A 119,848-nucleotide genomic window follows, 5' to 3' on the forward strand; every position below is an offset into this window, starting at 1 on the left:
CCATCACATGCCGGTTCGGTTCCATCACATGTCGGATCGGTTCCATCACATGCCGGTACGGTTTCATCACACGCCGGTTCGGTTCCATCACATGTCGGTTCGGTTCCATCACATGCCGGTTCGGTTCCATCACATGCCGGTTCGGTTTCATCACATGCTGGTTGGGTTTCACGGACACAAGTCTGACATGCAGCACATGTCGGATCCACCGAGCAGCAGAGATGACAGGCATGAAAGGAAACAAGAAGAGGACTATCACAAAGAGGCAGCGTTAAAGTGGAGCAGGAGGTTTAGGCAGCGAGGGAATCATCCCTCTGCTCCCTCTTCCAGCTGCATTACTGAAGAAAAGAGGAATTTCCAATGAGGTTTGGGATTTCTGCCCACTTCAAAGACTTTTTCACACAGTTTCTGGCTTTCTCTTGACTTCTTTATGAAACCGACTTCGCTTCCAGGGGCCGGTGTGATTTGTGTGGCCCTCCCTTCATGTCTGAGGATTTAGAGGAGTTCTACAGAAACTGTGAGTCTGGTAGCTTCTGACTTCTGCATGAAGGCGTCTTTAATTCAGCAGCTGGTATGATTACAACCTGGTGTATAAATGTATGATGCTGCGCTGCACTTTGTTTGCTTTTGCGATTAGAGAAAACAATCTCACCAGTTCAGAAAACATAAAGTCAACGCTGAGACGTGAAAGCACATGGGCTGCAGGGTGGGGGTTGATGTGAGGAGCTCCAGCATGGTGCCATGCTGAAGTTCCTCTACCGCAGCAGGTGAGGAGGAATGTTCCTGCCATCTGTCCACAACCTTCCAACGACGTGACGGCCGTGCAGAGAGAAGGCTTCCGGCCACATGGCAGACGTTCTGCTCCGGCTGCAGTAACACTGGTGAGGAGTTGATCTGCAGGCTGGAGGGACAACAAAAAGCCAGAGTTTGTCACAACAGACTTAAGTTCATGTCCAGGTTGATGCCAGCTGTTAACGCTGGTTTCACTGACTACTTTGTCCCCCGAAGGGCCATCTGTGTTGTAAACTAAAGTTCCCAAAGGTTTAAAGAGACAACCAAAAAATAAAAAGATATTTTCATTATAATAAGTTTACATATTTTACAGTTTCAGCATCTGTTTCTGATGGAGCATTTTCTGATGTCTGGAAAAAAGAAAAGTACGAAAGAAAGAACTTTCTGATCCCCAGAATCTCTTTTTCATCGCAGACATTCAGTCCATTTAGAACTGTTACATGTTTCACCAGCCTTAATGAAAACGTCCCACACATCCAACCAAACGGCTCTTTAATAAGTTCTGGACTTATTCTACATCTGATTATCATGTCATAATGACGGATTCAGACTTTTTATCGAGTGGGTTTGCCTGTTTGAGTGTCTGGGTGAAATAATGTCTATTTGATTGTGAAATCACATGAACCAGATTGATTATAAACAGAAGGAATCTTCTGGAGGTATGAAACGTCTGTTTTTACTCGTGCATGCTACACAAACCATTATTATAGTCACATTAATGTTTATAAAATCTAAGTGAATAATGTGCTTGACATTTTCATCTCGTTTGCAGTGAGGTGTGTGTGTGACCCATCCGTGATTGGTTGGATGTGGCGTACCTCACCTGGGATTGGCCCACTCGTCGGCTGTCCAGCTGGAGCTCCACTGTTCAGCCCAGCTGCTGATGAACATTCAGGGCAGTGGTGGTGTAGACCAGTTTGCCATTTGGGATTTTGTGACTTGTTGGATCATTGTTGCAGCTGCTTTAAGAGTCCTCGTAGTGGACTGTGTGGCGATACGTTGTCGTGTTTTTGACGTGGTTTAATGTAAAGTCCTTCTGGTGTTTTCTTGGTATTTTGTGTTGGTTTGGGCAAGAAATTGTTACTTATACCACCTGCTTTTGTCCTTAAAGTTGCAGCCCATTTCCCTTTGCAGAATTCTGATTCGGACCAAAGAAGCAGACTCTGTCCACCTACAAACTCAGGTCTCGGCCCGTTTCAAGCGGACCAAAGACAGGAAGCGGACTACAAACCAAGTCCCTTCCTGTATGTGGCGTAGCGTTGCATTGTGGGTAAATCCATAGCGATGGCGTTAAGGGTCCTCTGCCTCGTCTGGTGTTCATACTGCGTCCATTGTTGCAGTGGATTTCTGCAGTATACTTGCATAAGACACAATAAAAACCCAAAACAGCCATAGTTTGGTCTCCATGTTTAGTGACTTGTTTTGTAGTCCGCTTCCTGTATTTGGTCCACTTGAAACAAGCCGAGACCTGCCATTGTAGGCGGACTGAGTCCGCTTCTTTGGACGGAATCAGAATTTGTTTGGCGTGTTTACATTTCCTCAAACGAAGCGACTTTTTGAGGAACTCGGATCCGGATGAGAAAGGCTGATGAGGACGTGTCGTCAGATTCTGACCGTGTGAGAAGACACCTATTACGTTCACCCTGGAAGAGCTTTGTTTCAGCTTTCAGAGTGGAACTGGGTCATGGGGGTCTTGTTGATTGCAGTCCACCTTTAATTGGGTATTTTAGGTACAGAAAGTGAGACCCCCTTCCTGGAGAGAGGCAGTCGTTTCCCTGATTCTCAAAGAGGGCAGGGAGTGTGTGTGTGTGTGTGTGTGTGTGTGTGTGTGTGTGTGTCTGTGTGTGTGTGTGTGTGTGTGTGTGTGTGTGTGTGTGTGTGTGTGTGTGTGTGTGAGTGGAGGAGTGAGCGAGTGGAGGAGTGCGTAATGTGGTAATGTGTGTAATGAGTGTGTGAATGAAGGGGTCTGTTCCCCCGGACTGCGGGGAACTCTGTGGCCCCCCTCGGCCTCCTCCTGGGTGGATGCATGGCTGTCTCCAGAGTGGGACGGTTGGTCTGTGCTTGGGGGTAGCAGTCAGCTGCCCGGTGTTACGACCCAGCTCGCGAGGGGAATAAAGGATGCAACATAAAATAAAGTTTTTGGGGAATTTATTCCCTGTTAAACAAGTTGGAGGAAACAAACAGGTGAAACCAATAGAAGAACAAAACAACCAGGAGCAGTACTACAGGCTACTTGAAAAACACAAAAGCAAACCCAAAGCTAAACCCAACCGGCACACAAAATCCACAAAACCAAGGTTAATCTCAAAATACTTCAGAAAGACGTACACGTTCAACTATCCAGCCTGTCTCTAAATGGACAACCACAACACAGCTGCCATGGAATGAAGAGTTCCAGCTCCTCTTGTAGTGCGGTGGTGGTGCCATTGGTCCAGAGGCCAGCGAATCAGCAGAGCAGATGAATGACGTGTGATGAGAGGGAGCCAATCCCAGGTGATGCCACAGGATGATGTGCATGATGGAGGAATGATGAGATGTAATTAAGGGCAGCTGTAACACCGGGTCTCTGGGTTCTCCTGGCCTCTCGCCTTTGTGAGGGCGGGGTCATATTGTGTGGGCGGGGTCATATTGGCAAGCTCACTCTTCTCTGAACACGTTCCACTCTGTATGTTCTGCATGTGACACAGTCACTGAGTCATCTGCAGGTTTATTTACCCACAGCAGCTGGTTTTCTTTCCGTCTTTCTGGTTTAGCTTGTTAGTTTCTGGGGCTCTTGACAGTTGTTGACTTCATCCTCCTGCAGGGTGATTGGCTTGTATGTGTTTGTGTGTGTGTGTGTGTGTGTGTGTGTGTGTGTGTGTGTGTGTGTGTGTGTGTGTGTGTGTGTGTGTGTGTGTGTGTGTGTGTGTGTGTGTGTTTATGTCTCTCTCTCTCTCTACGAGGTGTTTTCTCTGTTTTCTTTTCGGTTCTCTCTCTGTCCCTCTTCTATCCTCTCCGGTCCAGCAGTACAAACTCTGCAATACAAACAGTTTTACAAAATAAACAGAATAATAAAATAAGAATCCATTATATCAAGGCAATTATTATAAAGCTTTTCTTGGCAAAGTGAATGTGCTCAGAACAGCATCCAGACCATCATTCTGCTGCTTTAATGCTGGACAAGACAAAAAAAAAACTTACCCGTACAACGTAAGTCATTCTTGCTGCATTTTGCAGGAATCCAAGACTCAATTATCAGAGTTTACAGTTAGTTAACAAAAAGGGAGAGCTTGCACTACCGTGCTTAAAAGACTAGAGCTCCGTTGAGCCACTTAGCGTGTTGGTGTAATCCAGAACTGAATGCCAGTGGAAGGAAGGAAGGAGTTGTAGCAGAGGAGTTCCCACATCAAGCAGCAACGGGGGATAAAGTACTGATAAATGAACAGAGCTGGGAAAAAGCACTCAAACTGTGGAACGAGGTCATAACTCAAAGGCTGTAACGTTACGCGATGGTGCTTTTGATCCAGATTTCTGAGCTAAAAACTGGAATGCAACTCAGGGACAGGCAGCGTGTTCCACATTCATGAGTGAGTGGACAGTGGACAATTTTCAGAATCTAAAGACGCAACATGGTTTAAATAATGATGATTCTTACAGGTTTGTCTGAGAAAATACTGAAAGGGATCAAACAGGTGCACTGAGATGACGACTTATTCAGCATTTTTACATCAGAACTCTGCAACAAAGGAGAGGTAGCTAACCGGAGGGAAAGCTGGTTTTGGCTGAAGAGGCACCTCCGAGACACGGTGGAAAACCTCAAATTCAACAAAAACTCTCATTAGATTCCTCAGCAGACAGCATGGCAGTTCCTCTGGAGACAGTGTGGATCCTGCCACATAAATCCTTCTCATTTCTTCTGGTCGTGTTCAGGATGGTTCCGTTTTGGCAGGAAGAATTCCAGGTGGACATCTTTATACAACCTGCGGCGGACAGACTAAAGTTGTGACATATTCAAAGTGGAAATAAGAACTTTTGCTTTAGGAGTACAACAGGATGCATTTCTGGAAGGATGGATCAGGTACGTCGCACACAGGTATGGACATTCTTCATTTAAAGTCAAGTATTTCTTATCCTGTGCTTTTATTATTTTTATTTTCATTTTATTTCTTTTTGAACCTCCATTTTGGGAGCAGTTTTCGACCTAAACCCCCAGTGTTGCAGTATGTTGGTAGGTGTACATTCATCCATGATGGTGGCAGGACTAATCCTTTATATCTGTGGTGTTCAGGAATTATTGATATATTCGGTTGTGTTTTCACTATCACATCGATGAATGAAGCGGATGGAAGGCTCTGTGAGAAACTCTGAACCATGAACAGCATAATAAAAAGAAACTCAGAGTTGTCTGTTTAGAGCCCCAAAAGGACTTCAGCCAGGGGAGATTTTACCTATAAATCAAATCAGATCAAATCAGATCAGATCAGATCAAATCAAATCAAATCAAATCAAATCAAATCAAATCAAATCAAATCAGATCAGATCAGATCAGATCAGATCAGATCAGATCAAATCAAATCAAATCAAATCAAATCAAACTTTATTTATAAAGCACTTTTTCTACAATAAAATTCGACACATGTGCTTTACATGATATAAAAACACAACAAAGAAAAATTCATCAGCCCCTCCCTTCTCACACTCAAACGCCAACACACACACACACACACACATTAATTTCCAACACTACTCCTAAACATCACGCACACTCCGACCTAGTTATTTATTGCTGAGCACAGATGAGCCTGGTATGGAACACCATCGCAGGAGTCCAGGAGTCCGCCACAGGAACTCCCTGCTGTAACTGACAGGAAACCAAAACAGACGTTTCTGGTTTCAGACTCGCAGTCCGAGAGAAAAACTCTGTTTGGACATGAAAGCAGAGGAAAGGTGAAGCTGGTTTTATTCTGATGGAGAATTCAACAGGCAGAAAAGGTCTACATTTCAGGCTTCTCTCAGCTTCACGTCACGGTGAATCATCCAAGTTAACGTCGTACAGGACCAACAAACGGGAGCTGCTCTGTCAGCAGTCAGAAACCTGATTTCAGGTGAACATAAAGAACCTAAATCTGCTGCACAGCATGACATCTGAGCTGAACTCTGCAGAGTTCCATGAAAGAGCATTAAACTCACAGTATGAACTACTGCTAGCAAGGTAGCAGGTAAGAGTTCAAGTTTTTAGTGACGAGTTGAAGCTTGACGTCCTGATCATGACAGAGTCGCATGCTGACATGAATGAGAGGAAAAAAGCTTCTTTTTATGGTGCTGACACCAGAACACTCCATAAAACCTCCTTCAGACAAGTTAGCTGCTCATTCCACCACAAGCTGCAGGAAAAGGAAGGAACCTCCAGTAGAAACTGCCTCCATCGTCAGCTGATCTAAAGTCTTTCAGCAGGCCTGCCAGTTCCTCTGGATCCACCGTGATGCACGAAGCGGCGTCAGGACTGAGCATGTCTGGCTTAAAGTTGCGTCCACAGCTGTAGGGTCATGTATGATGAGGCCGGACAGCCGGGTGACAAGCTCCAGGAAGCCTTTCTGCTGCAGCTGTTATCCAAGGTGACCTGATACAACCTGCTGACTTCAGCCTAATCCTTCCTCTGAATGCTCCACATCCCAGTCACAGTCGCTGCTTTTCAGGGAGGAGGACATCTGTTATGTTTGTCTGGGAGATGTCTGTAGGCGAGCTGGACGGATAGAAAATCTGTGAGCAGAAATACGGATATGTATGGTTTCGTTACTTATTTATAACTTTTAAATTAAATACCAATTAAATAAACAATGAAATAACAATTACAGTTCATGGATATAAAGTAGAAGCAGGAGCCCAAAGACACATTTTCTGTGACAGAAAAAAACTTTGGCTTTATTTTCTTGCTCTTTTAGGAGCTGCTCCAGGACTAAATCAACATGTGAAGAATAAAACAGGAATATGAAGGCGAGCAGTGGAAATCTGTTGCTTCCAACCAAATGAAGAGCTAGCTGTCTTCCACGCCCCGCAAACGTCAAACATGGTCACATGGTCACATGGAATCGAAGAGGACGTCCAACCAGGAGGCGGGATTCGGGTTTTTAAACGAACTCATTTTGACTTGTAAGATTTTCCACTACGGTGTGTTCTAGCCGCCATATCTGATGACTCGCCGCCATATCGGGTGGCTCGCCGCCATATCGGGTGGCTCGTCGCCATATCTGATGACTCGCTGCCATATCGGGTGGCTCGCCGCCATATCGGGTGGCTCGTCGCCATATCTGATGACTCGCTGCCATATCGGGTGGCTTGCCGCCATATCGGATGACTCGCCGCCATATCTGATGGCTCGCCACCATATCGGATGGTTCGCCGCCATATCGGGTGGCTCGCCGCCATATCGGATGACTCGCCGCCATATCTGATGACTCGCCGCCATATCTGATGGTTCGCCGCCATATCGGGTGGCTCGCCGCCATATCGGGTGGCTCGCCGCCATATCTGATGACTCGCCACCATATCGGTTGGTTCACCGCCATATCGGATGACTCGCTGCCATATCGGATGACTTGCTGCCATATCGGATGACTCGCTGCCATATCTGATGACTTGCTGCAATATCGGCTGGCTTGCCGCCATATCGGATGACTCGCCGCCATATCTGATGGCTCGCCGCCATATCGGATGGTTCGCCGCCATATCGGATGACTCGCCGCCATATCTGATGGCTCGCCACCATATCGGATGGTTCGCCGCCATATCGGATGGTTCGCCACCATATCGGATGACTCGCCACCATATCGGTTGGTTCACCGCCATATCGGATGACTCGCTGCCATATCGGTATGCTCGCCGCCATATCGGATGGCTCGCCACCATATCGGATGGCTCGCCACCATATCGGGTGGCTCGCCACCATATCGGTATGCTCGCCACCATATCGGTATGCTCGCCGCCATATCGGATGGCTCGCCACCATATCGGATGGCTCGCCACCATATCGGATGGCTCGCCACCATATCGGGTGGCTCGCCACCATATCTAATGACTCGCCACCATATCGGATGGCTCACCACCATATCGGATGGCTCGCCACCATATCGGGTGGCTCGCCACCATATCTAATGACTCGCCACCATATCGGATGGCTCGCCACCATATCTGATGACTCGCCACCATATCGGATGGCTCGCCACCATATCTGATGACTCGCCACCATATCGGATGGCTCGCCACCATATCTGATGACTCGCCACCATATTGGATGGCTCGCCACCATATCTGATGACTCGTCACCATATCGGATGGCTCGCCACCATATCTGATGACTCGTCACCATATCGGATGGCTCGCCACCATATCTGATGACTCGTCACCATATCGGATGGCTCGCCACCATATCTGATGACTCGTCACCATATCGGATGGCTCGCCACCATATCTGATGACTCGCCACCATATCGGTTGGCTCGCCGCCATATCGGATGGCTCGCCACCATATCGGATGGCTCGCCGCCATATTGGTTGGCTCGCCGCCATATCGGATGGCTCGCCGCCATATCTGATGACTCGCCACCATATTGGTTGGCTCGCCACCATATCTGATGACTCGCCACCATATCGGATGGCTCGCCACCATATCTGATGACTCGCCACCATATCGGATGGCTCGCCACCATATTGGTTGGCTCGCCGCCATATCGGATGGGTCTCTGCTTTCGAGTTTTGCCGCAGAGTCAACTTAGTTTCCCCACATTTGAATTTTCCACATTTGAAACCTACAGAAACATACATAGTATTCTGGCGTAATGCCGCATTCAGTGGATCACACAGGTGACATCACGACTTTGTCCGGCCACATAAACATCAGAAAACCATAGAATTTCTTTGACACTAAACCACCCCCCCTCCCCCTCCATGACTCATTCAGGTAGATGGGTATGGGCGTCTGTGACAAGCTGGCTTTGTTACAAACGCCTATGTATTACACACAAACAAAACACTTTTCTACCTTTTCTATATAAATAATGTTAACACCGTGCATAATCTACATGGTAGCATAATTACCTCCACCAAGGAGGTAATTTGTTGTCTGTTCGTGTTCAAGATAACGCAAAAAGTTTCAGACAGATTTTCATGAAATTTTCAGGATTTGTTGGAAACGTGAAAAGGGAGAACTGATTTAATTTTGGTGGTGATCCGGATCACCGTTTGGATCCAGGAACTTTTTAAAGGACTTGGTGGAGGTTTACGCTCTCCAAGTGTTTTTCTGGGTAACTACTGAATTGTACAGTTTTGATACAATATTTTATTTTCAGACTTTGTACAACTGTATCTCTATACTGATAAATTAATAAATGTAAATAAAATAAAGCGTCAAACGTAGTCAAGAGAAAGCAGCAACTATTCCCGTATTTTGTTCAGCATATGGTTGCAATAACCGGCGAAATATTAAAGCAGATCATGTGAAATTATATTTCACAAGGTTGAAAAATAATTTATTTGACCAGATAAAAAATAGATAACTCCAAATGCATCAATAAACAATCAAACATGTGAGTATAAATGTCCTTATGTCCTAGTTAAACAGCATTAAAAAAATATTTTGGCATGTTGTTTTTTTAATGTTCTACAGTGATCTGTATCACAACCATATCTGCCCTTTGTAACAAACCAAACTGTGAGAAAAATCAGGAACAAATATGTTAAGTTATGGTTGTGGTTGGACCTACACCTCACAAATAAATGCATTGGAGGTGCATGTGAAACCCATCCAAGATGGCGGCACGATGAGACGTCAGCTCGTAGTGGCAGCGTGATACGATGCAGAGTCTATCTATATATGTCTGAACCTGGCAGTCCATCGGTGGTAACTAAAAGGTTTGCTTCTGATATATTCACACCCAGCTGCTGGATCCACCGGCACCATTTCAACCCTTCTGTAAGTAGAGGGTCTCCTAAAAGCACTGAAACCTGATTAAAGCTGCTTTTTTAAATGTAAATGATAAATGTGGCTCTCTGTTCATCATTTTGCAGAAATAAACCGTTTGTCTTAAAATAAGTTGACGCAACATGTTGTTTTACTGGGAAGTTGACGAGATATGGAACCTGAAAGCAGACATTAAGTTTTGAAACATTAAAGATTATTAGTTGACTGGTGAGTTATCTGAGACAAAAGGATCTTTTTCTTTAAAAGTTACGCTTTTAAATCAAGAATACAGATAATTTCTTAACCTCTCTGTTGCAACCGGGTCACCGGCGATGCATTTATCACCATTTATCAGTGGGTGTATTTATGGACGACACATCCACCGCCACCACCAGACAGTAGACCAGGCTTGTTTCCAGACTGATGTGAAGACGTCTCATGTCTCTGTGATGTTAGGCAGGTATGAGTTCAGAAACACAGTCACTTTATGGTCCACATAACAGAATCATTAACTGTGTCATCAGATGCTAAAAAAAAGCAAACAGAACAACATGCTTGTGTTACATTGCGGTGGTAGATTCTCTGACAGTTATGGATCAAATGAGCAGCTTATAACCCAGTTTGGAGCTCGTGTTGATCGTAACCATTTGCCGTATGTTCTTATCACTAAAAAGGACGATTTGGTTAAATTACCAGAAATTGTTGTCTCATCAAAACAAAGGTGGTTATCTTAAGATAACAGAATAATTAACTGGTGATCGCGAGATTCCTTCATAAAAAATCAATCAAAGCTGGCTGCTCATATATGTTGAAGACATTTCTTTAAACATAGTTATCTCGAGATAATGAGTTAACTTATGTCAAAGAAACAAGCATGTATCTTGTATAGACTCTAATATTCTATTCTATTCTATTCTATTCTATTCTATTCTATTCTATTCTATTCTTTTCTCCAGTCATTTATCAGATGTTATTTTTGTAAAGTGACTTTACAAAGTCACAAGCAACTATTTTCCAAACCACCTTTGCCGCTGAGAGTTTGGGTCGGGTCCTCAGGTTTGCTTATTTGTGAAGCGCGAGGATGTTCTCTGACAAATACGCTCAGATCCAGGGGTGTGTTTTACTTTTATTGCATTTCCCATGGTATAACAGCGCAACCAAGATGGATGAATGGATCGTTTTAACCAGGAAGATAAACAGACAGAAATGATGAATGAATGCATGGATAGCGGTCAAGATAATTATGGCGACTACCCGACCCTTGTTCTCTCATCTGTTTCCCAGGTAAGTATGCGCCTTTATAGACCTCTATGCATGCACACGCCCAATCACACACACCCCACGCACACTAATGCACCATGCACCTCCTCATCTACGTCTCCTACACACCAGCCCCTAATTATTATTCATTCATTCATTCATTTTCCAAACTGCTTAATCCAATTCAGGGTCGCGGGGAAGCTGGAGCCTATCCCAGCTGGCTTTTGGGTGAAGACAGGGTACACCCTGGACAACTCACCAGTCCATCGCAGGGTCTCTAATTATTAGGTTTCATATAATAATATAATAATATAATAATTCACATTACAAAACTACTATAGGAGACAAAATAAATTTGCATATCAAGATCAAATACAAAATGTCTAATACATTTCTAAAGTTTACAAATAAACATATGATCAACAGTTCAAGTCCAACTCAGAGGAAAACAGTCTATCTAGATGTCCACATTGTCCTCATGCTGCCTCCTCTGCTTCCAGCAACAAACAGACGTGGATATGGATCTGTCCAAACAACTGGTCTTAGTCTTGATCCAAATTCGACGAACAAGTCCCTTGCTGTCCGGAAAGGTTTGTAATACACGTCCCATAATCCAGGAATTACGAGGTGCAGTACTGTCCACAAGCAGAACTAGATCCCCTGCAACAAGATTTTTCTGGGCTCCAGTCCATTTCTGTCGTTCCTGTAACAGAGGTAGGTACTCCTTTGTCCAGCGTTTCCAGAAAAGATCAGATATATACTTTACTTGTCTCCATCTTCTCCAGGCATACAGGTCTGCTACTTGGTACTCTCCAGGTGGTAAAGAAGGCTGGTTTTTAAGCAGTAACAGGTGATTTGGTGTCAGCACTTCCAAATCATTAGGATCCGTAGAGGCCTTAGTGATGGGTCGACTGTTGAGTATGGCTTCGACTTCACAGAGAACTGTGTGGAGTCGTCCAAACGTTGCTCTCTGAGGGTGGAGTTGAGGACTTTTTACACAGACCTGATCAGTCTCTCACACACTCCTCCATGATGTGACCCTGCTGGGGGATTGAATGTCCACTTCATACCCCTTTGGAGCAACACATCGTGTCTGTGCCTGTTCAATTGTCCTTTTCAGCTCGCGTTCTGCTCCAACAAAATTCGTCCCATTGTCAGAATGAACCGGCCCTCTTCTGGATATAAAACACCTCAAAGCATTTATGAAAGAGTCAGTATCCAGAGAAGATGCCACCTCAATGTGAACAGCTCTTAATGCAATACTCCATATCTTTTCACTGTGCTCCTCCTGCTCCTTACTTCAAAGGGTCTGAAGTAGTCGACTCCTACACAGGTGAATGGAGGTTCATCAGGCTTGAGTCGTTCTATTGGTAAATCTGCCATCTGCTGATAAACGGGTGCAGCACTGAGCCTTCTGCAGATGGTGCATTTGGACAGGACTCTCCTAATAGCAGTACTTACTCCTGTTATCCAGTATTTCTCCCTGAGCTTGGACAACATATGGTTGCGTCCACTGTGTCCTGCAGCTTGATGAATATTCCTCAGCAGCAGGGTAGAAATATGGAGATCCTTTGACAGAATTGTAGGACGCTTAGCCTCCAACGGCAATGCTGCTTTACTAAGCCGACCTCCAACACGCAAAACTCCATCCTCAAGTCTCGGACACAACTTGTACAGGTGACTGCTTTTCTTAACATTTTGCCCCTTCTCTATACAAGAAAGCTTCTCTGGAAACTTCCTCCTCTGGCAAAACTGAATTATCGCCAGCTCAGCCTTGTCAATGTCCTCCACTACAAGACATCTCAGGACAGATGTGTTCTCGAACATGCACATTTCCTTCTCCATTAGTTTCTGATGCTGCACGCGCCCTTCACACTGCATTGCTATTAACCTCTTCATCTCCTTGCTACAGACCCTCAGCCATTCTTTGTATTCAAGCCACCAACCCACTGCTTTGAATCTGGAAGTAAGAGCAACACAAGCAGGAACTCGACCAGTAGGAGCATCATTACACAGGTGCTAAAGTGTAGCGCTACAAGCAGTGCTAAATATTTTTTCCCTCCCCTCCCTACGATAGTCCCTACGTTTAATCTTACGAACATGACTTCGTCGTGAGTTTGGTAACAGGGAAAATAATGAAGCGGGCACATGCCGATTCTGAAATTTTGCTGATGCAGATTCGACAGCTTGTTTGAATAAAACAACTGATCAAGGTCGTCAGAAAGTAATGAAAATTTTTCCGTGTGGTATTCAGACATGTGCACAACCTGTCCTGATGTCAAGTTTCTAGTTAAATAATAAATAAAAGGGTTAGTTTCACAAAGATTCCAGACAGACCAGAACCAGGAGCTGTGCTGTGTGTTCTATGTTCAGTTTCAGGTATAAGGACCGACCAGTGGATCTGGTCCATCAGGACCGGGACCAAGGACTGACCGGTAGATCTGGTCCAGCAGGACCAGGACTGAGGACTGACCAGTGGATCTGATCCAGCGGGATCAGGACTGACCAATGGATCTGGTCCAGCAGGACCAGGACTGAGGACTGACCAGTGGATCTGATCCAGCGGGATCAGGACTGACCAATGGATCTGGTCCAGCAGGACCAGGACTGAGGACTGACCAGTGGATCTGATCCAGCGGGATCAGGACTGACCAATGGACCTGGTCCAGCAGGACCAGGACTGAGGACTGACCAGTGGATCTGGTGTTAGGGAACCAGTAGCAGACAGGAGACCAGTTCCAGAGGAGTGAAGCCAGACTGATGTGGATCTAACTGGTTTCTATCATGGAGGAACTGGGAGACTGAAGACGACCCGCTCCAGTAGTGTGGACATGAACGGTACCAGTGGGACCAGCCGGTAGTTTCCAACCTGGACTGGGTTGAGTGTGGGTTTCTTCAGCAGCGGGGTGACCCGAGCTTGCTGGAAGACAGAGGGAAAGACAGCGGATTCCAGAGAGGAGATGATAATATGGGTCACTGCAGATTGATTGGAGGTAAAATGCTCTGCAGGATGTCGGTAGGGACCGGATCCAGAGGACAGATAGTGGCTTTAGAGTTGACTAGAAGTTTAGAGACTTGGTCCTCATTCAGAGGGCAGAAAGAGCAAAGTGAGGCACCACTAGCTGGATGTGGTGGACTGAGCTGGTCAGGCTCAGAGAAGTGATTCCTGATGGTAGCAACCTTTTCAGTAAAACAGGAAGCCAACATGTCTGCAGTCAGCGTGGCGGGAGGCTGAGCAGCTGCTGGAGAAAGAAGACAGTTAAACGGCATGAAGAGTGGTTGTGTGTTAGGATCTTTGCAGATTTTGTTCTGATAAAAAGGGAAGCTTTTAGGTTGGATGAGAAATAAGCAAGTTTTTTATCTCCTCGAGATTAGCTGACTTATTTTTAAGAAATCTGATCAAACAAAAAGGCCTTTCTGTGATAAGTACTGAGAAAACAAAGCTGTTATTATCTTGAGAAAAGTCCTCCAGATACAGAGAAGGTTTACACATAAAAATAAGCTTTTTTTATTGTGTCACTATTCAGCGGAGATGGAGACCCAAGTGCAGGATATAGGAACGAAAAATGACCCAGCATTACTGGACAAGAACTGAGCCAGGACTAGAAGAGACTACATGGAGATTAAATGCAACATGACTAGCCAAGGACTAGAATTAGATTACACAAAACTTAGACAGGATTAAGTGGGACTAAAAGTGACTAGACAAGGACTGGATGTGATTAAACCAAGACTAGGCAAGAACTAGATGAGGACTAGACATGACCAGACCAGGACCAGGTAGCAGCTGGGTGAGGACTAGATATGACTTGACAAGAACTAAATGGGGAATGGATGGTGACTAGATGAGAACTAGATCTGACAAAATGAGGACTAGACAAGGACCTGAAATGATTAGACAATGATTAGACGTAACTATGTCAGTGGCTGAGGGGATTCAAATACAATTACAAGCTTCATAAAAGTCTGCCCTCGTAGCCACAATGGTCCTCCTAAAAAGGCTGGGTGAGCAGAGTTGAGGCCACACTAAAAAGTCAAATAGTTAATCAGTTTATTAAAATCCAGCAGCTTTAAACATATGTCCCCGTCCTCTACTGTGCAACACGGCGTTTAGGTGGCTTAGTCGTCTCGCTCCCTCGCCGTGCAGCCGCACTCCCAGCCCGCGCTTTTCCTGGGCCACGTAAGGTTTCCGGCGGCCCAGAGCTGAGTAGTCAGGCCAAAGACCTCAGAACTGCTGCGCTTCAGGTTTCCCGATCCTGCCTCCCCTCCTGGCGAGTGAGCTGCGCGTCCGGCTCTGTTCCTCTGCCGTTCTGCTCTGCCGTCCTCAATGAGGACACAGCTCCATTATTTAAGTGGAGCTGTGGCTCCACTTAAATAATGTCCAGGTGCACGCAGCTGTTCCTGCTCATCAATTAGCTGAGGGATGGATGTGCCTCAGAAGGGATTGGTGGCAGCACACAATTTAAAATACACAAAAGTACAATCTAAAACAAGCATGCACTGTAACAAATCAAATATAAAACTAATCGTTGGCCCAATCACAACTACACAAGAACAAAGCAAGAATTAGACAAAGAGTGGGCATGACCCACATGATTAAATGAGGACTAGTTGTGACGAGACAACAATTAAACATGGACTAGACATAACTGGACAAGGTCTGCATGTGACTAGATGTGAGAAGACATGGAGTAGATAAGGACTAGACAAGAAAAACATGGATACTAAGTCGGAGTAAACCTGGACACTAGACCAGACTAAATAAGGGCTAGATGAAGACTATATGTGGACTAGACAATGACTCGAACTAGTGAGACAAGGACTAGATAATGACGATATGACGATTACATGAGGACTAGACGTAACTCGATGAGGACTAGAAGTAACTTGAGCACAAGATGTAACTCGATGAGCAGTAGATGTAACTCGATGAACAGTAAACGTAACTCAATGAACAGTAGACGTAACTCGATGAACAGTAAACGTAACTCAATGAACAGTAGACGTAACTCGATGAGCAGTAGACATAACTCGATGAGCAGTAGACGTAATTCGATGAGCAGTAGACATAACTCAATGAACAGTAGACGTAACTCTATGAGGACTAGATGTAACTTGAGCACAAGACGTAACTCTATGAGGACTAGACGTAACTCTATGAACAGTAGATGTAACTCTATGAGGACTAGATGTAACTTGAGCACAAGACGTAACTCTATGAGGACTAGACGTAACTCTATGAACAGTAGACGTAACTCAATGAGCAGTAGACATAACTCGATGAGCAGTAGACGTAACTCGATGAGCAGTAGACATAACTCAATGAACAGTAGACGTAACTCTATGAGGACTAGATGTAACTTGAGCACAAGACGTAACTCTATGAGGACTAGACGTAACTCTATGAACAGTAGACGTAACTCTATGAACAGTAGACGTAACTCAATGAGCAGTAGACGTAACTCAATGAACAGTAGACGTAACTCGATGAGCAGTAGACATAACTCAATGAACAGTAGACGTAACTCGATGAGCAGTAGACATAACTCGATGAGCAGTAGACATAACTCTATGAACAGTAGACGTAACTCAATGAACAGTAGACGTAACTCAATGAACAGTAGACGTAACTCAGTGAACAGTAGACGTAACTCAGTGAACAGTAGACGTAACTCGATGAGCAGTAGACATAACTTGATGAGCAGTAGACATAACTCGATGAGCAGTAAACGTAACTCGATGAGCAGTAGACGTAACTCTATGAGGACTAGACGTAACTCGATGAGCAGTAGACGTAACTCAATGAACAGTAGACATAACTCGTTGAGCAGTAGACATAACTCAATGAGCAGTAGACATAACTCAATGAACAGTAGACGTAACTCTATGAGGACTAGATGTAACTTGAGCACAAGACGTAACTCTATGAGGACTAGACGTAACTCTATGAACAGTAGACATAACTCAATGAACAGTAGACGTAACTCGATGAGCAGTAGACATAGCTCGATGAGCAGTAGACGTAACTCGATGAGCAGTAGACATAACTCTATGAACAGTAGACATAACTCGATGAGCAGTAGACATAACTCGATGAGCAGTAGACGTACCTCTATGAGGACTAGATGTAACTTGAGCACAAGATGTAACTCTATGAGGACTAGACGTAACTCTATGAGGACTAGACGTAACTCTATGAGGACTAGATGTAACTCTATGAGGACTAGACGTAACTCTATGAGGGCTAGACGTAACTCTATGAGGACTAGATGTAACTCTATGAGGACTAGACGTAACTCTATGAGGACTAGATGTAACTCTATGAGGACTAGACGTAACTCTATGAGGGCTAGACGTAACTCTATGAGGACTAGATGTAACTCTATGAGGGCTAGATGTAACTTGAGCACAAGACGTAACTCTATGAGGACTAGACGTAACTCTATGAACAGTAGACGTAACTCAATGAACAGTAGACGTAACTCAATGAACAGTAGACGTAACTCAGTGAACAGTAGACGTAACTCGATGAGCAGTAGACATAACTTGATGAGCAGTAGACATAACTCGATGAGCAGTAAACGTAACTCGATGAGCAGTAGACGTAACTCTATGAGGACTAGACGTAACTCGATGAGCAGTAGACGTAACTCAATGAACAGTAGACATAACTCGTTGAGCAGTAGACATAACTCAATGAGCAGTAGACATAACTCAATGAACAGTAGACGTAACTCAATGAACAGTAGACATAACTCGTTGAGCAGTAGACATAACTCAATGAGCAGTAGACATAACTCAATGAGCAGTAGACGTAACTCTATGAGGACTAGATGTAACTTGAGCACAAGACGTAACTCTATGAGGACTAGACGTAACTCTATGAACAGTAGACATAACTCAATGAACAGTAGACGTAACTCGATGAGCAGTAGACATAGCTCGATGAGCAGTAGACGTAACTCGATGAGCAGTAGACATAACTCTATGAACAGTAGACGTAACTCAATGAACAGTAGACATAACTCGATGAGCAGTAGACATAACTCGATGAGCAGTAGACGTACCTCTATGAGGACTAGATGTAACTTGAGCACAAGATGTAACTCTATGAGGACTAGACGTAACTCTATGAGGACTAGACGTAACTCTATGAGGACTAGATGTAACTCTATGAGGACTAGACGTAACTCTATGAGGGCTAGACGTAACTCTATGAGGACTAGATGTAACTCTATGAGGACTAGACGTAACTCTATGAGGACTAGATGTAACTCTATGAGGACTAGACGTAACTCTATGAGGGCTAGACGTAACTCTATGAGGACTAGATGTAACTCTATGAGGGCTAGATGTAACTTGAGCACAAGACGTAACTCTATGAGGACTAGACGTAACTCTATGAACAGTAGACGTAACTCAATGAACAGTAGACGTAACTCAATGAACAGTAGACGTAACTCAATGAACAGTAGACGTAACTCGATGAGCAGTAGACATAACTCGATGAGCAGTAGACGTAACTCGATGAGCAGTAGACTTAACTCTACGAGGACTAGACATAACTCTATGAGGACTAGACGTAACTCGATGAGCAGTAGACATAACTGGATGAGCAGTAGACATAACTCAATGAACAGTAGACCTAACTCTATGAGGACTAGATGTAACTTGAGCACAAGACATAACTCTATGAGGACTAGACGTAACTCTATGAACAGTAGATGTAACTCAATGAACAGTAGACGTAACTCAATGAACAGTAGACGTAACTCAATGAACAGTAGACGTAACTCGATGAACAGTAGACATAACTCTATGAGGACTAGACGTAACTCGATGAGCAGTAGACATAACTCGATGAGCAGTAGACATAACTCTATGAGGACTAGACGTAACTCGATTAGGAGTAGACATAACTCAATGAACAGTAGACTTAACTCAATGAACAGTAGACGTAACTCGATGAGCAGTAGACGTAACTCGATGAGCAGTAGACATAACTCTATGAGGACTAGACGTAACTCTATGAGGACTAGACGTAACTCGATGAGCAGTAGACATAACTCGATGAGCAGTAGACATAACTCTATGAGGACTAGATGTAACTTGAGCACAAGACGTAACTCTATGAGGACTAGACATAACTCTATGAGGACTAGACGTAACTCTATGAGGGCTAGACATAACTCTATGAGGACTAGATGTAACTCTATGAGGACTAGACATAACTCTATGAGGACTAGATGTAACTCTATGAGGACTAGACGTAACTCTATGAGGGCTAGACATAACTCTATGAGGACTAGATGTAACTCTATGAGGACTAGACATAACTCTATGAGGACTAGATGTAACTCTATGAGGACTAGACGTAACTCTATGAGCAGTAGACATAACTCTATGAGGACTAGACGTAACTCTATGAGGGCTAGACGTAACTCTATGAGGACTACACGTAACTCTATGAGGGCTAGACATAACTCTATGAGGACTAGATGTAACTCTATGAGGGCTAGACGTAACTCTATGAGGACTAGACATAACTCTATGAGCAGTAGACGTAACTCGATGAGCAGTAGACATAACTCTATGAGGACTAGACGTAACTCTATGAGGACTAGACGTAACTCGATGAGCAGTAGACGTAACTCGATGAGCAGTAGACGTAACTCTATGAGGACTAGATGTAACTTGAGCACAAGACGTAACTCTATGAGGACTAGACGTAACTCGATGAGCAGTAGACATAACTCTATGAGGACTAGACGTAACTCTATGAGCAGTAGACATAACTCTATGAACAGTAGACATAACTCGATGAGCAGTAGACATAACTCTATGAGGACTAGATGTAACTTGAGCACAAGACGTAACTCTATGAGGACTAGACATAACTCTATGAGGACTAGACGTAACTCTGTGAGGGCTAGACATAACTCTATGAGGACTAGATGTAACTCTATGAGGACTAGACGTAACTCTGTGAGGGCTAGACATAACTCTATGAGGACTAGATGTAACTCTATGAGGACTAGACATAACTCTATGAGGACTAGATGTAACTCTATGAGGACTACACGTAACTCTATGAGGGCTAGACATAACTCTATGAGGACTAGACGTAACTCTATGAGGGCTAGACGTAACTCTATGAGGACTACACGTAACTCTATGAGGGCTAGATGTAACTCTATGAGGACTAGACATAACTCTATGAGCAGTAGACATAACTCTATGAGGACTAGACGTAACTCTATGAGGACTAGACGTAACTCGATGAGCAGTAGACGTAACTCGATGAGCAGTAGACGCAACTCTATGAGGACTAGATGTAACTTGAGCACAAGACGTAACTCTATGAGGACTAGACGTACCTCTATGAGGACTAGACATAACTCTATGAGGACTACATGTAACTCTATGAGGACTAGACGCAACTCTATGAGGACTAGACGTAACTCGATGAGGACTAGACGTAACTCGATGAGGACTAGACGTAACTCGATGAGGACTAAACGTAACTCAATAGTTTTCTCGTTACATTAAATTGCATGTAACTACTTATTAAACAAATATGATTAAAAGGTGTTTTCTTGGGTGTGGTTTGTTCTTGTTCATAGGATTTTATAGCCATTAAACAGAACCTAAGCTAAGCTAGCTGCCTGCTAGCTGTAGATATGAGCTAATCTACAAAGAACCGTCTAAAATGTATTTTACCTGCTAAATTAAATTCCAAACTCAGAGAAAAGGACACAAGTTTGTATGAAGTGCTTCCAAGTTGTGAGTTAAGCGGGATTGTGCCAGCAGACCACGTGTCCAGGTTTAAAGGTGTGGAGACTGATAAGGTTCTACCTGAAAGAAAACCAGGACAAACTGCTTCCACCACACAACCAGACCTCCTGTGGTAGGACCCCCTAATTACACCTCCTCTCTTCTTCCTCCTGCTCCCACTCCTCCTCCCCCTCTTCCCTATTTCTCCTTTTATTACTTCTCCTCTTCTTCCCATCCTAGGAAGAAGAGCAGGAGATTCTCCTCCTCCTGCTGCTCCTGCCCATTCCTGCTGCTCCTCCTCCTGCTCCTCCTCCTCCTCCTCCTCCTCCTCCTCCTCCTCCTCTTCATCTGCTGTTGGGTCAGAGTAGCAGGACGGACGCGCAGCAGAAACATGTCTTTCCTTCATAGAGTCTTTGTTCCGCTGTTTCTCTGCATCTTCCTGCTGAACCGGAGCGGTGAGTAAAGATCACATCCAAACATCTCTTTATTTTCTTCTTCTTGGTTTTTACTCATCTTTTTCTTCTTGGTTTTCATTCTTCTGCTGTTTTTTATGGAAACTTTGGACGCTGAGTTTGGCTGAGAAGGAAGATTTCTTCTGGATTCTTTTGCATCTTCTTTGTTAAAAAGATGTTGTTTTACTGAAGTCAAACATGAAGACGTTCTGTTTGTCGCTCACGTGCGCTAATTTGCAGTGAATTGTGTGAACTTGCGTCTTTTGGCTTGTTGCTGAGGTTACCATCTCACCATCTTGTACTTTCAGCACGTCAGCTCACCTGCAGCTTGTTTGGCTTCATTTGGGATGTTTAGACTGGAAAACCCTGAAAGGTGGAATTAATACCTGTGTAATTGCTGCTTGTAGAGAACCGTGCGCGCTGAGCACGTGATGGTTGGCGTTTTAAGGCGTGTGCGTGTGCACCGGGTCTGGAGAAGTTATTGAAGCTTTGACGCGCGTGCCGTGGACACCTGAAGAACCACATGGCTCCATTTACAAGCCTCAGGTTAAGGGTCTGGGTTCAGTTTTAATCAGGTAAAAGAGAGGCGTCAGAGGGAAGGAAGACTGCTTGCCTTCAGGACTGCGTGCGCGCGGTCCCGTTTCGCACTGCAAAGACAAAGCTCGTTGCAGCAAGGAGTTGTCACATCTTTATCCAGGCTTGTAGCACTTTTCATTCTCAGCAGGTTATTTCCCACATTGTTCCATAAATAAAGTTGTGGAGCATGTTGGGCAGGTTCCCACAGACCAAGGTCACGCACAGATGTGCTGTTTTGTCTGGGTCCAAACTGCAGGTTGACACGGCGCCCAGTTTGTTTTAAACACAGGAAATAAAGTCTTCATCAGCTGAAAGGAGAAAGGCATCATTTAATTAGAGATTTAGACGGATTCTAGTAAGAAGCCTGGATTTCTTTAGTATACGAAGAGGGTCTAAACAGACCTTTGTAGAAATACCGAACCTGAACAGCAGCCTGTCTTACACTGGTTCAGACACCCGATAAACATGTTTCCTCCAGAGAAACCAGCTGGACAAAGCTGCAGGTTCAATTCCTGGTCTGTCTGGAGGGATCCTTTCTTCCAGATGGACACCAAGCCATGGGAATGTTATGGATGGGTGGATGGATGGAATGATGGGTGGATTGAATGATGTATGATGGATGGATGTTGAATAAATGGATGATGGATAAATGGTGAACGGATGATGGATGTTATGGAAACGCTTTGTGATTTCTGGTTCATTCAATTAAGTTGACTTTCAGATGAGTTCTGACGTCTGACTGTGTTGGAGCACTGGAAACACTCACCGATCCTGCCTAACGTAGGGGAGGTTTTCTATTTAATACCACCCGACGCCTAAATATCATCATGATGATCATGATGATATGATCATACCTCCACAACCACCTGGATCTATGACTACCTCACAAACAGACCCCAGTTTGTGAGACTGAAAGGTTGTGTGTCTGAGATGGAGGTCAGCAGCACTGGTGCACCACAAGGAACTGTACTCTGGCCATTCCTCTTCCCTCTGTACACCTCAGACTTCCAGTACAACTCTGAGTCCTGTCATCTGCAGAAATACTCTGATGACTGCAGTTGTGGGGTGTATCAGGGATGGACAAGAAGCAGAGTACAGAGAACTGGTCAGTCAGTTTGTTAAATGGTGCGGTGACAATCATCTCATATTAAATAGCAGCAAAACTAAAGAGATGATTGTTGACTTCAGGAGGAAGAAGAATAAACAAAGCACTGTTTCCATCCTGGGAGAGGAGGTGGAGGTGGTGGAGGAATACAAGTATCTTGGAGTTCAGCTGGACAACAAACTGGACTGGAAATGCAACACTGACTACATCTACAAGAAAGGTCAGAGCAGACTGTACTTCTTAAGGAAGCTGAGATGGTTTAACGTCTGCACCAAGATGTTGCATATCTTCTATAAGTCTGTTGTGGAGAGTGCAGTCAGCTTTGCAGCATCTGCTGGGGTAGTAGCATCAGAACCAGAGACTTGAAGAGAATCAAACTGATCCAGAAAGCTGCTTCTGTGCTTGGAGTAACTCTGGAGCCGCTGGAGCTGATTGTCCAAAGAAGAATGCTGCACAAGCTGATGAAGATGATGGAGGATTCTTCACACCCTCTCCACAACACAGTGATGAAACAACAAAGTGTGTTCAGTGAGAGGCTTCTTCAGGTCCGATGCAAGACTGAAAGATACAGAAGATCATTCCTGCCAGCAGCCATCAGCCTCCAGAACAAGACCTCCTCTAGTTATTATTATTATATACTACAATATTTCCCTTTTGGGATTAATAAAGTATTTTTCATTTCATTCATCATCATCATCATCTGTCCTGACCATAAACCCTCTTTTTTGTCTTAAACCCCAGTGTTTTACCATCAGCCTTGTCTTAATTGGGTTACCTTTATTCAATCCTCCACCTCCTCTGGAGAAGGAGTAAGCCATCTGTTTATGGATTAGGTCGGGGGATGCTGGTGGAGACCCTAGCCCTGTAAAGAGCATCTAAATCTGGCAGTGTATGAACTGACCTAATGGGCCTTGAGGGGCTCTTAGTGGAATAGAATTTGTGGCTAAAAGCATTTCTTCTGCATGGAAATGTCCTGCGCATGAGAAGAAGCGTGGAGCCGGGTGGATGCAGGACAGAAAGCTCTATTGATTTCAGAGTCCAGTGTTCATCAGCATGATGGTCATGTTGTGTAACAGGAATGTGCACCAGGCGGCGTGCAGGTGCTGTAAATCTGAGCTGTACACAAGCTTTCACACTGACAGCTCACAAGATGGATGGGCTTTTAAATCCAGGCCTTTGTAAAGGATTTTAACAAAACAAGGTTTTATGCTACATTTGGAAGTCCTGTAGAACCAGGAAGGTCCGTTACTCTGTGTGCACAATGTGACATACGGCCCAGAATATGTAAATATACCATGTAGGCAGGTCTAACCCGCCACTGTTTTCAGTCTGATGGCTTGTCTCTCTGCAAACACGTCCATATCCGGGCGAACTCGGTCCATATCCGGGCGAACTCGGTCCATATCCAGGCGAACTCGGTCCATATCCAGGCGAACTCGGTCCATATCCAGGCGAACTCGGTCCATATCCGGGCGAACTCGGTCCATATCCGGGCGAACTCGGTCCATATCCGGGCGAACTCGGTCTGAGCGAACTCGGTCCATATCCGGGCGAACTCGGTTTGAGCGAACTCGGTCCATATCCTGGCGAACTCGGTCCATATTCGGGCGAACTCGGTCCATATCCGGGCGAACTCGGTCCATATCCAGGCGAACTCGGTCCATATCCAGGCGAACTCGGTCCATATCCGGGCGAACTCGGTCCATATCCGGGCGAACTCGGTCCATATCCGGGCGAACTCGGTCTGAGCGAACTCGGTCCATATCCGGGCGAACTCGGTTTGAGCGAACTCGGTCCATATCCTGGCGAACTCGGTCCATATTCGGGCGAACTCGGTCCATATCCGGGCGAACTCGGTCCATATCCAGGCGAACTCGGTCCATATCCGGGCGAACTCGGTTTGAGTGAACTCGGTCCATATCCAGGCGAACTCGGTCCATATCCAGGCAAACTCGGTCCATATCCGGGCGAACTCGGTCCATATCCGGACGAACTCGGTCCATATCCGGGCGAACTCGGTTTGAGCGAACTCGGTCCATGTCCTGGCGAACTCGGTCCATATCCGGGCGAACTCGGTCCATATCCGGACGAACTCGGTCCATATCCGGGCGAACTCGGTTTGAGCGAACTCGGTCCATATCCTGGCGAACTCGGTCCATATCCGGGCGAACTCGGTCCATATCCGGGCGAACTCGGTTTGAGCGAACTCGGTCCATATCCAGGCGAACTCGGTCCATATCCGGGCGAACTCGGTCCATATCCGGGCGAACTCGGTCCATATCCGGGCGAACTCGGTCTGAGCGAACTCGGTCCATATCCGGGCGAACTCGGTTTGAGCGAACTCGGTCCATATCCTGGCGAACTCGGTCCATATTCGGGCGAACTCGGTCCATATCCGGGCGAACTCGGTCCATATCCAGGCGAACTCGGTCCATATCCGGGCGAACTCGGTTTGAGCGAACTCGGTCCATATCCAGGCGAACTCGGTCCATATCCAGGCGAACTCGGTCCATATCCGGGCAAACTCGGTCCATATCCGGGCGAACTCGGTCCATATCCGGACGAACTCGGTCCATATCCGGGCGAACTCGGTTTGAGCGAACTCGGTCCATATCCTGGCGAACTCGGTCCATATCCGGGCGAACTCGGTCCATATCCGGACGAACTCGGTCCATATCCGGGCGAACTCGGTTTGAGCGAACTCGGTCCATATCCTGGCGAACTCGGTCCATATCCGGGCGAACTCGGTCCATATCCGGGCGAACTCGGTCCATATCCGGGCGAACTCGGTTTGAGCGAACTCGGTCCATATCCAGGCGAACTCGGTCCATATCCGGGCGAACTCGGTCCATATCCGGGCGAACTCGGTCCATATCCGGGCGAACTCGGTCTGAGCGAACTCGGTCCATATCCGGGCGAACTCGGTTTGAGCGAACTCGGTCCATATCCGGGCGAACTCGGTTTGAGCGAACTCGGTCCATATCCGGGCGAACTCGGTTTGAGCGAACTCGGTCCATGTCCGGGCGAACTCGGTCCATGTCCGGGCGAGCTCGGTCCATATCCAGGCGAACTCGGTCCGTATCCGGGCGAACTCGGTCCATATCTGGGTGAACTCGGTTTGAGCGAACTCGGTCCATATCCGGGCGAACGCAGTTTGAGCGAACTCGGTCCATGTCTGGGCGAACTCGGTCCATGTCCGGGCGAGCTCGGTCCATGTCCGGGCGAACTCGGTCCATATCCAGGCGAACTCGGTCCATATCCGGGCGAACTCGGTCCATATCCGGGCGAACTCGGTCCATGTCCAGGCGAACTCGGTCCATATCCAGGCGAACTCGGTCCATATCCGGGCGAACTCGGTCCATATCCGGGCGAACTCGGTCCATATCCGGGCGAACTCGGTCCATGTCCGGGCGAACTCGGTCCATATCCGGGCGAACTTGGTCCATATCCAGGCGAACTCGGTCCATATCCGGTCGAACTCGGTCCATATCCGGGCGAACTCGGTCCATATCCTGGCGAACTCGGTCCATATCCTGGCGAACTCGGTCCATATCCGGGCGAACTCGGTCCATATCCGGGCGAACTCGGTCCATATCCGGGCGAACTCGGTTTGAGCGAACTCGGTCCATATCCAGGCGAACTCGGTCCATATCCGGGCGAACTCGGTCCATATCCGGGCGAACTCGGTCCATATCCGGGCGAACTCGGTCTGAGCGAACTCGGTCCATATCCGGGCGAACTCGGTTTGAGCGAACTCGGTCCATATCCGGGCGAACTCGGTTTGAGCGAACTCGGTCCATATCCGGGCGAACTCGGTTTGAGCGAACTCGGTCCATGTCCGGGCGAACTCGGTCCATGTCCGGGCGAGCTCGGTCCATATCCAGGCGAACTCGGTCCGTATCCGGGCGAACTCGGTCCATATCTGGGTGAACTCGGTTTGAGCGAACTCGGTCCATATCCGGGCGAACGCAGTTTGAGCGAACTCGGTCCATGTCTGGGCGAACTCGGTCCATGTCCGGGCGAGCTCGGTCCATGTCCGGGCGAACTCGGTCCATATCCAGGCGAACTCGGTCCATATCCGGGCGAACTCGGTCCATATCCGGGCGAACTCGGTCCATGTCCAGGCGAACTCGGTCCATATCCAGGCGAACTCGGTCCATATCCGGGCGAACTCGGTCCATATCCGGGCGAACTCGGTCCATATCCGGGCGAACTCGGTCCATGTCCGGGCGAACTCGGTCCATATCCGGGCGAACTTGGTCCATATCCAGGCGAACTCGGTCCATATCCGGTCGAACTCGGTCCATATCCGGGCGAACTCGGTCCATATCCGGGCGAACTTGGTGCATATCCAGGCGAGCTCGGTCCATATCCGGGCGAACTCGGTCCATATCCGGGCGAACTCGGTCCATATCCGGGCGAACTCGGTCCATATCCGGGCGAACTCGGTCTAAGCGAACTCGGTCCATATCCGGGCGAACTCGGTCCATATCCGGGCGAACTCGGTCTAAGCGAACTCGGTCCATATCCAGGCGAACTCGGTCCATATCCAGGCGAACTCGGTCCATATCCGGGCGAACTCGGTCTAAGCGAACTCGGTCCATATCCGGGCGAACTCGGTCCATATCCGGGCGAACTCGGTCTAAGCGAACTCGGTCCGTATCCGGGCGAACTCAGTCTAAGCGAACTCGGTCCATATCCGGGCGTACTCGGTCTAAGCAAACTCGGTCCATATCAAGGCGAACTCGGTCCATATCCAGGCGAACTCGGTCCATGTCCAGGCGAACTCGGTCCATATCCGGGCGAACTCGGTCCATATCCGGGCGAACTCGGTCCATATCCGGGCGAACTCGGTCCATATCCGGGCGAACTCGGTCCATATCCGGGCAAACTCGGTCCATATCCAGGCGAACTCGGTCCATATCCGGGCGAACTCGGTCCATATCCAGGCGAACTCGGTCCATATCCGGACAAACTCGGTCCATATCCGGCCGAACTCGGTCCATATCCGGGCGAACTCGGTCTAAGCGAACTCGGTCCATATCCGGGCGAACTCAGTCTAAGCGAACTCGGTCCATATCCGGGCGAACTCGGTCTAAGCAAACTCGGTCCATATCAAGGCGAACTCGTTCCATATCCAGGCGAACTCGGTCCATGTCCAGGCGAACTCGGTCCATATCCGGGCGAACTCGGTCCATATCCAGACGAACTCGGTCCATATCCGGACAAACTCGGTCCATATCCGGGCGAACTCGGTCCATATCCGGGCGAACTCGGTCCATATCCGGGCGAACTCGGTCCATATCCGGGCGAACTCAGTCTAAGCGAACTCGGTCCATATCCGGGCGAACTCGGTCTAAGCAAACTCGGTCCATATCAAGGCGAACTCGTTCCATATCCAGGCGAACTCGGTCCATGTCCAGGCGAACTCGGTCCATATCCGGGCGAACTCGGTCCATATCCAGACGAACTCGGTCCATATCCGGACAAACTCGGTCCATATCCGGGCGAACTCGGTCCATATCCGGGCGAACTCGGTCCATATCCGGGCGAACTCGGTCCATATCCAGGCGAACTCGGTCCATATCCGGACAAACTCGGTCCATATCCAGGCGAACTCGGTTTGAGCGAACTCGGTCCATATCCAGACGAACTCGGTCCATATCCGGACAAACTCGGTCCATATCCGGGCGAACTCGGTCCATATCCGGGCGAACTCGGTCCATATCCAGGCGAACTCGGTCCATGTCCAGGCGAACTCGGTCCATATCCGGGCGAACTCGGTCCATATCCAGGCGAACTCGGTCCATATCCGGACGAACTCGGTCCATATCCGGGCGAACTCGGTTTGAGCGAACTCGGTCCATATCCTGGCGAACTCGGTCCATATCCGGGCGAACTCGGTCCATATCCGGACGAACTCGGTCCATATCCGGGCGAACTCGGTTTGAGCGAACTCGGTCCATATCCTGGCGAACTCGGTCCATATCCGGTCGAACTCGGTCCGTATCCGGGCGAACTCGGTCCATATCCGCGCGAACTCGGTCCATGTCCGGGCGAACTCGGTCCATATCCGGGCGAACTCGGTCCATATCCAGGCGAACTCGGTCCATATCCGGTCGAACTCGGTCCGTATCCGGGCGAACTCGGTCCATATCCGCGCGAACTCGGTGCATATCCAGGCGAGCTCGGTCCATATCCGGGCGAACTCGGTCCATATCCGGGCGAACTCGGTCCATATCCGCGCGAACTCGGTCTAAGCGAACTCGGTCCATATCCGGGCGAACTCGGTCCATATCCGGGCGAACTCGGTCTAAGCGAACTCGGTCCATATCCGGGCGAACTCGGTCCATATCCGGGCGGACTCGGTCTAAGCGATCTCGGTCCATATCCGGGCGAACTCGGTCCATATCCGGGCGAACTCGGTCTAAGCGAACTCGGTCCATATCCAGGCGAACTCGGTCCATATCCAGGCGAACTCGGTCCATATCCGGGCGAACTCGGTCTAAGCGAACTCGGTCCATATCCAGGCGAACTCGGTCCATATCCGGGCGAACTCGGTCCATATCCGGGCGAACTCGGTCCATATCCAGGCGAACTCGGTCCATATCCAGGCGAACTCGGTCCATATCCGGGCGAACTCGGTCCATATCCAGGCGAACTCGGTCCATATCCGGGCGAACTCGGTCCATATCCGGGCGAACTCGGTCCATATCCAGGCGAACTCGGTCCATATCCAGGCGAACTCGGTCCATATCCGGGCGAACTCGGTCCATATCCAGGCGAACTCGGTCCATATCCGGGCGAACTCGGTCTAAGCGAGCTCGGTCCATATCCGGGCGAACTCGGTCCATATCCGGGCGAACTCGGTCCATATCCGGGCGAACTCGGTCCATATCCGGGCGAACTCGGTCTAAGCGAACTCGGTCCATATCCGGGCGAACTCGGTCCATATCCGGGCGAACTCGGTCTAAGCGAACTCGGTCCATATCCAGGCGAACTCGGTCCATATCCAGGCGAACTCGGTCCATATCCGGGCGAACTCGGTCTAAGCGAACTCGGTCCATATCCGGGCGAACTCGGTCCATATCCGGGCGAACTCGGTCTAAGCGAACTCGGTCCGTATCCGGGCGAACTCAGTCTAAGCGAACTCGGTCCATATCCGGGCGTACTCGGTCTAAGCAAACTCGGTCCATATCAAGGCGAACTCGGTCCATATCCAGGCGAACTCGGTCCATGTCCAGGCGAACTCGGTCCATATCCGGGCGAACTCGGTCCATATCCAGGCGAACTCGGTCCATATCCGGGCGAACTCGGTCCATATCCGGGCGAACTCGGTCCATATCCGGGCAAACTCGGTCCATATCCAGGCGAACTCGGTCCATATCCGGGCGAACTCGGTCCATATCCAGGCGAACTCGGTCCATATCCGGACAAACTCGGTCCATATCCGGGCGAACTCGGTCTAAGCGAACTCGGTCCATATCCGGGCGAACTCAGTCTAAGCGAACTCGGTCCATATCCGGGCGAACTCGGTCTAAGCAAACTCGGTCCATATCAAGGCGAACTCGTTCCATATCCAGGCGAACTCGGTCCATGTCCAGGCGAACTCGGTCCATATCCGGGCGAACTCGGTCCATATCCAGACGAACTCGGTCCATATCCGGACAAACTCGGTCCATATCCGGGCGAACTCGGTCCATATCCGGGCGAACTCGGTCCATATCCGGGAGAACTCGGTCCATGTCCGGGCGAACTCAGTCTAAGCGAACTCGGTCCATATCCGGGCGAACTCGGTCTAAGCAAACTCGGTCCATATCAAGGCGAACTCGTTCCATATCCAGGCGAACTCGGTCCATGTCCAGGCGAACTCGGTCCATATCCGGGCGAACTCGGTCCATATCCAGACGAACTCGGTCCATATCCGGACAAACTCGGTCCATATCCGGGCGAACTCGGTCCATATCCGGGCGAACTCGGTCCATATCCGGGCGACCTCGGTCCATATCCAGGCGAACTCGGTCCATATCCGGACAAACTCGGTCCATATCCAGGCGAACTCGGTTTGAGCGAACTCGGTCCATATCCAGACGAACTCGGTCCATATCCGGACAAACTCGGTCCATATCCGGGCGAACTCGGTCCATATCCGGGCGAACTCGGTCCATATCCAGGCGAACTCGGTCCATGTCCAGGCGAACTCGGTCCATATCCGGGCGAACTCGGTCCATATCCAGGCGAACTCGGTCCATATCCGGACGAACTCGGTCCATATCCGGGCGAACTCGGTTTGAGCGAACTCGGTCCATATCCTGGCGAACTCGGTCCATATCCGGGCGAACTCGGTCCATATCCGGACGAACTCGGTCCATATCCGGGCGAACTCGGTTTGAGCGAACTCGGTCCATATCCTGGCGAACTCGGTCCATATCCGGTCGAACTCGGTCCGTATCCGGGCGAACTCGGTCCATATCCGCGCGAACTCGGTCCATGTCCGGGCGAACTCGGTCCATATCCGGGCGAACTCGGTCCATATCCAGGCGAACTCGGTCCATATCCGGTCGAACTCGGTCCGTATCCGGGCGAACTCGGTCCATATCCGCGCGAACTCGGTGCATATCCAGGCGAGCTCGGTCCATATCCGGGCGAACTCGGTCCATATCCGGGCGAACTCGGTCCATATCCGGGCGAACTCGGTCTAAGCGAACTCGGTCCATATCCGGGCGAACTCGGTCCATATCCGGGCGAACTCGGTCTAAGCGAACTCGGTCCATATCCGGGCGAACTCGGTCCATATCCGGGCGGACTCGGTCTAAGCGATCTCGGTCCATATCCGGGCGAACTCGGTCCATATCCGGGCGAACTCGGTCTAAGCGAACTCGGTCCATATCCAGGCGAACTCGGTCCATATCCAGGCGAACTCGGTCCATATCCGGGCGAACTCGGTCTAAGCGAACTCGGTCCATATCCGGGCGAACTCGGTCCATATCCGGGCGAACTCGGTCTAAGCGAACTCGGTCCATATCCGGGCGAACTCAGTCTAAGCGAACTCGGTCCATATCCGGGCGTACTCGGTCTAAGCAAACTCTGTCCATATCAAGGCGAACTCGGTCTAAGCGAACTCGGTCCATATCCGGGCGAACTCAGTCTAAGCGAACTCGGTCCATATCCGGGCGAACTCGGTCCATATCCAGGCGAACTCGGTCCATGTCCAGGCGAACTCGGTCCATATCCGGGCGAACTCGGTCCATATCCAGGCGAACTCGGTCCATATCCGGACGAACTCGGTCCATATCCGGGCGAACTCGGTTTGAGCGAACTCGGTCCATATCCTGGCGAACTCGGTCCATATCCGGGCGAACTCGGTCCATATCCGGACGAACTCGGTCCATATCCGGGCGAACTCGGTTTGAGCGAACTCGGTCCATATCCTGGCGAACTCGGTCCATATCCGGTCGAACTCGGTCCGTATCCGGGCGAACTCGGTCCATATCCGCGCGAACTCGGTCCATGTCCGGGCGAACTCGGTCCATATCCGGGCGAACTCGGTCCATATCCAGGCGAACTCGGTCCATATCCGGTCGAACTCGGTCCGTATCCGGGCGAACTCGGTCCATATCCGCGCGAACTCGGTGCATATCCAGGCGAGCTCGGTCCATATCCGGGCGAACTCGGTCCATATCCGGGCGAACTCGGTCCATATCCGGGCGAACTCGGTCTAAGCGAACTCGGTCCATATCCGGGCGAACTCGGTCCATATCCGGGCGAACTCGGTCTAAGCGAACTCGGTCCATATCCGGGCGAACTCGGTCCATATCCGGGCGGACTCGGTCTAAGCGATCTCGGTCCATATCCGAGCGAACTCGGTCCATATCCGGGCGAACTCGGTCTAAGCGAACTCGGTCCATATCCAGGCGAACTCGGTCCATATCCAGGCGAACTCGGTCCATATCCGGGCGAACTCGGTCTAAGCGAACTCGGTCCATATCCAGGCGAACTCGGTCCATATCCGGGCGAACTCGGTCTAAGCGAACTCGGTCCATATCCGGGCGAACTCAGTCTAAGCGAACTCGGTCCATATCCGGGCGTACTCGGTCTAAGCAAACTCTGTCCATATCAAGGCGAACTCGGTCCATATCCAGGCGAACTCGGTCCATATCCAGGCGAACTCGGTCCATATCCGGGCGAACTCGGTCCATATCCAGGCGAACTCGGTCCATATCCGGGCGAACTCGGTCTAAGCGAACTCGGTCCATATCCGGGCGAACTCGGTCCATATCCGGGCGAACTCAGTTTGAGCGAACTCGGTCCATATCCGGGCGAACTCGGTTTGAGCGAACTCGGTCCATGTCCGGGCGAACTCGGTCCATGTCCGGGCGAACTCGGTCCATATCCAGGCGAACTCGGTCCATATCCGGGCGAACTCGGTCCATATCTGGGTGAACTCGGTTTGAGCGAACTCGGTCCATATCCGGGCGAACTCGGTCCATATCTGGGCGAACGCAGTTTGAGCGAACTCGGTCCATGTCCGGGCGAACTCGGTCCATGTCCGGGCGAACTCGGTCCATGTCCGGGCGAACTCGGTCCATATCCAGGCGAACTCGGTCCATATCCGGGCGAACTCGGTCCATATCCGGGCGAACTCGGTCCATGTCCAGGCGAACTCGGTCCATATCCGGGCGAACTCGGTCCATATCCGGGCGAACTCGGTCCATATCCAGGCGAACTCGGTCCATATCCGGTCGAACTCGGTCCATATCCGGTCGAACTCGGTCCGTATCCGGGCGAACTCGGTCCATATCCAGGCGTGCTCGGTCCATATCCAGGCGTGCTCGGTCCATATCCGGGCCAACTCGGTCCATATCCGGGCGAACTCGGTCCATATCCAGGCGAACTCGGTCCATATCCGGTCGAACTCGGTCCATATCCGGGCGAACTCGGTCCATGTCCGGGCGAACTCGGTCCATGTCCGGTCGAACTCGGTCCATATCCGGGCGAACTCGGTCCATATCCAGGCGAACTCGGTCCAAATCCGGTCGAACTCGGTCCGTATCCGGGCGAACTCGGTCCATATCCGCGCGAACTCGGTGCATATCCAGGCGAGCTCGGTCCATATCCGGGCGAACTCGGTCCATGTCCGGGCGAACTCAGTCCATGTCCGGGCGAACTCGGTCCATATCCGGGCGAACTCGGTCCATATCCAGGCGAGCTCGGTCCATATCCGGGCGAACTCGGTCCATGTCCGGGCGAACTCAGTCCATATCCGGGCGAACTCGGTCCATATCCGGGCGAACTCGGTCCATATCCAGGCGAACTCGGTCCATATCCGGTCGAACTCGGTCCGTATCCGGGCGAACTTGGTCCATATCCGCGCGAACTCGGTGCATATCCAGGCGAGCTCGGTCCATATCCGGGCGAACTCGGTCCATATCCGGGCGAACTCGGTCCATATCCGGGCGAACTCGGTCTAAGCGAACTCGGTCCATATCCGGGCGAACTCGGTCCATATCCGGGCGAACTTGGTCTAAGCGAACTCGGTCCATATCCGGGCGAACTCGGTCCATATCCGGGCGGACTCGGTCTAAGCGATCTCGGTCCATATCCGGGCGAACTCGGTCCATATCCGGGCGAACTCGGTCTAAGCGAACTCGGTCCATATCCAGGCGAACTCGGTCCATATCCAGGCGAACTCGGTCCATATCCGGGCGAACTCGGTCTAAGCGAACTCGGTCCATATCCAGGCGAACTCGGTCCATATCCGGGCGAACTCGGTCTAAGCGAACTCGGTCCATATCCGGGCGAACTCAGTCTAAGCGAACTCGGTCCATATCCGGGCGTACTCGGTCTAAGCAAACTCTGTCCATATCAAGGCGAACTCGGTCCATATCCAGGCGATCTCGGTCCATATCCAGGCGAACTCGGTCCATATCCGGGCGAACTCGGTCCATATCCAGGCGAACTCGGTCCATATCCGGGCGAACTCGGTCTACGCGAACTCGGTCCATATCCGGGCGAACTCGGTCCATATCCGGGCGAACTCAGTTTGAGCGAACTCGGTCCATATCCGGGCGAACTCGGTTTGAGCGAACTCGGTCCATGTCCGGGCGAACTCGGTCCATGTCCGGGCGAACTCGGTCCATATCCAGGCGAACTCGGTCCATATCCGGGCGAACTCGGTCCATATCTGGGTGAACTCGGTTTGAGCGAACTCGGTCCATATCCGGGCGAACTCGGTCCATATCTGGGCGAACGCAGTTTGAGCGAACTCGGTCCATGTCCGGGCGAACTCGGTCCATGTCCGGGCGAACTCGGTCCATGTCCGGGCGAACTCGGTCCATGTCCGGGCGAACTCGGTCCATATCCAGGCGAACTGGGTCCATATCCGGGCGAACTCGGTCCATATCCGGGCGAACTCGGTCCATGTCCAGGCGAACTCGGTCCATATCCGGGCGAACTCGGTCCATATCCGGGCGAACTCGGTCCATATCCAGGCGAACTCGGTCCATATCCGGTCGAACTCGGTCCATATCCGGTCGAACTCGGTCCGTATCCGGGCGAACTCGGTCCATATCCAGGCGTGCTCGGTCCATATCCAGGCGTGCTCGGTCCATATCCGGGCCAACTCGGTCCATATCCGGGCGAACTCGGTCCATATCCAGGCGAACTCGGTCCATATCCGGTCGAACTCGGTCCGTATCCGGGCGAACTCGGTCCATATCCGGGCGAACTCGGTGCATATCCAGGCGTGCTCGGTCCATATCCGGGCGAACTCGGTCCATATCCGGGCGAACTCGGTCTAAGCGAACTCTGTCCATATCCGGGCGAACTCGGTCCATATCCAGGCGAACTCGGTCCATATCCGGTCGAACTCGGTCCATATCCGGGCGAACTCGGTCCATGTCCGGGCGAACTCGGTCCATGTCCGGGCGAACTCGGTCCATATCCGGGCGAACTCGGTCCATATCCAGGCGAACTCGGTCCATATCCGGTCGAACTCGGTCCGTATCCTGGCGAACTCGGTCCATATCCGCGCGAACTCGGTGCATATCCAGGCGAGCTCGGTCCATATCCGGGCGAACTCGGTCCATGTCCGGGCGAACTCGGTCCATGTCCGGGCGAACTCGGTCCATATCCCGGCGAACTCGGTCCATATCCAGGCGAACTCGGTCCATATCCGGTCGAACTCGGTCCGTATCCGGGCGAACTCGGTCCATATCCGCGCGAACTCGGTGCATATCCAGGCGAGCTCGGTCCATATCCGGGCGAACTCGGTCCATATCCGGGCGAACTCGGTCCATATCCGGGCGAACTCGGTCTAAGCGAACTCGGTCCATATCCGGGCGAACTCGGTCCATATCCGGGCGAACTCGGTCTAAGCGAACTCGGTCCATATCCGGGCGAACTCGGTCCATATCCGGGCGGACTCGGTCTAAGCGATCTCGGTCCATATCCGGGCGAACTCGGTCCATATCCGGGCGAACTCGGTCTAAGCTAACTCGGTCCATATCCAGGCGAACTCGGTCCATATCCAGGCGAACTCGGTCCATATCCGGGCGAACTCGGTCTAAGCGAACTCGGTCCATATCCAGGCGAACTCGGTCCATATCCGGGCGAACTCGGTCTAAGCGAACTCGGTCCATATCCGGGCGAACTCAGTCTAAGCGAACTCGGTCCATATCCGGGCGTACTCGGTCTAAGCAAACTCTGTCCATATCAAGGCGAACTCGGTCCATATCCAGGCGAACTCGGTCCATATCCAGGCGAACTCGGTCCATATCCGGGCGAACTCGGTCCATATCCAGGCGAACTCGGTCCATATCCGGGCGAACTCGGTCTAAACGAACTCGGTCCATATCCGGGCGAACTCGGTCCATATCCGGGCGAACTCAGTTTGAGCGAACTCGGTCCATATCCGGGCGAACTCGGTTTGAGCGAACTCGGTCCATGTCCGGGCGAACTCGGTCCATGTCCGGGCGAACTCGGTCCATATCCAGGCGAACTCGGTCCATATCCGGGCGAACTCGGTCCATATCTGGGTGAACTCGGTTTGAGCGAACTCGGTCCATATCCGGGCGAACTCGGTCCATATCTGGGCGAACGCAGTTTGAGCGAACTCGGTCCATGTCCGGGCGAACTCGGTCCATGTCCGGGCGAACTCGGTCCATGTCCGGGCGAACTCGGTCCATGTCCGGGCGAACTCGGTCCATATCCAGGCGAACTCGGTCCATATCCGGGCGAACTCGGTCCATATCCGGGCGAACTCGGTCCATGTCCAGGCGAACTCGGTCCATATCCGGGCGAACTCGGTCCATATCCGGGCGAACTCGGTCCATATCCAGGCGAACTCGGTCCATATCCGGTCGAACTCGGTCCATATCCGGTCGAACTCGGTCCGTATCCGGGCGAACTCGGTCCATATCCAGGCGTGCTCGGTCCATATCCAGGCGTGCTCGGTCCATATCCGGGCCAACTCGGTCCATATCCGGGCGAACTCGGTCCATATCCAGGCAAACTCGGTCCATATCCGGTCGAACTCGGTCCGTATCCGGGCGAACTCGGTCCATATCCGGGCGAACTCGGTGCATATCCAGGCGTGCTCGGTCCATATCCGGGCGAACTCGGTCCATATCCGGGCGAACTCGGTCTAAGCGAACTCTGTCCATATCCGGGCGAACTCGGTCCATATCCGGGCGAACTCGGTCTAAGCGAACTCGGTCCATATCCAGGCGAACTCGGTCCATATCCTGGCGAACTCGGTCCATATCCGGGCGAACTCGGTCTAAGCGAACTCGGTCCATATCCGGGCGAACTCGGTCCATATCCGGGCGAACTCGGTCCGTATCCGGGCGAACTCGGTCCATATCCAGGCGAACTGGGTCCATATCCGGGCGAACTCGGTCCATATCCGGGCGAACTCGGTCCATGTCCAGGCGAACTCGGTCCATATCCGGGCGAACTCGGTCCATATCCGGGCGAACTCGGTCCATATCCAGGCGAACTCGGTCCATATCCGGTCGAACTCGGTCCATATCCGGTCGAACTCGGTCCGTATCCGGGCGAACTCGGTCCATATCCAGGCGTGCTCGGTCCATATCCAGGCGTGCTCGGTCCATATCCGGGCCAACTCGGTCCATATCCGGGCGAACTCGGTCCATATCCAGGCGAACTCGGTCCATATCCGGTCGAACTCGGTCCGTATCCGGGCGAACTCGGTCCATATCCGGGCGAACTCGGTGCATATCCAGGCGTGCTCGGTCCATATCCGGGCGAACTCGGTCCATATCCGGGCGAACTCGGTCTAAGCGAACTCTGTCCATATCCGGGCGAACTCGGTCCATATCCAGGCGAACTCGGTCCATATCCGGTCGAACTCGGTCCATATCCGGGCGAACTCGGTCCATGTCCGGGCGAACTCGGTCCATGTCCGGGCGAACTCGGTCCATATCCGGGCGAACTCGGTCCATATCCAGGCGAACTCGGTCCATATCCGGTCGAACTCGGTCCGTATCCTGGCGAACTCGGTCCATATCCGCGCGAACTCGGTGCATATCCAGGCGAGCTCGGTCCATATCCGGGCGAACTCGGTCCATGTCCGGGCGAACTCGGTCCATGTCCGGGCGAACTCGGTCCATATCCCGGCGAACTCGGTCCATATCCAGGCGAACTCGGTCCATATCCGGTCGAACTCGGTCCGTATCCGGGCGAACTCGGTCCATATCCGCGCGAACTCGGTGCATATCCAGGCGAGCTCGGTCCATATCCGGGCGAACTCGGTCCATATCCGGGCGAACTCGGTCCATATCCGGGCGAACTCGGTCTAAGCGAACTCGGTCCATATCCGGGCGAACTCGGTCCATATCCGGGCGAACTCGGTCTAAGCGAACTCGGTCCATATCCGGGCGAACTCGGTCCATATCCGGGCGGACTCGGTCTAAGCGATCTCGGTCCATATCCGGGCGAACTCGGTCCATATCCGGGCGAACTCGGTCTAAGCTAACTCGGTCCATATCCAGGCGAACTCGGTCCATATCCAGGCGAACTCGGTCCATATCCGGGCGAACTCGGTCTAAGCGAACTCGGTCCATATCCAGGCGAACTCGGTCCATATCCGGGCGAACTCGGTCTAAGCGAACTCGGTCCATATCCGGGTGAACTCAGTCTAAGCGAACTCGGTCCATATCCGGGCGTACTCGGTCTAAGCAAACTCTGTCCATATCAAGGCGAACTCGGTCCATATCCAGGCGAACTCGGTCCATATCCAGGCGAACTCGGTCCATATCCGGGCGAACTCGGTCCATATCCAGGCGAACTCGGTCCATATCCGGGCGAACTCGGTCTAAACGAACTCGGTCCATATCCGGGCGAACTCGGTCCATATCCGGGCGAACTCAGTTTGAGCGAACTCGGTCCATATCCGGGCGAACTCGGTTTGAGCGAACTCGGTCCATGTCCGGGCGAACTCGGTCCATGTCCGGGCGAACTCGGTCCATATCCAGGCGAACTCGGTCCATATCCGGGCGAACTCGGTCCATATCTGGGTGAACTCGGTTTGAGCGAACTCGGTCCATATCCGGGCGAACTCGGTCCATATCCGGGCGAACTCGGTCCATATCCGGGCGAACTCGGTCTAAGCGAACTCGGTCCATATCCAGGCGAACTCGGTCCATATCCTGGCGAACTCGGTCCATATCCGGGCGAACTCGGTCTAAGCGAACTCGGTCCATATCCGGGCGAACTCGGTCCATATCCGGGCGAACTCGGTCCGTATCCGGGCGAACTCGGTCCATATCCAGGCGAACTGGGTCCATATCCGGGCGAACTCGGTCCATATCCGGGCGAACTCGGTCCATGTCCAGGCGAACTCGGTCCATATCCGGGCGAACTCGGTCCATATCCGGGCGAACTCGGTCCATATCCAGGCGAACTCGGTCCATATCCGGTCGAACTCGGTCCATATCCGGTCGAACTCGGTCCGTATCCGGGCGAACTCGGTCCATATCCAGGCGTGCTCGGTCCATATCCAGGCGTGCTCGGTCCATATCCGGGCCAACTCGGTCCATATCCGGGCGAACTCGGTCCATATCCAGGCGAACTCGGTCCATATCCGGTCGAACTCGGTCCGTATCCGGGCGAACTCGGTCCATATCCGGGCGAACTCGGTGCATATCCAGGCGTGCTCGGTCCATATCCGGGCGAACTCGGTCCATATCCGGGCGAACTCGGTCTAAGCGAACTCTGTCCATATCCGGGCGAACTCGGTCCATATCCAGGCGAACTCGGTCCATATCCGGTCGAACTCGGTCCATATCCGGGCGAACTCGGTCCATGTCCGGGCGAACTCGGTCCATGTCCGGGCGAACTCGGTCCATATCCGGGCGAACTCGGTCCATATCCGGGCGAACTCGGTCCATATCCGGTCGAACTCGGTCCGTATCCTGGCGAACTCGGTCCATATCCGCGCGAACTCGGTGCATATCCAGGCGAGCTCGGTCCATATCCGGGCGAACTCGGTCCATGTCCGGGCGAACTCGGTCCATGTCCGGGCGAACTCGGTCCATATCCCGGCGAACTCGGTCCATATCCAGGCGAACTCGGTCCATATCCGGTCGAACTCGGTCCGTATCCGGGCGAACTCGGTCCATATCCGCGCGAACTCGGTGCATATCCAGGCGAGCTCGGTCCATATCCGGGCGAACTCGGTCCATATCCGGGCGAACTCGGTCCATATCCGGGCGAACTCGGTCTAAGCGAACTCGGTCCATATCCGGGCGAACTCGGTCCATATCCGGGCGAACTCGGTCTAAGCGAACTCGGTCCATATCCGGGCGAACTCGGTCCATATCCGGGCGGACTCGGTCTAAGCGATCTCGGTCCATATCCGGGCGAACTCGGTCCATATCCGGGCGAACTCGGTCTAAGCTAACTCGGTCCATATCCAGGCGAACTCGGTCCATATCCAGGCGAACTCGGTCCATATCCGGGCGAACTCGGTCTAAGCGAACTCGGTCCATATCCAGGCGAACTCGGTCCATATCCGGGCGAACTCGGTCTAAGCGAACTCGGTCCATATCCGGGCGAACTCAGTCTAAGCGAACTCGGTCCATATCCGGGCGTACTCGGTCTAAGCAAACTCTGTCCATATCAAGGCGAACTCGGTCCATATCCAGGCGAACTCGGTCCATATCCAGGCGAACTCGGTCCATATCCGGGCGAACTCGGTCCATATCCAGGCGAACTCGGTCCATATCCGGGCGAACTCGGTCTAAACGAACTCGGTCCATATCCGGGCGAACTCGGTCCATATCCGGGCGAACTCAGTTTGAGCGAACTCGGTCCATATCCGGGCGAACTCGGTTTGAGCGAACTCGGTCCATGTCCGGGCGAACTCGGTCCATGTCCGGGCGAACTCGGTCCATATCCAGGCGAACTCGGTCCATATCCGGGCGAACTCGGTCCATATCTGGGTGAACTCGGTTTGAGCGAACTCGGTCCATATCCGGGCGAACTCGGTCCATATCTGGGCGAACGCAGTTTGAGCGAACTCGGTCCATGTCCGGGCGAACTCGGTCCATGTCCGGGCAAACTCGGTCCATGTCCGGGCGAACTCGGTCCATGTCCGGGCGAACTCGGTCCATATCCAGGCGAACTCGGTCCATATCCGGGCGAACTCGGTCCATATCCGGGCGAACTCGGTCCATGTCCAGGCGAACTCGGTCCATATCCGGGCGAACTCGGTCCATATCCGGGCGAACTCGGTCCATATCCAGGCGAACTCGGTCCGTATCCGGGCGAACTCGGTCCATATCCAGGCGTGCTCGGTCCATATCCAGGCGTGCTCGGTCCATATCCGGGCCAACTCGGTCCATATCCGGGCGAACTCGGTCCATATCCAGGCGAACTCGGTCCATATCCGGTCGAACTCGGTCCGTATCCGGGCGAACTCGGTCCATATCCGGGCGAACTCGGTGCATATCCAGGCGTGCTCGGTCCATATCCGGGCGAACTCGGTCCATATCCGGGCGAACTCGGTCTAAGCGAACTCTGTCCATATCCGGGCGAACTCGGTCCATATCCGGGCGAACTCGGTCTAAGCGAACTCGGTCCATATCCAGGCGAACTCGGTCCATATCCTGGCGAACTCGGTCCATATCCGGGCGAACTCGGTCTAAGCGAACTCGGTCCATATCCGGGCGAACTCGGTCCATATCCGGGCGAACTCGGTCTAAGCGAACTCGGTCCGTATCCGGGCGAACTCAGTCTAAGCGAACTCGGTCCATATCCAGGCGAACTCGGTCCATATCCGGGCGAACTCGGTCTAAGCGAACTCGGTCCGTATCCGGGCGAACTCAGTCTAAGCGAACTCGGTCTAAGCGAACTCGGTCCATATCCGGGCGAACTCGGTCCATATCCGGGCGAACTCGGTCTAAGCGAACTCGGTCCATATCCAGGCGAACTCGGTCCATATCCTGGCGAACTCGGTCCATATCCGGGCGAACTCGGTCTAAGCGAACTCGGTCCATATCCGGGCGAACTCGGTCCATATCCGGGCGAACTCGGTCTAAGCGAACTCGGTCCATATCCGGGCGAACTCAGTCTAAGCGAACTCGGTCCATATCCAGGCGAACTCGGTCCATGTCCAGGCGAACTCGGTCCATATCCGTGCGAACTCGGTCCATATCCGTGCGAACTCGGTCTAAGCGAACTCGGTCCATATCCGGGCGAACTCAGTCTAAGCGAACTCGGTCCATATCCAGGCGAACTCGGTCCATGTCCAGGCGAACTCGGTCCATATCCGTGCGAACTCGGTCCATATCTGGGTGAACTCGGTCTAAGCGAACTCGGTTCATGTCCAGGGAAACTTGGTCCATATCTAGGCGAACTCCAGGGAATGTCTGCGTCTTGCTGGTACGCCTGCATGGAGCAGGAAGTGTGCAGCTGTTGGCTGCAGCTGTTGGAACCCATGAGAAGCATGTAATGTAATGAAGAGGCTCATTGTTTTTATTAAAGAGAAGCTGTTTGATCTCTGCAATGTTTTCATGGCGCTTCGCTGCAACATGAAGCAGTTAGAGCGCTGGTCAGGTAGCAGGAAATCATCTCCTTAACTCCTCAGCTTTTCTCTAGGTTTCTTTGGACACGGACTGGACTGGACTAGACTGGACTGGAACATGGACTGGGACCAGGACTGGACTGGACTAGACTGGGCTGGGACATGGACTAGGACATGGGCTGGGACCTGGACTGGGACCTGGACTGGGACCTGGGCTGGGCAGCAGTGAACTGAAAGATGCGCTTGCGTTCCATGCCCCTTTGGGTTCAGTCCTGCCTCAGACCTCCATCTGTCCTGCGTTGTTATTTCTGTAACTGAAATGGTTTTTCTAGACGTTGCTTCAGCTTTTCATCTTCACACCAACGAGCACCACGGGCCTGATTGTCATGAAGCAGCGGCAGGATTCTGACTCTCATCTTTCTGGGATAAAATAAGAGAAGAAAAAATCCACAGGCAACATGTCTGAGCGTGTTTTGGTGTTTGTTGTTTCTATATGTATATGTGAAGATCCGAGACATGTTTTAGGAAATCAAAGTGGTGTTTCTGGCTGGCAGGAGCAGAACTGACAACAACCCTTAGGCTTGAACTGAAGGGTTTCGGAGCGCGCTCTCATGCAGGGGAGGGTTGATGTCTGAAAGGGATTTTCTATCCAACAGCTGCCTCTGTAGTTTGATCCCCGGCCTTCTGGGAGGGAAGTTCTGTTGTATCGACTACCTCTCTGCAGCTCTGTTCCCTAAACATCTCTGACTTGTGTGTTATTTAGAGCACATCATTAAACGGTACTCGTTGTTTAAACAGCGCATGAAAAAGCTCATCAAGCATGTTTATATTGCTTAGTTTTTCATGTTTTCTGCTACCAGCCTAACAGCACTGATCATTGATCAGCTTTTTTGTATTTTTAGGTTTGAATAGAATGAATGGACTAACTCATTTGTCTGCAGGACAGTAAGAGGAGTGTGCCGGATGCGAACGTGTTTTGTCCCTGTCGCAGAATACTCTGCATGAAAGTGACCATCAGAAGTGAGGTAATACACAACGTGGTTGTCCTGTTGCTGCAGCTGGTGTTTGCAGGGGAACACGCCGGCGCTCAGACAGTCATCGGACGCCTTCGGGTTTCGGGAACTACCAGATATCAGTGCAGTTACTAAAATCATACTCCAGTATGAGTTTAACAGTTTTCATTCCAATAAGTTGTAAAATAAAATAGAAATATATCCTGCATGTGTGTATTCAGGAGCTAAAAGTCCTTCGTTCATCAGTTTACACCAGGTTTGGCAAATCGTCTCTAAACTCCGTCCAGCCAAAACTGGCCATCTGTACATGACGTCCCTTCATATTTGGAGGGCCCATCTGTGGGACACATGGCAGTCTCCTGGGCGACTGTCCAAGCCTTGGCATCAGGCCCATCAGTGCCACAGGGACAGACACAAAACCCTCCAGTGAGAAGCTGTCTTTCTCTCCGTCTTTGGTCTGCAAACACAGCTCAGGCAGCAGCTGCAGACACCTGACGGTCCTTCTGCAGCTGCAGCCTCCAGCTCACGTTACAGAGAAACCATACACCACAAAGGTCTTCGCCTCCTTCCCGCCTTTTCAGAGTCGTGTCCCCCGCTCCCCACGCACCTCTCTCATGCCCCCGTCTTTGTTTTTTCCTGGTTTTAGGAGTGCAGGATGGGAATATTTACTCTGCAAAGTAAACGTGAGACTGATTCATCTCAATGCAGTGAAGCAAGAAGAGCTCAGCAGCAGAAGTCCATTCAGATTTGAGCAAACTTGGATTTGTGAACGTTAACAGGACATGATTATGTGTTGTTTGTCTCTCAGGTCTGGGCATACAGGTCTGGCATTGACACACCACCCACACGGGAAGCAGGATTAGTTTCCAGGAGACGGGATTCTGGATGTGGAACGCTTCCAGATCACACAAATCATTTGATTTCAGACCACTTGAGTTTTTTTGGCCTCGGGAATGTTTCTGTGTTGTTGGCATCGTAAAAGCTGCTGCTTTCTGGATGGTGGTGGAGTGTGTGTTTAGTGAATGTTTCTGTTTGTGTTTTTAAGCATGAAGATGAGAGAAGTTGTGGTCCAGCAGGAACAAATGAAAGTGGATTTCACAGACATTTGAACAGTTTTAACTGCTTCTGGATCTTCATGTAGCCTGCAGACACCGTCGTCAGTGCAAGATTAAGTCATTAATCAGGAGGGATGTCGAATGAAAGGTGTTGACAATGAACTCCTATCACTTGTGGTGGAAAGCTTGCAGACCGCTTTACGTCCTTCAGGCGATGTGAAATGTGAGCGCTGGGCTGCCATTGGTGAGAGGTTGCACTTGTCTCTTCAAGCATGTTGTCTTGTAACAGATATGAGACAGGTTCCCTCTCAGAACAATGCAGATGCCACCAACCCGCTCCAGCGTTTGCTCCAGGCTTCCCCTCAGACCTCATCGCTGAGGAATGCCACCTTCTCTCGTTTCTTTAGTTCTGAGGGTTTATGTCCAACCATGTGTCACCGTCACTGAGACAACCTGCAGAAAGCAGGTGTGGCTTTGAGCTCATCATCGGGGTTAAGCTGCAAAGTGATATCATGAGCACATATGACGAAAGTAACATAATAGTAAACGCAGAAGTTATCGTCGGCATCTTCCTGATGAGGGTCGCCGAGCTTCTGGCTCCACTCTGGAGGCGGGAAGTGAATAATTAGGACAAACTTCCAAAAACAGACATTCAGTCCGTTTCCATTCAGGGATGGATGACAGGCGATGTAAGTCATGGAAACGCGTATCTTCCTGCTACCTGAGTAGCGGAGAACTACACACGAGTTTATTTTCTGTCTCTGCGCACCTCCAGATCAGCATGGCGCTCATCCAGTTTCCTGCCAAACGTCTGCTAAATCAGACTGAAATCTGTTTGAATCCAGACTGCCTGTGATGGTGAAAAGGCATGTCTGTGCTCAGCGTGTGCATGTGCACATGAATATTCATGACGACCCCGGGGCTAACCAGACCTCCTTTCATGGGGTTTGCCACTTGCTAATGGGCTGTGCCATGCCATGGATATGGCATGCATCTGGCATTGTTTTTCTTTTCCCACTAACAATAAGCTGTGCAATGCCAGAAGAGCTGATGTCACGACCAAACAGGCAGAATTCAGGAGGTTTCTTCTAATATTTCATGGTTGTTTTGTGAATTGGAAGCATGAAATTTAAACACTGATCTCAGTTTGGTTAACATAAAAGGAACCTTCAACCTGTGAACTCTATAAAATCCTGTTTGTGTGTGTGTGTGTGTGTGTGTGTGTGTGTGTGTGTGTGTGTGTGTGTGTGTGTGATGATATGCGGTATTACAGTCTTGTGTCATTTCTGCCTGTAAAAGTTGCAGCAGCCTTTCAGACTGAACAGTTTGTGGTCGAGGACCAGATTTAACTCACATTTCATGCTTTGAGCAGGATTCTCCCCTTCAGCTGATCATAGTGCCGTCTAATTATTTTCGTCCTTTCTGTGGTCCAGTTTGCGGCTTCAGGGCATTTGTTTGGCACATTCCCCAGAGAGCTCATTTCTTTGTTTCCCAGCGTCCCTCAGGAGAACCAAGAGAGGCAGAAAATTAGCTGGCTGCAGAGCGGCAACTGTTGATCAGACGCTGGAATTTGTCTCCAGTGTTTTCAGACACAGAAGACAGAAAACCTAAAATAAGTTTGATGAAGGTTATGAAAAATTCCGTAACTAATAACATTTTCTCTTTAATGCATGGGAAATACATTCGATTAGCATTTTAATTTAAATCAGTCTAATGATTATTTGTTTTCCTCCAGACCTCAAGAACAGGAACGTTTTTACTAATTCTGTAAGTCGTAGACACAAGCTGTGATAACTTTCTTCTTACAACCAATGAGCCCTTTCCAAACAAGCTAGCATCCGCAGCTAGTTAGCGTGATCTTTATGCCCACTCCCACACACAGATGCCATGCTCCTCCCAGCTTGCTGTTTTAACCTCAAGAAGAATCAAGGCTGCATAAATCTGCACATTGCTTTAGAAGCAGCAGCTGCGGTTGCAGATGAGGCAGCGTTGGCGCAGACTGAAGGCGACGAGAGGGCACACACTAACAAAACAACATGCACAAACATGCTAGATAAACTTGGGTCTATGTTTCAGCTAAAATCCACCTTCACATCATGTGTACCTCCACAGGGAAATTGTTAAATATCGTAGACGCCTGTGTTCTGAAAATGTATCGGTAACGGTCAGGTTCGTAACTCCAAAACTTCGGAAAGCTGCTTCGGAAACGTTTGAGACATGCAGCCCTAGTTCTTGTTTTTCTCAGCATAAAATTTCAACAAAATGCTGTTGAATCAACAGAATTCATCCTTTAAAAAGTCTAAAAATGTCATGAATAAAAGCAAGAACCTTGTGGGTTTGCAGTTAGCGCTAGCAGAAGTCTCAGCGTAGACGTGTGGGAGGAACAGATTCCTGCAGCATCGACGAGTTAAGCTGAATGTAAATCAGAAAAGATGAAACAAGTCTGTCCTATTTCACATCCTGCAGATAGAATAACATGGATGGATGGCCGCAGCAGAGGCTCCATGGTGATCCGTTGTGTGCTTTGTTGTGAGACGTCACAAGTCTTGACATGGACGATAACAAGCTTTGTTCACAGATAAGAATCAGACACTGAAGGATGAAGTCCACGTCTTAGAGGGGATTTATGGAGGAGCCACGCTGCACACTTGATTTTCAGGGCATTTAAGTGGTTGCCAGACACAGCCAGCATCTATTGAAGACATGTCTGATGAAAGCTGTAAAATGATCTACTTCTTGAGGCCAAGTTTTGGGGTTTGGAATCTGCCCTGAAGCGCTTTTTGCTCAAACTGCAATTAAAGAATAAAGACGTGTCAAGGCTGACACTACTGCGAGTACTGGGAATACTGGACTGAAGACTGGGAACACCATCTTGATTAGTTCAGCATAGTAAAGATAAAACTTAGCTGCTGGTACAGATCCTCTGGGTGTATTTTTTCTACTCTAAAGCATACATGTAATACAATCATTTAAACAGTTCTCTTATCTTGTTATAAAGACTTAGTGATAGATGTACCTGCCTTTTACCTAAAACTGTTGAAATGAATATTTACATTGTGGCTGAGAAATGTTTAGTTCACATGACAACTAATGAAGACATCATGCTGCAGATTCCAGCTGATATAAACGACACATGAAGAAAACACCCAAACAGCAGGCTCTGTGCTGAAAATGACCCGGATGCTCCTCTTCTTTGGGTCACTAGAGAGATGGTTTAGGAAATCAGTGACTGGAAAGCTTAATGTTTGTTCTGCATATAGTTTTGTTTATAACAATATCAATATATGATATCATGTGAGCAGATATTCTTTCATGCAGGACATGTTGTTACTGTTAACAGTAAAAACAGTGAAAGGCATTACCAATTTGCATGAAATCAAATCATTTATGCAAGCATTGCGTCACCGTCAGACCTGCATGTTAGGGTTGCGGCATTTACCGGCTTCTGCCCACTGGCCAGAAACCAGCAGCAGCAAAAGGAAAAACTTTTACTGGTTCTGTTACAAATCACAGGGTTGTGAGACGGGATGCTAAAAATATAATAAACACAGAGCCAATGACAACAACCAGTAAAGTATGGAACAGCTTTAATCGGAAAAGGTGTCGTTCACACTTCGCCAGGTGAGGCTTTATTTTAAGTATATGAGATGATGCAGTCATGTGACAGATCCATCCACAGTTAGCAGTTTAATGCTTCATTTAAAGCACTAATAGCAGTCGTAACGAGTCTCTTACCGCGGAGTCAGGGACGTAACGAGTCTATTACCGCGGAGTCAGGGACGTAACGAGTCTCTTACCACGGAGTCAGGGACGTAACGAGTCTCTTACTGCGGAGTCAGGGACGTAACGAGTCTCTTACCGTGGAGTCAGGCACGTAACGAGTCTCTTACCGTGGAGTCAGGGACGTAACGAGTCTCTTACCACGGAGTCAGGGACGTAACGAGTCTCTTACCGCGGAGTCAGGGACGTAACAAGTCTCTTACCACGGAGTCGGGGACGTAACGAGTCTCTTACCGCGGAGTCAGGGACGTAACGAGTCTCTTACCGCGGAGTCAGGGACGTAACGAGTCTCTTACCACGGAGTCAGGGACGTAACGAGTCTCTTACCGTGGAGTCAGGCACGTAACGAGTCTCTTACCACGGAGTCAGGGACGTAACAAGTCTCTTACCACGGAGTCGGGGACGTAACGAGTCTCTTACCGCGGAGTCAGGGACGTAACGAGTCTCTTACCGCGGAGTCAGGCACGTAACGAGTCTCTTACCACGGAGTCAGGGACGTAACAAGTCTCTTACCACGGAGTCAGGGACGTAACGAGTCTCTTACCGCGGAGTCAGGGACGTAACAAGTCTCTTACCACGGAGTCGGGGACGTAACGAGTCTCTTACCGCGGAGTCAGGGACGTAACGAGTCTCTTACCGTGGAGTCAGGCACGTAACGAGTCTCTTACCACGGAGTCAGGGACGTAACAAGTCTCTTACCACGGAGTCAGGGACGTAACGAGTCTCTTACCGCGGAGTCAGGGACGTAACAAGTCTCTTACCACGGAGTCGGGGACGTAACGAGTCTCTTACTGCGGAGTCAGGGACGTAACGAGTCTCTTACCGTGGAGTCAGGCACGTAACGAGTCTCTTACCGCGGAGTCAGGGACGTAACGAGTCTCTTACCGCGGAGTCAGGGACGTAACGAGTCTCTTACCGCGGAGTCAGGGACGTAACGAGTCTCTTACCGTGGAGTCAGGCACGTAACGAGTCTCTTACCGTGGAGTCAGGCACGTAACGAGTCTCTTACCACGGAGTCAGGCACGTAACGAGTCTCTTACCGTGGAGTCAGGCACGTAACGAGTCTCTTACCACGGAGTCAGGCACGTAACGAGTCTCTTACCACGGAGTCGGGGACGTAACGAGTCTCTTACCACGGAGTCAGGGACGTAAGTAGTCTCTTACCGCGGAGTCGGGGACGTAACGAGTCTCTTACCGCGGAGTCAGGGACGTAACGAGTCTCTTACTGCGGAGTCGGGGACGTAACGAGTCTCTTACCACGGAGTCAGGGACGTAAGTAGTCTCTTACCGCGGAGTCAGGGACGTAACGAGTCTTTTACCGCGGAGTCGGGGACGTAACGAGTCTCTTACCACGGAGTCAGGGACGTAACGAGTCTCTTACCGCGGAGTCAGGGACATAACGAGTCTCTTACCGTGGAGTCAGGCACGTAACGAGTCTCTTACTGCGGAGTCAGGGACGTAACGAGTCTCTTACTGCGGAGTCAGGGACGTAACGAGTCTCTTACTGCGGAGTCAGGGACGTAACGAGTCTCTTACTGCGGAGTCAGGGACGTAACGAGTCTCTTACCGTGGAGTCAGGCACGTAACGAGTCTCTTACCGCGGAGTCAGGGACGTAAAGGAGTCTCTTACCGCGGAGTCAGGGACGTAACGAGTCTCTTACCGCGGAGTCAGGGACGTAACGAGTCTCTTACCGCGGAGTCGGGGACGTAACGAGTCTCTTACCACGGAGTCGGGGACGTAACGAGTCTTTTACCGCGGAGTCGGGGACGTAACGAGTCTCTTACCATGGAGTCAGGGACGTAACGAGTCTCTTACCGCAGAGTCAGGGACGTGAGGAGTCTCTTACCGCAGAGTCAGGGACGTAACGAGTCTCTTACCGCGGAGTCAGGGACGTAACGAGTCTCTTACCGCGGAGTCAGGCACGTAACGAGTCTCTTACCACGGAGTCAGGGACGTAACGAGTCTCTTACCGCGGAGTCGGGGACGTAACGAGTCTCTTACCGCGGAGTCGGGGACGTAACGAGTCTCTTACCGCGGAGTCGGGGACGTAACGAGTCTCTTACCGCGGAGTCGGGGACGTAACGAGTCTCTTACCGCGGAGTCGGGGACGTAACGAGTCTCTTACCACGGAGTCGGGGACGTAACGAGTCTTTTACCGCGGAGTCGGGGACGTAACGAGTCTCTTACCGCGGAGTCGGGGACGTAACGAGTCTCTTACCGCGGAGTCGGGGACGTAACGAGTCTCTTACCGCGGAGTCGGGGACGTAACGAGTCTCTTACCGCGGAGTCGGGGACGTAACGAGTCTCTTACCGCGGAGTCGGGGACGTAACGAGTCTCTTACCGCGGAGTCGGGGGTGGAGCTCACAAGACAGTTTCATGTAACTGTTATGTTCTGTAAATAACAACAATACGCTGACTAGGATGGTCATAAAAATATCTTTTTCTATATGCCTGAACACATTTCGAATTAGCTGGAAACTGGATTTTCTCTTTCGTGACTTTACTTTGACTCTGATGAAACGACACAATCTTGTCGTGTAAAATCACTGAGACGGGAGAACAGCGGTGAAACTTTGTCCCTGGTGATGAAGACAAGAACACAAATCTTATTTTAGCCCAAGTCTCCCTCTGGCTCCACTTCCAACATCAGTGGGTGACGGAAGCAGACCCCGGTGTCACTTCACACTGAGAGGAGTCAGACGATGGGGAACATCCCACCCACCCCCAACACACACACACACACACACACACACACACACACACACACAGAGTCATGTGGATGCGGTTGCCAGGGAAGCAGGGAAACTTCTCTGCCCGACCTGTTGTGAAAATGACCCTGACCTTGATAAGTGACTGGTAATGGGTGGGAAAGATGCTGCAGATGTGGAAGCGACCACACGACTGCACTCTGGCCTAAAGTTAACTGGTTTCAACAAATTCATCTGCATCTATCTTTTGATATTCACCTTTACAGAGGATTTATGGGGGGTAATCTTCTCTATTTATCAAAGCAAACTTAATTTCTGAACTCCATTTGTTTTGCATATTGAAGGAAATTGGAGCCCAAATTAAGTGTTTTCAGAAGACCTGGTGAAAAGCAGCTCTATCATTTTTTATTTTAATGGACAGTGAAACACTGTCAGTGCAGAGGAGGGCACATTTTTCTCATCTTTTGTGATTTAATAAGAAATTTGTATACAAGGTTATCGCCCTACATTCTTACAGATAACCTTAAACTGTGAAACTATATTTTGTTGCATTTTCAATGTTGCAGTGGAAGTGAAAACATTTCTCCTCACCCTTTTCTTTCTGGGAGTTAGTAAAGTCCCAAATATGCTATCAATTTCACATAGATACATGAGTTCAGCTTTAAGACCCCTGCCAATGGAGGGATTAACCCCATGTTTTTTGCATCATGTGAAACTTGTCCAATATGCAGCCATGTATTGATGAAGCAGACCCCATCCAGACTTCTGTTTAATAAATGATGGCTCCTCAAGAGTTGCAGTCATCAGTTGTTCATTTCTGTTTCAGATTCTTTGCTTTGCAAAGTCTGACATGAACTCAAAAATCGGGATGAGAATCACAAAATTATTGGCTGGCATGTACAGAAATATCCAAATACAGTTAACAGGCAGCAGCTTGGCAAAGAAAATCTGACTCTGCAAAGGCCACCTGCTGTGTTGGAGGAGTCATGACGCCATGGGCTTCCTCCACTTCCAGCCAGCTTGGCATCTGCTGCCCAGCAGAGGCCAGGAACACAGATATCGACAGGTCTGAAAAACACACCGGTGCATGTTAAACAGAACATAATGCATGGCAAAATGTTATGGAAGGAGGAAAACTGTTCTCTTTGCCAGTTTTTTACCTCATGTTTTGTTGTCTTTGTGGTTTAAATCAGTGTTTTTTAATGAGCAATGAGTAATTAGCGAAGTGGTAAGTGTGATGTCAAGCTCTGCTAATCAGGTCTGATGTGTGTCGGGTGTGTTGCAGCAGGGAAAGTCGTAACACTTGCAGGTCTGCAACCCTGGAGGACCGGGGTTCCCACCCTGCATTAGGGACTAATGTGAAGATCTTACTTCTCTTATTTCCCCTCCACAACTTTATTTTTCAGCCTGAGGAATTTTTCCTGCTGCAGATCGACAGAACTGAGGCGCTTTACATCGTGCCTTGCTGATGTATGCTGAAAGCTTTGACTGGGATCAAACTTTGGTTGCACAAATAAAACTTATTGATTAGTAATGATATCAGTTGTACCTGACTCACCTTTCACATTTGACAGTGTCTGACTTCCTGACAATGAAAAGAAAAGACTTGTGTCTGGACGACGCGGTCGTGGCGAGCGGACGGTGGGGTGATCCGTCTGGACGATGCGGTGGTGGCGAGCGGACGGTGGGGTGGTCCGTCTGGACGATGCGGTGGTGGCGAGCGGACGGTGGGGTGGTCCGTCTGGACGACGCGGTCGTGGCGAGCGGACGGTGGGGTGGTCCGTCTGGACGATGCGGTGGTGGCGAGCGGACGGTGGGGTGATCCGTCTGGACGACACGGTGGTGGCGAGCGGACGGTGGGGTGATCCGTCTGGACGATACGGTGGTGGCGAGCGGACGGTGGGGTGGTCCGTCTGGACGATACGGTGGTGGCGAGCGGACGGTGGGGTGGTCCGTCTGGACGATACGGTCGTGGCGAGCGGACGGTGGGGTGATCCGTCTGGACGACACGGTGGTGGCGAGCGGACGGTGGGGTGATCCGTCTGGACGACGCGGTGGTGGCGAGCGGACGGTGGGGTGATCCGTCTGGACGACACGGTGGTGGCGAGCGGACGGTGGGGTGGTCCGTCTGGACGATACGGTGGTGGCGAGCGGACGGTGGGGTGATCCGTCTGGACGACACGGTGGTGGCGAGCGGACGGTGGGGTGATCCGTCTGTACGATACGGAGGTGGCGAGCGGACGTTGGGGCGATCCGTCTGGACGATACGGTGGTGGCGAGCGGACGGTGGGGTGGTCCGTCTGGACGATACGGTGGTGGCGAGCGGACGGTGGGGTGATCCGTCTGTACGATACGGTGGTGGCGAGCGGACGGTGGGGTGATCCGTCTGGACGATGCGGTCGTGGCGAGCGGACGGTGGGGTGGTCCGTCTGGACGATACGGTGGTGGCGAGCGGACGGTGGGGTGATCCGTCTGTACGATACGGTGGTGGCGAGCGGACGGTGGGGTGATCCGTCTGGACGACACGGTCGTGGCGAGCGGACGGTGGGGTGGTCCGTCTGGACGATACGGTGGTGGCGAGCGGACGGTGGGGTGATCCGTCTGGACGACACGGTCGTGGCGAGCGGACGGTGGGGTGATCCGTCTGGACGATACGGTGGTGGCGAGCGGACGGTGGGGTGATCCGTCTGGACGATGCGGTCGTGGCGAGCGGACGGTGGGGTGATCCGTCTGGACGATACGGTGGTGGCGAGCGGACGGTGGGGTGATCCGTCTGGACGACACGGTGGTGGCGAGCGGACGGCGGTGTAAGCCGTCTGGACGATGCGGTCGTGGCGAGCGGACGGTGGTGTAAGCCGTCTGGACGATGCGGTGGTGGCGAGCGGACGGTGGTGTAAGCCGTCTGGACGATGCGGTGGTGGCGAGCGGACGGCGGTGTAAGCCGTCTGGACGATGCGGTGGTGGCGAGCGGACGGCGGTGTAAGCCGTCTGGACGATGCGGTGGTGGCGAGCGGACGGCGGTGTAAGCCGTCTGGACGATGCGGTCGTGGCAAGCGGACGGCGGTGTAAGCCGTCTGGACGATGCGGTGGTGGCGAGCGGACGGCGGTGTAAGCCGTCTGGACGATGCGGTGGTGGCGAGCGGACGGCGGTGTAAGCCGTCTGGACGATGCGGTCGTGGCGAGCGGACGGCGGTGTAAGCCGTCTGGACGATGCGGTCGTGGCGAGCGGACGGCGGTGTAAGCCGTCTGGACGATGCGGTGGTGGCGAGCGGACGGCGGTGTAAGCCGTCTGGACGATGCGGTGGTGGCGAGCGGACGGCGGTGTAAGCCGTCTGGACGATGCGGTCGTGGCGAGCGGACGGCGGTGTAAGCCGTCTGGACGATGCGGTCGTGGCGAGCGGACGGCGGTGTAAGCCGTCTGGACATCATGCTGACCAGTTTGCAGTAACGTGAGCTCTCACCTCTGAAAAGTGGATAAATTCATCTGAGACTTGAAGAAACTTCAGTTGTAACTTTTTCATCGTTATCAAATAAAGTTTAAATTTTTAATTTTTTCACTGCGTTCAGCTCTGCCTTTTGAAGACTTAAAAACCGTCATGTTCTCTATTTTTATGTGCTGGCAGCAACTGGCCACTGGACTCAATCTGCCAGAAGCATTTTATTCAAGCATTTGATCACTTTAGCGTCTGAAGTGGTGACCTCTTCATGCTCAACAGACCTTGTCCTGGAAACCGAAGTTAAAGGAAAGTGCCTTTAATCCCGTCTGTCCATGATGACAAATCTGATCTTTAAAGCTCAGCAAAATGTTTAATATTTCCAGCTTGTTTTCACACGTTGCATCTTCCTCATTACCAGAGCGTGAAGTGGTGGTTAACCTGGCACTAACTGTAGACCAATGGGATTCACTACAAGAGACTGAAGGTTTCGGACGTTTGGACCTCTGAAGCAGATTATAGCAGACATCAGGCCACTAAACAGGCTTATTACATGCCATCACATGTCCCAACTTCTTTAAGGGTATTTAGGATGTCAAATCACATCTGATCTCAAGAAAGCTCAGACAGCATCTTGGATCCTTGTTACACAACATTAGCCAGCGGTTTGTTTACTGGAAATACTGGGACCAGCAGAGGTCTCGAGGTCAAATACGGTAAAGGTCATAAGACCTAGTCAAGCTACTGCGTATATTATTCCCGGCTTTTAAGGTCCACAGGACGGAAGTCCACAGAGCTCAGAACAACCTCCAACCATTATGGTCAGGCCCACCATCCGCACATGTTCAAGAGAAAGTGGACTTCATGGGAAAACCCGTCTAAGAAAAGAAGACTGCACTACTGCAGAACCTACAGGAGGGTCTCTGTCCTGAAACTGGAGGAGACTTGGTTCCGGTTCTTACTTTGGAACTTGGAGGAGGCTCGGTTTTCTGCCACTAGGGTCAGGGTTAGCGAAGAGCCGGCACGGAGAGCCGGGGCGGAGACCAAGGGCGGAGAGCCGGGGCGGAGAGCCGGGGCGGAGAGCCGGGGCGGAGAGCCGGGGCGGAGAGCCGGGGCGAAGACCAAGGGCGAAGAGCCGGGGCGAAGACCAAGGGCGAAGAGCCGGGGCGAAGACCAAGGGCGAAGAGCCGGGGCGGAGAGCCGGGGCGGAGACCAAGGGCGAAGAGCCGGGGCGGAGAGCCGGGGCGGAGAGCCGGGGCGGAGACCAAGGGCGAAGAGCCGGGGCGGAGAGCCGGGGCGGAGAGCCGGGGCGAAGACCAAGGGCGAAGAGCCGGGGCGAAGACCAAGGGCGAAGAGCCGGGGCGAAGACCAAGGGCGAAGAGCCGGGGCGGAGAGCCGGGGCGGAGAGCCGGGGCGAAGACCAAGGGCGAAGAGCCGGGGCGAAGACCAAGGGCGAAGAGCCGGGGCGAAGACCAAGGGCGAAGAGCCGGGGCGGAGAGCCGGGGCGGAGAGCCGGGGCGAAGACCAAGGGCGAAGAGCCGGGGCGAAGACCAAGGGCGAAGAGCCGGGGCGGAGAGCCGGGGCGGAGACCAAGGGCGAAGAGCCGGGGCGGAGACCAAGGGCGAAGAGCCGGGGCGGAGAGCCGGGGCGGAGAGCCGGGGCGAAGACCAAGGGCGAAGAGCCGGGGCGAAGACCAAGGGCGAAGAGCCGGGGCGAAGACCAAGGGCGAAGAGCCGGGGCGGAGAGCCGGGGCGGAGAGCCGGGGCGAAGAGCCGGGGCGAAGAGCCGGCACGGAGAGCCGGGGCGGAGAGCCGGGGCGGAGAGCCGGGGCGGAGAGCCGGGGCGAAGAGCCGGCACGGAGAGCCGGGGCGGAGAGCCGGGGCGGAGAGCTGGGGCGAAGACCAAGGGCGAAGAGCCAGGGCGGAGAGCCGGGGCGAAGACCAAGGGCGAAGAGCCGGGGCGGAGAGCCGGGGCGGAGAGCCGGGGCGGAGAGCCGGGGCGAAGAGCCGGCACGGAGAGCCGGGGCGGAGAGCCGGGGCGAAGAGCCGGGGCGGAGAGTCGGGGCGAAGAGCCGGGGCGAAGAGCCGGCACGGAGAGCCGGGGCGAAGAGCCGGCACGGAGAGCCGGGGCGGAGAGCCGGGGCGGAGAGCCGGGGCGAAGACCAAGGGCGAAGAGCCGGGGCGAAGAGCCAGGGCGAAGAGCCAGGGCGAAGACCAAGGGCGAAGAGCCAGGGCGAAGAGCCAGGGCGAAGACCAAGGGCGAAGAGCCGGGGCGAAGACCAAGGGCGGAGAGCCGGGGCGAAGAGCCAGGGCGAAGACCAAGGGCGAAGAGCCGGGGCGGAGAGCCAGGGCGGAGAGCCAGGGCGGAGAGCCAGGGCGGAGAGCCAGGGCGGAGAGCCGGGGCGGAGACCAAGGGCGAAGAGCCAGGGCGGAGAGCCGGGGCGGAGAGCCGGGGCGGAGAGCCAGGGCGGAGAGCCGGGGCGGAGACCAAGGGCGAAGACCAAGGGCGAAGAGCCAGGGCGGAGAGCCAGGGCGGAGAGCCAGGGCGGAGAGCCGGGGCGGAGACCAAGGGCGAAGAGCCAGGGCGGAGAGCCAGGGCGGAGAGCCGGGGCGGAGAGCCAGGGCGGAGAGCCGGGGCGGAGAGCCGGGGCGGAGACCAAGGGCGAAGAGCCAGGGCGGAGAGCCAGGGCGGAGAGCCGGGGCGGAGACCAAGGGCGAAGAGCCAGGGCGGAGAGCCAGGGCGGAGACCAAGGGCGAAGAGCCAGGGCGGAGAGCCAGGGCGGAGAGCCGGGGCGGAGAGCCAGGGCGGAGAGCCGGGGCGGAGAGCCAGGGCGGAGAGCCGGGGCGGAGACCAAGGGCGAAGAGCCAGGGCGGAGAGCCAGGGCGGAGAGCCGGGGCGGAGACCAAGGGCGAAGAGCCAGGGCGGAGAGCCAGGGCGGAGAGCCGGGGCGGAGAGCCAGGGCGGAGAGCCGGGGCGGAGACCAAGGGCGAAGAGCCAGGGCGGAGAGCCAGGGCGGAGAGCCGGGGCGGAGACCAAGGGCGAAGAGCCGGGGCGGAGACCAAGGGCGAAGAGCCAGGGCGGAGAGCCAGGGCGGAGAGCCAGGGCGGAGAGCCAGGGCGGAGAGCCAGGGCGGAGAGCCAGGGCGGAGAGCCGGGGCGGAGAGCCGGGGCGGAGAGCCGGGGCGAAGACCAAGGGCGAAGAGCCGGGGCGGAGAGCCGGGGCGGAGAGCCGGGGCGGAGACCAAGGGCGAAGAGCCAGGGCGGAGAGCCGGGGCGAAGACCAAGGGCGAAGAGCCGGGGCGGAGAGCCGGGGCGGAGAGCCGGGGCGAAGAGCCAGGGCGGAGAGCCGGGGCGGAGAGCCGGGGCGGAGAGCCGGGGCGAAGAGCCAGGGCGGAGAGCCGGGGCGGAGAGCCGGGGCGGAGACCAAGGGCGAAGAGCCAGGGCGGAGAGCCAGGGCGGAGAGCCGGGGCGGAGACCAAGGGCGGAGAGCCAGGGCGGAGAGCCAGGGCGGAGACCAAGGGCGAAGAGCCAGGGCGGAGAGCCAGGGCGGAGAGCCGGGGCGGAGAGCCAGGGCGGAGAGCCGGGGCGAAGACCAAGGGCGAAGAGCCAGGGCGGAGAGCCGGGGCGGAGACCAAGGGCGAAGAGCCAGGGCGGAGAGCCAGGGCGGAGAGCCGGGGCGGAGAGCCAGGGCGGAGAGCCGGGGCGGAGAGCCAGGGCGGAGAGCCGGGGCGGAGACCAAGGGCGAAGAGCCAGGGCGGAGAGCCAGGGCGGAGAGCCGGGGCGGAGACCAAGGGCGAAGAGCCAGGGCGGAGAGCCAGGGCGGAGAGCCGGGGCGGAGACCAAGGGCGAAGAGCCGGGGCGGAGACCAAGGGCGAAGAGCCGGGGCGGAGAGCCGGGGCGGAGAGCCGGGGCGGAGAGCCAGGGCGGAGAGCCGGGGCGGAGACCAAGGGCGAAGAGCCAGGGCGGAGAGCCAGGGCGGAGAGCCGGGGCGGAGAGCCGGGGCGGAGAGCCGGGGCGAAGACCAAGGGCGAAGAGCCGGGGCGGAGAGCCGGGGCGGAGAGCCGGGGCGGAGACCAAGGGCGAAGAGCCAGGGCGGAGAGCCGGGGCGAAGACCAAGGGCGAAGAGCCGGGGCGGAGAGCCGGGGCGGAGAGCCGGGGCGAAGACCAAGGGCGAAGAGCCAGGGCGGAGAGCCGGGGCGAAGACCAAGGGCGAAGAGCCGGGGCGGAGAGCCGGGGCGGAGAGCCGGGGCGAAGACCAAGGGCGAAGAGCCAGGGCGGAGAGCCGGGGCGAAGACCAAGGGCGGAGAGCCGGGGCGGAGACCAAGGGCGAAGAGCCAGGGCGGAGAGCCGGGGCGGAGAGCCGGGGCGGAGAGCCGGGGCGAAGACCAAGGGCGAAGACCAAGGGCGAAGAGCCGGGGCGGAGAGCCGGGGCGGAGACCAAGGGCGAAGAGCCGGGGCGAAGAGCCAGGGCGAAGAGCCGGGGCGGATATGGATTTTAAAGCAGAATGGTAATAATCTGAGGTAAAATGACTGCATTAGATGCTGCTCCGCAGCGCTTCGGCCTCTGTTTGGCTTGAGATGAACAGGCGCCGTCACTCTTCTCCAAGTTAAGGGACATGCCTGTGTCTGCTGAAGACACCAACGCTTCGTCTCTCACACTGATGACTGTGGGACAGCAGACGTCCACCAGACGGTCTGCTTGGGAAAACAGGAATCTAATTAGGAAAGGCCGAAACATACAATTAGCATTTCATGGTGTGATGTTATCAGACGGGTCTGAGGGGAGAAGCTTATTTACAGCTTGAATAGAATCAGAGCTAACCTTGCCTCCATGGGTAGCGTGTGATGGTGTTTGGGAGTTGCCGGGTTATTCTCCAGGTCGTCGCGGCTCACAGATCAAGGCCGCTGGTTTGGATCTTTGAACTTGACATTTCAAAAGAGAGAGGATAAAGAGATGCTTGAATATCAAATCCTCCCTCATCCTTCATATTGGACACTGTTAAAAGATCAAGCTCTAATCAAAGAGGAGGATTTTCCCAGTCGAAGTTTATTTTCATGTTTCAGCTCTAAGCTGTCAAACCTTTGGTGTCTGCAGTTTCTTTCATCCATCAGACTGCTGCTCTTTGACCAGCAGATGTTTTTCACTGGAAGCTGAAGTTACTGACGAGCTGCTGAAGCTCAGTGAGTTGCATCAACTTCCTCTCAGAGAGCCTGTTGCCGTGGAAACAGTTGATAACAGCGGTGAAATGTGACCCAAAGGCAACAGAGGAATGAAATAACAACAGTGAAGGAATCTGATCAGCAGCAGTGGTAAACAGTGAGTTTATTCTGCTGGAACTTTGATGGAGCTGGATCATACAAGTCAGCTAAAAATGTTTCTTCCTCATGGCAGCGATCCAGAAGCTGCTGCTGCATCCTCTCTACTTCCAAACAGATACTAGTTGTAAGATTATCTTAATATTGTTCAATGATGCATCAATTTACATAATCTGTAACAGATTCAGGATTATTTTATGAATATAAAATATTCACATTCATATATATAATATATAATATAAAATATTCACACTCCGGCATATGTAGCTTTTCATGGTTCTTCTCAGTGTTCCTGTTTACTGCTGCATGACCTCCAACTGGTGGCCTATGTGTGAAGACGGATCATTCTCACCACCAACCACGACTATTTATTCCATCCTTTGCTTGAACGATCTGGCTTTGACCTGTACGTGTGCATCACTTTGGCTTCTCTACATTCACAACCTTGCTGATCCCTCTTGACATTGCAGTTGCTTTTGGGTTTGGATCTGACGCAGTTGATCCAACTCCAGCACAGTCGCTGTGTTTGCTAAAACTTGGACACCCATTAGCTCTGATCGCTTTCAGTGGTTGCAGCTAAAGCCTGTCAAACAATTTAGCAATATAGAAATAAGAGGATAAAATACATTCAGAATAGCATCTCAATTCAGATTTTCATTCATAATCATTAAACTTAAGTAACAAAAGGTGCTAATTTCCCAACTAACTTCATTCTTCTATAAGTTAAAAAGAACTGAGAAATTATTCAGGTCGGTTCGGTTTAAATGCGACGTGTACAAAACTTTTTTTCCGCGTCATTTTGCTTCATTTCAGTGAGGAAGAAAGAACCCAGTAGCCAGACCATCATTCTGCTGCTATAATGCCCAAGAAGACAAGTAAAAACATCAATAAAGAAATAAAAATTCATTATGGATTATTTTTATTCATTTGAAAAAAAATTTTTTTTTAACAAAAATATTGATTTAAAAATTGTGATTTTTTAAATTCAATTCCCCACCGCCAGTATGCCTTCAAGTTAAACATGGCAGCTAAAGAAGGAAATAGAGCTGCTGCATGCTCAGTGAAGGTGCAGCTTGTCTTCAGATGTGCCTTATAATCCGGAAATTACCAAATTGTTTTGTTTTTTTCTTTGATATTTACATGACCGATAGGAAATACATTTATTTCTGAAAACAAGACCAACTTTCGCAAAACTTTTACAGTCACATTACCTTTGGTCTGTAGCTAATTGCTTCAACTAAGCAGCAAAATAAAGGCCTAGACATAACCTGCAACATCCTGCAGCTCATCAGGCCTGACTGACGTTTTTCCAGATAAACACTGAAAGACGTAGAAAGTTATTCACAGTTCGGTGCGTTTGCACAACAGGCTCTTAGCTAGCTTAGCAGTCTGCTAACAGTGATGCTAACAGAGGATTTTACACCCACACTGGCCACGTTTCAATAAGAGCTTTAATTCAGATGAAAGTTAAATCCGCTTTAAAGAGATGAAAAATGACCATGTAAACACCTTTTTATGAATGGAAAGTACAATTTGGGATTAAAAATAATTCCGAAGTAAGTGGCTGATTTATTCCCATTTAAAAACTGATAATTCCTCGTCATGTAAACGTTTGTTCTGCTTTAAGTTCATTCTGCTTTAAGTTTGTTCTGCTTTAAGTTTGCTCTGCTTTAAGTTTATTCTGCTTTAAGTTTGTTCTGGTTTGAGTTACTTCTGGTTTAAGTTCATTCTGCTTTAGGTTAATTCTGCTTCAAGTTTATTCTGCTTTAAGTTCGTTCTGCTTCAAGTTTATTCTGGTTTGAGTTACTTCTGGTTTAAGTTAATTCTGCTTTAGGTTAATTCTGCTTCAAGTTTATTCTGCTTTAAGTTCGTTCTGCTTTAAGTTTGTTCTGGTCCGTCTGTTCAAGCCCGTTACCTTATCGCTATGATGCACATTTCTCATACACATTCTGCACATACACTACTCACAAAAAGTTCGGGATATTTGGCTTTCAGGTGAAATTTATGGAAAATGCAATATGTTCATGCTACAGTGATATAATATCATAAAAGTAAGACATTTAAGTAGAAGGATGCACTACTGATTTCCTCATCTCAAAAAATTCATTCAACACAAAAGGTAACAACAATGGTAGTTACACCACAACAAAAAATGTGAACGTCTCAATATCTCGTCATGTGCCCATGAGCATCAATTACAGCTTGACAACGACGTCTCATGCTGTTCACAAGGCAACTTATTGCCTGCTGAGGCATGGCATCCCACTCTTCTTGAAGGTCAACCCTCAGGTCATTGAGGTTCTGGGGTGCAGGGTCTCGAGCCTCTACACGACGGCTCAGCTGATCCCACAGGTTTTCAATGGGATTCAGGTCTGGAGAGAGTGCAGGCCGTTCCATTTGAGGTACACCAGTCTCCAACAGCCGTTCCCTGATGATGCGGCCTCGATGAGCAGGAGCATTGTCGTCCATGAAGATGAAATTAGGCCTGTGCTGTTCATGTAGGGGCACAATCACTGGATTAATGATGTTATTCAGGTAGGATGGGCTTGTCACTGTACCATTCACAAAGAGTAGGGCAGTTCTGTACCAAGTGGACACCCCTGCCCACACTGTAACACCGCCACCACCAAAAGCTGGCCTGGTGACAACAGTGGCTGATGCATAGCGCTCTCCCTGACGTCTCCAACATCGTTGCCGGCCATCATTTCTGCTCAGTGTGAATCGACTTTCATCAGAGAACAGCACTGAGGCCCACTGGTTCCTCGTCCAGCGTAAATGCTCCCTGGCCCATGCAAGACGATGATGCCTGTGCCTGGTGGTGTGGTCAGGTGCCCGTGCAGGTCGTCTAGCACGCAGACCACGCTGATGGAAACGGTTTGGAATGGTCTGACGTGACACTTGGGTGCCTCTCACCTCTCTGAAACGTGCCTGGAGTTGAGTGGCATTCATCATCCGGTTTCTCAGGGCAGTGTTCACAATGTAGCGGTCATCAGCACGGGATGTGGCCAAAGGACGTCCACTTCTAGGCCTTTCTGTGACTCTTCCAGTCTCTCCATATCTCTGTTGCAACCCGCTGATGACACTCTGTGACACTCCAAGCTCAGTGGCCACTTCTGTCTGAGAACGTCCTGTTTGAAGCATCGCAATGGCAAGGGACTGTTGTTCCATTGTTAGGTGTTGTCTTGGTCTCATGATGTCAAAATGTGAACAGCATGATGAGGACAACTGTTTAAACACCAGCTCTAATTGAACCAGGACATTTATTGGTCAATTCAAGGATCACACACCTGCCGTGATTTTTGCCGTTAAGCTCCTTGTTAGAGAACAGCAACTTGTGCTAAATTTATTGAAACATTTAACAGTTGGACATGTGCATTTAAAAGCTTAGAGAAGACCACATTAAGTTCACCTGTACAGGTTTGAATGCATTTTAGGCTTGTTGGGAAATTTCACCCAAAAGCTGAATATCCCTAACTTTTTGTGAATAGTGTATTTTTCAGACATATTCCACACAGTGTTGTGCATCCCTTCTTTGGTACGCTTATCTTCCTTTTCCTTTCCGAGCTTGTGTTGAACTAGTACTTAAAAATTATAATCAAAACCAAAGCGAAACCAGTTCTTATTATGTGGTTTCCATTATACATGTGAATTGATGAGAAGCAGTTTGTTTATTTCCGGTAGATGTAAGTACTTAACGGCTGCTCCCAGTGCAATCACACAGCTCTGTGTACGGAGGTCAGAAATTGTCCGTTATTACTCACATTACTCTGATGGGTCAGAAGTTACACACCGTCCCTATAAGTTTAACTGTTTATGTTTGTTTTGCTTTGGACAAGGACTGAATGTAAAGTGGGAAAAATTCGGCTTCATTTGAGCAGAAAGTGAAGTGACTAACATTGTACTGCAAGGCATCAGGTGGGGGAGGGGTTTGTAGTTGCACAGGTGTGTGAGAGAAAGAAAATCAACAGGAAATTCATTGTGTGTGGCCCCGTGACAAGCTACACGCCACCACACACCCGTATTTACCGTCTTTCCTCTCTTCCCGCTGCTCCTGCCCCCACAAATCACCAGATGAATGGCCCACAGGTGTTGCTGCCAGCCCCCCCAGCTGCCCCCATCCGCTGCAGCATGGGAATGGAGGCCATGCTGTATTATCCACAGCTGCTTGTGTCAGTTTGAACCCCACCTCCTTCATCCTCCCCAGCAGTGCCACCCGACCAGGAATCCAGTCACAACCACAGACCCGGCTCAAGGTTTTGGCACCGTGAATCAAACAAGTGCAGGATATTGTCTGCTGAGCCATGAGAACTGGAGACTCCCAGTCTGGAGATGAAGATAAAGTCTTCTCTCAGATCAAACAATGCAGCTGGTTATGAGCTCCGAACACAGATGTATCATTGTGTCTGACCACGGCGTATCAGGGTCCTGGTGAGGCTGGGATTGTTGGAGAGAAGACTGTTTAGACATTAAATATAAGAAATGTTTGTTGTGTCAATACAGAAGCATGAGGCAAAAGGCTCAGATGAAGGTGAAGAAGTTCACAGGAACACAAAGCAAAGGTTGTTGTAATGACCTGAAAATAAAAAAACACAATGATTTCAGTCATGATGCTGAAACCAGGAGCTGATTGGTTGGAAGATGAGAAGAATATGTTCCTCTGTCACATCCAGTTTCCTGGTCTGGGTTGGTTTAGTTTCCATTTCTGGACGTTATCCTGGAGCAGCTATAGGACGTATGTGTGCTGCCGGAGTCCAGCAGCCCATGGTGATTGGACTGCTGTGGTCATGTGGTGCAGACGGACCCTGAGTCTTGTTTCACACTAACTGCCTCTTTTGTTAATATTATTATAACTCTAAAGGTGACTCATTTTAGAAAATACTTCCTAACAGAGATTTAATCCACCAGATCATGTATGTTCTCTCTCACACAAAGACTCTAAAGGTCTTTTGTCAATCAAGTTATAAAAAATAAAATCTTTTGCTTTCGCCAATACATCTTCATTGGAAGAATTACACATCAGTATGAACACGCTACAACATGTCAGCATGAACAAGCTACAACACGTCAGTATGAACACGCTACAACATGTCAGTATGAACACGCTACAACACGTCTGTATGAACACGCTACAACATGTCAGTATGAACACGCTACAACACGTCTGTATGAACACGCTACAACATGTCAGTATGAACACGCTACAACACATCAGTATGAACACGCTACAACACGTCAGTATGAACACGCTACAACATGTCAGTATGAACACGCTACAACACGTCAGTATGAACACATTACAACACAGTATGAACACGCTACAACATGTCAGTATGAACACATTTTAACATGTCAGTATGAACACGCTACAACATGTCAGTATGAACACGCTACAACATTTCAGTATGAACACGCTACAACATGTCAGTATGAACACGCTACAACATGTCAGCATGAACAAGCTACAACACATCTGTATGAACACGCTACAACATGTCAGCATGAACAAGCTACAACACGTCAGTATGAACACGCTACAACATGTCAGTATGAACACGCTACAACATGTCAGCATGAACAAGCTACAACACGTCAGTATGAACACGCTACAACATGTCAGTATGAACACGCTACAACACGTCTGTATGAACACGCTACAACATGTCAGTATGAACACGCTACAACATGTCAGTATGAACACGCTACAACATGTCAGTATGAACACGTTACAACATGTCAGTATGAACACGCTACAACACGTCAGTATGAACACATTACAACACGTCAGTATGAACACGCTACAACACGTCAGTATGAACACATTTCAACACGTCAGTATGAACACATTTCAACATGTCAGTATGAACACGCTACAACACGTCAGTATGAACACCTTACAACATGTCAGTATGAACACGCTACAACATGTCAGTATGAACACATTTCAACATGTCAGTATGAACACGCTACAACACGTCAGTATGAACACATTACAACACGTCTGTATGAACACGCTACAACATGTCAGTATGAACACATTTTAACATGTCAGTATGAACACGCTACAACATGTCAGTATGAACACGCTACAACACATCAGTATGAACACGCTACAACACGTCAGTATGAACACGCTACAACATGTCAGTATGAACACGCTACAACACGTCAGTATGAACACATTACAACACAGTATGAACACGCTACAACATGTCAGTATGAACACATTTTAACATGTCAGTATGAACACGCTACAACATGTCAGTATGAACACGCTACAACATTTCAGTATGAACACGCTACAACATGTCAGTATGAACACGCTACAACATGTCAGCATGAACAAGCTACAACACATCTGTATGAACACGCTACAACATGTCAGCATGAACAAGCTACAACACGTCAGTATGAACACGCTACAACATGTCAGTATGAACACGCTACAACACGTCTGTATGAACACGCTACAACATGTCAGTATGAACACGCTACAACATGTCAGTATGAACACGCTACAACATGTCAGTATGAACACGTTACAACATGTCAGTATGAACACGCTACAACACGTCAGTATGAACACATTACAACACGTCAGTATGAACACGCTACAACACGTCAGTATGAACACATTACAACACGTCAGTATGAACACATTTCAACATGTCAGTATGAACACGCTACAACACGTCAGTATGAACACCTTACAACATGTCAGTATGAACACGCTACAACATGTCAGTATGAACACATTTCAACATGTCAGTATGAACACGCTACAACACGTCAGTATGAACACATTACAACACGTCTGTATGAACACGCTACAACATGTCAGTATGAACACATTTTAACATGTCAGTATGAACACGCTACAACATGTCAGTATGAACACGCTACAACATGTCAGTATGAACACGCTACAACACGTCAGTATGAACACATTACAACACAGTATGAACACGCTACAACATGTCAGTATGAACACATTTTAACATGTCAGTATGAACACGCTACAACATGTCAGTATGAACACGCTACAACATTTCAGTATGAACACGCTACAACATGTCAGTATGAACACGCTACAACATGTCAGCATGAACAAGCTACAACACATCTGTATGAACACGCTACAACATGTCAGCATGAACAAGCTACAACACGTCAGTATGAACACGCTACAACATGTCAGTATGAACACGCTACAACATGTCAGTATGAACACGCTACAACATGTCAGCATGAACAAGCTACAACACGTCAGTATGAACACGCTACAACATGTCAGTATGAACACGCTACAACACGTCTGTATGAACACGCTACAACATGTCAGTATGAACACGCTACAACATGTCAGTATGAACACGCTACAACATGTCAGTATGAACACGTTACAACATGTCAGTATGAACACGCTACAACACGTCAGTATGAACACATTACAACACGTCAGTATGAACACGCTACAACACGTCAGTATGAACACATTACAACACGTCAGTATGAACACATTTCAACATGTCAGTATGAACACGCTACAACACGTCAGTATGAACACCTTACAACATGTCAGTATGAACACGCTACAACATGTCAGTATGAACACATTTCAACATGTCAGTATGAACACGCTACAACATGTCAGTATGAACACATTTCAACATGTCAGTATGAACACGCTACAACACCTCAGTATGAACACATTACAACACGTCTGTATGAACACGCTACAACATGTCAGTATGAACACGCTACAATATGTCAGTATGAACACATTTCAACATGTCAGTATGAACACGCTACAACATGTCAGTATGAACACGCTACAACATTTCAGTATGAACACATTTTAACATGTCAGTATGAACACGCTACAACATGTCAGTATGAACACGCTACAACATTTCAGTATGAACACGCTACAACATGTCAGTATGAACACGCTACAACACATCTGTATGAACACGCTACAACATGTCAGCATGAACAAGCTACAACACGTCAGTATGAACACATTTCAACATGTCAGTATGAACATGCTACAACATGTCAGTATGAACACACTTCAACATGTCAGTATGAACACGCTACAACATGTCAGTATGAACACATTACAACATGTCTGTATGAACACGCTACAACATGTCAGTATGAACACCTTACAACATGTCAGTATGAACACATTTCAACATGTCAGTATGAACACGCTACAACATGTCAGTATGAACACGCTACAACATGTCAGTATGAACACATTTCAACATGTCAGTATGAACACGCTACAACATGTCAGTATGAACACGCTACAACATTTCAGTATGAACACGCTACAACATGTCAGTATGAACACGCTACAACACGTCTGTATGAACACGCTACAACATGTCAGTATGAACACGCTACAACACGTCAGTATGAACACATTTCAACATGTCAGTATGAACACGCTACAACATGTCAGTATGAACACATTAAAACACATGTCAGAGGGACACGTGACAACGCATCAGTATGAACATGCTAAGAACACATGGTGGTGCTGGGTGAAGGTGGTGGTGATGATGCTGGTGGTGGTGAAGGTGGTGGTGGTGCTGGTGGTGCTGGTGGTGGTGATGCTGGTGGTACTGCTGGTGGTGGTGGTGGTGGTGGTGGTGATGCTGGTGGTGGTGGTGGTGCTGGTGGTGGTGATGCTGGTGGTGGTGGTGGTGCTGGTGGTGGTGCTGGTGATGGTGCTGGTGGTGGTGGTGGTGCTGGTGGTGGTGAAGGTGGTGGTGGTACTGCTGGTGGTGGTGGTGGTGGTGGTGCTGGTGGTGGTGATGCTGGTGGTACTGCTGGTGGTGGTGGTGGTGGTGGTGGTGATGCTGGTGGTGGTGGTGGTGCTGGTGGTGCTGGTGGTGGTGATGCTGGTGGTGGTGGTGGTGGTGGTGCTGGTGGTGGTGAAGGTGGTGGTGGTGCTGGTGGTGGTGGTGGTGGTGCTGGTGGTGCTGGTGGTGGTGCTGGTGATGGTGCTGGTGGTGCTGGTGGTGGTGGTGATGCTGGTGGTGGTGCTGGTGGTGGTGAAGGTGGTGGTGATGCTGGTGGTGGTGGTACTGCTGGTGGTGGTGCTGGTGGTGGTGAAGGTGGTGGTGATGCTGGTGGTGGTGCTGGTGGTGGTGAAGGTGGTGGTGATGCTGGTGGTGGTGGTACTGCTGGTGGTGGTGGTGCTGGTGGTGGTGCTGGTGATGGTGCTGGTGGTGCTGGTGGTGGTGGTGATGCTGGTGGTGGTGCTGGTGGTGGTGGTGGTGGTGCTGGTGGTGGTGCTGGTGATGGTGCTGGTGGTGCTGGTGGTGGTGGTGGTGCTGGTGGTGGTGGTGGTGGTGCTGGTGGTGGTGCTGGTGGTGGTGGTGCTGGTGGTGGTGCTGCTGCTGGTGGTGGTGGTGCTGGTGCTGGTGGTGGTGGTGCTGGTGGTGGTGCTGGTGATGGTGCTGGTGGTGCTGGTGGTGGTGGTGCTGGTGGTGGTGGTGGTGGTGCTGGTGGTGGTGCTGGTGGTGGTGGTGCTGGTGGTGGTGGTGATGCTGGTGGTGGTGCTGGTGGTGGTGGTGGTGGTGCTGGTGGTGGTGCTGGTGATGGTGCTGGTGGTGCTGGTGGTGGTGGTGCTGGTGGTGGTGGTGCTGGTGGTGGTGCTGCTGCTGGTGGTGCTGGTGGTGGTGCTGCTGCTGGTGGTGGTGGTGCTGGTGCTGGGTGGAGGTGGTGGCAGAGAAAAACAGGCATTTTTTTCATACTGATCACCAAAAGTTTCCAGAAACACAGAGGAAGTCCGTCACCTGGTTGATCGTCATCGTTTCTTTAAAGGGTCTGAAAAATGGCTAAATATAGAGTCACTGTTTCTGTCAGCGCTGCTTGCAGACGATCCGCGATAAATGTGTTATTTTTCACGTATAAATTTTATGTAATGAATAAATCGTAACCCTTCCTCTCGCCTGATGATGGCTGGATTGGCTTCAGCTTCCCTGCGATCGATAACGGGACTAAGTGGTTCAGAAATAGGAGGATGATCCTAACTAAAGTCTCATGGTCAGAAGTTTTTCCTGCAGCGGTCCAGGAGTCTGGCCAGCTGGTCACGGCTGGTTCTGGGCGTGTTTGACAGTTCCAGTCAGCTCCCGCTACACGGATCTGCTTCTTCGTGTCTTCGTGTCACCATCACACATTCAGCTGGAGATGCTTCATTCGGCCATGTTTGCTGATGAAACTGGGATTCATTTGCAGCTCTTGTGTGTTCAACTACACAGGTATTAGTTCTGCACCCGGTCCAGACCTGCTCCCGGTCCAGACCTGCTCCCGGTCCAGACCTGCTCCCGGTCCAGTTCTGCTCCCGGTCCAGACCTGCTCCCGGTCCAGGTTTCTCTCCGCATACCAGGCCGGTACTTCAGCATCTGCAGCCAGTCGGTGGAAACTGTGAAGTCCCTGCTGGTGTTTTCTGCGAAGCCAGCATAGCGGCGGGACCGTGAGTGTGGAAGGGTGGGAATGAGTCCAGCCTACGTGGTGCTGGTCTTCCTGTGTGTTGGGGATAAGCAGGTCTGGCCGGGACACATGCAGTAGCCTTTCCTGCTCATTAACACAGCAGTGCACCTGTGATCACTCTGATATTCTCTTTGAGAGCATTAAGGTTCTCAGCGGGGGATTTGTGGGGGGCTGGGGTTCAGCATTTTGATCCTGGTAAATTGGGTGTGGCATGCTAGCTGGCAGCTCGGGCAGGCTGGATAAAAGCAGGGCGAATCCACAAACAGGCCTTTGTTACAGGACAGCCTCGGCACACAATAACAGACACAGATGTAGAAACTGCTTGAAATGCTAATGTGTCTGAAGACGGAGCGGCTTTGGTTGTTCTCTTGGTCTGATGGAGGCTTTGCTGCACCAGACTCACCAGGTTTAATGTCAGATAACGCTTCATGTATTATAAATACATCCAGGCATGATTGATGACATGATTAGATATAAAAATGATCTATGAACAGTGTTCTGCGTTATTGTTTGCTCTGTGAAGCAGTGGAACTGAGCTGCAGCCTCATAGATGTGTGAAGAGCGTCCAGGAGGCAGAAACATGTCGGTGTGCACGTTTCGATGTGCACGTTTCAGTGTGCACGTTTTGGTGTGCATGTTTCGATGTGCACGTTTTGGTGTGCACGTTTCAGTGTGCACGTTTCGGTGTGCACGTTTCGGTATGCACGTTTCGATGTGCACGTTTCGGTATGCACGTTTCGATGTGCACGTTTCGATGTGCACGTTTGGACTAACTTTCTGATTTAATCCAGTTAAAGTGAATCAGGAACTCTCATATTTCTGTTGAAGAGACATCCTTGTCAACGTCGTCTTGCTTTCAGGTGTGCATCGCTGAGCTGGTCATGGCGTCCGCTGGGCAGGCAGGACGCTAGCTCGATGCTAGCTCGATGCTAACACCCGTCATGGCTTCCAGCTGTTTCAGCTCCATCTCATCACTGCACTTTGCCACGACTTCAACAGTGAAGAGAAATTCCACCAGCCACGTCTGGTGGAAGTGATTAAACATGTCATTCAGCTGTTTCTCATGTCATAAGACCAATCCGAACCGCCGCTGAGTAAAACGGGAAACGATGTGTGACTGTTCGGCCTGTGAAAACCTCCAGACGTCTTTTAGCAGCTTATGGTGGCAGAAAGCTGGTGTTGGCACCGAGTGTTGAGGATGAACATGGAGCTGGGATAAGAAGGTCTTTGTTGGAGACGATGGTGATTCGGTGTGCTGTCGTCAGAGCTTTGATTGGACAAAGGACTCCTGTTGATGATGTTAGAGTGGAGGGCAAAGCCTCGTACCTGGCCCCGTCACAATAATGTCCCATCTTTCACACTCTTTAATAAGACGTGAAGAAATTGCCACGCTGGCTCCAGTCTGAAAATGTCAGTTTTGTTCGTCTAGAGTGAAAGGGGATCACATGATCTGCTGAACGCTGGGTTAGATTAAACTTGTGAATGAGTCCATCACAGCAGCAGTAGTAACAGCAGGATCCCAGGGGTGCTCCGTTTCCAGCTGGCGTGCATGGTAGCATGTAGCTCTTCTTCATGGTTCTTGGATGGTTGAGGACTCTGGAAAATAAGCCTGGAAGAAAATCTAAAATGTTCTCCTTGTTCTTCTGCTGCATGATGAGTTTTCAGCAGAGTTCGGTGAAAACCAGGCTGTCTGGCACGGCTTTCAGGATGTGTTTCTTCAACGGAAAGGACGTGCTACATATCTGTGGTTACTGTTTCATCCAAACATCCATTTGGGGAGAGGAAGTCCAATCACAGGTTGCCCATTTCCCAGTGTTTCCACAGTGTTTCTGGAAGTCGGTCACAGCATAATGATTTATCCAGCTGCCGCGGCCGAATGTGTTCTTTCCATGTCAGGCAGCACACAAAAGCAGCTTCCAGCCTTCAGGAAGGTGTGTTGCTGTCTGGAAACTTCGTTTTGTTCAGCGGGAACCTAAAGGAACTCCCCGTGATGTGAATCCAGTGTTTAGCCTGTTGACCTTTAATTATCCATCCTGTGGCTGCAGAGCGACCTGCGTGGCAGGGCCCAGCTGCTCTGCAGGGAGCTTATTGATGGGTAGTGGATGCCGAGGAACAAGCTGCTCTCACTGCTGAACATCAGATACAAGCATAAATAAAACATCCTCCTTGCTCCTTTAATGAAGCCTCATGCACTGGGCGCCATAATGAAAAATTGATGCAGCTGCTGGAGAAGTTGCTAACCAGCAGGAATGATCAGCAACTCTCCCAAAGCCAGAGATCAGAAACTATTTCTGTAGATTTATAAAGTGTTGAACCCTCACAGCACAGTCAGAAAGGGAGTGTTAAAACTCGTCCTGATGGGCGCAGGCATGTTTTCTCTAAACTTACTGTATGAAAGACAAGAATGACATCACACGGCCAGTTCCCAATAATCCTGCCAGAGAAGTTCCATGTAATGCTATCTGGGATCAGGGAGTCCAGCCAACGTTTGTCCTGGATTTTATCGGATCATCCCAAGGCAGATAACACAATCTGGATTACCACAGCCTTTAAGGCGGATGCCCACCGTCTCCGTGAGGCGGCATGTTGTTCTCTCAGCCAGTCCCGTTGGAGCCACGTCTGATAATCGCAGCTGGAAGAAACTCCTTCTCCCCGTCTTCATAAAACACGGTCTTTTCTGCACAAAGCCAAGTGTTTACACTTTCTACTTCCAGTCAAACCAGTCACTAATGGATCAGCTCCCATCAGCCTAAACTGGAAAGATTGGCGTCTCCGAAAAAGTCCAAACAAGATCTACTGATGTTGACTTTGTCTCTGGTCCCACTAGCTTCGCTGCTCGTCTTTGAGTCGTGTTTGGATTTACTGATCTACAGCCAAAAGTTTGGACACGCTGTCCCATTGAGTGCAATGGGACAGCGTGTCCAAACTTTAGACATTAGTGGACAGTGTCAGGCAGTATGTCTGAGTGTTAACAAGCCGTCCCGTCCTCCACCTCAGCGTGGAAGAGTGTTCCTGACCTGCTCCACTGCATGATCACAGCTGCATGAAGAGGTGTCTTTGAGGAGATTTGCAGCTCTTCGTCATGTCTCTCTGTGAGAGAATAAAGCCTGAACTGTCCACGACCAGCGACTGGAGGGAGATTTGTGCCAGATGCTGCTTCTGAAAGGTGGACGATGAGCTCTCATGTCCGCTGCAGGGCATTCACTCTTCATGTGTTCTGCTTTGATGTGGGTTAGCGGACGTTGTCCCCGGGGTGTCCAGCACCACACCAGGCCTCCTCCCTGTCATCCACACTTACATGCTAGCTTTTTACACCCTTCATCTCTGGAGGTCTCTCAGCACCAACACAGAACTGTACCTCAGAGGAAACATTCATGCTTTTTTCAGCCTGTTTGATTAAATGTTTTATTCATACCAGCTTTCCTTTCCTTTCTCGTGGACCTGACGTCCATGTCTGTATTTTCTGCTCATATCTCCAACAGTCAGCCTGGTGGAATAAGATTTTATGCTGTTCGAAGCATTCCGCCTCATTTCATGGCTCGCCGGGTCTGTGTGGGATTAGGGTGAGTAAATGAGGCTGGTCTGTTGTGTCAAAGGTGATTTGGTCTCTTATCAGAGGCAGAACTGCAGATCTACAGCAGACCTAAGCAGACAGCTTTAATGGGAATGCTGGTAATGGTGACCACTTTAGTTTGCATCTGAGGCTTTTGTCTGTGTGTCAGGCGCATAATGAGACCCCCCCCGTTATGTCTTTTATTGTCTCATTTGTACTTTGGGATTATTCCGTCTCAGCTTGTTTGGTGGAGACACAAACGTTTACAGAGTTCTCTGTCAACACTTTAAAAGCTGATTGTAAATGCAGTTCAAGGAAACGTTCTCCGTTTAAATCATCAGAATCTGCAGAGGAGGAAAAACTTTCCAGCTTTCATGTTAGATGATAAGAAGTAAGGGATAACGCCCGATGAGACGTCCATTATCAGAAAATGACTGGTCGGAGTGAACCCTCCAACCAGTCTGTACTGGTCCTCTACAGTCTCCCGATACTGGTCTCCTACAGACTCCCTGTACTGGTCTTCTACAGACTCCCTGTACTGGTCTTCTACAGACTCCCTATACTGGTCTCCTACAGACTCCCTGTACTGGTCTCCTACAGACTCCCTGTACTGGTCTCCTACAGACTCCCTGTACTGGTCTCCTACAGACTCCCTGTACTGGTCTCCTACAGACTCCCTGTACTGGTCTCCTACAGACTCCCTGTACTGGTCTCCTACAGACTCCCTGTACTGGTCTCCTACAGACTCCCTGTACTGGTCTCCTACAGACTCCCTGTACTGGTCTTCTACAGACTCCCTGTACTGGTCTTCTACAGACTCCCTATACTGGTCTCCTACAGACTCCCTGTACTGGTCTCCTACAGACTCCCTGTACTGGTCTTCTACAGACTCCCTGTACTGGTCTTCTACAGACTCCCTGTACTGGTCTTCTACAGACTCCCTGTACTGGTCTTCTACAGACTCCCTATACTGGTCTCCTACAGACTCCCTGTACTGGTCTTCTACAGACTCCCTGTACTGGTCTTCTACAGACTCCCTATACTGGTCTCCTACAGACTCCCTGTACTGGTCTTCTACAGACTCCCTGTACTGGTCTCCTACAGACTCCCTGTACTGGTCTTCTACAGTCTCCCGATACTGGTCTCCTACAGACTCCCTGTACTGGTCTCCTACAGACTCCCTGTACTGGTCTTCTACAGTCTCCCGGTACTGGTCTCCTACAGTCTCCCTGTACTGGTCTCCTACAGTCTCCCTATACTGGTCTCCTACAGACTCCATTTAATGGTCTCCTACAGTCTCCCTATACTGGTCTCCTACAGTCTCCCTATACTGGTCTCCTACAGTCTCCCTATACTGGTCTCCTACAGACTCCCTGTACTGGTCTTCTACAGTCTCCCGATACTGGTCTCCTACAGACTCCCTGTACTGGTCTTCTACAGTCTCCCGATACTGGTCTCCTACAGTCTCCCTATACTGGTCTCCTACAGTCTCCCTATACTCGTCTCCTACAGACTCCATTTAATGGTCTCCTACAGTCTCCCTATACTGGTCTCCTACAGTCTCCCTATACTGGTCTCCTACAGTCTCCCTATACTGGTCTCCTACAGACTCCCTGTACTGGTCTTCTACAGTCTCCCGATACTGGTCTCCTACAGACTCCCTGTACTGGTCTCCTACAGACTCCCTGTACTGGTCTTCTACAGTCTCCCTATACTGGTTCTTTACAGTCTCCCTGTACTGGTCTCCTACAGTCTCCCTATACTGGTTCTTTACAGTCTCCCTGTACTGGTCTCCTACAGTCTCCCTGTACTGGTCTCCTACAGACTCCCTGTACTGGTCTTCTACAGTCTCCCGATACTGGTCTCCTACAGACTCCCTGTACTGGTCTCCTACAGTCTCCCTATACTGGTCTCCTACAGTCTCCCTGTACTGGTCTCCTACAGTCTCCCTATACTGGTTCTTTACAGTGTCCCTGTACTGGTCTCCTACAGTCTCCCTATACTGGTCTCCTACAGTCTCCCTATACTGGTCTCCTACAGTCTCCCTATACTCGTCTCCTACAGACTCCATTTAATGGTCTCCTACAGTCTCCCTATACTGGTCTCCTACAGTCTCCCTGTACTGGTCTCCTACAGTCTCCCTATACTGGTCTCCTACAGTCTCCCTATACTGGTCTCCTACAGTCTCCCTATACTGGTCTCCTACAGTCTCCCTATACTGGTCTCCTACAGACTCCCTATACTGGTCTCCTACAGTCTCCCTATACTGGTCTCCTACAGTCTCCCTATACTGGTCTCCTACAGTCTCCCTATACTGGTCTCCTACAGTCTCCCTATACTGGTCTCCTACAGTCTCCCTATACTGGTCTCCTACAGTCTCCTTGTACTGGTCTCCTACAGTCTCCCTATACTGGTCTCCTACAGTCTCCCTATACTGGTCTCCTACAGTCTCCTTGTACTGGTCTCCTACAGTCTCCCTATACTGGTCTCCTACAGTCTCCCTATACTGGTCTCCTACAGTCTCCTTGTACTGGTCTCCTACAGTCTCCCTATACTGGTCTCCTACAGACTCCATTTAATGGTCTCCTACAGTCTCCCTATACTGGTCTCCTACAGTCTCCCTATACTGGTCTCCTACAGTCTCCCTATACTGGTCTCCTACAGTCTCCCTATACTGGTCTCCTACAGTCTCCCTATACTGGTCTCCTACAGTCTCCCTATACTGGTCTCCTACAGACTCCCTATACTGGTCTCCTACAGTCTCCCTATACTGGTCTCCTACAGTCTCCCTATACTGGTCTCCTACAGTCTCCCTATACTGGTCTCCTACAGTCTCCCTATACTGGTCTCCTACAGTCTCCCTATACTGGTCTCCTACAGTCTCCCTATACTGGTCTCCTACAGTCTCCCTATACTCGTCTCCTACAGTCTCCCTATACTGGTCTCCTACAGTCTCCCTGTACTGGTCTCCTACAGTCTCCCTATACTCGTCTCCTACAGACTCCATTTAATGGTCTCCTACAGACTCCCTATACTGGTCTCCTACAGACTCCCTATACTGGTCTCCTACAGTCTCCCTACACTGGTCTCCTACAGTCTCCCTATACTGGTCTCCTACAGTCTCCCTATACTGGTCTCCTACAGTCTCCCTATACTGGTCTCCTACAGACTCCCTATACTGGTCTCCTACAGTCTCCCTATACTGGTCTCCTACAGTCTCCCTATACTCGTCTCCTACAGTCTCCCTATACTGGTCTCCTACAGTCTCCCTGTACTGGTCTCCTACAGTCTCCCTATACTGGTCTCCTACAGTCTCCCTGTACTGGTCTCCTACAGTCTCCCTGTACTGGTCTCCTACAGTCTCCCTATACTGGTCTCCTACAGTCTCCCTATACTGGTCTCCTACAGTCTCCCTATACTGGTCTTCTACAGACTCCCTATACTGGTCTTCTACAGACTCCCTGTACTGGTCCCCTTCAGGGTCCCTATACTGGTCTCCTACAGTCTCCCTATACTGGTCTTCTACAGACTCCCTATACTGGTCTTCTACAGTCTCCCTATACTGGTCTCCTACAGTCTCCCTATACTGGTCTCCTACAGTCTCCCTATACTGGTCTCCTACAGTCTCCCTATACTGGTCTTCTACAGACTCCCTATACTGGTCTTCTACAGTCTCCCTATACTGGTCTCCTACATTCTCCCTATACTGGTCTCCTACAGACTCCCTGTACTGGTCTTCTACAGTCTCCCGATACTGGTCTCCTACAGACTCCCTGTACTGGTCTCCTACAGACTCCCTGTACTGGTCTTCTACAGTCTCCCTGTACTGGTCTCCTACAGTCTCCCTATACTGGTTCTTTACAGTCTCCCTGTACTGGTCTCCTACAGTCTCCCTATACTGGTTCTTTACAGTCTCCCTGTACTGGTCTCCTACAGACTCCATTTAATGGTCTCCTACAGTCTCCCTATACTGGTCTCCTACAGTCTCCCTATACTGGTCTCCTACAGACTCCCTGTACTGGTCTTCTACAGTCTCCCGATACTGGTCTCCTACAGACTCCATTTAATGGTCTCCTACAGTCTCCCTATACTGGTCTCCTACAGTCTCCCTATACTGGTCTCCTACAGACTCCCTGTACTGGTCTTCTACAGTCTCCCGATACTGGTCTCCTACAGACTCCCTGTACTGGTCTCCTACAGACTCCCTGTACTGGTCTTCTACAGTCTCCCTGTACTGGTCTCCTACAGTCTCCCTATACTGGTTCTTTACAGTCTCCCTGTACTGGTCTCCTACAGTCTCCCTATACTGGTTCTTTACAGTCTCCCTGTACTGGTCTCCTACAGACTCCCTGTACTGGTCTCCTACAGACTCCCTGTAATGGTCTCCTACAGTCTCCCTGTACTGGTCTCCTACAGTCTCCCTATACTGGTTCTTTACAGTCTCCCTGTACTGGTCTCCTACAGTCTCCCTATACTGGTCTCCTACAGTCTCCCTATACTGGTCTCCTACAGTCTCCCTATACTCGTCTCCTACAGACTCCATTTAATGGTCTCCTACAGTCTCCCTATACTGGTCTCCTACAGTCTCCCTATACTGGTCTCCTACAGTCTCCCTGTACTGGTCTCCTACAGTCTCCCTATACTGGTCTCCTACAGTCTCCCTATACTGGTCTCCTACAGTCTCCCTATACTGGTCTCCTACAGTCTCCCTATACTGGTCTCCTACAGACTCCCTATACTGGTCTCCTACAGTCTCCCTATACTCGTCTCCTACAGTCTCCCTATACTGGTCTCCTACAGTCTCCCTATACTGGTCTCCTACAGTCTCCCTATACTGGTCTCCTACAGTCTCCCTATACTGGTCTCCTACAGTCTCCTTGTACTGGTCTCCTACAGTCTCCCTATACTGGTCTCCTACAGTCTCCCTATACTGGTCTCCTACAGTCTCCTTGTACTGGTCTCCTACAGTCTCCCTATACTGGTCTCCTACAGTCTCCCTATACTGGTCTCCTACAGTCTCCTTGTACTGGTCTCCTACAGTCTCCCTATACTGGTCTCCTACAGACTCCATTTAATGGTCTCCTACAGTCTCCCTATACTGGTCTCCTACAGTCTCCCTATACTGGTCTCCTACAGTCTCCCTATACTGGTCTCCTACAGTCTCCCTATACTGGTCTCCTACAGTCTCCCTATACTGGTCTCCTACAGTCTCCCTATACTGGTCTCCTACAGACTCCCTATACTGGTCTCCTACAGTCTCCCTATACTGGTCTCCTACAGTCTCCCTATACTGGTCTCCTACAGTCTCCCTATACTGGTCTCCTACAGTCTCCCTATACTGGTCTCCTACAGTCTCCCTATACTGGTCTCCTACAGTCTCCCTATACTGGTCTCCTACAGTCTCCCTATACTCGTCTCCTACAGTCTCCCTATACTGGTCTCCTACAGTCTCCCTGTACTGGTCTCCTACAGTCTCCCTATACTCGTCTCCTACAGACTCCATTTAATGGTCTCCTACAGACTCCCTATACTGGTCTCCTACAGACTCCCTATACTGGTCTCCTACAGTCTCCCTACACTGGTCTCCTACAGTCTCCCTATACTGGTCTCCTACAGTCTCCCTATACTGGTCTCCTACAGTCTCCCTATACTGGTCTCCTACAGACTCCCTATACTGGTCTCCTACAGTCTCCCTATACTGGTCTCCTACAGTCTCCCTATACTCGTCTCCTACAGTCTCCCTATACTGGTCTCCTACAGTCTCCCTGTACTGGTCTCCTACAGTCTCCCTATACTGGTCTCCTACAGTCTCCCTATACTGGTCTTCTACAGACTCCCTGTACTGGTCTCCTACAGTCTCCCTATACTGGTCTCCTACAGTCTCCCTATACTGGTCTCCTACAGTCTCCCTATACTGGTCTTCTACAGACTCCCTATACTGGTCTTCTACAGACTCCCTGTACTGGTCCCCTTCAGGGTCCCTGTACTGGTTTCCCTACAGTTTCAGACTTGCAGGTTATCCTGTCCTGTCCACTGATCCTGTCCACTTATGTAAATATTCTGCAGTGGTGCTTTAATTCTGGCTGAATTAGCTTTGTGTGACGCAGACATAGACGACAGACCGACTGAAACGTGTGCACACGCTGAGCCAATGACAGCGGTTTTGTTGTCAGGGTCCACAGATCAGGGCTGGTGTGTGTTTGTGCATAAAGTCACAACAGGACCAGATAAGAGCGGTCCCAGGTTGGCTTTGGAAGCCAAATCCGCAGCAGCCCCCCAGTGCTAATCGGATTAACAGAAAAGTTAGCAGCATGGCCCCAAAGAGACACAACATTTTTATACTGAGACATATTTTCTTCTTCCGCCTCCATAATCTGCTTCTGGCCTCAAAGCCGTTCCACATCATCTGGACAACAACAAACTCAGAGCATGGTGAACTGTTTTTAACCTCCGTGATGGATGACTGGAGAGGTGGGGGTCTACTTATGTAGGGGAGACACGGGAGGGGTGGGGGCTCTGCTCCACCCAGGTGGGGGAACAATGGCGTGCCCATTGTCTTAAAGTGATGGTTGGCTGAGCACAGACCCGGGCAGAGGTGGGAGGCACAGAAAGAAAAATGACTTGTAAAAATTATTGGTGAGGGAGGGCGAGAGGTGGGGTGGAGTGGGGGAGTCGCCTGAATGGGGGCAGCAGGGTGGCGACTGGACTCTGAAAGCTCCTTTCATGCTTGGTCTGCTCCAACCAACGCTGAAGACATCCGAGGTCTCTGAGCTCTTTGTCCTGCTTTCCAAGCCTTTCGTTCAGCGAGTGTTACCAGAGCCGCGTAGATGTGGGAGCGTTGCAGATGATTTCCTACCAGTTCACCAGCAACACGCAGCCTCTGAGGCTGGACGGAGACCTGAAGAGGCCACAATACACCAGGATGCATTCACTCACACATGTTCAGACTTTCTTTTTCCCAGTAAGAAGACATGTTTAATATAAACAGCTTTAAATTTGGTTATTTATTTATTTTACCTGTTCGGTCCATCCGTCCTTTTCTTTCTGATGACGATTCGTCCCAAACAGTCCAGCATGGTTTCCTTCCATACGTAACTTTATTTATCGCTCCTCGTCCAGGTGTGCTGGGTCCAGGTGTGCTGGGTCCAGGTGTGCTGGGTCCAGGTGTGCTGGGTCCAGGTGTGATGGGTCCAGGTGTGCTGGGTCCAGGTGTGCTGGGTCCAGGTGTGATGGGTCCAGGTGTGATGGGTCCAGGTGTGCTGGGTCCAGGTGTGCTGGGTCCAGGTGGTTGTGCATAGACAACACCATGGACACTAAAGCAACCACGCTGCGTTCAAGTTGTCTTGTAACACCCAGTGTGTGAGGTGACGTCATGAACAGGCAGTCGACATTCCCGCTGCTCCAGCTGGGAAAAATGAACTGGAACAAAATAAAACACGATAAAAACAGCTGAAACAAAATCAAGAAGGATCATGCATAAAAGCAGAGAGCTGGTTCCTAAACCTGGTGCAGGTGGTTCCGGGAGCAGCCGTCTGTAAATCTCTGAAACAGAGTTGGAAGATGGGATATGCCACGTCATGGAACAGAAATGATTGTGATTCTGTGGTCAATAACCAAATGATTAGTTTAATTGATGACTGGCCAGCTGCAACAAAGTGCTGAACAAAGACGTAAAACTCTTAAAAAGTGCATTGAGAGCTAGATAATAGCAGTTAAAGCAATAAAAGATAAAACAATAAAAAGTAAAAACATGATAACATTAGAAACGGTAAAAACAGAATAAGAAGCTGGATGAAATGCTGGGCGATTAATCGGATTTTAATCTCAGTACGATCTGGGTTTCCATCGATGATAAAACTAAAAGGGTGTGATTATTTTTCTCTCTGCAGTTTCCTCTCCTGCTGTCTTCAGCTGCTAATCGAGCGTCTCTGGCGTTGCAGCGCTGTGCTGTAAACTCCTCCCACAGCCGCTTTGCTTTCATTCAGACACTGTTGCCAACTTGGAGACTTTCTCGCTAAATCTGGAGACTTTTTTTATTAAAAGCGACAAATCTAGCAGCTTTTACTGGAGTTATTAGAGACTTTTCTGGTGTTTTGGCGACTGACTTGAAGGCACATATTGTTCTGCAGTTACTGTAAGGAAGGAGCAGCGGGAGCCTCTCCCGTCCTAAAGCACTCCCAGGCGGCCAGTCTCAGTCGGCTCCGGCTGCAGGTCCATGTAGAATAACTGCAGTAGGTTGTGGAAGTTCACCTAAACATAGTTTATACCATTGTCACTGACAACTGGCTGCATTATTTTCCTATACATAGTTCGGCCAGTTAAACACTGTAATATCCCTCCGTTACGGGGCGTTACCATAGCAACGCGTTAACCAGCTGGTTCAGATCTTTTAACAGGTGAATGAGAGAAACGCGCTGCAGCCTGACAGCGGTTGTTTGGTATAAAACGTACATCCAGGCCAACGTAAAATAGTTCCTATACTTCAGCAAATGTTGTAGAAAAAAAATACAAATTTGTTGTGAAATATTTACTGTGTGGGACCACGGTGGTAAAAGCAGATTAAACAACTCGTAACCGTGCGTTAGACGGTTATAACGCCCGACGCCGAGTCGACATCACGACGCGCAGCGTTGTTTAATCCTGACTTATTTATTTAGTTTACATCACTATTTACACTTTGTCAAGACAAAGCTTCACGTTGTTTGTCTTCTAAAATATGTGGAATCTTAAAGACATTTTTTAAAAGTCACGGTTTAATGTTTAAAAAAATTCATGTTGTTAAAAATAATCGTCTTAAATGATCGAGATCTCAATTTCAGTCAAAATAATCGTGATTATAATTTTTGCCATAATCAAGCAGCCCTACGTATTAGACCAATGTCTACATGGTTTCCATTTAGTTCTACTTCCTACAGCTGTTTTGCAGATCTCTCCTGGGTGAAGCAGATCTCAGCTTTACGCTTCCGACATACAGCATCTGTAAAATATTAGTTTAAATGTTGATGCCCTTTAAAATGTTCACTTTGGTTTAATCTGATTTGACCTCCTTCCTTCCTGCTCGGAGAAAGATCATTTGATGTTTTAAAGCTTAATAGCGGCAGATGAACGATGAAAATGCTGCAGTAAAATTATGCTTTCAAGGAATTTTTAACTTTAGTGTTTTGTGTCGGTCGGCCCAAGTTGCCATTTAATGAATTTTAGTCCAAACTGCAGTTGAAAAGGATTTTTTTCAGCTGATTAAAGCATATTTTCTTGCTAACATTCCATAAAAAGAAGGATAAAACAAGTATTCCGTCTCTTTTTGGTTTAATAGAGAGAAATGTGAACAACATGCGGAGATTCCTTCAGCTTTGCTTTTGGTTGGCGACGGAGGTTCTGCTGCGTTCCTGCAGTCCCACGTTGGACCTTGTACTTCTCATATGTGGTTGGCATGTTTGGCTCTAGTTGTGGAAGATAAGGACACAGGCTGGCTCACCCAGATTATCTTGTATATTTTGATTGTTGGCTGTTATTGAAATTTCTCTTTCATAGTTTTTATAGCAAGCTTCAAATATTTAGGTGGTAATCTGTGCTGTATACGCTGTCAGTAACAGATTTAAAGAGCTGGAGAAGGTTTTGGGTTCAGAACGAGTAGAGTTATCACCGAGTACGGTCTGATTTAATAAACAGAATGAAAATGAAATATTTTAATGTTTCTATTAATACTCCACACAAATTTCTCTTATGTCTGTTTTATCCTCTTGTCCCTACATTTGAAGCGAGTGTGCTGCTCAATGTAGAAAAGGGTTTGTTTGTTTAATAAAATCATGTCAAACTCCACGGAAGATCTCTCAACAACCCCGGGGAGTGAAGGGGGGGGGGGGGGGGGGGGGCGGGGGGGTTCTCCTAGCTTTTTTTGGTGCCATCCTTGTTTTTATTTGTCCCTGTGTGAACGAGTGGGCCCCAGAAGAAAAGCTGCCAAGTCCAACATGGCTGACAAGCTCTTGGCACTCCGAATCAACATCCCAGTGTCAAACTGGTGAGCCTTTCTTTGCCTGCATTCCCCCCATCATGCCTAGGAAACCCATTTTCTGGCTTGTGGTTACAGTCAGCCAGGCATAAGGGAGATGAAAATGATACCATGTGGACAAGAAGCTCTTTCTTCTTTGTTCTGCTAGCGTGGCAGCTTGTCTCCAGATTGGCTGGGAAGTCCGTCAGTCATCTGCCAAACAGTTAGAATCAGATGAAACTTGTTAAAATAGATCACAGCTACAGCAGCATGCATGCTTGACTTGGTGTTTTGTTTTCCTCTGCAGTGTGGAGCAAAGTGGAGCTGACCATGAACGACACACTGGAGGTGTACGCTGGTGACTCGGCTAAAATCCCCTGTAATTACGTCTTCACTGACACCAACAAGCCCAGCTTCGTCATCATCCAGTGGTTTGTGGTGAGTAAAGTTGGACTGCAGTCATGAGGTCATCATTACCATCAATAAGTTTTCTTTTTTTGAACAAAGTTTTATTCATATTTCAAGCTTTACAATATGTACAATCTTTACATATTCTTAAGGTAGAAAGCTACATATTATTTTAGCAAGCAAAACAAACATAAAATAATAGTAAACAAAATAAATAAACAAACAGAATGTCTTGCTGGTACAGCTGGTATCTCAAATCAGTGTACTGTTAAAAGCAGGAAATGTCTAATTGTTTTTTTTTTTTTCCCTATCTACCTATAATTATTGTAGTGAGTACAGAAAAATACAAATAATCCCCCCCCAACAACAGACTCAAATGCTACAGTGTCAAATTCAAATAGATTGTCACAGGATTCCACCTCTTCTAAAACAAATCAGTGGTAAGGTTTAGGTTTGCTCTTATTTTTTCCATTGTATAGACCCTCAGAATTCTTTCCTTCCACTGATTTATTGTTGGAGGAAGTGGTTTATACCAGGATACAGTTATCATTTTTTTTGCTACCAAGACAAGAATTTTCAAAAGATATTCTTTATCCTTATTTAAAAAATTAACAGGGCGCACCACAAAGATAAAAATCAGCGGAACAAATTCAATATGGGTATGTAGTATTTTGACCGTGAATCCAATTGACCAGGCAAAAAAATCTATAATGTGATAAATTTTCATAGCCCTGGAGTGTTTATCTGTTTTCTAATACTACTTAAAACTTTTTGAGTACATTTCATCCAGGTGTTTGTAATTTTGTATTTGGTCCATAATTCTGTTGAGCAAAATGCATAAGCCTGCAGTGAAAATCTGGGGCATGAACTTTGCTCCAAAGTTAACCATGTAGTATCTTTACTCTGTTTCATCCATTCCACTACTCCACGTAATTGAGCTGCCCAATAGTATAGTTTCAAATTTGGTAGATTAAGACCTCCACATGCTTTGCTACTGATCAGCTGGGAAAATTTGATTCTAGGTTTTTTTAGTTGCCAAATAAAAGCAGAAATCATTTTATGTATCTTTTTAAAATTGACAGCTGGAATCCAGATAGGAAGGGATAAAACAGATACAGAAACCTGGGAAGAACATTCATTCTAATGGTTTCAATTCTACCGAAAAAAGAAAGTGGCAATATTTCCCACCTCTGTAAGTCTTTTTGAATTTGATCAATCAATTTCCCGTAATTTGCTTTATATAGTTGAGAGACATCTGAGGTAATAGTAATTCCTAAATATTGAAACCTGTTGGGAGACCAATTAAATTTGACCCTTCTAGATAGTTCCGAGGGCCAAACCCCCTTCATCATCATGGCTTCTGATTTTGACTCATTAACTTTGTATCCTGAAACATCACTGAAATCCTTTAAACAATTTAAAAGTGCAGGAACAGAAGTCATTGGATCTTTAATATACACAATGACATCGTCAGCGTACAATGATAACTTATGGGTCCTAAATTTATCCGATATACCTAAAATCGAGGGATCATTCCTTATTAATTCTGCTAAGGGTTCTATGCTAATCGCAAATAAAATTGGTGACAAACAACACCCTCGGCGTGTTCCTCTTTTCAGAGGAAAGGGTTCAGATATATGACCATTACTCTTGAGGAAGGATTTGTATACAATACTTCAAACCACTCAATAAAGCTTTTATCAAAACCCATTTCCATCAAAACATGTTTCAGGAATGTCCAGTCCACCCAATCAAATGCCTTCTCAGCATCAAGGCTGAGAAGCATTGCCGGGTGGGGACCCTCTTGAGCTGTTGTAATTATATTCAGTGTAGGTCTTATATCATTTATTCCTAGTCTTTTTGGTATAAATCCCGTCTCATCGGGGTTGATGAGTTTATTAATAATCTTCAGAAGTCGTCTAGCCAAAATGGCAGTCAGTATTTTAACATCATTGCAAAGTAAACTTATAGGCCTATATGAGGCACATTGTGTAGGATATTTTCCTTCCTTATGAATCACAGAAATAATTGCATCGGCCCATGTTTTCGGTGGTTTTTTGGCACTTAGAGCATAATTAAACACTCTGTGTAGAAGAGGAATGGTTTCTGTCTGGAAACATTGATAAAATTCCCGGGGAAACCCATCTACACCAGGTGATTTATCATTTTTGAGCTTTCTGATAGCAGATTTTATTTCTTCTTTTGTGATGGTCCCCACTATAGCTTTGGCCTCTGTCTCATCAAGTTTAGGAAGATTGATTTGTTTAAGAAATTGTCTAATTTTCTTTGTTTTATTTTGATTGGGTTCTGAATCATACAAATATTTATAATAATTAGAGAATGCATTAGCGATGGCTCTGGGGTGTGACATCGTCTTTTTGGATGTGGGACACGTAACTTTTTGGACAATTCGACTTGCCTGTGTTTTTCTCAACTGAAATGCAAGTAATCTACTTGCTTTATTTCCTTGTTCGTAATATTTTTGATTAGTAAAACGTAATGCACCTTCTGCCTTATACGTTAATAAGTCATTCAAATCTTGTCTAAATCTTTTCATTTCTTGTAAAATTGTATCACTATTTGTCCTTTTATGATCAATTTCTAATTTTTTAATTTGTTCTTCTAATCTAATTTGGTTCTTCTCTCGATCTTTTTTATTTTTGAGGAGATTGATATGAACTTGCCCCTCAGAACTGCCTTTGCTGTGTCCCATAAGATAGAAGGAGACACCACATCTGTGTCATTAGTATCCAAAAAGAATTGCAATTGATCCTTGATATATTGAATTGTCTCAGAGTTATTCAAGAGTGATACATTTAATCTCCACAATTTAGAGGGCTTGTCTTGGTCTAAATTCAAAGACATTATAACAGGCCCATGATCTGAGAGTGATTGAGATTCAATGTGACAATCCTTCACTTTGTGGACCTCTTGTTTAGAGATACAGAAAAAATCTATTCTTGAGTGGCTCTTATGAACGTTTGAGAAATGTGTGTAATCCCTCACTCTTGGATTTTTTTAGACGCCATATATCCACAAGCCCCAATTCATCCATCATACTACTCAGTGTCTTTGATTTGAAGGATTGGGGCTTTTGTTCAAATGGAAATTTGTCTAAACAGTTATTTAATACACAGTTGAAGTCACCGCTCATTATTATTAATCCTTTTGAATTTCCCGCTATGATTTGTGCTATATTTAAAAAATAAAACCTTGGATTGTCCTCATTAGGGGCATAAACGTTTATAATTGTTAAAGTAATTCCTCCAATAGAACCAATAACCATCATCCATCGTCCGCTTTTGTCCTTAAGAACATTTTCTGATATAAAACCCAAAGATTTATGGCAGAGTATTGCTACTCCACGCTTTTATAATTTTCATATGATGCACTAAATACCTGTCCCACACACTCTCTTTTTAACTTAGCATGTTCTACTTCATTTAAGTGAGTTTCTTGTAATAACCCAATTGAACAATTCAACTTTTTAGTTGAGTTAGAATTTTCTTCTTTATAACGTGGTTTAAACCATTTATATTGTAAGGAACAATTTTCAAACTAGTCATGTTTAAATAAATATAGGACTAACAGTTTCCACCTATTCCCGTTTCCTTGTACCACTGTAGAATGAGTAAGTGAATAAGTAAGACTGAATAAAGACAAAACATCAAATCAACATTAAGAGTCCGTTTGCCGAGAAACCAGGAACACGAAGAACACCAAAGGGAACTTGGAACATGAATGAACTTCCAATAGTACCTTGTGTTGTCTCCCTGGCAGTAACAACTAATGAACCTAAAATAGGCAACACAATCCCGATGTAAAATGGGCAGGGAAACTTTGTTCCCTGGGTAAGGTACACAAAATGTGTGAGCAGCAGTCAGCACAGTCTCCACTCTCTGCTGCTTCAAATGCCCGGTTGTAGAAGTAAAGCAAAACAATCTCCAATTAGCTCTTTGACCAATGGATTTAGAAAACTAATTATGTCATTAAGCCTACATTTTATAATTCTTATGTAACACTTACTCCACAAATTTTTTTTCTTCCAGTAACAGAATAGTCTTATTTATTTAGTTCTCCTCATTTTGGTCTTCAGTGTTTATGATGGCTCTGATTTCCTTCGGGGTCAGCATCTGTCCATCCCTCTTCAGTCTGCCCTGGGTCTGCCATGTATCACGTACCAATTCTTTTTCCAAAATATCCCGTTCATCCACCACAACGTTAACTCCCAGATCCCTGAGAGTGGGTTGGGCTTCCACCAGAGAGGGGAAAGTTTTGACACCTGTGTCCAGGAACACTTTAAGTTGTGCAGGATATGGCAACTGAGCTTTGATGTTACGCTCCTTGAGTTTTTTAATCACTTCACGTACTTGCTTCCTTTTTCGTTGCATGTCAGGGGAGTAATCCTGGTCAAAATAAACTCTCTTGCCTCTGAACTCCAGGTCTCGCTGCTTCCACGCCTGTTGTAGGACCATTTGTTTTACATTAAAGTCCAAAAAACGAACAATAATGGATCTCGTGGTGCTGTTGCTTTTGGCCTCGGCATGGTTACTCTTTGGGCTCTCTCAATGTGAATGACTAAGTCTTCAGGCAGCTTCAGAGATGATTTAAGAAAGTTAACGACAAACGGAATCATCTTTCTTCCTTCCGCTTCTTCTTCTATTCCGTAGAGTCTGATGTTATTCCTGCGCATTCTATTTTCCAAATCATCTTGTTTTGCCGATAATGTAGCATCTCTCCTCAGTAAATAAGCAAGCGCCCGCTCCTGTATGCCACGATCTTCAGTTTCACTCACTCTGTGTTCAGCAGTATTCAGTCTCTCCTCCAGTGTGTCGAGTCTTTTCTTGATTTCACCAATCGAAGCCTCCATACGCGTCTGAGACTCTATTATGCCTTTTTGTGTTCTTACAGATTCTTCACGGAACTTGCGAAGCTCCGCTAGCATTAGCGTGTCACTACTTCCCATGTCGTTCAGAGCTAAGCTAGCATGAGAGGAGGTCATTGCCGTAATCTTTCCTTGCTGAACTTCAAATCTATAAGTTGAGTCTTATCCGTATAGCAGACTATTAAATATATATGTTGGTCGGAGCGCACGGGTCAAGCGTCTTTACTCGGGTATACCGGAAGCGGAAGTTCCCCATCAATAAGTTTTCATGCAGAATTGATCGAGGATTTAAATGACAATTTTATTTCAATTCAATTCAGCTTTATATGCCTTGCTCCGCTTCACAACAACGTGGTCTCAGGATACTTTCAGTCCCAGCTGGTTCATAATAAACAGCCTGGTTCAGGAAAACCACCAGATCGCACCGAAGCTTCACTTGGATCCAATCTCCCATCCTGAGCTGCATGAGGCAAAACCCGGCTCAGACAGAACCCAGCTCAGACAGAACCCGGATCAGACAGAACCCAGCTCAGACAGAACCCGGCTCTGGCAGAACCCGGCTCAGACAGAACCCGGCTCAGGCAGAACCCGGCTCAGGGAGGACGGCCATCTGCCTGGACCGGTTGGGGTGGAGGAACCGGTCTGCCTGGACCGGTTGGGGTGGAGGAAACGGTCTGCCTGGACCGGTTGGGGTGGAGGAACCGGTCTGCCTGGACCGGTTGGGGTGGAGAGGACAAGAAAGAGAAACCAACATGATGCAGCTTTTATCCAGGAAGACGTGCAGAAAGAGAAGAAATACGTTCATGATGCCGATGCTGTCATATGTTTCTACATGGAGGATGAGGAGCAGGGAGATGAAGAGGACGTCCTGAGTGCAGAAGAGGAGCCTGATAGCCAAAGACTCTTCCTCCCATCGTACATCACACTCTGGAACCACCAGTAGACCTGCAGTCTGAGAGCAAAGTTCTTCGTTTGGAACTTATGGAACTGTGAGATCTTTGTTCTGGAAAGGAACTTGGTCACGGAGAGCTTTATATGTGAAGAGAAGAAGTTTAAACTCCATCCTGGATTTAACAGGAAGCCGATGGAGAGATGCTAAAACTGGAGAACTATGATCTCTGGTTCTCATCAGAACCCTGGCTGCAGCGTTGTGGATCAGATGGAGACGTTTCAGGTCGTATCTAAGATAGAACATTAATCAGGAACTGCAGTAATCCAGTCTGGAAGTTACAAAGACATGGACTAGTTTTACTGCGTCGCTCTGAGCCAGGATGTCCCTCATGTTTGCAGTAATACGCAGCTGGAAGAAGCTTCTAGAAACCTGTTTTAAATGTGATCTGAAGGACAAATCCTGGTCCAGAAGAACTTCAAGGTTCCTCACTGTGATACTGGAAGCCAGATTAATCCATCCAGATTAAAATGAGTTTCTGTCCAAAGACAGAAACCAAAATGTTTGGGGTTTTTTTTTTTTCTGCTTGGAAGGAAAAAGAAACCACCTGAAAACCTGATTTGGTTATATACAGTGAGCAAGTCAGAGATTGGATAAGGTGAAAAATGAATAATTATCAGAATTTTAAAGGTGATTCTGTATTGAAAAGGCTGTCAGTGGAGGGTACTAGTATGTGTCCTGTTTTTGTATAGGACTGTTACAAAAAACCTGCTGGATACAAATGTGTGGAGTTTTTCTCAAAATATCTAACTTCTGATGTGTTTCTCTGTGCTAAAGAGCATTTCTGGTAGTGTTGGTAATGTGATTATGTAAACTAAAATAATAATGCTTGTGACCTGTCTCATGCTCAGACAGTTAAGAATAGTCAGATTGTCTTCCAACAACAAAAGGTTTAGTTTTGTCTTTATGCAGCTATTAAAGGTTTCTGGACATCCAGACATCAGTCTCATTGATACAGTTCAGCAGTTTGTGATGTACTGTATAACTGCGTGTCATCAGCATATAAAGGGTATTTTGGTTTTTACATTTCTGGTTTGTAGATAAGAAGGTAAAGAATGTTTAGCTATGATTAAAAGCTGGTTAAAAGTTGTCTAAAAGCTACCATAGAAGCTAGCTAAAAGATGACTAAAGGCTGGCTAAATAGTGGTTAAAAGCTTGTTAGAAACTTGCTAAAAGATGGCGAGAAACTAGTTAAAGCCTCGCTAGAAGCTGTCTAAAAGTTGGCTGGCTAAGGCTGACTGGACACTAGACTAAAAACTGGTTAGATGCTAGCTAAAAGCTGGCTAAAAGGTGGATGGAAGATTACTAAAAGCAGGCTAGACATTTGCTAAAATATGGCTAGAAACTGGCTAAAGGCTAGCGAGAAGCTGGAGTTGGCTAAAAGCTGACTTTACGCTGCCTTGAAGATTACTAAAAGCTGGCCAGAGGCTGGCTAAATGCTGACTAGAAGCTGGGTAAAAGCTGGCCAGACGCTGGCTAAAGGCTGGCAAAAGGCTGGGTAAAAGCTGGCCAGAGGCTAAAGGCTGGCTAAATGCTTACTAGAAACTGGGTAAAGGCTGACTAGAAGCTGGGTAAAACCGGGCCAGAGGCTGGCTAAAAGCTGGCTTACAGGTAGCTCAAAGGTGACTAAATGCTGGCTAGAAAATGGGTAAAAGGTGCCTGGAAGCTGGCTAAAAGATGACCAAGAGCTGGCTAAATACTGACCAGAAGCTAGCTAAATGCTGGCTAAAAGCTGGATAGAAGATGGCCTTAAGGTTAACTGGTCGCTGGCTAGAAGTTGGTTAAAAACGGGCTAAAAGTTTGCTTTAATTGGTCTATGAAGTCAGTTAAAAAGGGCGTCCATAAGGTATATTTACAAAGTTGTGGGTTTTTTTGTTTTTTTTTTAAAGTATTAAAGACAAGTTATGATATATGTTAATCAAATTTCAAGCTTCCATGAACTGGTGTTTATCACGTTTTTTGGGTTTTTTTTTCCAAAAAGAAAGAGTGTTTAATAGAATCTTAAAAATTGCTGCTAAATTCACAGTATGTATTGTGGTTCATTGAAACAAAATTGGACACACAGTCAATCAAATTATTGCAATAATCATGGATGGCATTCCCTTGTGCATGGCACAAGAATTTTATGGAGACATGGATGATGTTGGATGAAGAGGAGTGGATGACCAAACATGTCAGTAGAAAATAGATATAGAGGTGTAAAATGGAACAAAAAAAGACTTAAATATCTGCTCCTCCTTTCGTAATGATTTTCAGAGAATTCTCTATTCATTAGATTTTTTAAATAATTCATGAAATTGTAAAAAGATTTTATCATTTTATCTTCCAATCACCCCCCACAGAGATCTGCAGGAAATACCTCACGTATGCGGATCTTCTACAGCGACGTCACTCAGCAGATAGTTGACAACAACACAGACTACACCGGTCGCATTGAGGTGGCTGGAGACCAGAATGGAACACAGCTCATAATCCGGGATGTCCGACTCTCTGATGAGAGGGAATTTTTCTGCCAGGTTAACGGGCTGGCTGCTGGCAACGCTGAACGCAGGACCCACCTCCGAGTGTTTGGTAAAGAAGGTTTTAACCACTATCTTTATTGTAGACTCAGTTGTAAGATAAATACTGAAGCGACGTGTTTCCTCTGCTGCAGCTCCTCCAGAGGCTCCTGTCATCGAGGGCAGTGTTACTGGAATATCTATCACCAATGAAAAGCCATCTAAGGTGGGTCAGCTTAAATTTAGACACAGAAACAACGTTATCATGTGTCTTTATGCCAACCATGAATGCGACTCTCTCTCAAGGTGGCATCATGTGAGGCTCGAAATGGCTTCCCGAAACCCAACATCACCTGGTACAGGAACGGCGTGCCCCTGAACACAACACCAGGATGTAAGTCTGCACTGCTGACTTCCAGACCAGCCCAGTATCTCCTTCAGATTAAAACATGTTTACTCTCTTTTATTTCACATCTCTGGGGATCCTTTCTGCATTTTTTCCTCTGATCAGTGCGAGGCATCTCGTAGCTCCTGCCTGCTGTTGATAAAGGATGGTCACTAATGGAAAACATTCAATACCAGTTAATGCGATAAATAGATTAGTGAGTTTTTCTGGTTTTGTTGGACTGATTAATCTTCCAGCTGGAAAAATGTTCATTTTGTTAAATTCATCAACAACCTGAGCTGAGCCTTTATAATAATTAGCTGAAATATGCTACCATACCATCCTATATTTATAAATACTCTTTACATTTAGTCAGTAAATACAAGCAAGGCTTTGGCTTTAACCGTCTAAAACCTGATTTCCCCTTACCAGGCAGCTTTGTCAGAGAGGATGTTCATCTAGTTCTATGATCGGACAAAGGTTTAGAGGTACAGCTGCATCATGACAGAGATATTCATACGTATCACGAAAATATTTCTTATTTTTAAGGAAGCCTAAAACATTTCCATTTTGTGCTATGTGTCATCATCATTTATTCTTCTCCAGTAATGCACACTGATCATTACATAGCTTAGCAAACCTCCCTTTAAAAGGACTCCATAGGTATGGAAACAGACCAATGGTTGTAGAGATAAACTCAATTATTGCTAATATTGCTACACATCTGCTTTCTTGTCTTGATGTTCCAGTTGTAAACGTTCTGATCCTGGTGACCCGGGAGTCCAGCGGGTTGTACTCCGTCCAGAGCACGCTGGAGTACAAGGTGGTCAAGGAGGACCAGGACGCATATTTCTCCTGTGAGGTCAGCTTTTCTGTCCCGGGAGCCATCAGGACTGTGGAGTCCCACAGCATCAACGTCACTGTTCACTGTGAGTAAACGGGGGATATACCGGCCTGTGTCTGGTAGAGAACTGCGGTGATGTCGGTGGTTTGTTGCCCCGGTTCTGCAGAAGAACACCTTTAATTTCAGCATCTCCTCGTCTATCTGAGCACTAAAACCAACCCAGTAGTTTGGATTATCTTTCTTTGTTATTCTCTATTACTAAGTATTTTCTCTTTAATTTAGAAAGTAAAGACTTCATGAGTCAAGACTAAGATTTCAGGCATCCCTGCAGATTTTTACTTTATACAAACATATTCTGGGTTAATGCGTTCACAAACAGAGGGATAAAACTGGAGTCAATCATTTATAACATAATTGTCTTCTTATAATGTATTCATAATCTTTAGAATAACAGTGCAAATGAATAACAGTCCGACAGGATGGAATATAGAGCTGCTTTCCTCTGTTTATTCATTGTCCGCAGGGTCCGTTCCAGATAAAGATATGTCTGTATTGAATTCGACTGGCTACTGAGGCCTCAGTGGAAGCTGTTTTTATTTTACTCTCGGCTCTAACAGATGCTAATGTGGTTAATGGAATATTCATAAAACGCCCACGCTGGAAAGCTACAGCAACACATGCTGAAGATAAGTGGAAATCTGGAGGCTACAAGTTCAGAGCAGAAGTCTGGATGTGGAGGATGTCGTTATGTTGTCCAGGTGTTCTGCTCAGCAGAACTCTGGCTTCAGGCCAGCATCAGGTGTTTCCTTTTGCCCCCATCCTGATATTTACCCCAATAAAACACAGAAACCACATCACACATCAACTTCAGGAGACATATTTAGAAAGCTGGCTCTTTAAAAATAAATGTGACTGATGTATTTGTAGATAAATGTTGGCAAATATGAACAAATAGAAGGAAATAGATGTTAATATGTTCCCATAAAATTAGTAAATAAATAAGTTGTGTTGTAAAAAGTAAAGAAAAGTGAAGAATTCTAAAGTGTCAATTCTGGAGTCACATGATAAATAAATGAGATTAAAATCATCCTGATTAGAAAGGAACAATTATTTCATAGAATGCAGATTAAATAAGGTCAGACCCGTGTTGCTGTCACTGAAACAGCCTGGAGGTCTCCTGGTGGTCTACTGGTGGTCTCCTGGTGGTCTACTGGAGGTCTCCTGGAGGTCTCCTGGTGGTCTCCTGGAGGTCTACTGGTGGTCTCCTGGAGGTCTCCTCGTGGTCTCCTGGAGGTCTACTGGTGGTCTACTGGTGGTCTCCTGGTGGTCTACTGGTGGTCTACTGGTGGTCTCTTGGAGGTCTACTGGAGGTCTACTAGTGGTCTACTGGTGGTCTCCTGGTGGTCTACTGGTGGTCTCCTGGTGGTCTCCTGGTGGTCTCCTGGAGGTCTCCTGGAGGTCTCCTGGTGGTCTCCTGGAGGTCTACTGGTGGTCTCCTGGTGGTCTCCTGGAGGTCTCCTGGTGGTCTCCTGGAGGTCTACTGGTGGTCTCCTGGTGGTCTCCTGGTGGTCTCCTGGAGGTCTACTGGAGGTCTACTAGTGGTCTACTGGTGGTCTACTGGTGGTCTCCTGGAGGTCTACTGGTGGTCTCCTGGAGGTCTACTAGTGGTCTCCTGGTGGTCTCCTGGTGGTCTACTGGTGGTCTCCTGGTGGTCTACTGGTGGTCTCTTGGAGGTCTACTGGTGGTCTCCTGGTGGTCTACTGGTGGTCTCCTGGAGGTCTACTAGTGGTCTACTGGTGGTCTCCTGGAGGTCTACTGGTGGTCTACTGGTGGTCTCCTGGTGGTCTACTGGTGGTCTCCTGGTGGTCTACTGGTGGTCTCTTGGAGGTCTACTGGTGGTCTCCTGGTGGTCTCCTGGAGGTCTCCTGGAGGTCTACTGGTGGTCTACTGGTTGTCTCCTGGAGGTCTCCTGGTGGTCTCCTGGAGGTCTACTAGTGGTCTACTGACGGTCTCCTGGAGGTCTACTGGTGGTCTCCTGGTAGGTTTCTCCTGGTGGTCTCCTGGTAGTCTACTGGAGGTCTCCTGGTGGTCTACTGGTGGTCTCCTGGAGGTCTACTGGTGGTCTCCTGGTGGTCTCCTGGAGATCTACTGGAGGTCTCCCGGAGGTCTACTGGTGGATCTCCTGGAGGTCTACTGGAGGTCTCCTAAAGGTCTCCAGGTGGTCTCCTGGAGGTCTACTGGTGGTCTTCTGGTAGGTTTCTGCTGGTGGTCTCTTGGTGGTCTACTGGAGGTCTCCCGGAGGTCTACTGGTGGTCTCCTGGTGGATCTCCTGGAGGTCTACTGGAGGTCTCCTAAAGGTCTCCAGATGGTGTCCTGGAGGTCTCCTGGTGGATCTCCTGGTGGTGTCCTGGAGGTCTCCTGGTGGATCTCCTGGTGGTGTCCTGGTGGTCTCCTGGTGGATTCCAGGTGGTGTCCTGGTGGTCTCCTGGTGGTCTCCTGGTGGACTCCAGGTGGTGTCCTGGAAGTCTACTTGTGGTCTCCTGGTGGATCTCATGGTGGTGTCCTGGTGGTCTCCTGGTGGTCTCCTGGTGGTCTCCAGGTGGTGTCCTGGAAGTCTACTTGTGGTCTCCTGGTGGATCTCATGGTGGTGTCCTGGTTGTATCCTGGAGGTCTACAGGAGGCCAGCTGTGCCATCTGCATGGAGGAACTGATCCTGCTTAACTGGAGTCTCTGTGTGTCCTCAGACCCCACCACCATGGTGGAGCTGTGGAAGGAGTCACCCCAGGGCTTGGTCAAAGAGGGGGATACTGTGGAGCTACGTTGCCAGGGCGATGGCAATCCCCCACCGCCATTCATTTTCAACAGAGTAAGTAAGAATGGAAAGCCCCCCCCCCCAGTCCCACGCAGAGAATGGCCGACACACACACACACACACACACACACGTGGAGAATGTTTTTGATATGCAGAGCTCTCAGGGCCCCATGAAGACATGAGTGTGCAGGGTCTATGTAGACTCTGATCCTGCACATCCAGACTGGGGACCAGAGGCCGCTCTGACAGGCTCATGGAAAGGACTCGTTCTCATGTCACACACACACACACACACACACACACACACACACACACACACACACACACACACACACACACTCATTGTGTGTGTAGAAAGGAAAACTCAGCTGGCTGCAGTCTGGACTTTCCTGATAGGACCGCCTCAGACGTCTGGGTTCTCAGAGGCTTGAGGGATTTCAGGGTTGCCATGACAACGCAGAGAGGACCAGCACATTTAGAGACAATGTTGGTTCCGTACGTAATAATCTTGATGGGGACGTTACTTCTTTCTCCCCCAGCGACTCTGTCATGTCACATCTGTGTGTTTTTAACCCTTTCAGCGCTGTCTCTGTAGTTCTGCAACACCAGAAGGACAAAGTCCAACTCTCAGCTGGTTTCCAAACCTGTAAAAGCTTAAAGGACGCCTCCTTATTTGTGACAAAATGCTTCTAGATTAAGGTCCAACTGTGCTCTTGCTGCAGGACTTGGATGTGGACCTGGAGAGCAGGGGCGACGTGTTGATCCTGTCTCCAGTGACCCGTAGAGACAGCGGCCTCTACCAGTGTCGTCCTCTAGACGGCGACGGCCACAGCGAAGTCAGAGGAGATGTGCAGCTCACAGTGCATTGTAAGCAACCGCACACACGTACACACTGAACGTCAGTCTCTCAGGACCCTCATTCACCTTCACCTGCACCAACTACCAGGTCTGAGGATGCATTCACAACAGGACAGTCCACTAGACTCCATCCGGTTGGGGACTCGGTCCGGTTGGGGACTCGATCCGGTTGGGGACTCGGTCCGGTTGGGGACTCGGTCCGGTTGGGGACTCGATCCGGTTGGGGACTCGGTCCGGTTGGGGACTCGATCCGGTTGGGGACTCGGTCCGGTTGGGGACTCGATCCGGTTGGGGACTCGATCCGGTTGGGGACTCGGTCCGGTTGGGGACTCCGTCCGGTTGGGGACTCGATCCGGTTGGGGACTCGATCCGGTTGGGGACTCCGTCCGGTTGGGGACTCGGTCCGGTTGGGGACTCGGTCCGGTTGGGGACTCGGTCCGGTTGGGGACTCGATCCGGTTGGGGACTCGGTCCGGTTGGGGACTCGATCCGGTTGGGGACTCGATCCGGTTGGGGACTCCGTCCGGTTGGGGACTCCGTCCGGTTGGGGACTCCGTCCGGTTGGGGACTCGATCCGGTTGGGGACTCGATCCGGTTGGGGACTCGGTCCGGTTGGGGACTCGATCCGGTTGGGGACTCCGTCCGGTTGGGGACTCGATCCGGTTGGGGACTCGATCCGGTTGGGGACTCCGTCCGGTTGGGGACTCCGTCCGGTTGGGGACTCCGTCCGGTTGGGGACTCCGTCCGGTTGGGGACTCGGTCCGGTTGGGGACTCGGTCCGGTTGTAGGGGGGTGTATACATGGTGACCGAGACCGTGTTCACGCTGCCCTTTGGTGAAACCAGCCAAACCATTAGAATAATATCTCCCCATTCCCACCAGAGGTGGCGCTGCACTAGTATTTAGCAGAAGAGAGGACAAGACCGGCGTGAAGAAGAAAACTATGGCTGTTTTGGGTTTTTATTATGTCTTATGCAAGTATCCTGCAGAAATCCACTGCAACAATGGACGCAGTATGAACACCAGACGAGGCAGAGGACCCTTAACGCCATCGCTATGGATTTACCCACAATGCAACGCTACACCACATGCAGGAAGGGACTTGGTTGGTACTCTGCTTCCTGTATTTGGTCCGCTTGAAACGGGCCGAGACCTGCATTTGTAGGCGGACCGAGTCCAATGATCCGAGTCAGAATTTGTCTGGTGCGTTCACATTTCCCCAAACGAGGCGGCTTTCCGAGCAAACGGACTGGGATCAGAACGTCTGATGTGGGCGTGTCCCGACCTCTCTGCTGAGGACGTTTAGTTTGTAAAGCTGCAGCAAATTTGGCGCTATGCTTCAGGATGTGGTCCATCAGGGTCTGCCAGTCTCGTTTCTCTCCAAGACCTCCAGACCACATCAGATAACCTGCGTGCTGCTGTCTCCTCTGTCTGGCTTTGTTGGTGCTTCAGACTTGGACACAGCGGTTGTGGTGCCTAAAGACTCGGAGGTCATGCTGAAAGGAGAAGATCTGACGGCGACCTGCAATGCCCTGTCCTCCCTGCAGACGTCCACCGTCTGGTACAAGGTATGTGTCCCTACAGACAGAATCCCAGGGTTAGAACCAGGTTAGAACCAGGTTAGAACCCCATCCCCGTCCTCGCGGCCTCCTGGAAGGAGCAGGAGGACCGGACATAGATGGATGATGTGTAGAGTCGGTTAGAGCTGAATCTTGCTGCTGGTGGAAGACAGGAGAACGTTCCACCAGCATGTCTAGAACGTTCTCCCTGTCAGGCGGCGTTCTGACTCGCTCTGTCCGCCTGCAGGACGGCCGGCAGGTGGGTCACGGCAACACGCTGCACCTGCAGGACGCCACCTATCAGACCAGCGGCGAGTACGTCTGCCAGGTGACCGTCCCCTCCCTGCCCGCCTTGCACACCTTCAGCTCCGTTCACATCATCGTCCAAGGTCAGTCTGCACCTCCTCATACACCTCCTCATACACCTCCCCATGCACCTCCTCATACACCTCCCCATGCACCTCCTCATGCACCTCCTCATGCTCCTTCTCATGCACCTCCTCATGCACCTCCTCATGCACCTCCTTATGCTCCTCCTCATGCACCTCCCCATGCACCTCCCCATACACCTCCTCATACACCTCCCCATGCACCTCCTCATACACCTCCCCATGCACCTCCTCATACACCTCCTCATACACCTCCCCATGCACCTCCTCATACACCTCCCCATGCACCTCCTCATACACCTCCCCATGCACCTCCTCATACACCTCCCCATGCACCTCCTCATGCACCTCCTCATGCTCCTTCTCATGCACCTCCTTATGCTCCTCCTCATGCACCTCCTCATGCACCTCCTCATGCACCTCCTTATGCTCCTCCTCATGCACCTCCCCATGCACCTCCCCATACACCTCCCCATGCACCTCCTCATACACCTCCCCATGCACCTCCTCATGCACCTCCTCATGCTCCTTCTCATGCACCTCCTTATGCTCCTCCTCATGCACCTCCTCATGCACCTCCTTATGCTCCTCCTCATGCACCTCCTCATACACCTCCCCATGCACCTCCTCATGCACCTCCTTATGCTCCTCCTCATGCACCTCCCCATGCACCTCCTCATGCTCCTTCTCATGCACCTCCCCATGCACCTCCTCATGCTACTTCTCATGCACCCCCCCATGCACCTCCTCATGCACCTCCTCATGCACTTCCTCATGCTCCTCCCCATGCACCTCCTCATTTTCCTTCTCATGCTCCTCCTCATGCTCCTCCTCATGCTTCTCCTCATGCACCTCCTCATGTTCCTCCTCATACACCTCCTTATGCTCCTCCTCATGCACCTCCTCATGCTCCTCCTCATGCACCTCCTTATGCTCCTCATCCTACACCTCTTCATGCTCCTCCTCATGCACCTTCTCATGCACCTCCTCATGCACCTCCTCATGCTCCTCCTCCTACACCTCTTCATGCTCCTCCTCATGCACCTTCTCATGCACCTCCTCATGCACCTCCTCATGCTCCTCCTCATGCACCTCCCCATGCTCCTCCTTATGCACCTCCTCATGCACTTTCACATGCACCTCTTCATGTTCCTCCTTATACACCTCCTTATGCTTCTCCTCATGCACCTTCTCATGTTCTTCCTCATACTCCTCCTCATGCACCTCCTCATGCACCTTCTCATGTTCCTCCTCATACTCCTCCTCATGCACCTCCTCATGCTCCTCCTCATGCACCTCCTTAAGCTCCTCCATATACTCCTCTTTATGCTCCTCCTAATGATCCTTCTCATGCTCTTCCTCGTGCACCTCCTAATGCTCCTCCTCATACACCTCCTTATGCTCCTCCTCATGCTCCTCCTCATTCACTTCCTCATGCACTTTCACACGCTCCTCCACCTGCACCTCCACATGCAGCTCCTCATGCACCTCCACATCCACCTCCTCATGCAGCTCCTCACACAGCTCCTCATGCACTCTCCCTCTGTAAAGGAAAATTAACACCATACAGGAAGGAGGTTCTGGCTCGGTCTGATAACCCTGTCTTGTCCAGGTGCTCCCCAGATGGTGGGTGTGGAGCAGGAGGTGCAGCTGGAGGAGGCGACAGGTCGGACGGTGAACCTGAGCTGCGAGGCTCTGGGACACCCGCTGCCCAGCATCTCCTGGAGCATCATCGGCAGTCAGGTACGGGTCTCCAGGTGAACCGGGTCTCCGGCAGAACCGGGTCTCCGGCAGAACCGGGTCTCCAGGTGAACCGGGTCTCCGGCAGAACCGGGTCTCCAGCAGAACCGGGTCTCCGGCAGAACCGGGTCTTCAGGTGAACCGGGTCTCCGGCAGAACCGGGTCTCCAGCAGAACCGGGTCTCCGGCAGAACCGGGTCTCCAGGTGAACCGGGTCTCCGGCAGAACCGGGTCTCCAGCAGAACCGGGTCTCCGGCAGAACCGGGTCTCCAGGTGAACCGGGTCTCCGGCAGAACCGGGTCTCCGGCAGAACCGGGTCTCCGGCAGAACCGGGTCTCCAGGTGAACCGGGTCTCCGGCAGAACCGGGTCTCCAGGTGAACCGGGTCTCCGGCAGAACCGGGTCTCCGGCAGAACCGGGTCTCCAGGTGAACCGGGTCTCCGGCAGAACCGGGTCTCCGGCAGAACCGGGTCTCCAGGTGAACCGGGTCTCCGGCAGAACCGGGTCTCCAGCAGAACCGGGTCTCCAGCAGAACCGGGTCTCCAGGTGAACCGGGTCTCCGGCAGAACCGGGTCTCCAGCAGAACCGGGTCTCCGGCAGAACCGGGTCTCCAGGTGAACCGGGTCTCCGGCAGAACCGGGTCTCCGGCAGAACCGGGTCTCCAGGTGAACCGGGTCTCCAGCAGAACCGGGTCTCCGGCAGAACCGGGTCTCCAGCAGAACCGGGTCTCCAGGTGAACCGGGTCTCCAGCAGAACCGGGTCTCCGGCAGAACCGGGTCTCCGGCAGAACCAGGTCTTGCGTGATGGGAGCCAACAGGAAAACACATGAAGTCTCCTGGAAGCTGGTGGACAAGTGGATCTGATCTCATGAGACCAGAACACCTGCTTCTCCATGGTGAAGCACGGTGGTGGCGCTGTCATGCTCTGGGTTACGTTCCCTAGACTGGACCCTGGTCTAGACCTGGTCTAGACTTGGGGCGTTGGTCCAGGTGGAAGGAATGATTAGACCAGTTTGTGGGGTTGGCAAAGGGCTGTGCACAAGAACAAGAACTCAGCGTTTTATTAACCTTGCAGCACAAGAGTAAGCACATCGGTTAAGGCACTTTTCAGTTTCCAGCTCTTACTGTAACGCGGATAGGTTGCTTACTCTTGTGCTGCAAGATTAATAAAACGCTGAGTTAATCATTGGGCAGAGAGGTTGTGTGTTCATTATTTGCCGACTTCCTACGATCCTGCAAAATAAATAAAAGTGTTTCATTACAGATTCATACAACTTTAGGTGTTTGTGTCTCCTCAGAGCTGGCAGGAAGTGGTGAGCAAAGTCAGCGATCACATGACTCGCAGCGTGGTGTCGGTCAGCGTCACCTCGGACATCAGCGCTCTGTGCAACGCCTCCAACGACATGGGCACCGACGTCAAGGCCTTCAGCATCAAAGCCAGTAAGAACATCCTGTTCAGTCCGACTTCAGTCGGGAAGTTTAGAAAGTTCTGGTAGTTTCTTTCCTCTGTCGGCCAGTTTCAGTCCAGTCTGCCGGTTTTCTACTGGACCTGAGGTTAACTGGGGAAGATGGGTTGAAATGGAGAGATATGACAAGTCCTCTCGGTTCCCTCGCAGCCGGAACGGATCTTTAAACCCAAATAACTCCCAACATGTCAGGAGTTCTGAGCCGTTACCACCATACCTGGATCCAGGTCTGCAGCTGGATACCTGCATGAGAAACAGCTGGAGTCCGCCAGAACCGGTGGGGTCTCACAGAACTGGACCCTGTTGTTAAATTACATCAGAAGAAATTCATTCAGTAATAAATTAATAATAATAATAATAATAATAATAATAACTATAATAATTATTATTAATATTATTATAATTATAATAATAATAATAGAGATAAATTCTTTATTATATATATTATATAAACCACGACACCAGCCTGCCGGAAGAGACTTTATTTTCCAGAAATATTTCTGTATTTACGTCAAATGTGATCAAATATGTAGAAACATAACGGCATCATAGAGGTCGCATTAACCGGGTCCTCCTCATCCGGCGAGAAGACAGGTCCAACCTGGTTCTGGTTCCAGCGAAGAACTGCAAATAAAACCAAGTTAAAGAAATGTCCAGCTGGGTCGGGACCGGTCCCGACCCGCCTCGGCCCGCTGATGAGACGGGTCCGGACCGGTCCCGACCCGCCTCGGCCCGCTGATGAGACGGGTCCGGACCGGTCCCGACCCGCCTCGGCCCGCTGATGAGACGGGTCCGGACCGGTCCCGACCCGCCTCGGCCCGCTGATGAGACAACTCGTTAAAGCAAGCGGAACATCTCAGTAGAAGAACCGAAAAACTGAAACCCAGCATCGGTTTCTCCCTTCAACCGGTTCTGGATCCAGGCGGTTTCTCCCTCCAACCAGTTCTGGATCCAGGCGGTTTCTCCCTCCAACCGGTTCTGGGTCCAGGCAGTTCTGGGTCCAGGCGGTTCTGGGTCCAGATCAGAACTCCTGAGCGGCTGCAGTGTGTGTTGTGGGGAATGGTGGACGTAACGGGCTCTAAGTGTTCTTCTACTTGTCCGCAGTTCCCAGGGTCACGGCAGGCACGTCCATCTATCCTGGTAAGACTCCAGACCTTCAGTCCGTCTCAGATCAGACTGTCTTCTGTCTCCATGTTCATGCTTCTCTCTCAGTGTGGGACGAGGAAGGCGTAGCGGTTGGAGGAGCGTCTGCATTATGCAGGAGCAGCTCTGGTTGGCTGGCGGATCTTTGGGATGGCCTGCAGGCGTATGAAATATTCTGTCTGATTTACAGTAGCAGCAGCCGTCACCATGATCCAGACATGCTACAGCTGGAAAACATTCTTTGTTTTTCTCAGAAATCTTAAAGCAAACAGAAAGAAGTTTCTTTTAACAGACTTTTCCAGACAGTCATCCCGTTTTATTTTACGTCCTGGACAGTTAATGACTCTGAGCAGGGAATAAACACACTCATAAAAAGACAGAAATATATCCTTCACTGTTTACTGAGTGGCTGCAGTCAGGATGACATCATCATCTACTGCTTTCTCCAGTCAGCATAATTAGAGAGAATCGAGGCCGTGTGATTGGAGGAAGTTGCTGTAACGAGGTTTAGGTCAGCTGTGGACGGACTCTGTCCCACTTCACACATCATTATTTGTTGTTTATTGGTCCAGTTTTCAGCATCAGTGCCATAAAAATGTATGAATATCAGGATATGCAGAGACAGCAGTCTGTCCGGACGGATAGAGACGGATAGAGACAGATAGAGATGGATAGAGGCGAATAGAGACAGATAGAGACGAATAGAGATGGATAGAGACAGATAGAGATAGATAGAGACAGATAGAAACGGATGGAGACAGATAGAAACGGATAGAGACAAATAGAGACAGAGACGGATAGAGACAGATAGAGATGGATAGAGACAGATAGAGACAAATAGAGACAGATAGAGACGGATAGAGACGAATAGAGACAGATAGAGATGGATAGAGACAGATAGAGATGGATAGAGACAGATAGAAACGGATAGAGACAGATAGAAATGGATAGAGACGATAGAGACGAATAGAGACAGATAGAGACGAATAGAGACAGATAGAAATGGATAGAGACAGATAGAGACGGATGAAGACGAATAGAGATGGATAGAGACAGATAGAGATGGATAGAGACAGATAGAGACAGATAGAAACGGATAGAGACAAATAGAGACAGATAGAGACGGATAGAGACGAATAGAGACAGATAGAGATGGATAGAGACAGATAGCGACGAATAGAGACAGATAGAAACAGATAGAGACAAATAGAGACAGATAGAGATGGATAGAGACGGATAGAGACAGATAGAGACAAATAGAAACAGAAAGAGACAGATAGAGACGGATAGAGATGGATAGAGACAGATAGAGATGGATAGAGACGAATAGAGACGGATAGAGATAGATAGAGACAAATAGAGACAGATAGAAACGGATAGAGACAGATAGAGACGGATAGAGATGAATAGAGACAGATAGAAACGGATAGAGACAAATAGAGACAGATAGAGACGAATAGAGACAGATAGAGACGGATAGAGATGGATAGAGACAGATAGAGATGGATAGAGACAAATAGAGACGGATAGAGACAGATAGAGACAAATAGAGACAGATAGAAATGGATAGAGACAAATAGAGACGAATAGAGATGGATAGAGACAAATAGAGACGAATAGAGACAGATAGAGATGGATAGAGACAGATAGAGACGAATAGAGACAGATAGAAATGATAGAGACAAATAGAGACAGATAGAGACAGATAGAGACGAATAGAGATAGATAGAGACGAATAGAGACAGATAGAGATGGATAGAGACAGATAGAGACAGATAGAAACGGATAGAGACAAATAGAGACAGATAGAAACAGATAGAGACAGATAGAGATGGATAAAGACAGATAGAGATGGATAGAGACGAATAGAGATGGATAGAGACAGATAGAGACAGATAGACAGATAGAGACAAATAGAGACAGATAGAAACGGATAGAGACAGATAGAGATGGATAGAGACAGATAGAGGCAGATAGAGACGGATAGAGACGAATAGAGTCAGATAGAAACGGATAGAGACAGATAGAGACGAATAGAGACAGATAGAAACAGATAGAGACGAATAGAGATGGATAGAAACGGATAGAGACAGATAGAGACGAATAGAGATGGATAGAGACAGATAGAGATGGATAGAGATAGATAGAGACAGATAGAGATGGATAGAGACAGATAGAGACGGATAGAGATGAATAGAGACAGATAGAAACGGATAGAGACAAATAGAGACAGATAGAAACGGATAGACAGATAGAGACGGATAGAGACGAATAGAGATGGATAGAGACAGATAGAGACAGATAGAGACGGATAGAGACGAATAGACAGATAGAAACGGATAGAGACAAATAGAGACAAATAGAGACGGATAGAGACGAATAGACAGATAGAAACGGATAGAGACAAATAGAGACGGATAGAGACAAATAGAGACAGATAGAAATGGATAGAGACAAATAGAGACAGATAGAGACGAATAGAGATGGATAGAGACGAATAGAGACAGATAGAAACGGATAGAGACAAATAGAGACAGATAGAAACAGATAGAGACAGATAGAGACAAATAGAGACAGATAGAGATGGATAGAGACGAATAGAGATGGATAGAGATGGATAGAGACAGATAGACACAGATAGAGACAAATAGAGACAGATAGAGATGGATAGAGACAGATAGAGACGGATAGAGACGAATAGAGTCAGATAGAAACGGATAGAGACAAATAGAGACGAATAGAGACAGATAGAAACAGATAGAGACGAATAGAGATGGATAGAAACGGATAGAGACGAACAGAGATGGATAGAGACAGATAGAGATGGATAGAGACGGATAGAGACGAATAGAGACGAATAGAGTCAGATAGAGATGGATAGAGACAGATAGAGACGAATAGAGACAGATAGAAACAGATAGAGACGAATAGAGATGGATAGAAACGGATAGAGATGGATAGAGACAGATAGAGATGGATAGAGACGAATAGAGACAGATAGAGACTAATAGAGACAGATAGAAATGGATAGAGACAAATAGAGACAGATAGAGACGGATAGAGACAGATAGAGACAAATAGAGACAGATAGAGACGAATAGAGACAGAGATGGATAGAGACAGATAGAGACGAAAAGAGACAGATAGAAACAGATAGAGACGAAAAGAGACAGATAGAAACAGATAGAGACAAACAGAGACAGATAGAGATGGATAGAGACAGATAGAGACAGATAGAAACAGATAGAGACGAATAGAGATGGATAGAAATGGATAGAGACGGATAGAGACAGATAGAGATGGATAGAGACAGATAGAGACGAATAGAGTCAGATAGAAACGGATAGAGACAAATAGAGACGAATAGGGACAGATAGAAACAGATAGAGACGAATAGAGATGGATAGAAACGAATAGAGATGGATAGAGACGGATAGAGATAGATAGAGACAAATAGAGACAGATAGAGATGGATAGAAACAGATAGAGACGAATAGAGATGGATAGAAACGGATAGAGATGGATAGAGACAGATAGAGATGGATAGAGACGAATAGAGACGGATAGAGATAGATAGAGACAAATAGAGACAGATAGAGATGGATAGAGACAGATAGAGACAGATAGAGATGGATAGAGACAGATAGAGACGGATAGAGATGAATAGAGACAGATAGAAACGGATAGAGACAAATAGAGACAGATAGAAACGGATAGAGACAGATAGAGACGGATAGAGACGAATAGAGATGGATAGAGACAGATAGAGACGGATATAGACGAATAGACAGATAGAAACGGATAGAGATGGATAGAGACAGATAGAGATGGATAGAGACGAATAGAGACGGATAGAGATAGATAGAGACAGATAGAGACAAATAGAGACAGATAGAAACGGATAGAGACAGATAGAGATGGATAGAGACAGATAGAGATGGATAGAGACAGATAGAGACAGATAGAGACGGATAGAGATGAATAGAGACAGATAGAAACGGATAGAGACAAATAGAGACAGATAGAAACGGATAGAGACAGATAGAGACGGATAGAGACGAATAGAGATGGATAGAGACAGATAGACAGATAGAGACGGATAGAGACGAATAGACAGATAGAAACGGATAGAGACAAATAGAGACGGATAGAGACGAATAGAGACAGATAGAAACGGATAGAGACAAATAGAGACAGATAGAGACGGATAGAGACAGATAGAGACAAATAGAGACAGATAGAAATGGATAGAGACAAATAGAGACAGATAGAGACGAATAGAGATGGATAGAGACGAATAGAGACAGATAGAGACAGATAGAGATGGATAGAGACAGATAGAGATGGATAGAGACAGATAGAGACAGATAGAAACGGATAGAGACAAATAGAGACAGATAGAGACAGATCGAAACAGATAGAGACAAATAGAGTCAGATAGAGATGGATAGAGACGAATAGAGATGGATAGAGATGGATAGAGACAGATAGAGACGAATAGAGACGGATAGAGTCAGATAGAAACGGATAGAGACAAATAAAGACAGATAGAGACGAATAGAGACAGATAGAAACAGATAGAGACGAATAGAGATGGATAGAAATGGATAGAAACGAATAGAGATGGATAGAGACAGATAGAGATGGATAGAGACAGATAGAGACGGATAGAGACGAATAGAGTCAGATAGAAACGGATAGAGACAAATAGAGACAGATAGAGACGAATAGAGACAGATAGAAACAGATAGAAACAGATAGAGACGAATAGAGATGGATAGAAACGGATAGAGATGGATAGAGACAGATAGAGATGGATAGAGACGAATAGAGACGGCTAGAGATAGATAGAGACAAATAGAGACAGATAGAGACAGATAGAGATGGATAGAGACAGATAGAGACAGATAGAGATGGATAGAGACAGATAGAGACAGATAGAGACGGATAGAGATGAATAGAGACAGATAGAAACGGATAGAGACAAATAGAGACAGATAGAAACGGATAGAGACAGATAGAGACGGATAGAGACGAATAGAGATGGATAGAGACAGATAGAGACAGATAGAGACGGATATAGACGAATAGACAGATAGAAACGGATAGAGATGGATAGAGACAGATAGAGATGGATAGAGACGAATAGAGACGGATAGAGATAGATAGAGACAAATAGAGACAGATAGAGACAGATAGAGACAGATAGAGACAGATAGAGATGGATAGAGACAGATAGAGACAGATAGAGACGGATAGAGATGAATAGAGACAGATAGAAACGGATAGAGACAAATAGAGACAGATAGAAACGGATAGAGACGGATAGAGACGAATAGAGATGGATAGAGACAGATAGAGACAGATAGAGACGGATATAGACGAATAGACAGATAGAAACGGATAGAGACAAATAGAGACAGATAGAGACGAATAGAGACAGATAGAAACGGATAGAGACAAACAGAGACAGATAGAGACGGATAGAGACGAATAGAGATGGATAGAAACGGATAGAGATGGATAGAGACAGATAGAGATGGATAGAGACGAATAGAGACAGATAGAGACTAATAGAGACAGATAGAAATGGATAGAGACAAATAGAGACAGATAGAGACGGATAGAGACAGATAGAAACGGATAGAGACAGATAGAGACGAATAGAGACAGAGATGGATAGAGACAGATAGAGACGAAAAGAGACAGATAGAAACAGATAGAGACGAAAAGAGACAGATAGAAACAGATAGAGACAAACAGAGACAGATAGAGATGGATAGAGACAGATAGAGACAGATAGAAACAGATAGAGACGAATAGAGATGGATAGAAATGGATAGAGACGAATAGAGACGGATAGAGACAGATAGAGATGGATAGAGACAGATAGAGACGAATAGAGTCAGATAGAAACGGATAGAGACAAATAGAGACGAATAGAGACAGATAGAAACAGATAGAGACGAATAGAGATGGATAGAAACGAATAGAGATGGATAGAGACAGATAGAGATGGATAGAGACGAATAGAGACGGATAGAGATAGATAGAGACAAATAGAGACAGATAGAGATGGATAGAAACAGATAGAGACGAATAGAGATGGATAGAAACGGATAGAGATGGATAGAGACAGATAGAGATGGATAGAGACGAATAGAGACGGATAGAGATAGATAGAGACAAATAGAGACAGATAGAGACAGATAGAGATGGATAGAGACAGATAGAGACAGATAGAGATGGATAGAGACAGATAGAGACAGATAGAGACGGATAGAGATGAATAGAGACAGATAGAAACGGATAGAGACAAATAGAGACAGATAGAAACGGATAGAGACAGATAGAGACGGATAGAGACGAATAGAGATGGATAGAGACAGATAGAGACGGATATAGACGAATAGACAGATAGAAATGGATAGAGATGGATAGAGACAGATAGAGATGGATAGAGACGAATAGAGACGGATAGAGATAGATAGAGACAGATAGAGACAAATAGAGACAGATAGAAACGGATAGAGACAGATAGAGATGGATAGAGATGGATAGAGACAGATAGAGACAGATAGAGACGGATAGAGATGAATAGAGACAGATAGAAACGGATAGAGACAAATAGAGACAGATAGAAACGGATAGAGACAGATAGAGACGGATAGAGACGAATAGAGATGGATAGAGACAGATAGACAGATAGAGACGGATAGAGACGAATAGACAGATAGAAACGGATAGAGACAAATAGAGACGGATAGAGACGAATAGAGACAGATAGAAACGGATAGAGACAAATAGAGACAGATAGAGACGGATAGAGACAGATAGAGACAAATAGAGACAGATAGAAATGGATAGAGACAAATAGAGACAGATAGAGACGAATAGAGATGGATAGAGACGAATAGAGACAGATAGAGACAGATAGAGATGGATAGAGACAGATAGAGACAGATAGAGATGGATAGAGACAGATAGAAACGGATAGAGACAAATAGAGACAGATAGAAACAGATAGAGACAAATAGAGTCAGATAGAGATGGATAGAGACGAATAGAGATGGATAGAGACAGATAGAGACGAATAGAGACGAATAGAGTCAGATAGAAACGGATAGAGACAAATAAAGACAGATAGAGACGAATAGAGACAGATAGAAACAGATAGAGACGAATAGAGATGGATAGAAATGGATAGAAACGAATAGAGATGGATAGAGACAGATAGAGATGGATAGAGACAGATAGAGACGGATAGAGACGAATAGAGTCAGATAGAAACGGATAGAGACAAATAGAGACAGATAGAGACGAATAGAGACAGATAGAAACAGATAGAAACAGATAGAGACGAATAGAGATGGATAGAAACGGATAGAGATGGATAGAGACAGATAGAGATGGATAGAGACGAATAGAGACGGCTAGAGATAGATAGAGACAAATAGAGACAGATAGAGATGGATAGAGACAGAGACAGATAGAGATGGATAGAGACAGATAGAGACAGATAGAGACGGATAGAGATGAATAGAGACAGATAGAAACGGATAGAGACAAATAGAGACAGATAGAAACGGATAGAGACAGATAGAGACGGATAGAGACGAATAGAGATGGATAGAGACAGATAGAGACAGATAGAGACGGATATAGACGAATAGACAGATAGAAACGGATAGAGATGGATAGAGACAGATAGAGATGGATAGAGACGAATAGAGACGGATAGAGATAGATAGAGACAAATAGAGACAGATAGAGACAGATAGAGACAGATAGAGATGGATAGAGACAGATAGAGACAGATAGAGACGGATAGAGATGAATAGAGACAGATAGAAACGGATAGAGACAAATAGAGACAGATAGAAACGGATAGAGACGGATAGAGACGAATAGAGATGGATAGAGACAGATAGAGACAGATAGAGACGGATATAGACGAATAGACAGATAGAAACGGATAGAGACAAATAGAGACAGATAGAGATGAATAGAGACAGATAGAAACGGATAGAGACAAACAGAGACAGATAGAGACGGATAGAGACAGATAGAGACAAATAGAGACAGATAGAAATGGATAGAGACAAATAGAGAGAGATAGAGACGGATAGAGACGAATAGAGATGGATAGAGACGAATAGAGACAGATAGAGACAGATAGAAACGGATAGAGACAGATAGAGACGAATAGAGACAGAGATGGATAGAGACAGATAGAGACAGATAGAAACGGATAGAGACAAATAGAGACAGATAGAGACGGGTAAAGACGGATAGAGACGATGGACATGCTAGTGTTGTTGCTCCTTCCTTCCGCCATGTCGTCCTCTGATGAATCTCTTCCTGCAACATGAAGTCATCATTCGTCTCATATGCATGTTCATCCTCTGTCATACGTGCACAGCCTGACGTGCACGGTCACCTGCAGCGTTCATGGTCTGATGTGCACAGATTAGCTTGTGCATGTCAGGTGTGCATGTGAGATAAGTGTGTGTGGGATACGTGCATGTGGGAGACGTGCATGTGAGAGACGTGCATGTGGGAGACGTGCATGTGAGAGATGTGCACGTGGGAGATGTGCATGTGAGATACGTGCACGTGAGAGACGTGCATGTGGGAGACGTGCATGTGAGAGACGTGCATGTGGGAGATGTGCACGTGGGAGACGTGCATGTGAGATACGTGCACGTGAGAGACGTGCATGTAGGAGACGTGTGTGTGGGAGATGTGCATGTGGGAGACGTGCATGTGAGATACGTGCACGTGAGAGACGTGCATGTGGGAGACGTGCACGTGAGAGACGTGCATGTGGGAGACGTGTGTGTGGGAGATGTGTATGTGAGATACGTGCACGTGAGAGACGTGCATGTGGGAGACGTGCACGTGAGAGACGTGCATGTGAGAGACGTGTGTGTGGGAGATGTGTGTGTGGGAGACGTGCATGTGAGATACGTGCACGTGAGAGACGTGCATGTGGGAGACGTGCACGTGAGAGACGTGCATGTGGGAGACGTGTGTGTGGGAGATGTGTACGTGAGATACGTTAACGTGAGAGACGTGCATGTGGGAGACGTGCATGTGAGAGACGTGCATGTGAGAGACGTGTGTGTGTGGGAGATGTGTGTGTGGGAGATGTGTATGTGAGATACGTGCACGTGAGAGACGTGCATGTGGGAGACGTGCACGTGAGAGACGTGCATGTGAGAGACGTGTGTGTGGGAGATGTGTGTGTGAGAGACGTGTGTGTGGGAGATGTGTGTGTGAGAGACGTGTGTGTGGGAGACGTGCATGTGAGAGACGTGTGTGTGGGAGATGTGCATGTGGGAGACGTGCATGTGGGAGACGTGCACGTCCAGGACCAGGCCTGACGCAGCAGGAAGCAGCTGGAGATGAAACTGGTTCCAGTTCGAAGTCTTTACTGGGTTGGTTCAGCGTTTCCGTCCTCTTTCCTGGAGACGCCGGAGAAACTTTCCTGAAGTCACCAAAGTTTTGTTAAGCAGCTGCTTCGTTGATGTATCAGTTTGAATCGTCTTCTGCCGTTAAAATCTCGTTTTTAGGATTCATTTTTAATCTTTTGCCATTTTTAATGTGCGGTTTTACGTTAGAAATAAAAAGTGTCATATTCCTCCGGAACGGGCGGTAAAATGAGTCTCCGGGTGGGAAATGACTTCTACAGAATAATGAAGCGAAATAACTCAGTTTATATGTAAAAACGTTTCAAATCTGTCATAAAAGACTATTTTGGTGTAAAGTTTTTATCTCTACTAGATGCAGCTCCGGTAATCTTAGTCAGTCCAGATATCTGCAGCCGGTTTCTGCTGTTTGGATTTAAGATGGAAACCTGCATCCTTTTCCGTCCTTTATGAGTTTAACTGGTGCTAATGTCAGGCAGGCTGCAGGCCGAGGTTCACCGGACGACACAGTCTGAAAATAATCACCATCTATGAGCCGGGTTGACCGAGATCCCAAAGTGCAGGCAGTAATCTGCTTCTGCCATTTAGAATTCTGCGTGTGGAGCTGAACCACGGTGTGGTGTGGTGGTACGCATGACTCCTCTCCACATCCACCCTGAGTTCCTCCAGCAGCTCCACAATGCTGGCGAAGCCATTGTTTCCTTCTGGTGACGATAACTGCAGCGCGTGCACTCAGACTGTCTGCACGGGCTGTAGAAATATGTTAAATATCGACACAGTTTCTATCAGCAGCATGGATCTCAGGTTTGATTGATCACATTGCAGCTGCTAAATGAACATAGTTACATTTTCTCCTCCCAACACGCAGGCGAGTTTATTCATACGGCAACAGGATAATTGCTTTACAGAAACAATAAAACGTGAACAAATAGCATGTGAATATTAAATACTCATAACTGCTTTGCAACCTTCAGCGCGCTGTTGGTAAATCAGGAGACACACGTTTTAGTACACACAAACCTTCAGTAGATCCGGGCCGTCCTGGCGGTAAATGTTACCGGACTCAGATGACAGAGTGGACGTCCTCCAGAGAAATGATCACATAGTTTCAGACTCTGGCAGGAGAAGATGTTAACAGCCTCCTTCTTTCTGAACGATGAAGGCGACGCTCTCAGGCGCTGAGCTACATAAATTACTTTTCTCTCACGCCTCCTCTGCAACTCCTCGATAAGAAAACTGCTGGAATTTCATGCTCAGCTAATTATTTCTAATGCAGAAGGAAGGAAATTAAAAACAGTGCAAAGCAAAGTGTAAGCCCTGCAGCGTCTCATCAAACTGGTTTCCAGACTGGACAAAACTCCTCCACTGACCTCAGCACTCCAAGCATCATGATGATGATGATGATGAAGATCTGTCTGTGTTTTCTGTCCAGTTTGATCTGGTCTATGTTGCATCTGCGCCTTTAAACAGATCACATTGCTAACGGTGTGTGTGTGTGTGTGTGTGTGTGTGTGTGTGTGTGTGTGCGTGCAGCTGAGGGCAGTGGGGTGATCATAGTGGTGATCATAGCGTGTCTGCTGCTGCTCGCCATTCTGGGCAGCGTCCTCTACTTCCTGCACAAGAAGGGGAAGATGCTGTGCGGACGTTCTGGCAAACAGGAGATGTGAGTAAAGTTTTTTCTCTCCTGACTGGTTTTGTCTCCGTCTCACTGACATTTTGCTGATATTTCAGCAGGATCATGGATCAGGTACAGACAGACGTTCAGGGTTCTGTCTTCCTTTAAACTCATCTCAGTTTATTTTCCTGTTGCTGCCCGGTGGTGGTCCTGGCCAGTAAGACCAGTAACATACAGGCTGTTCACAAAGTCTCTTTACAGTTTAGGAAATTTATTAAAAAAGGAAATGGATAGATAATTTCCTGGAAGTTATTACAGGAGGATGAGCAGATATTTAAATGTTCTTATACGCCTCTTTCCTCTCAGGTTCTTGGACGGGTTGTACTGGTGTCGGGACAAACTGAAGGAAGTTATGGTGGATGTCATCCATAATTATTCCCATAGTTTTGTAGACTGTGTGTGCCAGTTTTGTTATGATGAACCACAACATGCTGTGTTGCTCTTGTTTTTGAGGGTTTATGCAACAGAAGATCTTTCTTTAAAAGGACCCTGAAATGAACAAATGAAATGTTATTTAAAACTTTGATAGCCAACACATATGTCATCTAGTGTCTTTGAGACCTTATGGACATTTTTGCTGATAAATGTTAGCAAAAATTGATTAGATTTCTACCAGAAATCATATCATCTCCTCCTTCCACCTTCAGCACCAAAGAGAAGACCGCCAAAGATGAGATTGTTGTGGAGATGAAAACAGACACAAAAAATGAAGATACTGTCCTCTTGAAGGCCGTCAACGGAGACAAAAAGGGTCCCAATGACCAGGTAACTGATGTGGTGAGTGGATAATTCAAACTCAAAAACCTGAAGAGCCATCCGAGGCCCCTGAAGGCGACATTTATTACAATCCTGGAGATGCAGAACAGTTATAGTCCAGTTAGAGACCAGTTATGGTCCGATTACAGACCAGTTATCAACCACTTGTAGACCAGATGTTTACTCTAGTTACAGACCAGTTATACTCTAGTTACAGACCAGTTATACTCTAGTTACAGACCAGTTATAGTCCAGTTATGGACCAGTAAGAGTCCAGTTACAGAACAGTTATAGTACAGTTACAGACCAGTTATAGTTCAGTTAAAGACCACTTATAGTCAGGTTATAGACCAGTTATAGTCCAATTACAGAATAGATATAGTCCAGTTACAGACCAGTTATAACCCAATTACAGACCAGTTATAGTCCAGTTAAAGACCAGTTATAGTCCACTTCTAGACCAGTTATAGTCTAGTAGTAGACCAGTTATAGTCTAGTTATAGTCTACTTATAGACCAGTTATAGTCTAGTAGTAGACCAGTTATAGTCTAGTTATAGTCTACTTATAGACCAGTTATAGTCTAGTAGTAGACCAGTTATAGTCTAGTTATAGTCTACTTATAGACCAGTTATAGTCTAGTAGTAGACCAGTTATAGTCTAGTTATAGTCTACTTATAGACCAGTTATAGTTCAGTTACAGACCAGTTATAGATCACTTTTAGAGCAGTTACAGTCCAGTTATAGACCAGCTATAATCTAGTTATAGTCCAGTTACAGACCAGTTATAGTCCAGGTGTAGACCAGTTATAGTCCAGTTACAGACTAGTTATAGACCAGTTACAGTCCAGTTGTAGACCAGTTAAAGTCCATTATAGAACAGTTATTGTCCAGTTGAGGACCATTTATAGTCCAATTACAGAACAGTGATAGTCCAGTTATAGACCAGTTATAACCCAATTACAGACCAGTTATAGTCCAGTTAAAGACCAGTTACAGTCTACTTATAAACCAGTTATAATTCAGTTGTAGACCAATTATAGTCCAAATACAGACCAGTTATATTCCAGTTACATACCAGTTATAGTCCAGTTGTAGACCAGTTATAGTCCAGTTACAGGCCAGTTATAGTCCAGTTATAGACCAGCTATAGACCAGTTATAGTCTAGTTACAGCCCAGTTATAGTTTAGTTACAGACCACTTGTAGACCAGTTACAGTCTGGTTGTAGACCGGTTATAGTGTAATTATAGTCCAGTTACAGACCAGTTATAGTCCAGTTATAGACCAGTTACATTCCAGTTGTAGACTAGTTATAGTCCAGTTACAGAATAGTTATAGTCCAGATACAGACCAGTTATAACCCAATTACAGACCAGTTATAGTCTAGTTATAGTCCAGTTACAGAGCAGTTATAGTCCAGTTACAGTCCACTTATAGACCAGTTATAGTCTAGTTATAGTCCAGTTAAAGACCAGTGATAGTCCAGTTACAGTCCCGTTATACTACAGTTGTAGACCAGTTATAGTCCAGTTACAGAGCAGTTATAGTCCAGTTACAGAGCAGTTATAACCCAATTACAGACCAGTTATAGTCTAGTTATAGTCCAGTTACAGAGCAGTTATAGTCCAGTTACAGTCCACTTATAGACCAGTTATAGTCTAGTTATAGTCCAGTTAAAGACCAGTGATAGTCCAGTTACAGTCCCGTTATACTACAGTTGTAGACCAGTTATAGTCCAGTTACAGAGCAGTTATAGTCCAGTTACAGAGCAGTTATAGTCCACTTATAGACCAGTTATAGTCTAGTTATAGTCCAGTTACAGAGCAGTTATAGTCCAGTTACAGACCAGTTATAGTCCAGTTATAGTCCAGTTGTAGACCAGTTATAGTCTAGTTATAGTGCAGTTATAGACCAGTTATGTACTTCTACTGGAGCAGGTGTATTCTGTCTGCTTTTGGACGAGCAGATGTTTGGGATACATATGACAATGAAATGCGGTCTTCCTGCTGTGGTGGAACTGGTTCCAGTAGCTTCCATCCTAAACGTCGGTTTTCGGTGACGGGAAATCCAGACTAAACGTTTGATCAGCTGCATTTTTCACACGACTGTGAAAACAGCTGAAACCACGTGAACGCAAACTTCTGTAACATCGACCTGTCTGTGTCACGCTTCCAGTGTCGCCGTGACGCTTCCACATGCAAATGCCCTCACACAGAGATGAGCGGTATGGCAAGCCAAAGGGGTCATAATTTGCCACTCCAACGGCAGCTCTTATAATGGCTGCTGCTTAGATACTTCTGGGTGGTTTCAATCGAGTCCGTAGATTGCAATGCTAAAAGAGACCGTTCAAGCCTCACGGTGATCTCAGCATGAAGGTTGCTGGTTCGAGCCTAAGTTTGCTGGGTGTGTCCAAACTTCCGCATGCATCTGTTGTCATGGAGATGACCAAAGCTGACATCTTTCTCTCTCCTGCAGTGAAGCTCCCGACAGCGTAGCAGTGACGGCATACAGTGGACGGCAGGTCACATGACACCAGCAGGAGGCCGGAGACACTCCCCCTGACCTGCAGGATACCCCCACCCACCCCCCCACCCCCACCACCACCACCACATTACTATTATGCTTTGATCTCAGCAGTATTGTTTAGATTTACCCAGGAAAACACACATTAGTGTGTGTATTTTGTTTTGGATGAATGTTTGCTTCCGTGTTCAGTTTCCAGCCGTTGTTCCGTTTCTGACATCATCGCTCTTCTTTTTTATGAAAGTGTACATATTATATATATTTTGCTATTTAAGATATTTTGGCATTTCCTGGCAACGTCTGGCTCGAGTCCAGAGCAGATCTCAGACCTGACGTCCTGTCTGACAGTTGGTGAGAAGATATTTGTAGAAACTGATGTTTCAACTGAAGAAAGATCCTCTTCCTGCAGCATCGTGGATGTTTTGATCAGCAAACGTTGTTTTTCTCTCCGAAACGAGACACTGTGTTCTGCAAACTGCTGTCAGGCTGCTGTAAAGACCTCCCGACCTGAGGCTGAACTGGTCCAGGTTGCCTGGTTTTGGTTTTTCATACACTGAATCTGTTTCCTTTGTGCTGCCACTGAGAGCTGAAGAGCCTTCCAGACACTTTGCATGTTCAATGTTTGTTCTGTCCGCCGTTTCCAGGAGCGAAGTCAGACATGATGATCACTGTGATTTTCTTCCAGCGTTAGAGAGAACGATGATTTTGTGCCGAAGCGAAGCAGCAGCTCCGGACGTCCTGGACAAGCTGGCGTGTTACATCACGTTAAGATGTGAACATGCAGAAGGCCTGCTGGGCTCCTTCAGTGTTGTGAATTTTACTCTTTGTGTATTTTTATTGTGAGAAGTTGTGTTCCTCAGAGCCCTGATGACTTGCAACGTTAAAGTAGTGATGTTTTTACTTCCTGTTTGGTTTGTTTTCCCGCTGACGAGACGTCCTCGTGTGCCGTTCAATGGTCCGCAAAGCTGAACGAAGCCACGAGAAACTTTTCCGCTGCGGGAAAACGGACATTTTCTGAATATGTGTAAATGATGTGTACATGTGGTTCTTTCATGCTCGTTTTTTATTTTTCATTTTGCAAAAAAAATAACGGCAAATAAAAGTTTTCTTTCAAGCGAGGCTGATTCTTTCGTTTCCTCTGCTGAATACAAGTTGCTGGTTCGAGTCCCGCAGCGAGGAGACAGGACACCTCCAAACTGCCACCGGATCGTGATCCTCAGGAAGTCGCAGCTGCTCA

The 119,848-nt window shown here is 48.7% G+C and overlaps 1 protein-coding gene across 2 annotated transcripts; it reads left to right on the forward strand.

Moving 5' to 3' along the window:
* Positions 1 to 21,129: 21,129 nt before the first annotated feature.
* mcama (melanoma cell adhesion molecule a) lies at positions 21,130 to 118,666 on the forward strand. Of its 2 annotated transcripts, none has more exons than XM_079247782.1 (16): positions 21,130 to 21,216; positions 84,603 to 84,733; positions 92,880 to 93,108; positions 93,191 to 93,261; positions 93,342 to 93,429; positions 94,170 to 94,349; positions 97,009 to 97,130; positions 97,799 to 97,943; positions 99,385 to 99,500; positions 99,739 to 99,880; positions 101,493 to 101,623; positions 102,916 to 103,057; positions 104,188 to 104,223; positions 115,191 to 115,320; positions 115,980 to 116,097; positions 118,564 to 118,666. In XM_079247782.1, the coding sequence occupies exons 1-16, from the start codon at positions 21,153 to 21,155 to the stop codon at positions 118,564 to 118,566; spliced, it is 1,848 nt and encodes a 615-aa protein (XP_079103908.1). In that variant the 5' UTR covers positions 21,130 to 21,152; the 3' UTR covers positions 118,567 to 118,666. The 2 variants fall into 2 exon arrangements, with proteins under 2 accessions (XP_079103908.1, XP_079103907.1); XM_079247781.1 differs by having other exon boundaries at positions 115,980 to 116,109; positions 118,564 to 118,658.
* The last annotated feature ends 1,182 nt before the right edge of the window (positions 118,667 to 119,848 follow it).

The sequence above is a fragment of the Telmatherina bonti genome (assembly GCF_933228915.1).
Source record: "Telmatherina bonti genome assembly, chromosome: 10".
Taxonomy (NCBI): Eukaryota; Metazoa; Chordata; class Actinopteri; order Atheriniformes; family Telmatherinidae; genus Telmatherina; species Telmatherina bonti.

Coding starts and splice junctions, on each gene's coding strand:
- mcama (XM_079247781.1), top strand. CDS start 21,153: ATGTCTTTCCTTCATAGAGTCTTTGTTCCGCTGTTTCTCTGCATCTTC. Junction 84,734..92,879: donor TCATCATCCAGTGGTTTGTG/GTGAGTAAAGTT, acceptor CACCCCCCACAG/AGATCTGCAGGAAATACCTC. Junction 99,501..99,738: donor CGTCCACCGTCTGGTACAAG/GTATGTGTCCCT, acceptor GTCCGCCTGCAG/GACGGCCGGCAGGTGGGTCA.